Source organism: Triturus cristatus, chromosome 8 (genome assembly GCF_964204655.1).
Source record: "Triturus cristatus chromosome 8, aTriCri1.1, whole genome shotgun sequence".
Lineage (NCBI taxonomy): Eukaryota > Metazoa > Chordata > Amphibia > Caudata > Salamandridae > Triturus > Triturus cristatus.
In genome coordinates, this window is record NC_140591.1 from 776,658,702 (window position 1) to 776,802,880 (window position 144,179).

General features: G+C 43.9%; 1 protein-coding gene across 2 annotated transcripts; it reads left to right on the forward strand.

The window, feature by feature from the left end:
- The first annotated feature begins 253 nt into the window (after positions 1-253).
- On the forward strand, positions 254-102,125 carry LOC146805084 (pyruvate dehydrogenase E1 component subunit alpha, mitochondrial). Of its 2 annotated transcripts, XM_085622219.1 has the most exons (12): positions 385-577; positions 19,983-19,997; positions 28,074-28,142; positions 44,628-44,801; positions 48,090-48,216; positions 52,029-52,120; positions 60,858-60,950; positions 61,461-61,616; positions 81,714-81,785; positions 88,548-88,615; positions 88,916-89,024; positions 101,537-102,125. In XM_085622219.1, exons 1-12 carry the CDS (start codon positions 521-523, stop codon positions 101,699-101,701), a joined length of 1,197 nt encoding a protein of 398 aa, XP_085478345.1. In that variant the 5' UTR covers positions 385-520; the 3' UTR covers positions 101,702-102,125. The 2 variants fall into 2 exon arrangements, with proteins under 2 accessions (XP_085478346.1, XP_085478345.1); XM_085622220.1 differs by lacking the exon at positions 19,983-19,997 and having other exon boundaries at positions 254-577.
- Positions 102,126-144,179: the final 42,054 nt, after the last annotated feature.

Sequence of the window (144,179 nt, forward strand, 5' to 3'; positions counted from 1 at the left end):
CAGAAGAGTGTTGCCTGACACTGAACTCGTGGTCAAAACTCAACAGCCATCTTAAAAACGTGCTGGTGGTCGATAAACACCATTGTAGACAGAATTTTTTTCTCATAGTATGTAACACAATCTGATTTCCCTTTCTCTGGGTTTCAAAATAACAATAGCTTTGATAACAGATAATTTAGCAGATATATATTTTGTGTATTAAAAAAATATTCAATACAAGATATAAGCTGCTCCGGGCTTAAAATTGCCTCTGTCGGCTGCTTTTTGATATAAATCCTGTCAAAAATACAGCACTGTTCGTGAGCAGGTATAGTGTCCCTCTGCTCCTTTGAAATGGCCGCATTTCCACTTACCACCGCTTGAGGCGTCTGCTTGTAATGCTGTTCTTGCTTGCTGTTTCTGAGAGTGCGTTGCATTTTGCCTTCCTGGCTACGCTCTTGGGTTTTCTCGGAGGACAACCGAAGGGCGGAGAGCTGACAAGTCTGTGTCCGAAGCGCCCGGTATCTGTCTGTTGCACTCCATGCGGAAGATGCTGTCGGTCCTCTCCCGAGTGCTCCGGGGCCCAACCCAGCACCCTGTAAGTGTCTATATGTTCGCGAGGCGAGAGTTTTTTTTAATGTTACTTTATTGAAAGCTTTCACAGGACAGTCTTACAAGAATGTGTCATGTTTGACATTTAGACTCCTGTTTTTCTCTGACACTATATTGAGCCCATTTCTTTTTCAAAGTGGAGTTGGCTAGTTCATGTATCTGGCTACAGATGCATCCGTTTTAACACTAATGTTAATTGATCGGAGAAGGTTTATTGCACCCGTATTTTTATATGGCATGTTTTTATAGCGCATACTACTTCTGCAGATGGTTGGTTTTGGTTTCCGAATGGTAGAACACCTACTAACATTTGCTGGGGGTGTGATCAGGTGCAGTTAGTCATAGTACCATGGTCAGTATTAGTGTGTGTTAATTTACTTGTCATTGCTTTATATTTGGTAGCGTCCCATAAACGGCCCGAGGTGTGGTACTAGGAGTTGAGAATATTTCTGTCCAACCCTAACAAGGGTGTAAACCTTAACCATGAGAACCAGAGGTGCGCCACATTTACAGCAATAAAAGAAAAATGTTTCCACACCATTTAAAAACCTGTAAAAATCTTCTCTTTATTGTCTTTTTCGTAAAGTTGCTTCATATATACACAGCAAAACCAGCCAATGCTTTTTATCCATACCGCTGGACTTCTTCATGGCTTTAATGTAATAGAAATATATAAACAGACAATAGAAAGATATAAATATAACAGATTATAATGATAAAACATGGTAACATTAACAACCATAAAGTCGGCTCAATGATAGCATTTAATGAGAAAGCAACAAGTACATTACATATTAACCCCTACAGACTACATAAATGAATATACACAGGTTACCCTGAAAAAACATATAATCACGCCGATTTAAGTGCGTGCCCATGTGATAACCTATCACCTCGAACAGAATTGCATATACTTTTATTTTGCGGCCTATATGAGAAGGAAAGGAATGTCCACCTTAAACCAATTTTAAAGAAAATGAATTTTAAGCAGTGTCGGGTAGCATTATACTTTCTAAAAACATGCCCTGACCCTTTGGCCTGTTATTCAGTTGCGTCATTCCTATGGGCTTGCATGAGGAAGAGGAAAGGGACAGCGCGTAGATTACTGAGTCTGTAAAATAATAATACAAGTATCTAGATTGAGTATATGAAATGGTTCTCTTTTTTAACATTTTTATGTATCTTCATCTTTATCCTAGAATTGTGTTGAAATATTTGTAATCTTAAAGATAGAATTTCGAAATAATTTTAATGTGAATTATTTATATGTGCTTTTATGATCTATTTAACATGATCGAATGATGATGAATATACACAACATCACAGCACATTGGTCACCATTTTATACAATAATGTAACATATAAAATCCCAAAACTGGGAGGGGAAAACACAAACAAACTAAAAACATACAAGCTGACATAGCTAGGAAACATCTTAACAAGCCTATAAGGTTTAACAATCATGAGCATTGGTTCCTCTACCAATTATCCAAGTTGTCAAATTCTTACTCGATGTGTGACTAACACATAGGGCCCGATTCCGATCTAGCTAGGAAACCCCTCAGTACGACTCGTATCCTGAGGGCTTTCCGAGCAAGACGTGATCCAGGAGTCCGAACGCACGAGTACGATGCTGCCGTATGCTTACGGACTCGATTCGCTTGGACTTCCATTGAACTCTATGGGAGGCCATGGTACGGACGCGTACACAGACTCCCATAGCAGAAAAGGGGTGGGTGGGGAAAAGCGCACACCCCTTAGTGCCTGCCACACTATGCATGCCTGGATTGGGGGAACCCATGGGCACACCCCTGTGACAGTTTTGGAGGGCCCCCGGGTGTGCTACGGTCCCCCGAAGTACGCTTCCGACAGCCGTTTCGTCTCGCGAAGCGGCTGTCTGAATCGTGCATCGTACTCGCTCGGAAAACGGCTCCAATGCGCGCACGATTCAGCAATGAACGAGCTGTACGCACAGGTTTGGGTCCCGGAAACGATTTGGTTGCGTACGCGATCTTCGCATCGTACTTGATCGTCCGTACCTGTGTACAGTTCGGTCGTAAACCAGGGCTACGAATTGGATCCGGGAAAGCCAAATCTGATTCGGAGGCCTTACGAACGACATCAGAATCGGGCCCATAGTGTATGAGCACCATACTATATAGAAGAAACGCATCCAAGATGATGCACTTTATTCCATTGGTTAATCATCTCTCATAACAACAACGTCTTAGCTTCCTCTGTTTCATCCGTCATTCCAGATAAATATATTTCGGCGATATTCTATCTTGTGTGAGAGATAAGCGCATGATGTTAAGTCCCCAAAACGTCCATGTCCACAATACCCTTAATTAAAAGGAAGGTCAAGGATGGATCATATTTCGTTGCCGGGATGGGATTATGCAAAGTGAGGAATGTCCAATGATACCTACCAAAGATTTATGGAATTAACAACATCTCCTTCATTCCTTAGTCCATTATTCGTATGTATTTTATATTGCAAATAAATGGAAGAAACCGGGCAAGACCGCCCCTCATCAAGCACCTAGAAATGTAAATATAAAAACAATATCTAACCATAGTGCACATGAAGACACAGTTGCAAATTGTTGGAAATGGATAGCCCAGCTCAAGCCCACATATATGTGCGACCTAGGGTTATCAGCCAAAATGCTGATGCTTGCATGTAAGGCAACGTACACAATTCCTATTCAGAAACCCTTTTCTGGGCAAACTTGTGGAGGAAAGTGGATCATGTCCATGCATGGGCCCCCACGATCCTGTCTCCCAACACCATACCAACAATGGTGTCGGGGAAACATAGGGCCGTGCAATCGCAAACATACCACAGGTTAGTGAAGGTGTGTATCAATCACTCAAGACTCCCAATATGAGTCCAACAAGACCAAAAATCAAAAGTGTATGGAAGGTATGCCATACGTGGAAATACCTCGGGCAAGGTTAACGCCATTCCGAAGATGGGGAAACCCACCCTCAGTGGCAACAAACCTCCCTGCATCTCTCACCTGTGCACATGTGGTAAAAAGCCCACCCGTCCTTACGTGAAAGTAGCCCTGACCTCTCGTCCTGCGGCATTGTGTAAATGGGAAGAACTTACTACAATTGGTGCCAAGCGGGAAACCAAACCACTCCTTTCGACCCGAGAACCCGTATTTCCGGGTCTTATAAACCATTAAAAGTGCCTAGTAATGGCATATTATTCTAGCGACTGAAGAAACATCAGCCATAGAGCGTGTCTCAAGCGATACATGTACTGCTTTGGCCAACTTTGAAGAGTAAACAAGAAATAGTACTTAAGACAGGGACAGACAGACCTATCACTATAGCGGCAACAGCAGTTATTTTTACCTGTACAAATGTGTGAGAGACAAGATAAAAAGAAACCCCATCGAGAAGAATTTGCTTATTAAATAGAAAATTACAGGTTGCAAGCTCCTTCCGTGGGGCCACTTTTCAATATTGACAAACCCGAGATGGACTTGATGGGATTGGATATAAGGTTTAGAAAGTCCTCCATATTGGAGTGGCAATTGAATATGTTACTGCCAAATACGCTACTGGAAAGAAATGGTCGGCACCTGTATTGAGAAAGAAAGGGAAATTTGAAAGTGTTGTGAAAGGCTATCCTATTCCTGACAAATGTATTGATGGAAGGAGAATATGCGGTCTTAATAGAAAAGGGGGAAGAAAAGCGACCCATGCTTCCATACTAACCATCTCCGTATATCGTACCAATGCAGGCACTCCTGGTAAGAAACAGTGGGAGAACAGGTTCATCTAGTGTGTATCTTTCAGTCAAAAGGGTGTAAATGATGATTTAAGTGATTCATTGGTAGCAAGGTCGAAATGGAAGGTCTTAATCTTGGAGGTTGGTTGTGGGGTAGAACATTAACCTCAAACAGCACATGCATTGTTTACAATAAATCCGTGTTGAGGCAGTGTTACCGTTTTTTAAGAAAACTATGAGACTTTGTTTTCTAGTAAACATAATTTGCTTAGTAATCTAGAGTATTGCCCACATATACTATAGTCTGTGTCAGGGCCATCGGATACTTTTTAACTATTACTGGGCTGTTATTGGCTTATGACTGATCTCTATCTGTCTCATTTAGGGTTGCTCTCTAAAAAGTAGTCAATGAACAGTGTCTGGTGTAAAGGGGGCACTAAATTATTAGTATCATAAAGTTCCCCCTCATCTCTTGACGGCACGTTCTTCACAACTGAATTTGTCTGGTCATGCAACTGCTGCAGTCGAACACAAATCTGTCCGTCACTTGGTTATACTAGAGCAGAAATCTACTTTAAATAAAATGGTTTAACATCTTTGTCTCACACCAGAAGAGGGTAGATCCCCGAACCAGATATACAAGTGTGAGTTTCCTTTCAATTCTCTGCGACAGACCTTTGCTGTCGTTCTCGGAAGATAAGGAGCTACACATCACTAGATAAACAATCGCCATAATACTTTAAAGTTCAGTCAATGAAGAGAGGTTTTGAACAGTTTTAAGGGTTTTATCCTCGCTAAAAGTTTAATACGTTTTTCTTTTTATTTCATTAGTAAAGTTATCAATGCAATTACAGAATTGATAGTAAAACATATTGGTTAGAACAAGTCACCAGTAAGCAATACAGTGGATTCCATAAAGGAAAGAATTCCCTATTCTTAAGAATGGGGCGAAATTGGGTGCTAGCAAGAACCCATGAAGAGTCAAGAGTGAGAGTTAGCATAAAGCTCAAGATCAATTAGTCAAGATAAGCTGAACTTTCCATAAAGAGAGGTTCACCAAGCAAAATAACCATGCAGTACCGACTGCAATCAACAACAGGTCAGATAGGATTGAAAATTAGCATTCTGCCGTCCGCATAAAAAACATTTGCATTCAGCCTCAATGCGGGCAAGTGGTACGGGAAAGTTATAATAAAAAAGGCTGGGATAGAGCGGTTTAACTTACTCTAGGAATATGCATTAATATAAACAGCTGGACAAAAATGTTGCAAGCCTTCTTTCATCGTCTTATTCTCTCCAGCCAGTAGTGTGTTGACTTTTCTCGAACTGTCTTGGCCCGTTCTTTCCCATGTACTTTCTCATTATTCTTAGTAAGGATCACCTTTAAATCTGAAACAATCTTTTTACGTACGAGGCCTTTTGATGTTTAGACCTCCTTTCCCATGTGCATGAACACATTCTAACCTTTTAATAAAGTTAAATTAAACAATAAACGTATGTAAAATGAAACATTTCGGCAATGAATATTATTCATCACCACATTTCCATACCTGACAACTTACAAAATAACTTCACCGTGTGAGGACGGGACAGGGCCGGGGGGGGGGGGGGGTCAGGTGCTGAGAGCTATCTAAGCGGCAGTACTCTCTGCCCCTCAACAAGCCCCTCATTCCCCCCCCCCCCCAAAAGTGTAATTGAGGCGGTCTCCGATGACCCGGGATGTCATCACACCTGTTAATGGACATCAGCTGCAGACAGCCTAAAAAAACAAGCTGAAATCCACTTTTTACAGTGGTTTTCAGCTCTTTTCCCCTGCCACTGTGTGATTTCGGCTCCTCACCGGGTGGCTGTGTGTAGGGAGCTGAAATCATATGACACCCGGTGGCACCATGTGAGTTGGTAGGTATGCATTTCTATATTATAAGTCGGAAGGAAAATAGGTTAAACTGTGAACATTTTCTATTCATGCATTGTATTAAAGTGTGTTAAAGAATATGAAGGTATGCTAATCCATGATCAAAATGTTTTTTTTTAAATATCTTTTTATTAGTTGTTTCCATGAATATTCCCATTGCCACATTCGTATATAACGTGAGTCACTACAGTGCAAATACAAAACCATAACATAAGTCATAATCGCTGGGAATTCCCTTAACCACCAGTGCAATCAGCAACTTTAACAGTATGGACATGCTTCTCGATTGCAGCAATTGGGGAAATTTTAACAGTTGGTAATTTTTTGTTTTTTGTGTTTCATAAGTTTACCTGGAAGTTCACTCAGTATAATGTGTGCCACACAAAATTGGAACTTGACTCCTCCTCAACCGTTTATGGCTTCAGATGCAGAGCTTGTCATAAAATGGAAACAATGGAAGGATTACTTTCTAAATTGAATTTCAACAATTGAGGATGAATGATACGATTCATGAAAAAAAAGAAAAAAATCTTTGACATTGTTTGGGCTCGGGTGAATTAAAATCCTACAATCGAATCGAGAAAAAACCTAGATACCCTGAGTTTTGAAACATGTTTGACAATACACTTTAGGTTCTGATGGATACCTTTCACTTAGTGTGTGTGACCATAGACTGTTTAAGTTTTCCAGAGTCAGCAAGGAAAGAAAGCAGGGATTGACAACTTTGTGGCTCTTTGGATAAATTAACCTTGTGTAAATTTGGGAATTTACACTATTAGTTTTTCAGAGACCAACCCATTGTGCACACACATGGCTCCAGTATTCAGGATCGCTTACGGGTCAATGGTGATGCATCTTTGAAAGATATTATCTCTAAAGTACAAAAAGCTGAGTTAAGGAAGTGGATGATGCAGATAGTGTAATGATTGAGAAGGTGAAGAGAGGCATATGTTTTGGCAAACTATTAGAAGTTGATAAGAAAGATTCTAGTGTAAAAAATAGAATGATTTGAATAATAAATGTTGTAGATGTGGGAATTCAGAGCATTATGCCCATAGTAAATCTTGTCCTGCATTGAAAGAAAGATGTGCTAACCACAACATTGTAAGGCACTTTGCTAGAGTAAGTAGAAAGAAAAGTAATTGTGGGGAACAAGAGAAAGTAAACTGTATTGCTATGGATGGTAATTATTCAAATTGTGACAGTGGTATAGAAGATGACCTCATTTTGTGAGTGGAGAATGGCACTAGAGGTAGAGAGAACTGTGAACTCTAAGAAACCAATGTGTGCATTGAAGTTTGGGGGTATAAGGATGGATATTGTAGCTGATTCCGCATTCCCATATACTATCATCAATGAAAGAGTTTGGAGAGACAAATTTGTTAAGGATTTAGGTGAAGGTTTATAACCACCAGATATTGGACCGGAGAGTTTTATAGGTGATCCCATTGATTTAGGAGATTACTTTTTGAAATTAAAAATAGACTAGCAGAGCGAAAATGTTATATTTCTGCTGCTGGATCTTCAGTGTTGGGGTGGATGGACATAGAAGCACTAGGAATGGTGTTGGATCCTAATAGTCCAGAGCTGGTTTTAATAAATGATAGAAATATTGTAGAGACACACATTTGCTAAGATTTTTCATCAGTTTCAGGTGAGATTGGAGAGATGAAGGGATTTACACATCACATAGTTTTGAAAGATGATAGAGGTCCATGTGTGCATAAAGTGATGAATATTCCTTTTTTCATTTGGAAAGAGGTAGAAGCAGAGGCAGATAAATTGAAAGAAGCTGGAGTGACTGACCTGCTTGAGTCATAAGATTGGATTTCTCCCCTGTTGGTTTCAAGACGGGCGAATGCTAATTGCGTTTGTGTGGATTTGAGTGAGCGCAGTGCACCATATACACTCCCTAACCTTACAGGGTAACAAATGTGTGTCAACCTTAGAACATGACAACCTTGATTTCCCCCAAGGAAATCATGGTAACGGATCTAGAACCATTTAGTTTGGACTCTCATGCATACCCAAGGAAATACACAAGAAATACTCAGCAAAGTGTGTCAATGTTTAGATTTTTGTTTAAAATACATGCACTACAATAATCGATGGAATGAAACAGAGTAGCATAATTAGCATTATGAGAATAGTGAAAAAGACTAACAATTCCACCATTCTGCTGAAGCAGTGAAAATATGCTGGCATATAAAAACTTTGTGTAGTGTACTCCTACCTAGCGCTCCCTAACTTAGTCTTGCCTAGTGTGGGTAATCTGCCAAATCGCTGCCAGGTGGGCTAACTTCCCCATTACCTCGGGCAAGTGTCATCAGGCTGTGCATCTTGGTGTAGAGCTGGACATCCCTCATGTCAGCAAATGGGAATCAGCTGAGCTGGAATTCCGGCATGCAGTGACCTCTTAGTGTCAGCTGAGTTCTCTTCTGATCTAAACAATGAGGTGGTTCTGTATATATAATGAACAGCACCCATGTGGACATTTCAAAACTAAAGTCGGGCCACATTGTTTGTTCTAGATTGATAGCTTCATCGACTACCTGACAATAACCTAAGTCACATTTGCTCCGTGAACTTTATCCCTGGGATTGAATGTTCAAGGGTCATGATAGTGTGCCTACGAAGTGGAAATGTAAGCAATGGCGATTCAGAGAATGTTATCCAGCATTGTCACGCACGCAAATGTATGTCAAAAGTCAGTGTTTAAAGAAACGTGAGCATGTAAATCGGTGTGTATCTTACCAGGCCTATCCTGATCATGTGACAATACTACTGAGATGTGTATAATGTCGAAGTCTCAAGTTCCCATCACAGTATAGTGGCATAGGATGCTAGTGTTTCTTGGCTAAATATCTTTTCCACTGCAAGTGAAATGTCCCAGTTGCTGTCGAGCAATTTGTGTTGGGAGTTGGTTATCTGGTGTATAGATCTACATGTAATGCATCGGTCTCAGCTTTCAACCCCAATGAAAATACTTTCAGTGGTTATTGTGCTCACCTACGTGGCCTGCATCTTTTCATAGTTGAAAAAATGACTGCAGTTACAACATTCTACTCCACACAGTTTTCATCCGCAAAGGTGCCTGCTGCTTAAGCATCGATAACTCAGAGGATGCTTTAATTTACTGACCTATCTCTGCGGCTGAAGTACTTGGTCAGCAGTTGTAGCAGTTCAAATAAATCCAAACTAATGCTTCTGTTAAGAAAATCTATGGGCAACTTAAATGCATCATGTTCAGATCTTACAGCCAACTCAGGTTTTCATACTTTTAAGGTTGATATTATCAGGAGTTCTGAGTTGTGTGATATTGGCACCTAATATTTACAGTTTCATTTAACTGCAGGGTGGTCTATAAGCTACACTCAGCTCACTGAAACTATAAACCTTAAAGAACAGACAAACTGGATTTGCTGAGGTTAGTTCACTTTGATCTACTGAAAGTGGGCACAGTGCGATTCGAAAGTAATAGTCTCAAGTAAGGAAAAACACATTTGTTTGTGCAAAACCAGAATCCTGAAGAGTTCCTTGATGTTGAAACACTGAAAGGCACGCAACATTTTAGGCCATAATTGTATATATCTGATCAGACCAGGCAAGAAATTCTCATTGTGTCTACTGTTTCCGTTGTGAGTAAATAGCATTGGTTCCGGTTGTATTGTGTTGTAAGCAGTTTCAGATGGGACCTGATGGTGTTTTGACTTGTTGCAAAACTTTCTGTATGTTTTCAGTTTTCCCTTAACTAGAGTAAAAATAGCCACACCAAAGATTTGGCACAGAGCTTTTCTCTGCCTTTGCCATGCTAGCTTCTTTGTGAGTCATTGCACTGAAGGAACTTGACCCCTGACCAGGCCTATCCTGTCGTAGAGGTTTCATTTAAAAAACAAGCATTGGCAAAGGCAACAAGGCAGTCCTGTACCGGTGAGAGATGACCCATTGAGTTTGCCAATGCTTGTAGGCATTGCTGCGCCAACTGATTAAGGCCCGTGCCATGCTGCATGCACGCAGACAGTGGCAATCTTGGAATTTAGCCATCTGAGTGTTATATTTACATTTCCAAAATCAAAACAGCAAGCTCAAATATATAGCACAGGGGCCGGATCCCGCTGGCGAGCGCTTTCGAAACTCAAGGATCACTTTGGGGATATTGTTGGTGATTGAGAGCGCCTGAATCCCTGCATTGGAAACTGATCAAAGAACACAAGGAATCACCCCCCGGGTGGAATGCCGCGTAATCGAGTTGAAGGACGCCGTCTAATCGGGAGTTTTCATGGCGAGGTGAGTGACATTGTGTCTAAACAGTGAAGCAGAGATTTGAAGCGGCCGACTGTGTTGGTGGAGTGAAACCGGACACGTATACAATACGGCTGGTGACATAACACAGCCGGCTAGAGCGGATAAACTTAAATTAACCATGCAGTTAAAGTTGCAACAAAGTATTGACTACTCTCCAAATAGTGAACCGCTGTCAGTAGGTAATAGATTTAACCCCTTCGCTGCTGCGGACATTCCGCTGCAGCGCTGGGGGGGGCAGGGGGGCAGCGCGGCGGGCCTGTGCTCATGACGGAGCCGCTCCGTCATGAGCCACAGTTGAGCTGTGCTCATGACGGAACGGTTCCGTCATGACTCCGCCCATTTGCGTTGTCGCCCCGCACAGGCGGGGAAACAGCGCCGCGCAGGCGGAGCGGCCGCCGGCAGGATTGTCATGACGGAACCGTTCCGTCATGAGCACACGACAACCGTGGCTCATGACGGAACGGTTCCGTCATGAGCAGGGAAGGGGTTAACAGGATGGAGGCTCGAGCAGCAAAACGAGCATCCAAAGCTGCGTTAATGTTTAAACCTGAAGACCCAATTCATAACGCAGGGACTAGCATGGAAAGTGCACAAAACACAAATAATATGTCCCTGAAGCAGCAAGTGAATCAAATGGAAAGACTGTACAAAAAGGAGGTTAATAAGAGTTGGGAAATAATAGTATTGGAAAACTATATTGAAGTAAAGCGTGCCCCAAGAGGGCTAAGGATCTTTACCATGCCTAGGCACCCAGACAACAAAGTAGAACTACTGGAGGAATGGGTCGAGAACAATTTGCAATGCTCTCTGAACATGATGCGAATACTTATCAAGCATGCACGGATTGATGTAAACAAAATAACCCAAAAACTAGAAGAAATGGAGGAAATCTTAAAGAATGAGGCAAATCAAGATGAGGTTTCAAAGCTAAGAAAGGAAATGGACAGCAGGCTTGAAAAATATGAAACTTGAAATACAAGAGCGAAAAGCACGAAAATTTAAACGTGATGAGCATGACTATTTACAGGGCAAGACGTTTTGACACCCTAAAAAAGAACTGCCTGATGCAGTATGCAAAGTCAATAGTAGTAAGCACAAGTGAATCGGACGCAAGTGAAGGAGAAACATCAAAAGACGCAAGTGGAACACCGAAGATGACTTTTTTAGAGGAGATGCAGCTTATGAACCTGGACAAGACCCTAACAAGGGGGGGGAGGTCGAGGAAGAGCCGCAGGCCGAGGAAGAGGGACAGAAAACCCCTTGCAAGCACAAGAAAAACAAGAAGGGCCAAGCGAAAGAAAACTGTATCTACTGCGCAGTCGGAAATAGAAAAGGTCAATTTGATTGTGAATATTTCTCCATATCAACCATCACAAGATGAAATATCAGTCCTGAATAAAATACTGTCTTTCTGTCCAGAATCACATTTTAATTCCACACAGGTGAGAATAGATTTGTATAAATATATCCGCAAAACGGGAAACTACAGGCCAATCAGCCTAATAGCCTGTATTCAGAAGGTTGTGGCCAGAATGGTACTTCTTAGGGTCCAGAATTGGATCGAGGACTCGGGAGTCATGTCCACTTTACAGGCTGGCTTCCGACCCCTGACTAGCACGGTAGACCAAGTTTTTAGATTTTCCACAATATATTGGAAATGGGTGGTTCTGGGGGGTGGCACACTTTATGCAGCCTTTGTTGATTTAAAGGCTGCATTTGACCTAGTCCCAAGAGATAGGCTGTGGAGAGCGCTCCACGAGCAGGGTATCCCACCAGAACTGCTTGCGGTTTTGATAAAACTACATGAAAATAACTACGCGCAGGTCAGATGGGGTAACCAGAGCCAGGTGACCGTTAGTTTTCCAACGGAAAGGGGTGTGCGGCAAGGGTGTGTGCTGGCACCCACATTATTCACACTATATATAAATAGAGTTATAGATTATTATAAGGACTCTACTACTGATGCACCCAAACAGAATGGCATCCCCGTCCCCCTGCTAATGTTTGCTGATGACACCCTCCTACTATCAAAGACTCTGGAAGGGCTTCAGAAGGCAATAGACTGCTTTGAAAATTTTTGCAATGACTACGGTCTCTCTGTTAATGTCTCTAAAACTAAGTTTATGACGATGCATAGGCATAGGAACATTAGGGGCAGAGTCTTTATGAATGGGGAACCGTTAGAGCAGACTGATAGCTTCAGTTACCTGGGTATCACATTGGGTTCTAGGTTACAGTGGAAGCCGCATGTGGCCCATTTAATCTCTAAGCACGCACAACTATCTGGTGCCCTTCTAAGAGAATTTAAGTTGTCAGCCACTAAACCTGTAGCCCCAGTATTAAGAATTTATGACTCAAGTGTAAGATCTTCCATGTTATATGGAGCGGAATTGTGGGGGTCGTCTGATATAGCAGGTCTACAAAAAGTACACAACAAATTTCTCCGCTGTATAACAGGGCTCCCACATTCTACACCACTCGTACCTCTGCGCATGGATTTGGGATGTCAGAGTCTAGAAAATATCTGCAGATTTAGACCAGTTGCTTACTGGAGAAGATTGTGGGTAACCCCAGAATTGAATCACTATGCGTTAGCACTCTTGGAAACGCGTGATATGGATTCCGGGGGTAAAATTCTATGGTTTAGAAAGGTTAAAACTCTCCTTAAGTCTCTAGGTCTGGGGGATCTTTGGGATAATCCTCAGGGGACATTATTTCCTACCAAACAACAGTTAAAAGAGGCCTACTGGTCATTCATATCCCAGGAGGAGTTTCAGTCACATACTGCTCCATCGTATACTAAGGCTTTTTTGGAGCTGAAACATACTCCTGGGTATGAGATGTACTGGGATCTGATTACAATGCCCCATGATAGGAAATTATTCCATCAGTTTAGGGTAGGTACTCTCCGACTGAATATGGTCACCTGTAAATGGGCATCTAGTAAAAGTGACCAAATGTGCCCTTTCTGCATAACTTACCCGGAAACCATAGCCCATGTTTTGTTTATCTGCCCAGAATATAAGGCCCCCCGTCACAAATGGATAAGAGCAGTTTGCATTCAAAAGGGTATTATGACGGGGATCACTGCACTGAGAATATTTCAAACCGACTGCTCTGAAACAATAGTGATAGCTTTAGCAAAATTTCTGAAATGGATGTGGACAATAAGAGTTGGGAAACTGAAAGCTCTCCAGTCGCCCTAAAGTAAACCCAGTACAATTGTGGTACTTTTTTACAGTTTTAGTGTGTTTATGGTAGATAGTTATTTATTTTCTTATTTGGTCGAGTAGGAATACCATTTATGTAGTGAACTTAAATCCTGCTGTTTTCAGCTTTAGTGTCATGCTTTTTGTATATAACTCAAACGTGTAGCTCTAACGGATATACCTGATGATGAACTGTCCTTTTTTTTTTTTTTTTTTTTTTCCTTTTATTAATGTATTTGATGATGAAATGTGCTTTTAATTTGTCTTTTATGACAACAAGTCGAAATAAAGACTGACTATATCCGCAAGCTGAAACTAGCTAAAGTTCATGCCAATAAAGGAGAAAATGTACAAAGTGAAGATAAGCCTCCAGAAACCAATGAAAACCCAGCAATCACAATAGATCAAATGCCAGACCTTAAAAACATGTTTGATATCATGTATGACCTGGAAGATGGAGTAATGACTGAGGAGGAAATACTCAAACATCTTGATATAGAAACAAATAAAAGACCAGAAAGTGGATTTAAAGAAAAAATCAAGATATTGCCCCTAACAGTCCCCAGGAAATAAAATCGATCTGTTTTCAGACGCATTAATCCAAGAATTGGAAAGAATGCCTCAAAAACGAAACCCAAAACAAAGAGAATTTAACCCCTTTGATGCGAGTGACGGAGCGGTTCCGTCATGCGCGTCGGTTGCGCTGTGCGCATGACGGAACTGCTCCGTCACGGCCCCGCCCGCGCACGGAACCTTCAGCACGGCGCGGTAATTCGCGCCGCGCTGAAGGGGTTAACAACTAAAGAGAGAAAAGCAATCAACAAATTGGTGGAAAATAAAGAAATCGCAATAAAACCCGCAGATAAAGGGGGCAATATTGTGATAATGGATACAAGAGACTACATTCAAGAAGCGCTACCGCAATTAAATAATGAATGTATTTACTGTTGTTTTTAGAAAACAACCGAATAAATAAAATGTTGATAGAGTTGACTCAAAACTTACAGCAGAAAGGACATTTTTTCTAAGGATTTTCCAGTGATACCATGTATATATTTTTTGCCTAAAATTCATAAGACTCTTGTTAATCCACCTGGGATACCTATAGTCTCCTCTTGCAGCTCACTATATGAGAATTTGTCTCAATATGTGGATACGTTTATAGCACCAATCGCACAAAGTATGAGTTCGTATTTAAAAGACACAGGAGATTTCCTCAGAATTCTAACTGGAATAACTTGGAGCCAAGGATACCTTTTGGTTTCAATAGACGTTGTATCTTTGCACACGTCAATCAGGCATGACATTGGATTAACAGAGTGTAAGTATTTTCTCAAACAGCTAAACATTTCAGAACTTGGTCACACAGAAATGCTCCTCAAAATGATAGAAATTTGTCTTACAAATAATATATTTTTTTTCAACAAAGAGCTCTTCAAACAAGAGGGTGGAACAGCCATGGGAATTTCATTGTCCCCAAACTACGCCAACATCACCATGGGGTGGTGGGAAAGGACCATAGCATGGAGTGCAGACAACCAGGATGATCTTGAGCGGATCATCTTATGGGTCCACTATATAGATGATCTGTTCCTGATTTGGAACGGAACAAAACAAGATTTCCAAAACTACTACTCAAAACTCAATATAAATCAAATTGGTTTATCATTCACATGCACTAAAAATAAAAGAGAAATTGACTTTCTAGACACCAAGATCTATATAGAAAATGGACAAATACATTAAACACTTTTTAGGAAAAAGACTGCAACTGATAGCATCCTGCACGGGACAAGCTTCCACCCCAGACCATTAATAAACAGCATCCCCTATGGGGAGTTTATGCGTATGAAGAGAAACTGCTCAAAAGAAGAAGATGCAGAACAAAACAAGAGAAGAAACGTTGATGGAAAATCCAAAAGCCACTGAAAATAAAGATATTGGAGCTCCACGTTTTGTGACCACATATAGTAAAGAAAGTGGTAGTATTGTGAACAAAATGAGAAAATACTGGCATCTAATTGCGGGAGATCCAGACATAGGACAATTGCTTGGCGCAAAGCCAGTAGTCACTTACAGAAAATTTACATCTTTAAAGGACCTACTTGTGAAAAGTCATTTTCAGGTCAAACAGCAAACAAACTGGCTAACAGATCAACACAAAGGTTTCAGAAAATGTAACTCATGTAAAGCCTGCAAAATAGGAAAAAATATGACCACTATTTTGGAACCCAATTGTAAAACAATCCCCATTGATCAAAACATCACCTGCACTTCGAAGTTTGTAATCTACATTATAGAATGCAAATGTGGGATGAAATACATCGGTAGTATAACATTTATGCTCAAGAAACATATTCTAGAGCACATTCGTGCAGTGAAAAATGATGACATGGCATATGCAACAGCTAAGCACGAGTAAATGCCAGAAAGGTACTCTATTGCTCAATTCTTTATAGCCAAGGTTGAACGGATTTACGACTCTATGAGCCCCCCTTCGAACTCAGAAGAATTGCGTCCTGATCTGACCGGAGATATTGATTTGTCCTCTCCCAGGGTAAAGCTGACACACTGGGAATTGTTTGACGACACTTCATTCTCCATCTGTTTAAATAGTATACGCTCGGGCTCACCTCGTGATCCTGTTCCTGCAAAAATCTTGAAATCATTAGATCTCACACCTCGCAGGGTTCTTATGAGACTTTTAAACGCCTCACTATGTGAATCCCAGGTATTGCAGGACTGGAAACACGCAATGGTTGTCCCACTTCTGAAAAAGGCTGGAGCAGATGCGTCTAATCTCGCCAATTTCAGGCCGATATCGTTGCTACCCGTACTTTCTAAAGTGCTGGAGAGGCATGTTAACACCCAACTATACAGTCTAGTGGAATCGTCAGACTTTCTGCATCCATCTCAGTCTGGTTTTCGTGCTAATTATTCCACGGAGACCGCCCTCCTTGGAGTAACGGAGAGTCTAAGACACAGTGTCGACCGCGGTGAAACATCGGCGCTTATCCTTCTGGATTTAAGTGCGGCGTTCGACACTGTGTCTCATTCCATTCTTCTTAGTTCTCTCCGTTCCCTGGGACTCGACGGTCCGGCTTTAGCATGGATTGCCTCCTTTTTAAGTGAGCGCACCTTCCAGGTCTTTTCTACGAAAGCCTCCTCTTCCACTTATACATCAGCATATGGCGTTCCTCAGGGGTCTATACTCAGCCCTCTGCTGTTTAATATCTATATAAGACCCCTTGCCTCCATAGCAGAAGACGCTGGGCTGACCATCTTTTCATATGCTGATGATACCCAGATTGTTTTTTCCCTCTCCAGCTGTGAAAGCAACGACATATCGGTTTTGAAATTAGGGTTGTCCCGTATAGCTGGGTGGATGCAAAGGCATCTCCTTAAGCTAAACGGTGACAAAACCGAAATTCTTATTTTCGGGAAAAAGAAAGATCTATGGGGCCCCCAACATTGGCCTACTGAGATGGGACCTCCCCCACAGCCTTCTTCAGTGGCCCGCAATCTTGGCTTCCTTGTAGACGATAAACTCTCTATGCGACAGCAGGCCACCCAGGTGGCCGCCATCTGTTTTACTACTCTACGATGGCTCCAGAAAATTCTATGGATGCTGCCTCCTTCTACTAGGAGAACCGTCGTACAGGCGCTGGTAACTTCCCGCCTGGACTACGGAAATGTCCTCTACCTTGGTGCCGATGCAGCCACTGTCAACAAACTTCAGGTTGTCCAGAACTCTGCTGCCCGTCTTCTCTGTAACATCCCGAGAAGACAATCAGCTAGGCAGGCTCTACGCGAATTACATTGGCTTAGGATCCCCAGCCGCATTAACTTTAAAGCCTTATGCTATCTTTTTAAAATCAAGCAAGGCTCGGCTCCAATGTATCTGCGCAACCTCGTTCAACCTTACACACCTATTCGAACATTAAGATCGTCTGCTAATTGTGATTTTGTCATTCCTCGTTTCAAACTTGTTAAAATGGGAGGGCGGGCTTTCGCCCATCGCGCCCCCAAATATTGGAATACGTTACCTTCCTCCTTGAAAAATGAGACTAATTTCCTTGCATTCAGGAAACGTCTAAAAACGCTCTTATTCTGCTGATTTGCATGGGTATTTAATTGTCTCAGGGAGCTGTTAACAATGGTCCGTTTTCTTCTTTAGTCTATCCCTCTGCGCCGGGAAACCCACTGTGGGTAGCTGTTGCGCGTTATAAGTTTAAATAAATAAATTAAATAAATAAATAAATAAAGGTGACAGGAGAGCTATGGCCTACTATGGAATCAAAATTATATCCCAAGGAGAACGGGGTGGAGACAGAGTCAGAATGTTACGCCAAATGGAATCCCGCTTCATTATAAGACTCAGGACCAGGTGCCCTAGAGGCATCATCAACGATGAAGAACTTTTTGTACATCTTGAGTAATAAGACTGCTTATATGTAATTGTCAACTGTTTTTCCATAATGGACTGAATAATTTTAGATGCATAAAAAATAGGGTACTATAACTGGTATACTAGATAAAGATATCCTAACCGTTATGTAGTTTGGAGTAATGGAAAGCACTGATGCTATGAAAATGCTGTGTTATACAGGCTAGAACATCCAAATTGCATCTATAATAATGATTCAGGTACTATACCTAGGAACGATGTGTCCACAAGGGGAGAGTGGTTGAAACGCACTAAGCTAACGTCACCTGAAAGATCCGGCTTAAACATGCTTGCAATGTGAGAAACCTAGAAAATATGAAATCAAGTGATTACAAACAATAATTGTAAATTTCTGACATAATGCGCAATGTCTTTCGTGTACATATGTATAACGTTTTATTGATTATGTTGAAAACACACTACAACTCCCATAATGCCACTTTAAGGCAGAGATGGGTAGTATATAAGTGCAAGTGAGGAAAGACTCACTAACCGTGAGAAAAGCCGAGTCAGGCTGAAACGTGTTGGTGGAGTGTAATTTGTAAAATAAATTAAGCAAATCCTGCTCAAGAGTGCCACATCCTTTGTTTGAAAAAGAAAAAATATATATATATATCTCAAGTGCATATTTTGATTAAAAGTTAACAGAGCATCCTGGTTGCATTTTTCAGCTGCTGGGCCCGCGGAAATTTGGTAAACAAACCTAGTGTGAATGGGTACTGATTGTATGTGCAGGGCTCGAAAAATTCACTCGACCGCTCGCATTTGCGAGTCAGATTAATTCAAGACAAGCTATTTTTAGGTCCTACTCGCCCTTACTGGCGAGTAGGAATACAAACTGACACTTGACCTCTGCCTCTGAAAACAGGGGAAATGTGACAAGATAGCAAGGTTTAAAGGCATCTTTATTGCTCACAAAGTAAATGAGCATTAAAAATGCTTTTAAATCTTGTTAACATGTCACATTTGCTCAGCTTTCAGATTAGAGGTCAAGTGCATTTCAGTTGGGTCGAGGAGATTTTGGAGGTTACTAGACCTGCAGGTCTAGTGCATTTTCTATGATTTTTCAAGCCCTGATGTGGGTGGGGGAATGGAGTGGGTAAAATGAAAGGCAGAAGATGCGTGAAAGGTGGCAACCATCCCAATAAAATACCTAAAAATAAAGGCATTTTAAAATGTAAAAAGTAAAGCATTAACCCCTTGAGTGCCCCGCCCTTTCCCCGCCCTGTGCCGGCCCTTTCATTAGCGGGCGGGGTTCATGACGAGATAGTCTTGTCATGGGCACAGCGCAACCGCAGCCCATGACGAGACCATCTCGTCATGGGCACTCAAGAGGTTAATGCCAACGTGTATGTAGATTGTTTTTTTTTTTGTTTTGTTTGTTTTTAAGTCCATATCCATGACAGGCTAAGGGCTGATAACGCGCTAATGGACAACCCTTTTAGCCAGTACCCGCTGTACCACAGTAGCCATTGACTAAAAGGGGTTGTCCAAAACCCCTTTCTAAATTTGTATGTATTTATGTGTATTATGTAAAGACGCAAGCTCTTGCCAAACAGCCAAAGCTGTCTATAGATAGTGAAGTGCCTTCGGAATATCGCTCTCTCCCTTTATTTTATAAGAAACCAGTTTGCACATTCAACTTTATTACTCAGGCATTGCCATACTAATAGATGTTATCTTGCTGTTTGTGAAAATTATATCTATATAAAAAAAGTTAATTTTTAACTTTTTTTATTTTTATTTTTTTGTCTTGATCTGCTGATTCAGGGAGCTGTTAGCGAGGTAAGGGCAGAGCACTTTTCCACACTTTCCATGAAGGACTGATCATGATCAACATATCTCTTTCAAATTATGGTTTTGTATGTTCATTTCAATTTGCCTGCCTAATAACCAATGACAATTTAGTCAAAAACATCGGTCCTATTCAATTTCTGCTTGATAACCTTAACGCTTGTTACACACTTTTCTCTTTACTGAATATTCGCCATACGTGATTAAGTCACTTTGTTTGTGAATTATTCTAATATGAAGTTCCTCATAACAGTTGTGATATATATTCCTGTTTGTGTCTAAAAAATGTTGCTTTCAGCAATAAAAGATGAAGCCATAAAATCCGTTTTTATTTATTTGTTTTATATTTGTTGAAACCTTTGTATGTTCCATGTTATCTTGCAGCTCATGACTCATGCTTCTCTGCTAGATTTAGCTCCGTCTACAGAATTAAACTTGTAGAAGACACCCCTTGTGCGAGTAACTCAACCCACTTCTATTTTAGGGTCCCATCTACTAGACAGTGCATGTGCCATCTGTTGCATGACGTATTGTTTGCTTACGTCGGGCTTCGAGTATGTCCATTGCTTAACATTGGTTGGTTTCATTGTCACGCTCAGTTGCTTGCTTCTTATTCGCTAGTGTGTGTGGTCTTTCCTTCAGTTTCTTGCAGATCCCATGGAGCCTGCACACTTTTCTGTGTCCTTATACTGCTCAAGGTTTCAGGGGCTACTTTTATCTTTCTGTTTGAACATTCTACGAGAGTCCATGTATTTTCCAGCTGTCTCCATAGTATGCTTCTCTTCCCTGGTCTGTGTTGCTTTCTCTCTCTCCTTGAACTCTTGGGCTTCTTCCTCCCACGCTGCTTTCCTGTGTATTCCTACCTTACATCCAGCTCCTGTTTGTCTCACCTTTGCGTTCCCGGTTGCTCTCCCTCTCTGTGGTTTGCTCCCGACAAGCACTCGGAGTTGCTTCCCCTCACCTGTGCCCTCCGTGTTGCTGCTGGATCCCCACGTTGCTTCATACCCCATAAGATCCTGTGTTGCTTCTGTGCCCCCCACCCCTGCTCGTGTCCCTCCTCCATTCCATAGCTCCCTCCAGTCCTTAGTCTTTAGCTCCGGTAGGGTAACACCAATACCGCAGATACTAAATAGAGGGACATGGCTGTCAGGTTGTTTAACAGCAAAGTGTATTGGTAATTTTACACATAGCATATACCCTTTTAAAGATTTTTTTTCTTCTAATTTGGGTACATTCTATTTCTAGACACTCCTGCTGGGCAAATTCATTCACTATTCTTCACCTTTCATCTTCTATCCTCCGTCTCCGTTTCAGCGTTCCAGAGGAGAATTTGCCAGTTAGTTTTAAAGCCCTATTGAAGCACATATGTAATGGAGAATTCTTATCGATAGTTATAACCTTTTATGATGTACTCTGCTGACTGCTATTTCCTAACGCAGGATGTTCTGTAGTTCAAGTTTGCGTAGAAAGTATCAGCTTTCCATGGCTCACCAGTTCCGCACCCAAACCTACACAAAAGCAAAACTGCTTTCAGCAAGAAACACATGGAGGGGTGGAGTTTTTCTTTTCGACCAGTTCTTTAGTTTGAACATTCAGTGAAGGCCACCTTCTCACTAAACCCAATCGCGGTCTTGGATGCACTCGGCCTTACTTTAGTTTGGAGCAATAGCCATTGAGCAGACCTATATAATTATTTTAACGTAAGCCATTCACTTATCAGCTCTTATCAAAATAAAAAAAGATGAGTCAAACATCATAGAGCATTGACCTCCTCTTTATTAGTTTGCTTGCATCTTTCTAGATCTGGGTTGGCCAATAGATGTGCTCTCCCAGTCGACATTAAGTCTTTTATCTGGACAAGATGGACAGTTCAACTGTTGAGGATCTGTAAGTCTAACGAGTTACACCTGCGCTTCAAAGTGAACCTCAGAAGCAAACCTTTAAACCAACGTCACTTAATTCAGAATTTGATCTGACACTTTTAAAGTAGGTGTTGTTTGAATAGTGGAAAAGTGGCATGAGTAATGTTACTTTGATTGACATGCTCTACATCCTGGGGTAGTCTCCAATCAGATAAACACCTCAATGGCGACCATTAAAGCAGTTGTTTCAAATCAGTTTTTGAGCATGAGTGCTTTCTAGAATAGTACTAAGGCCCTGAAGTCCTATGTGTACACTTGATTCTACACTTTTGATTAAACACTGCGTCCTTGTGATGCACAATTTCCACTGCAAAACTGTTCCTTGAAGGAGGTACGACAAAAAAAGCTAAATATGCTATCCTTGGGGATAAACGGTTGTGAAGTACAAGACAAACCATAACTGTTAAGTTCCTTCATCCTACTCGTTTTCCCTCTAAAATGCAAGAAACGCTGAACTTCGCTAACACAAGCCAAACAAAGTTCACCCTTGTTTAAAAAATGGATAGCCTCTGGATATCCACTAAGTCGGTGAGAGTAAAGGTGTTGTGTGTGCCATACAGTTGGCACTGAAGGAAGGTCGATAATTGCAATCGCTGTGGCCCCAACATCAGTCTGCCCTCCGTTTCATATTTTTCAAGCTGTGTTCCAATCTTGCTAAGCACATCGGTATCTGAACCTGGCTGCATCTAATCTCTCCTGAGAAACTTAATCTGCAGGAAGTATGTTGTACCCACTAGCCAGGTATTCAGTGTACACCCATCATACTCCGACATATACATTTACAAAGTTCAGAGTTGATTGCTGGAAATTAATTTTTAGTCTGTAAAACATTAGTTAAGTACAGTGCAGGTGATACCTGGAATTATATAGCAACACGGCATGTCAGTGGTAACACTCGATTATACTTACAGAAGTCTGAACTCTAGATACAACCACAAACCCAGCATTTAAAGTGAAAGGTTTGAGTACATTTTTGACAAGTCATTTTTTGAATAATGCATTTTATTGATTTTATGGTAAATAAAATAATTAGTTGCACCGTTATTGTACAACCATATGGAGACATCTCCAGATTACATCTGTTAGTGTACACTCAATTACCCAATTCACATAAACTCTGTCCATAATAGTTCCACCATTTCCCCCAGATCCCTTCAGTAGCTTGGCTTCAAGTGGGTTGTCGTAAGGCAAGTCTGCAATTTCAGCTGTGCAACTGGAGATGGTGTATCAGAACTGCAGATATTTATGGAATGGAGTCTGTGACAGGTGGAAATGGGTTTGCAAGTCCTGAAATAAGTGAATGGGATCTCCTTACCATAATTAATCCCCCCCCCCCCCCCAAGTTCGTGATACCTATTTTGTCCCACTTGGTGATACCTTTTAGCTGTGTGTTGTGGTTGTCATTTTCCTTGCCATAGCGAGGTTAATTGAGTCCAATTATTGTCACACTTGATGGAACATAGTGCTAGGTGCCAGTTTAAAAAGACAACTCTGACGACCTTGAGGTGATTCTGCAGAATAGGGTTGCCATACAGTTACCTATACCCAGAAGGAAGAGTCTTGCTTGTTACACTGGGTCACTCCACCTCCTGCTCAACCAGATCTGGATGACCAGGGTTTGTGCAGATCTGTAATATATCTGTAGGTTGGCCATTCCCATCCCTCCCTCACATACAGATTGTTGACATTTATCTAGGGTGATAAAGGCATGGCAACTGTTCCACGGGAAGGAGACGACCATGAATGTGAGGTCCCAGAACCAGTGTTTGGGATCATCAGTGGAAAGCTTTGTATGGTGTACAGGAATATGAGGAGTATCATCATTTTAAATAGGGCGACTCTGCCGAGCACTTGGAGCGGCAGCTGTGCCTACTTTTAAAGGTCTGTTTCATTTGGTTATAAAGGGAGAGACATTCTGACTGCAAGTGAGGCCAGGCTCTTGGGCAATGTAACTGCAATGTAACTGCCCAGGTATTGAAAATGTAATTGTTTTATAAGCATGGAGGTCTGCCATGACGTGGTCTCGCTGTATCCATGAAGTGACAACAGCAAGAATTTACTCCTGTCCACTCAGAGAGACAAGTAATGTTATTAATGTTTAAGTAGCATAATTAGTGAGCCTACAGACAAGTGGTTGTGTGTTACTTTCATGTGAAATCTGCAGTTACATGTTATTCTGGCATGCTTTGTGACTGCTGTGTAGTGCATTATCTGTGAAAATACCTAGAATCATTTTTCGGTCTGATATAAAGACTGTTTTAGTTGTCTGCCGGAGCTTGTTATTAGCAAAAAAAGAAGACCATATACAGAGGCTCGAACATTTACTTTTTAGCATCATGCTGATGTGTCAGTGCCTTATTAGATGTAAGCGTCTGCCTGGATGGTATTTTCCTGGCAATGCATGAAACTTAAAGCATCAATGCTCTTCATTTTAATAGTTTATTTTCCTCTCCGACCACCCCTATCAACCAGTATGCAAGGGAGACTGCACTGCTAACAGTCTGATTCCTGTTGGGCGAGAGCTCATCTTCAGATAGAATGCTTGAATTAACTACTGGTAGTGGCTTTGGTCCTAATTTTGTTGAAACCTGTATGTTTGCAATAGCACAGATGGGCTAATAAAGATGGCCTGTCTAGAGTAATACCCAATGGCTGAGGTTAATTCCTGCATTCCACTCATCTCTTTTTTGTGCTTCATCTGTAAGTCACCCGAACAGCTATACACCATATGAAGAAATAGAAATACCTTTAACATTCCAAGAGTACAGAAATTGGTTTGATGGCGCCCTACCACACACAGCAGAAGATTTTAGACTAGGTCCCCTTAGTATTGAGGTAGCAACATGGCCTGTCTTCGCTGGATGCACACTGCATCCTAATGCTGACACTTTGAGGTAGCAACATGGCCTGTCTTCGCTGGATGCACACTGCATCCTAATGCTGACACTTTATCAGCAGCAGAATTGCAGAGACCTATACAAACTCTTAGTGAAAATATGCAGATATTTAACACGGTTTGTTATGTGAACATCCACACTAAACCCTGCGCGGACTGCTCTTCCTGCACAACCACAATTGGCTACACTGGGCATCACCCCGCAAACACTAAATGCAGTAATGGGTAACGGTCCCACCAGACTAGAGGAGATTACATTCTGGATTGCACAAAAAACAAGTCTGCTTGAAGCGGGTGGGGAGTGGTGAGAGAGTCTTTTGGGACAGTTGAAGTCCAGCACTTCATGACCATTCCTCCAAAAACTCTGCCCTCTGTCAGGTGGTGCACATCTGCACATGCCTCGATCTCAGAGGAGGAATTCCGAGACATGTTACAGCAAGGGGCTATTGATGAGGTGTCAGTTCAAGTATAGTGGACTGGGACTTTATTACCTCTATTTCCTGGTTCCCAAAAAGAGTTGGGTCACCTGGGCCCATTTTGCACTTGAAGCTCTTGTCTGTCAGGGCTAGTTCCAGATGATGTTCCGGAGTATATTGTTGAAAACGCAGAATTGCATATTGTCCCTGAATCTTTTTGGATGACAATTTCTATATCCCCCCTCATCCCAGCACTCGCTCGTTACCACCACTTCACGGTGGGGTTCCAGCACTACTAAATCACAGTGCTGCCTTTTGGTCTTAAGGCAAGTCTTCACAAAGTAACTGGCTTTGGAGCCCACATATTTCTGTGCTTCCACCACTGCTAGTGAAGGCAGTTCCCCCACGCTTGTGGACCATTTGGTTCATGCCTTGACCTTCTTACATCGTCTGGGTTTCTCCATAATCTAGCAGAAGTCCCTTCTCACCCTGAATCATAGACTGGCTATTGTTGATCCCCCCCCCCCCCCCGGACACTGTCTTAGGGGGTTTCCTCTGTCTCAGAGGATCTCTGACATTTGGGATATAATTGCTATGTTTTGGACTCCGGTGCTGATTCAGGTTTTGAAGGTTCGCCACCTTTTGGCTTGATGGATTGTCTATCTTTCTGCTGCCACAATCCCAGTGGCAAATGAGTTCCCTCCAGTGATTACTCAGTAGTGGTTCCTGCATTTGGGTAGTCTCTGACATGTGGGGTATCTTCATCTCAGGCTTTGCATATCTTAATTGGTAGCTGAGCCCACACCTTATGTCTAGCCCTTTCTGTCCTCTGCATCATAGAATAACATTGTTATGGACGTCTCCTCTTTGGATTGGGGCTCTCCTCTAGCGGACATGATGTTGTGAGGCCTTTGGACCCTACCAGAACAATAATGCACATCAGTGAGCTGAAGCTATGGGCCTTCCAGCTGGCCCTCCAGGCGTTTCTCTTCTCCACATGACCACCATAGACTATCTCAAAAGACATCTCAGAGTGGCTTCTGTGCTGTGACAGTGGTTCAAAAGTGGGAATAAGGGGACATTTTCCTATGGTAGCTCACTTGGCATGTGATTTGAATTACCTGTCCTTCAATCTCAAATATAAACTCCACCTCAAGTTGACGGGAGTTTGTCTTCTCACAGCTACAGCTTCCATGCATTGACCTGCTTGCCACGGCTCCAAAGAGGAAATATGCTCTGTTCTGCACCCAGAAAGTGTGCGCAGATGACACGTGTAGCAAATAATCATCATCTTGGGCTAAGTGAGGAACATTTGGTATGCTGATCTTTTGGAACTCAGAATCTGGTCTACACTTCCTCATCCGTACTTTTGTATGTGGCTGATCAAGTACCGTAATGCTTGCACACTTCATTTGCACGCTTGGAGATTGTTGGTCTGAATGGGTTTTAAATTGTTCTGACTTGCCTCATGGCATCATTTTTCAAACTGATGCATGGTTCTATTTGTATTTCGACCCTCAACTGTCATTCTGGTAGTGATTACTTAAGCCTAAAGTGCCAGAGAGTTTGGTCTGGCAGCCTGTTACACACACAAGCTGATTGTGCATATTTGGCTCTCCTTTCTATCCAGGTAGTGTCCACCACAAGAGGCCAGTCTTTCCCTTTAGTTTCCTTCTTTATCCTGTCCCCGTCTTTCCAAGGAAGAGAAGCAGCTGCACAGGCTGCTCCCTAACCGAGCTGCCTCAGATTACATGGATTGGATGATATCAGAACAGGAGGGATGACTTGCTGTTTGGTTGTTTTCCTCAGGATAAGTGAGGCAAAGAAGTGACCAGAAGCACGCTTTTTTGTGTGATTGCATTTGTAAAGGGTCATCACAAGATATCTGAATTATAGTTAAGCAGTAGTTTAAGGATATCAATTTCAAAGGCAACGAAGTATTCCTTCATTTTCTAAGCCTGTTGCACAACTGGAAGTTAATCTTTAAAAGGATGTTTTATTGAGAACAATAAGGCGCTTAGTTAAACAAAACAGGAATTGCCATTGTTATCCCTCATTGGTGTTTTGGGATACAACCATGCTAGAGTTACTTGCTATAAATCCTTGAGGGAGATTTCTGAGCTGCAATGAACTTGGGACTATGCTGTGGAAGACAGGAAGGAACGTATGAAGTGTGGCTGTAAATAGTAGTCTTTGCTCCATTTTATTTTTCTTTCTTGAAAGAGATATGTGACTGGGTGCTGGAAATATTTGTGGAATACTTTCTGATCACTAGGGATGTTTTCCATGAAGTACTAGAACCATGCCTAGATGCAGATAAATCTCCCTCGATTGTGGAGTTAGTAAAATGTTGTATATAGTCTGAATGCGCCTTGTTAAGATTGTTGTTTTGGTTAGACTTGTGGCTGGGCAAATGGCTTGGCACAGAGGCTATAAGATTGACCGTGTATTGAAGGATTTATAATTAATTGGACAGTTATATTGGGGTTTGTCATGATTAAGTATCATCTAAAAAAAAAAGGTCTGACAGGGATCCTGTTTGTTTTTGGGCTGTTGGTTTTAAGTGAGTGCTATTTTCTTTTTACCTTATTTATGAATATTATAACAATTTTCTTTTTACTTTTAATTTATATTTCCTAAAAATATCAAGAAGAAGCTAGCAATATATTCACCAACCAACATTTAGCTTTTTGCCTGAACATTAAGGGACATAGTGATCATAAACTCAATAGTTGTGGCATATGCATGAAAATTAACTTCCATGTTGCTGCTTTTTTGACTGCAGTTCAATTGGGTCTGCAAAATTCTGAAACTTATATGCCTTCTTTTGTAGGTAGCCAGTGTGGTGGTAGCATCGCGCAACTATGCAGACTTTGCGAGTGAAGCCACGTTTGATATTAAGGTAAGAAAAGTGAATACTGTGTATTGCAGTGTACCTTGTGAAGACTAATGGAGAGACTTAAAATAACACATTAAAAGACAAGCCTCAGTTAAATGTTTTTTCTAATGGATCAAGTTCACTAGAAAATTATAGAAATATTCCAGTCTTAATATTGGTGCAATTGATTCAGTTTGTTGAGCTATTTAAATATAGCGTTACTGGTGGGACAGGGGACAGACACCGCACTACACAAAATACAGTCATCCCATGCAAAGAGAAACAAAAAATATAGAGCTTTTACAAACATCTGGTAGTTACCTAAAGTTCTGTTAATGGTTTGTTGTATAGTTCTAAAATCTGGGAAATTGTTGGTCAGCCTCACTAGTTACTTTAGACGTATTTTGAGGCCTTTGGGTGCAGTTGCCATCCCTGCCTTCAGGATCCTCTGTTGCCAGTTCTGTAAATGGAGAAGGCTACTGCTCCTTAGTCAAGTTGCTGCTGTTCACCCTTATCAGTCCTTCTGTCCTGCAAGGCCCTTTGGTCTGCTTCTTGGGTCCATTGAGCACCTTTTGTACACTGTTCTCATTGCAGCTTATTACCAAACTGCCACTTGGGTGGAGTGACAATGGAGAGAAAGCAGTTGGAAGACTACAGCAGTGGTGTGCCACCCTTCTGGGACAGAGGATAGCTTGTGTGCATCACTGGGTGCAGCAGGATGCTGTTTGCAGCTTGGAGTGGACCGCACCACTGTGTAGAGGAAGGGTTTTTTCATGGAGTGATGGTGCAAGCTGAGATGTTTCATGGAGGAGGTGAAATCCGAGGAACATTTGAAAGAGGGGCGCTAAGGTACCATCTTGTTAATTTCCAAGATATTACCATGGAGAAGGTTATCTTGGTATAGCAAAATACCCCTTAGCCAGTAATTCATAGCTTAGTTCTTTGGAGACCATGCTAGGATAGGTCTGGCTGTTGAGCTTACCACTGATCGCTTATTTCTGTTTCTTGCTCCTACTCTGGAGAAAAAAAATCTTTCTCCTGTAATTTGTGCACTGAAAACTAAATCTATGCACTTATGCATTGCATCAGTAGTGCACCAACAGAAAATGTAGTGCAAGTTGCCAGTATAGTTGAGGCAGTGTGTACCGCCTCAAATGCACTCCCATTTTGCTAAGTATTTGCAGCATTTTGCACTACAGCCAGAGACTGCTATGTTAAGGTGTACTCTGGTATCTTGATTCTGAACTTTCCAAGCCTCTTCAATACTTAGTAAACAAAGCCTTGAACAGGAATGTTTTGAAATTATACCAAAACTATAAAAGTTAAATTGAGGACTCACTCATAACTTTTCTTGAATGCTTTTCTGAACAGTCTTTACATGTAGTTGTAGCGAAGTGCCTTCCCATTATCAAATACACAAAGGGATAACAAGTGGCAGGGCAGCCCAAATATTCTGAGAAATATGTGAATGTTTTTAGAAATAACCCTTGTTTATCTATACTTACTATCTTATACTACAAAGACATGGATAACATGTATAATCTGATCACACGCACACACACCTACGCTCACACACCTTCTAAGTATATATATCTATCTATAGCACGCTCTTCACCAATAAGATGCATGAAGACAAACACAATCAAAGGCACAGTTTTTTTCGTACAGCAGTGTATTTATATAAGTAAGTGTGGAACTTGTTCGGAAATATTTGGATGACTATGAACTATGTACATATATATATATATATATAATACATTGAATATTTGGCGAGGCATTCCTATCAATTTATCTATTTAACTGTGGAATAGTAGGTCTCATCCACCCCATATGAATATGAATTGCAAATTTCACTGCCACACTATGAGCATAGTCCGCTAGGAAAGGCAATTTCAGTGGCACCGTCCTTGACGCACCTAATTAAGCTGTAGAAGTTTGTAAAAATCCTATAATTCCATTTTGGTATTCTGTTAAAGTGCTACTAAACTAAATCCAAGCAAAAGCCCTGCTTCATTGGATAGCAGTAACATGGCAGACGCAAATTGTAAGGTATTTATCTCCTCCACCGGAGCTCGAAGTAGGCTCTGTTTAAAAGAGAGAGGTTTTTATTTTTTATTTTGATGTGGGATATCGCCCCTAACTTATTATTTTTTTTTAACCAATTTTTTATCGATTTTGGTTTTTGTTTGGTCACAATATGTGCAACATAATATGCCATCAAAGAAGTAAGCTAGTACAGGAGGCCCAATGCAATGAATATCAGTCTATGACAGGGGTACATGGTTCAATGTGAAATAAACTCAAACAAACTAAATCATACAGCAGATGACACTTACAGTGTAAATATTGATAATGTCCGCATACATTATATTCAACAGTCCGATCATGGGGTGGGTGCCGTGATATCCAAAATAAACAGTATTCAACATACTTCAATGTTTGATTCCAGAGCTCTCCCCTACACACTTCTCGGGATACAGACAGTGGGCATCTAACTCATCCAGCATAGCAGGACAGTAGTATAGCCTATCTGAATTTCCCATGCCCAATACAGGGATACTCATAGTATGGCCCGGGGGCCGCATGCGGCCCTCCTGACCTTTACATGTGGCCCCCTGGGCAGCAGTAGCACTGGGCTGCTGTTTACTCGATTCAGCACGAACATGGAAAAAATGTTAAATATACAGCAAACACTTATTTAGAGGTTAATTGAAGTTAGGGAAAGGAAGTAACTAGGCCCTTAACTTTAAAAACACCGTCATTTTTAAAGATAGCTACTAGATATACATGCTTTGCTTCCCCTACTTCCACTTTACACCCCCCACTGGCATCATCGGTGCGTCTCTCGGTCACACCATTGACCAAACTTTGCGTCTCCCTGGGAAAATTTTTGTGAGTACCCATGCCCTATTATGTCACCACGTGAAGCTCAGAAGACCCCAAACTCTTAACCGTTATCCGTCTGGAGGAGCATCTTGTGTGTCCTGTAGTTCTTGTAACATATTCTCCCAGTATTCAGTAACAGGAACCCTATGGAGACTCTTCCCTTCGCAGCACAGCTGCTTCAGCCCTGTCCCATTTGAGTGTCGCTGCGCTCTGGTGCTGTATTGTCTGGAGTGATGTGGCTTTACAGTGCATTACAATGGCACGGCGAATGATGAGCATCGCCAAGTCTATGAATCGGTTGGTTACTTTTTGGGTATTTTTGCACCTGCACAGCCTTTGCAGTGCTCCCTCCAAGGTGTGGAGGTCTGCACGACCCATCAGTGTGGCTAGTATATTTGTGACTTCAGTCCACAGCGCCGCTGCATAAGGGCACGACCATAACGTGCATCATAATTGCGTTGTGCGAATGGCACCTTGGAAAAAGAGAGGATATTTTGTGTAAGGCAGCCAGGGTGAGATATGACCTATGCAGTATGTTATATTGTATATACTGTAATTTGGCATTACGAGACACCCTGCGTAGGGGAATGAATGGGTCGTTACCATTTTTGGGGCGCTAATTTGCAGCCTATATCCGTCTCCCAGAGTTGGCTTGTGGACGGCAAAGGGACTATTGTCGTGTGAGCCAAAGTTTTGACCAACCAGGTTATAAGTTTACGGCCAGTCCCCATGACTTGTAGTGCATGGGTCAATGGGTGTTATTCCGGTTTGTTGTCTGTAATACTCCCCGGATGTCCCAACTCTGCTGTCAGTGTCCATGGGCTAGGAAATGCCCCTCTGGCAGTTTATTTATTTATTATTTATTTATTTGGTGTTTTATATAGCTCGACCATGACCCTAAGTAGTTTGTCAGAGCGCTTTACATTTTCATTTCCATTTCATTTTTATACTCTTCCTGTAGCTGTCCGAAGGGTATTAGCGCCCGTCTCTGAATATATCGCCCACTGAGGTCAACCCATCCTCTCTCCAAGCCGCCAAGCCTTCCCTACCTATGTGTGTGCAAAATGGCGTCATGAAGTTCAGACAAATAGCCGGAGAATATGGGATTATTTCAAGCATACGTTTTAAACCTTTTATGACTCTGGCAGGCCACGCTCACCAAACCATTCACCCCTTGAGAGGTTATCGCTCCAGGAAGCAACATCGACCCCACCATTTCCTGTACTCTGTCGGCCGTCTGCCCTCCTTGTCCAGTTGCCTTTCAGCTAACCATTGCACAGGCTATTGCAACTACGCTGCCCAATAATAATGTTCAAAATTTGGTACACCTATTCCACCCCTCTCCACTGGCAGTTGTAGTCTACGGAGTGCAACGCGCCTCCTACCCTTGTTTCAAATAAACCCTCCCAGCATGGCAAGTACCTTCGTGAAGGTAGCCTGAGGGTCTGCCACCGGCAGTTATGAAAGAAATACAAAAGGCAGGGGAGCATTATCATTTTGGAAAGTGGTATTCTCCCTTGTACTGTAAAGGGGGGGGGGGAGTACTTCAAAAGGCCATCTTTGGGTGTAGGGTGGATATGGACTCAGTCAGGTTCCCATCAATGAGATCCTTTGTAGTTTGATACATACAGATGCCCAGGTATCAGAAGTGCGAGGTTCCCACCTCACCACCTGGTCTTCCACGTGACCTCCTGGGGCGGGACGGGGTGGGGGGGGGGGGGGGGGGGCAATCCACACATAAAGAAAATATGCAAGATTGGGTCCAGTTGACTCCCAATTCGCCATCCGCCGAAATCCCTCTTATATCTCTGCTATCACGGGAATCCCCATGCAGATGTCCTGTATATAAAGCAGCACGTCATAAGCGTACATTGAGACTATGTGGACTCAGTCATCCAGCGTCATACCCTAGACGCCACCCTTCTGGTGGAGCCGCTAGGCCAGTGGCTCCATTGCCAGGGCAAAGAGCAATGGGGAAAGGGGTCAGCCTGACTAATGCCCCTACTCATCATGAGAGAGGTCGACACGTATTGTCCTATTTTTACCTGGGCGGTTGGCGTTGTATAGAAAAGTTGTATGTATCTTTGCAATCTCTCCTCGATACCCATTTTTGATAAGGTGGCAAAAAGGCCTAGGTGATCTCTAACCATTGTGATGGGTTGGGTTGGTACCATGCTGTGAAGGAGGCAGGCCAGCAGGCATCCTGACGTATCTACCTCCATATGCATCTTAGCCTGGTATGCCTTGAAGTCTATAAATCATAGTTGTTCTATTAGATGTCAATGATGTTTCAGAGTGTCTGTCAATGTGAGTAGTGCTGCAGGATCTAATCTGGTGGCGGTTTCCTGCATTCCTAGTAGAGCTTCAGTTTGCATTAGGTTACAATGTAAGGTAGCTCTCACCCCCCTTTAATGCCCTTATGCAGCGGCCCCTCATCACTTCTTTCAGCGCCTTCCACTCCACCGTTCTAGAGGTGGCTGTGTCTCAGTTATCTGTAAAATAATTAGTTATGGACTGCTCGTTTCCTCCCAAAATACCTGGTCCTCTAATAGTGTTGGTGGAAGTCTCCTAGTAGGGACGGAAGTGGGGGGAGTCAAGGCACCCCCCAGCCTATATACATCTGCAGGAGGTTGTGGTCTGAGAAAGTCTTCCCCAGATATTCTGCATCTAGCACCTGTGTCTAGTGACAATAAATGTAATCCAGTCTGACATGTAGGTTGTCTGCTACAGTGTAGTATAAGTACTCGCGTGACCCTAGGTGTAGTGTCCGCCAACTCTCCTGTAGTGACCAGCGACTAGCCCACTGCGTGAGGCATGCAGCCGCCGTCACCATTGGAGAGGATGGCAGTGGGGGATGAGAGCGGTCCAGGTGTGGGTCTAGGACTCAGTTGAAACCGCCACACACAACCCATAACCCAAGGGATGTGGGCCCATCGAGTAAGGGCGAGAGATAGGCGCCCCAATAAGGCCGATTGGCACATATATGCTGCCCAGTAGTACGGGCCTGCTATCAAGGAGACCCTCCACCAAACATAATGCCCCTTGTGGTTTATGTCAGTAGCTGTTTGTCTAAATGGGACTTGCCGTCGTACCCACACAAGGGCTTTCCTCGCAACCCCCGAATAAGTAGTGCTGTAGCACTTTTGCAACTGGGTCTCATCCCCCCCCCCTTGCCACACGGGTCTCTTGTAATAGCTCTTATCTGAACTCCATGTCGCCGCATCTTTTGTTGGACTGCATGTAATTTCTTTGTTGTCCCGATTCCCCAGACAGTCCATGTCAGTATGTCAGATTTACTCATTCGGGTTCAAAGTACAAGGGGGTGTGGGGAAAGAGGTGAGGGGGGGCACCGGGTTAGCATGGCATCACCCAAATTGGACTCACATTGGACTCACTGCTAGAGATGTTATCACCCCAAACAAACCGGGCACTTAGCAAGTGATCTGCATCTCTAAAATTAACAAGAACTCTCAGAACCCCTATCCCAGGGTGGTATCCAACGGGACAACTGCCCAAACAGTTAATCAGAATCCCACTATAGGGAGCTTACAAGATACACTTGCATATAGCGATACCAAGGCATGCGGGGGCCGTGCCCCGTGGCACCACTACCAGTTGTCCTCTCTTATATGTTCCTACAGGCAAAAACTGCAATGTGGAGCCGAGCAACAAACTGTAGATATTAAGCATTAGCAACCTATGACTCCAGTAATGCTATGCAGTACTATGTTTTGGAGCGCCCAGCACCACACCATCATCTCACTTATAACACCAATATCACCCGCAGCAACGTTCTTGTACCACCCCGTCTCTATGAATCGTGACTGGTCATATTAAATGGTCAGCAGTTTGTGTGGTGATGTCCTGGAGGGAAAGTGACGCAGTACTTTGGTGGGAGGACCCCTTGTTCGCATCCAAGGCCAATCGTCTGTGAAATGTGCCTGTGAGGACTTTTGCTCCGTCAGTAACAGTGAGGCTGTGGACAATGCTTGAGACTGTTCCTCTTTCACCTGGGCTGGTGTGGGGGTGGCAATCATTTGCGGCGTCTGGCAATCTTTTACCCTGCCGTCCTTTGCGTTGCACGCTCTGTTACCAAATGCTCGCTTGTGACGACAGAGGCCCTTTTGTCTCGAATCCATGCTGCTCCAGCCAATTCCTTGCATCTGAAGGCTCGTAGTAGAAAAAGCTAGTGTTTGCTCTCACTTTCAGTCCCACTGGGAACAGTAGGGAATACTTGAGGCCCACCTGCCGGAGTTTGCGTTTCACTCCCAGAAAGGAGGACCTTCAGCGCTGCACTGCCAAGGTGAAGTCCGGAAAGATATAGATGTGTGCATTCTTGTATTGAGGCGGAATGACGTTGCAGATCATTGTAATATGGTGCCGATATGCTACCGGGCATGGAGGGGCACTGGCCGGAGGGCACCTTGCCGAAACACGGTGAGTACGCTCTAGTAAGAAGTGTGGAGATGGCACCTCTTATGTACCCACACTGCCCAACCAAGAATCAAAGAACTGCACTGGGTCCGACCCCTCGGCTCCCTTGGGGAACCCCATCAATATCACAGTTGTTTTGCCAGGAGTGCTCTTCTGAATCATTGGCCCCGTTTCCAGGACCTTGGCAGTGAGCGATCACACTGTCACGGCCATCTCGGACATCTCGGGCCGCAGCTTAGCAATGACTGGCTCCGTAGTACCAACTTTACTAGAGAGTTTTCCCTGGTCTTCACGGAGCAGACTCATCTCTACTACCACTGCGTCGCCTCTTTTCCTGAAGTCCTGTCTGGTATCTGCTATGGCTTCTTGAATCTTGTACAATTTCACCTCCGTGACATTGGGGCTTGCCTCTTTATAGCTCATTTCAAGGTCATGGTTACCCATTGCTTCTACAGGACGGCGGCACTTTGATCAGGAGTCTGATCCCCCTCTCTTCCCCATTCTGGGAAGGACACCAGCAGCCAAGGGCCCCAGACCTCACCCCATAGTCCCCGGGGGGTCAAGAACAGAGGATCCACCAGATATGTTGCTGTAGAGGCTCCGGCCACCCAGACCCCCTCCAGAAACTGGGTACAGCAGAAAGAGCGGCCCACGCAACCCAGGTCAGTTGCACTCGCGCTTCTAGAAGCTGCGCGTGTTGCCTTTTGCTTTCCCAGGATGGTAAAATCTTTGTGGCTACGTGCTTCAGAAGCTCCGGGGGTAGGGGACCTGCACCACAGATTGAGTCCCCTCACTTTCTGTGTTTCATCTTTTAAATCTAAACTGCATGGGACTCGCCACTCATTGCGCGTTTGTCGCCTCTTGCATGCAGCAGGCACGAGCGGTCCAAATTACCTCACCTCTGAGACGCAGCGATTGAAGATATATGTGTGTCTTTTTTTTGTTGGCCAGTGCAGGCTCTAGGGAGCTCTCGCACACATAATGTGGTATGCAGCAGGAACAGGACGACGAGGGAAGGGCGCCAGCCCTGGCTAAATGTTCACTGACCTTCCAGTTGTGTGGCTCCTGTGATCAAATGGAGCGTTTCCAGGGAACTCTGGGCACCTCCTCCACTCTTCCAATAATGTGAGTGGTCTGCCAGTCCATGGTCAGGGCAGCTCTCCCCATCTCAGGGCCTTCAGGCTCATGTGGTCAGACTATAGGACACCAGGCCCCCAGGTCCCACAGGGAAAGGCATGCAGCATCCGGTGTCTTCCAGCTGCTCCCAGCCCCGTCCAAAGCAGCAGGCATGGGGAGCCAAATGATGTCAGAAGAAGAGGGGGCCACAATATAGCCACAGGTCGGGCAGAGACGCAGCCACGAAGGTCCGGCTTACCATCCGCGTCTGCCTTATGTACTTCCGGTCTGCCGCCATCTCTGGACCTACGGGGCCACGCTGGCGGAGCTTCTCAATCGTGGGTGTCAGGGCTTTTGTTCTTTTACATGTCCCTGCTGGTGTCCGAGCTCGCCCAGTGGGAGGCAGGGGGGCGCATCCCTCGCCGTCTCCGAAGACGCACTCTGGTCTGGCTTCTTGGGCACAGTGGGGCAACCGCATCGTGCTGCGCGGTGGTCTCTGTTAAGTCAGAAGAGACTGCACAATGAAATAAGAAAGGGCTTTTATTTAAATTATAGAGCATTATAACTTCCCATTAACCGCTGTGGGCTCGTCAATTTCGCTCGTCGCCAAGTTAAAGTCAGAAGAGACAGCACAATGAATTAAGAAAGTGTTTTTATTTAAATAAGAGAGAATTATAAAGCCCACAGGCATAAGGAAAGGAAGAGTCCACTAGGGACTGAAGTGCATTCTCGAATACCCCAACGTTCCATGACATCACATAAATAACACTTGAAGGTTCTATGATGACATATCATGACAATGAGAGTATGATAGGCTAAGTAGACAAGAATGCAAATGAAGGAAGGAAAACTACAATGGAAATAGAAGAAACAAAACACACTAAAGGTACAACAGTCTCCCACCACTCACCTGTGGGACCATCCCAGCCCGGGGCCCGCCTCTGTGCGATGTCGGCCCCTACAGATGTTCTAGGGTAGGGGCGGATCGGCTCAGCTGTCGATCTGCTGCATGGGCACAGGGAAGCCAGGTCAGCCCCGCGCCCCCCGCGGTGCTAGGCCGCAGGGTCACCAGTGGTTCCACTTTCTCTGATCCAGGCATATCGTTAGGTGCTGTTGCATGCCCCCGTTCTACCCAGTTGTCCAACGGGCGATAGGGACCAGGGCCACGGCATTACTTGTCGGATCTCGGATTGGTGATGCAGAACGGTCTCCACTAGCGTCCGCCATCATTTGCGACTTGGCCACGCCCCCATATCGCCTCTAACTTGAATGTATTTTAATTCTGGTGAAAACTGTAGTGTTCATACTATCTATGGTCACGCTCTAGTATGGAGTGTTATTGGTCTTCCTGGGTTCTAGGTTCCATGATGGGTCGTGTGGGATTGGCGGTTGGGAACTGACTTGTGTGGTTGTACAAGCTGTCTTCTCTGATGGAATAAAATCTACCTGGAACTCACTGAGCGTTTCACTTGTGTTACTTCACACTGGCGACGACTGGGAGTCAGAAGAAGACAGCGTTCACGTGTGAAGACAACGCTGTTTGGAGACAATTTAAAGGTATCTCGTTTTAGTGCGTGAATGCACCTGCGGCTGTTTGGGAATGATGTGCTCATGATTGCACCAGCGGCTGTGATAATCATCTGATTTACGCTTGATTTGAGTCTACTGGCCTAAAGGGGTTGGAGTGTTAATTTATCATCAAAAGTATTGAAGAATGTCCAGATTGACGGTCGCGCTTTGAGTGTGCCGGCGGCTGTGAACGAAGTGGCTTAGTGTATAACCACTTATGCGCTCTGATTGCGCCTGCGGCAGATTTGGGCAGTGTATACGGTTTTTATCAGAGTGCATTGCAGAGGTAGTCGATACTTTGGCCGTAACGGGAAAAAAAAAAGTTTGAAAAATTACACTCACCAACATTTGACGCTCGAGACCTCATTGCACTCCATTTCCGTGGAGAATCTTCGGATGTGCAAAGCATGCTGGGAGCGTGATGATGTCACGCGTTGGGCGGCCATCTTAAGTGTGTGTGATTGCACGGAGACATTCTAGTTTGGGATCGCTTTCAACAACCTCGAATTTAACAAACCAATAACTAAGCATAGTAAATTTGGTGATATTTACATCTGGGCTATATATATCATCCAGGGGAGCAAGAAAAGTTTACACATCTCCATTTCTGCTATATTCTCTTAATTTTTTTTTTTTTTTTTTTTCGGTCATTGTTGTTAAAATGTCAAATATTTTATCACCGCCACATTTTTTGCCTTCGGCTGGGGAACCTAAAATGGAATGGGATTTATGGTATCCCATGTTCTTAGCCTACGTGGAGGTATTAGTGGAGGAGGGTTGCTCTCCTAAAAGGAAACTAGACCTGCTGAGGCACTGCCTGGGGGGGTCAAGGGATTAAAGTATTTGACAATCTGCCTCATTTTGAAAGTACAGAAGGAGTAAATGTGTTTGAAGTCGCTGTTAAAAAAATGTCTACCAGATTTGGGAAGAAAATAAATATAGTGATGGAGAGATTTAAATTTTATTCTCGCGCTCAAAGAGAGGATGAATCTATTGAAAACTATGTTTCTGCCTTACGTTCCCTAGCTGGTTCATGTGCATTTGATACCATTAATTACGAACAGGTGCTCAGAGATCAAATAATGATGAGAACCAAGAGCAAAAAGATACAACAAAGGTTATGGTTAGGCACTGAATCTTCATTGAATGCTGTAGTTAATATCGCTAAAGGCATTGAACAATCGGAAAAGTTTGTAAGTGAGATTAGAGGTCAACCCCAAGTTGTCAACGTGAAGGTACAAGATCCTGTAGCGGAAGTTTCGCTTGTAAAAATTCAGTCCACACCAAAGAGAACTTCTTCTTTTATTGAAAGAGATTCCGGATTCAAAGACAATAAATTTGGTAACCGTAGAAATCCTGTGATCTGCTATAGGTGTGGTAGTTTCGAACATGTTGGAAATTACAAAGGATTCCCAGCATGGAATAAAATTTGTATTAAATGTAAGAAGCCAGGCCATTTTGGGAAGATGTGCAGATCGTTACAAAAAGTTAATTGTGTTACTTGTGAAGAGGATGAAATTTCAACAGAGTTTAATGAATTTAACTGCATTTCTTGTGTGTCTAAAAACAACTGTAAAGGTTTTCCATCAGGCTCAATATTAGTTGATGGGAAGGAAGTCACTATGATGATAGATTCTTGTGCTTGGTATTCCATTATAGGTAAAGAGCTATTCATGGAACTGTGGAAGGATAGAAAATTACTACCTCCTGTTATCCCAACCTGGTAGTTACTCAGGGCATAACATTGATTTGGAAGGTTATTTGTGGACAGATTTAACTTTCAAAGGAAAGAAAATTAAAGGCAAATTGTATGTAGCCACCAAAGGTGTATCCATACTTGGATGGCCTCACCAACAAGAGTTGGGTATAAAGTTGGATCCAAATGCTTCGCCGCCTGTATACAGTGTTTTTACACACAGTAAGGTATTTGTGGCAAATATAAAAAATATGTTTCCTAGTGTATTTTGTGATCACGCTTGGGGAATATGCAGACTTCAAACATAAAATTATACTTAATGATTCTGCTGTCCCTGTAAGACATAAAGTTCGTAATGTTCCTTTAGCGTATCGCAACAAATTGAAAGATATGCTGAAAGATTTAGTTTCAAGGAACATTATTGAACCAATAGAATCCTCCCCATGGGTTTCTCCGGTGGTTCTTTCCCTTAAAAGTAATGGGGATCTTAGGTTGTGTGTTGATCTCCGTAGCCTGAATAAGGAGATCTGGATCGACAGGCATCTGTTACCTAACATACATGAATTGATTTTAACCTTGTCTGGTGCTTGCGTGTTTTCCACCGTTGATCTAGCAAGTGCATACCACCAAATTATGCTACATGAACAATCTAAATGTTTAACAGCTTTCATCACACTGGAGGGTATGTATCAATTTAAGCGGATGCCATTTGGATTAGCTAGTGCTGCCTCTGTCTTTCAGAGACTTATGAAAGACGTATTAGAAGATTGTCCGGGTGCTATAGCTTTCCAAGATGACATTTTAATCTTTGGGAAGGATTTTGATGAACATGATCACAATTTAAAAAGGGTGTTGAATAATATACAAAGGAAAGGTTTAACACTTAAATACTCTAAATGCAAGTTCAGAAAGGATAAGGTTGAATATTTAGGTCACGAAATATCTTGTGAGGGTATTAAACCGAAGCTAGACCATGTAGCTGGTATTTCAAAAGCTCCTGCCCCTACTACAAAAGAACAATTATTATCATTCTTAGGTTTGACGGAATTTTATAGTAGGTTTGTAAAAAATTACTCTTCAAGAGTATTTCCCTTACGCATTTTGTTAAAGAAAAACACTAAATTTGTCTGGGGTGAAGAGCAAAAACTAGCTTTTGAAGCACTTGAAAAAGAAATTAGTGTTGCTCCGTGTTTGAGACCTTTCACAATTGGTGGGGAATGTATTGTAGAAGTAGACGCAAGTAATACGGGTCTAGGTGCTGTGCTTTTGCAAAAGAAATTTGGGGAAGAGTATGTGGTATCGTATGCTTCAAGAACTTTACGAGGAGCGGAATTTAATTATTCCACTATTGAAAGAGAATTACTTGCATGCACTTGGGCTGCTCAGCATTTTAGGCAATTTTTATGGGGGACAAAATTTCAATTGAGGACTGATCATAAACCACTTATAAACATGTTGGCAGCTGGGGGTGGTGGAACTCTTACAGCCCGTTTAGCTAGATTAGCTGCTAAATTGCAAGAATATCAATGTTCAGTTGTGTATATTCCTGGCCGTATGAATGTCCATGCTGATTGCATGTCTCGCTTGTCATTAGCTGAGAGTCCAAATGTCACTAATAGTGCAGAGGAGTGCGATATAGCATATACCATGGAAGATGTTCATAATAGTATAAGTTCGGACGCTATCTCGGAGGAGATATGGGCAAAGGCAATGTCTGAAGATGACATTTTACAAGATGTTGTAAAGTATTTACAGGGTAGATGGCCTGAAGAGAGGAAGCTGAGTGGTGAGATGAGCTCATTTTGTAAAATTAAAGAAGAACTGATGTTTTTGCATGGGTTCGTAATCTGAGGTGATAAAATTGTTCCGCCTCGGAGTATTAGAGAACAATTAATTAATTTGTCACATGAAGGACATTTGGGCATGTCTTCTACTAAACGACGTTTGAGAGAATTTTATTGGTGGCCTAGTATTGATAGTATGGTAGACAGATGGGTCAGAGAATGTGTCCAATGTGCGAAGAGTGATGAATCGGTTAAACCTCTATCTGGGGAGATTTCTCCCATTGAGTATTCGCAAGGTCCTTGGAGGAAGCTAGGCATTGACATTATTGGTCCTTTGAATCGTCCTTCTGCTAAACATGTTTTTGCTTTGGTGTTAGTGGATAATTTTTCAAAATGGCCAGAGGTCAAAGTGGTTGATAAAATCACTTCTAATCATGTTATAGAATTTTTGGATAACATTTTCAGTCGAGAGGGCATTCCTTCTGAGCTTGTTTCAGACAACGGGCCGCAATTCATCAGTGATGAATTTGAAATGTTCCTGAACAAATGTGGTATCACTCATAAAAGAGTCTCTAATTATAATCCCATGGCTAATGGCCAAGTTGAACGTTTTAACAAAGTTGTAAAAGAATCCATACAGCTGGCTATCAAGAGCAATATTTATTGGAGAAAGGCTTTACAGGCCACTTTGCGTACATATAGGATGTCTCCTAATTGAGTTACGGGTTGTTCTCCATTTGAAGAGACCAGGAGACCTTGTTCTAAGCTCATGCCATGGTGGTTGAAAAAGATCAATATTCATGATCCTTTATTGGATCTTAAAATAGTTAGAGAGCGTGTTCAAAAATACCAAGATAAAATGAGGAGGGTTAAGTGCAACAACTGTTCGCTGAACTGCAAAATCAAAGTGGGTGATTTAGTACGTGTTAAATTGGGTGGTATGGACAAAAGATGGTCTAAATGGTCTGACCCAGTTAGGGTAGTTGAAGTATTCAGCAAAGCTGTTAGGGTGCAAGGGGGAAAAATTTGGAATTTCAGACGAATATCTATATTTAGATCAAAGGGTACTGGTGATGAATCACTTGTTCCTCCACGGAAAGAGTCTCTAGTTATGAATGAGAGTGAAGATTTCCAAAATTTTCTGGATACTTTGGGTGGCTCTAACTTTGATTCTGAGGTAGTGTTTCCACCTTCTAACACTAACATTAATGATACTTGTGGTAACATTACAAAACCTTTTTTGACTCCGGGTACTGATATGACATCTAGTGATGTTCCTGTTGAGAACCAAGATGTTAGTCCTGTAGAAGGTGTGACTATTCCATGTGAGGAAATATCTGCTCAAACGAAAAGTTCTCGTGTCAGAAAACATCCTGTTAAGATGAATGATTTTGTTAGATTTTGAATGTTAAGTATATTTGTACTTATTTTTTTTTTGTTTGTTGTTTTTTTTATTTTATTTTTTAAGGGGGGGAAGGTGTGTAGTGTTCATACTATCTATGGTCATGCTCTAGTATGGAGTGCTATTGGTCTTCCTGGGTTCTAGGTTCCATGATGGGTCGTGTGGGATTGGCAGTTGGGAACTGACTTGTGTGGTTGTACAAGCTGTCTTCTCTGATGGAATAAAATCTAACTGGAACTCACTGAGCGTTTCACTTGTGTTACTTCAAAAACCATTATTGAAGTTGATGAAAATGAATGGATATTGCATCCTACAACTTTTTGAATATTACAAAAAAGCCTGATCGCAGCACAAACCTATGATAGGAAAATATTAGTGTAAACTTAAACGAAGATTCAAATAAAACCATTGGAAACATCTAACGATATATATGTTACACGCATCTCTTCATGCAAGATTACTGGAGTCATATTTTCAAAATAACTATAAATTTCTTATCTCCACTAGGGGTGAAATCACTCTTAGAAGAACAGAAAGCCAGTGGCCCTAATAAGCAGCCAGAAGATTAGAAAAACAGAATCACTATAACACTGAAATAAAATATCAAAACGTAATTTTATGGAATGAAAAAAATGTTGAGGTTCCAGACTGTGCCAAAATGAAAAAGCCTGACAGGATGAAACCAATCTAAAATTAGTTTATTAAATAATTAATCATTGTAAAGAAAAATAATGACAAACTAGATAACCTTTTGTTTTAGCATCCCCTGCCTTGCAGTCTGTTTTAAAACCACTTTAGATTGCAGCTCGGCAAGCAGGTTGTAATGTAAAAATAAATATAACACCGGTTCCAGATGGAGAGACAAAAATGAGTATGTAAAAAATATATATATATAACAATGGAACAAAAAAAAAACTATAAACAAGAAAGCTCCCACTAGCAATGCATTAGATGAGAGGCAGTTGGGAGCCGGCAAGGTAGGCTGTTTTCAGTCATTATTCATTTAGCTGTTTACTGTTAAACCAATTTTTTAAAAATTATCCTGATATTATTTTAACAGAAAAAATCGTGTTTTGGCCAAATATTTTCATTAGAGCTCTCTGGATGTTTAAATTGTGATTACCTGACAATCTTGGCGTCAATCTTAGTCAATCTTAGTATGAACATCATATGGGATTGTGCGGTTTTGAGCCACGGAGTGACTGCAGAAGGATGAATAGAAGCTAATTTCTTGTAAAATCGAAATATCCTTTTCCCACTCTACAATTTTCCCTAGATTTTCTAAACATTGACAAGCTATTTGGAGAGTTGTGTGGGGTCCCTGAGCTGGTACTGTGAGATCCTGTATTGTTCTGATAACCAGGTTTGAACGTGGTCTAAACACTAGAGGACCTGATGCATATATAACAGTGAATCATTGTGTCTGCTGTATGGTTTCTGTGACTGATATTGTTTTCCTAAGAATATTGAGTTGTTGACACCTATAGTTAGGTTATCACCATGGTACTTCGAAGCCCCAGTCTCGAGGCTATAACAAAGTCACATAATAATAACCGCAGCATTTTTCAGTATTATTAATAAACCTGTCTTCATAATGCGATTGGCTCAATCTTGTATTTCAGAAAGTTGACCTTCACCGCTTTGAAGAAGGCCCTCCGTTGCAAGCAGTCCTGACTAGGGAGGAAGGCCTACAGTACTACAAGACAATGCAGACAATCCGTCGAATGGAGCTGAAGTCAGACCAGTTGTACAAGCAGAAGATTATTCGTGGCTTCTGCCACTTGTATGATGGCCAGGTTTGTACCAGCTCAGGAAAAACGACTCCTTCACAAATACATCTGAAAAACTACTTTGCATGTCTTTGTCTGCAATCAAACCCAAAAGCGAACACTTGATAGCCTACAAAAGGCTTTAAATGCAGGTGATATAGAAGTGTGAATGAACCAATGATTTTGATCTAGACACCTTGTATGTCATATTAACCCTTATGCTAATTTAAGAAATGGGGGGGGGGGAGGGGGGGATGGAACACCTTTAGAGGAGAGATCTGTACGTTACCAACGAAAGACATGGCAATGCGCAATCGGACTGAACTCTAATCTTCCATGTGCCTGGACTCTGTACTATGTGCCTATTGATGTAATGTATTGCTGTTTATCATGCTTGAAAGGTAACGTGATATTGCCAGAACGGTTCTGTGCTTTCAATTTAATAAAATTGTTTTAAAAAAACAACAACAAAAAACAAACACCCTTATGCTAATATAAACCTGAAAAAGAAAGCATGGACATTTTGACAATATGGTCAAAACAACACAAGGGTACACGCTTCATGGCGTCCGTTCTTCAGAAGTGATTAAAATGCTACTAAATAACAAAAATAACTTATTGCTGTGTGAAGCCCGAACATTCAGAAGACAAGCAGTGGTTAGACACAGTCCGAGTAAATTGTCTCAATATAAGTGTCCCATCTGCTTCCAAGTTTCTTCATGGTGTTTTGCCATAGATTCTCAGGATTCAACTTAAAAGGGAGGTGAATCCATAAATGGAATTCTTCAAACTCAGTCTCTGCTAGCTCATCGTCATAAACATTTTAGTCTCCTTCATAGCAGTAGGACTAGGATGTCTTCTTAGCTCTACATTTGACTCAATATGTGTATGTGTCCTCAAAATACTGATGAAATTGAATTTGTGCGACCTCATGCCACGCTTATTGACCTCCTGTACAAATGTAATTGTACTTGGTAATGCAGTTTCATTTAGAACTGTCAATATATTGCATTTTAAAGAGCAGTAAAGGAGAAAAATCGCACAATATCGGTGCTGAGCCAGGTACATTTTCGGAAACCCTGCTGATTAAAAAAACAAAAAACCCTAAAATGATCATCCTAAAAAAGACTAATCATCCAGAGTGTTCTAGCTAGCGAAGACTGCTCAGATAAGTATCAGGTCATCTTCAAGATGCTTCCTTGCCGTCTTCAGACACGTGAGCAATTTCGCTCACATATTTTCCCCTGACGAAAAGCAGATCTTGCCCAAAATGCATCGGGAGAGATGATTGAAATAAGTGACAGTTTATCTTAGCTGAAATCATCAATTTTCTATATGAAAAATTAATATTGAACTATGAACGAAAAAATTCTTACAAGCTCATCACAAGTTTATTGATTCTACAGCTTTTGCATAAATTGCCAACAGACTTTATACACCCCGCCAACGCGGGCCCTAAGCAGTGCTCAGGGAGACGTCCCCTAATCAGGAGGCGCTACTTTTTTGATTGCGTTCCACTCATTGACCAGAGAGTGATACCTCTGAGGCCTGCAACAATTCAACAACCAGTTCACTCAGTAGTGCGTGTTCTACCACCCTTTTCTTCATTTTCTTCTTGATCACACATGAGAGCACCTTCAAATATGTGAGTTTGGCACGTCTGCTGTACAGAAAACTCTTTTGTTTGATTTAATAGAGTATGCTTTTGCTCCATATATAATACAAATCTTGCCACATATAGGATACACATGACCGCTGACTCACTTTTATTAAATACATAACTAAAGCATAAAGTAGCAGCACACTGTCATTTGCAATCAGCCGATTTTTTTTTATTCAAATGGCCAAAGAATTTCCCACTGACATGTTGTTTTTAAAACTATGTAGTGTACAATGTCTGGGAATCGAGTTTCTACAACTATTTGTCATTTGCACATCACCAAGTAAAGTGTGCTGATTTGTTATGCTCCTATGTAAATCTTTGTTTGCATCACACTTCTGAATGACAAACTCTTAATTTACTGATATATACACTTGTACTATTCATTAACAAGCTGTTTTAATGTTGTTAGAAATAAACCCTGACATTTTACAGCCTTTTTCCCACAATTATTGTCAGATAACTCACTTGACAAAAAGCACTTCCAATAACGTGAAAGAAAATTATAACAAGAAAGAAAATTAAACACCATTTTCCAGGGACAGATAAGCAACAATTAATAAAAACAAACTGACATGTGACCTCTGTCCTTGAACAGACTGCAAATGTGTCCAGGTGAAAACAAGATTAAAAGGCCTATTTATTGCTCGTTCACTTTCTAAAAGAAAAGAACACCTGTTCCTTTCAGCTTAAGTTAACTCGCCAGCAGGGACGAGTACATTCTAAAAATAGCTTGACCTGATAAAGTCTCACTCTCAATTGCGAGTGGATTTTCTAGGCCTGTATGAGCATAATAGTTATGCCACTTGTTTTTTCTTATTGGACATTTCTGCCTTTGGTATGGCACTGTAAGATGTATTGGGGGTATAGATCCTGTTGGCAGTGGTGTCTGTGGCACAGAGGGTAGTGTTTGAGTTGCAGGGGGTCAAAGGGTGGTGCAGGTTATTGGATGTATGTGGCTGTGCGGAGGCGTTTTAAATGGTCTCTGGTGTAATGCACTATAGAAGCAGCGGGCCATGGGGTATGATACAAATGGTGGTGCAGGGAGTAAAGTGCAAGTAGTAGTGTAGTTGGTGTAGGTTGTAGAGGGGATATGCTGTAAGTGATAGTGATCTCGATATATGCCAATCACCATGTTCTATATAGGCAGGCCGCTGTTGGTTTCCTATTTTATAAGTGGATGCTATCTTGATGTAAGAAGTGGCCAGTAACCTGTGGCTCAACTAGAAAAAAACAATGGTTCCAACATTTGTCAGCAGTTACTTTAACAATTATGAGAAATGGAGCAAGCGGGCTTTAAGAGCTCTAGGACTTGTGTTTATCTGGGATAGCATGTTCGAGCAAGGGAGATTGTGGGTGTCTTAAGTTATCTAAACTCGCGTGCAGTAGGTACTGAAAGACCCATTGCACAGTCTGCTCTGCATATTCTCTCTGCGCTTTGTAGCTTCTATTCTTTTTCTCTGAGACGAAGGAGGCTTTAAAACTAGCATTTCCACGGAACACTGAAATAAGTTGTTCTTCAGACATGGACTTTCATAAAAAATAAAAACTCCATTACTGAGTATGCATGGATGACCCACACATGCGTGTTATTTGTGGTACTGGCTTTGCATTGAAGCTTTCAGTTATTTCAAACTTAAATGTGTTTCTTATAGGAAGCGTGCTGTGTTGGACTCGAGGCTGCAATCAAACCAACAGACCATTTGATAACAGCCTACCGGGCTCACGGATATACCTACACTCGTGGGGTACCAGTCAAAGCGATCCTAGCAGAGCTTACAGGTTTGTGACAATGAAGGGGATGAGAACAGTATGAAGGGGTTAACATGAAATTATTTGTATAAGTTTACTATTCCGGTTTAAGGGAATTTCTGTGATATCCGCCCTACATTGAAGCACATTTAGCCTTTGGAATTTTAAGCTGTGCAGGGGGGTCTGAGCTAATGGGGAAAGTCCTACAGACAGAATTGAGCTTGTAGTTTCTTTAGGACCTGAATCTTACTTTGAGGGAGAGTTGCTATGTGAGTTGTGCATGAAGTATATTGATAGTGACATTGTTTGTTTGTAGAGGGGCTTCTCGGCTGTAGACACCTGGTGGAATAGGCTCAAACAAAGGGAGAACAAGGGTGGGTTTTGAAATACGGCTGTTGATGGGTCACAGTCATAAAACAAATAATTCACAGTAGTGGAGGGCTTGTTTCCAGACCCTGTTCAGTAGGCCTCGGCAGACCCCAACCATGGTGATTGGGGTCTGCTGTGTGTATATTTTCCATTTGCTGCCATCCTATCGATATTGGAATATATTTAATGTAGGAGTTGCTGTCAAACCCCTGAGAACATGGAGATACTGGTATTGGAGAACCTTGCTCCCTGTGGTCCAGTACCTGTGACCCTTTTTGATGAGTTCCCCATCAAAGCAGTAATCTAAGGATTATATTTGATCACAAATGTGTCTTTACACCCCCAAGTGAATAACTTGGTGCCTTATATTTGTTGTCTCTAAAAACCCTCAGAAAAATTGTCTTTGCTGACTCGAACATGTATTAAAATCATCTCTCTAGCCCTGATCTTCTCCCACATGGCTTATTGCAACACCACTTATCTTTATATATCTAACTATGTTATCCAGCATATACAGGTGATGCAAAATATGGCATCTCACTCTGTACTCCGTATCCCTGGAAGAGAACCTATCTCTGATGCCCTCATGCACATGCACTTTTAATATCCCATGCATTTGTCACAAAGCGCGCTTGGACCCTGGCCCTGCTTATCCTTGCTCTTGATGGAAGTGTTTTATGCCTCCTTGTACTCTCAGATCTGTGTCAGCTGTTCTTTTTGCGGGGGATTTCAGTGCTCCAGGTTTAGTAGATCTTTCTCTTACCAGACCGCAGCATATTGCAACACTTTCTCATTTCATTTTAGGACAATACGGAGTCAAATTATTTTGCAAGTCTCTTGAGACTTGACTCTGATCTTCTTTAACCCTATCCTGAGGTTGGGTTTGCCTCCTAATCCAAAATCAAATCGTGCTGGGAGTACTGTGAACCCCTGTAATTTTTATTTCACTCACAGGAACTCAGCCTCACAATCACTGACACAAATACACTTTCACTAAATCAAACTGCTCCTATATAAGTCCACAGCTTTTCTCCCCCACCACAAATAGTCCTGATCACAGAAGCGTAATCAGCTATTCTCGGCTTACATAGAATGTGGAGATAACAGAATGTCTTGAACAGGGCACCTCTCCCACTCCAGCATAAAAGTGCATCACAGACCCCAGCACACAAAACAGGAATAGTGTAAGAGAATGATTCAAATGAATAACCCTGCATCTCAAAGCCGCACCAAACAAGCCTGACAAACCATTACATAAACAGTCTGTTTTTTCAAAATCGCACTATTGCCATTCACTTACATTTGTGAGCTACTCCATGGACTAGATGGAAAAAAGGCACCTCCACAAGTGACCCACCTTTGGGGGTTCCATCATCTTCCTGTGGAATGCCAGCAACAGTTTAGCCACACAGACAATGACCTCGCATAATCATTGCATTCCTTGTTACCCTTCAGAGATGGAGAGACCAAAGCGCCACGAGCATCTTTCACTTCTGAGGTTGCTGGGCACAGATACTATAAGCAGATCTTTCATTGCATTGAGAACCTGCTTCCTAAATGTGGGCAACTTAAACATCACCACCAGTTTTATATTGTGTCCACTACACCACTAGTAGTTCGAGCTTACTGATGGGCACTTGCCTTTATAGTTCCAATGGGGTATTAAATAACCTATTCACTCTGAACATTCCATATGTACATAGCCATCATCCCACAATGATTCCAACTCTGGTTCTTGAATTAACCCACACAGTGGTGCAGCCCATTTATTTATATGAGACCACTGATATTTGGAGGACACGGCCATGTCATAAAAATCTGAATTGACACCCTGGGTTTTTGGATTAGTAGTAATACATTTTTCAAGTTTATTTTTCCCTCATTGCTGCTTGTCTTATCCCTGGCTTCAGCACCCAGTGCGTAATTTGAAAGTGGTCTATTTTTTCCCTCCTCAGCATCCCACTTGCACCGGATGACGTTTTTTTTTCCTACCCTTCTATCAAACTGATATTAAGCAGCTGTGGTCGTCGTCGCCCCCCCCCCCCCCTCCACCCCCCCCCCCCCCCCCCCCAGCAATCTAAGATCCCAGACGTAGTTGCTGGGCTAAACAACTTTATAAAATGGATGGCAATGTAGGAGTTTGAATCTTATGGCCATCTCACTGCCCCTTCAGATAAGGTGGGGCAAAATCCCAGCCTGTTGGTCATTGGGCATGCTGCCTTGCTGTGTGTCTTTAGACCGGTTTAGTCTGACTCCGATAGATGAGGAATTTACTCCTTTCTGAGAGGCTATCTCATAGTGAAAAGGGGGCAAGGGATAATTGGCTTTATGGATCAACTATGTTGGGGGATGATGACAGGAGTTGTGCACATGCTTGGGCTTGCATGTTCCAAAGTGCAAGGTCTCCACTGCACAACAACTTCGACCAAAATGTGCAACATACACCTGGATAGTGCTACAAGCAAACGTCATGCATGATGTCTTATACATGATATTAAGTGGGACTCACCAAATCAAGACATCAGATAAACAGCTAGGCTGCCCCGCCCCCAGCAGCTGAAAAGGCCTCTGACCTTGACTAGAATCCACGTGGACACCTCTGTCTGTCTCTCACACCAGCAGTGGAGATAGAAGTAGCCATTATCGCAAACAGAAGTACACTCTGAGCGTCCACTCGACAGAACCCATTTCTGCAGTCTCGAGCAGTAAAATTGGACACTATAGTAGGCTTGCATGATTCTCAAGCTATCGGTGTGGGCTGGGAACTCAGTCTTGTACAGAGTCGTACAAAGGCAGGGCAGCATCGCTTCACAAAACTGCACCAGCAGGCGAAAGGAATTAGATTTTTTGTGTAAAAACCATGTTTGTGCATAGCATAACCAGACTAATCTGTTTACATGTTTCTCATTGGTCAAACGAAAGTCCAGACGTTTCTCTGAACTGTATTTTTCTGCTGTTGGAATTTATGGCCGACACTCTTTAGCCACACGGCAAAAATCAACAGGACCTGTGTGTCAACCAGCATAAGACCTCTGGTTTTCACATTGTTGACTATCAAGGAGTTCTTGTTCATCCAGATTTTTTTTTGTAGTAAAGTAGACGATGACTACCTTGACAAGTGACCCAGCTCTCAATAATGTTTATTTTGTCATAAATGATACATTATGGCTCTACAAGATGTCCAATGGAAGGATAATGATCTAAAACCTATATCAATGATCTCGTTTTTTTAGGAATCCATTATTTTAATGAATTTATTTCATATCTGCCCAGAGTATATGTTTTGAAACTATGAAGCAATAGTTTTTCATCTTTTTTTATCAACAGTGTTAATTCTAAATGCTTGATCCACCACAATACCTTTTTTTCACCCAATATTAGTGAGGTTCATGCATATAAAAAGGGCGGAACTGGTGTTTGATTTGTAATCTAAATCGTCTCCTGTTCATTTTTTTTCCTTTTGTTTACTTCAGGCCGGAAAGGAGGTTGTGCCAAAGGAAAAGGAGGCTCAATGCATATGTATGCACATCATTTCTATGGTGGCAATGGCATTGTGGGAGCTCAGGTATGTTGCATGTGAGAGAGCCACATCATTGTCTTTTATGTATCTCTCAATGAAACTAATTGAACTGTAGGAAGGACGGTAATAGAGCTGAACGTCATACATTTGGGTTGCAGATAAAACTGATTTTACCCAATAAAACACCACCAAAGTGAATATTTGTTTTTCATTTGAAACGGGAAAGCACCATATTTTGCTGCATTTCTACTGCTTTAGTTCCCTCTAGTGTCAAAGCTGTGTAATGCACTCTAACATTTTGCACTTTTTGTGATGGATTCTCCTGCTGTGACGCCTGTGGGCCGTGGGAAGCCACTTAATATGCTATTTCACCATCCTCATCTCCTTTTGACCATTAACAACATTCCTGGGCCCTCTAGATTCCCTGGAGCCAACTCCTCTCCCATTTTGGTTGCAAGGGTGACTTCATATGATTTCAGCTCACAGTGGACTGCACATTAAACTATGAGCAAGATCTTAGCCCAGAGTAAGAGTCCTCTATTTCCGTAATATCACCCTGACATCCTCCCTAGCTGATAGTTGTTTGGAGCTTTGCTTTCTGAATGCTCAGGTATCAGGATTGTAGAAACAAAGATGATTGTAAATACGGATGCCTCCAGAATCCCTGTCCTCTCAAAGAGTAGTGTTCAATACTCTTGTTCTTAGTTTTACATTGTGATGGTCCAAAAAGCGTGCATATAGGAGCTGCATCCCTTCCTTTAGAAGGACAAGAACTATATCATGAGCATCATTGGCAAGGATGTGTCCTTATGCAGGGTTCGCTGAAACTGTGCTGCCTCCATCACATACATTATCTCAGAAATTGTATGAGCTATTCTATAAGAAGCAGACCGTGTTGCTTAGAAATATGAAGAGCGTTACAACAAACAATTGATGGACGGAATGCTGACAATGCAGACATTCTCCCCCAGTCAAGAGATCTGGGTTAAATCCATCGTTCTTTTGCCCACTACGCCACCCCAGTTTAGACATGGCCATATGCAAATCAGTCTTGACCCTGTGCCTCATGGGAACAGTCCAGCCCGAACTGCCAAGCCATGTCTTCCCCGGACCGGAATCAAGCATCCTAGGACCGGTTTCTGGCTATCAGCCGTCATCAGCCAGGATAGCTTGACTCCAGTGGCGTAGAGCGCACGGGTCCCACGTCTGGGAATGCCCATCCCACTTAGGGCGAAAAGCGTTACAACAAACAATTGATGGACGGAATGCTGACAATGCAGACATTCTCCCCCATTCTAAGTGGGATAAGTATTCCCAGACGTGGGTCCCGTGCTCACTACGCCACTGGAGTCAAGCTATCCTGGCTGATGATGGCTGATAGCCAGAAACCGGTCCTAGGATGCTTGATTCCGGTCCAGGGAAGACATTGCTTGGCAGTTCGGGCTGGACTGTTCCCATGAGTCACAGGGTCAAGACTGATTTGCATATGGCCATGTCTGAACTGGGGTGGCGTAGTGGGCAAAAGAACAATGGATTTAACCCAGATCTCTTGACTGGGGGAGAATGTCTGCATTGTCAGCGTTCCGTCCATCATTTGTTTGTTGTAACGTAGAAATATGAAGAGGCGGCCTCTGCCTCCGTTTCCTTGTATGTGCTGTCAACAACGCAGCTGTCATAAACTGGTGCATGGGTGCATTCTGAGCCTGCACAATGAAGTAGAATCTGCCCATGATAGTGCCCCAGGATCTTCAATTTCAACTTTCATCCCTACCTTTTAACAAGTCAAAATGAAGCTATGAGCTTATGGTGCCGAAACTATGCTTAACACTTGACAGAATCACCTGTACAGGCCCCGTGGACCTTATTTAATAGAAACCTATAGAGCGGTGCTTGGTCTTACTTCCAAGATGGAAAATGTGCTAGGTCAGTAAACAGTGAAGGGAACACAAAGATAAAGTGCATCACCCAACTCTTGCACAAGCCCCACAGGAACACATTTTTCGTGCTGCTTTAAAAAATAAAGGAACAAAAGTACGGTTGGGCCTGTATAAAGCGGGAACCAGGCTGGGCCACACAACAAATTGTATAAACAACAAGAGGGCGCCCTGACCGCTAATTCCAAAACTCAATAGGAGGGTATGGACTGGCTCATTTAGTCATACGATGCAAATAAATTGCCTGACACCATTAAATGAAACCATTATTATGTCTTTTTTATATTTGGAAACCATAGAGCAGGGCACAGTGTACCAGTGTTATTGAATTACTTACAGTTGTTTATAACAATTCTAAGAAGCACATAAAAAATCATATTCCAAGGGAGGGGAGCGGAAGTGCTTTCAGGAGTTGGCGTCAGAATTTAATATGCCAACATCCCAGTGTTTTGTTATTTGCAGTTCCGCCATGCCCTCTCCCCCTGATCCTTAGTAATGCGTTCCCCCACAGCACTGGCTACCCTACAAACCACATGGGAGACTTGGGCCGGGGAACTAAACGAGGCTGACTGGCATGACGCTGGCATGGCTTCCTGGATGCTAGTAATATCGGCCAGGCTTCTTATGGTCCAATTTAAATATCTTCACCAAGCATACATGACACCTCTGCTGCTCCCATGGCTCCCCTGCATGTCCTCAATGCCAAAACTCTACTGGGGATTTCTTCATGTAATATGATTATGCCCAGTCATCCAGGTTACCGGGTGGCTCCTTTTGCTATTCTTTCTGCAGTTATTGTCGTCCACATTGAGCCACAACCTTGGATAGCCATCATAGGCATTCTGGAAGATCTGGGTGGGGCCAGAGGGGGCAGAACACTGGTGGGTCTGGGCACCGACATAGCCAAAAGAGACATCGCACATCACTGGTCTGCATCGGCGGCACCTTCCATCGAGACATGGAGAAAGGATATGGACTGGTGCAGCAAAATGGAAGAAACTATATATGTGGCAAGTGGGATGTGCCAGGAGTGTGGCAGAAGTGGTGGGATTGCGATGGCCTGTCGGGTTAACTAAGGACCGGCTGCACGCTAGCAAGTTTTTGAAGGCTGTCGTGATGGGTCTGGTTTGGGGATGCCTTGTTATGCTGCATTTCATTTCCGGATATGATGATGTGTGGTATACAGCAATTGACAGTATTTGTTTCATAATAAAAATCAATAAATTGCGTTATAAAAAAAGAAGAAAAATAATAATTTACCAAAACCAAGCTGAATGATCACAATTGCTCCCAATGCACACCAACCCAGAACATTTGTAAGAAAGTATTGGAAGAGATTATTTGGCTTGAGGAGGAGAATCAAATTAGTTACATTTTGTCTGATAACAAGGAGCTTTTGGCGAAAGTCGAAAGCCAAATTGAGTTCAAGGAATTATCTGTCCTTCAGAAGTTCACGAAGTTTGAAAAGAAAAAGAACTACTATAAGGTGGAGACAACCTACCCAAAACATTCGAGAAGATTTTTACGCAAGACCAAAAGCTTAAAGGTATTTCAGGAAATATGGAGGAAGGTCTCGCCAAAAGCATATCACCTGCCTTGATACTTCATCATCTAAATCAAATCTGGACCAGGACCTGAGAGAATGTACTCCCAGTACAAACTTTAGCAGACAAACCAGCAAGCATCCTTTGTTATGTATAGGCCAAAATTGAGTTGATGTTATGAAGGAAGATCCGACAGGATTACGCAAAGAATAGCAGTTTTGTTCCCCCAAACTCTCAAATTCCACCACATATCACGGCCTTCTAGACTGCAGTTGTGGCAACTCTTTCACATTTAGAACAGAAATCAAGATATTATATGCCACATTTTTCTCAGTCATTAACACGGGCCTTGGCCCAACTGAAAGAAAATAAGAATCTGGTGATCAAACTGGCAGGTGAGGGAGGTGCTGTAGTGGTCCAAAACAAAGATGAATAACTAGTGGATAGGATGCGCTAAGTGTCAGACACCAACTACTAAACTAAACCAAACACAGACCCATGTAGAGAACTGATGAGAAGGATGGCTAGGACCAAAGAATTTGGAATATCTTATGAACAAGAATCTGAGAACACCCGGACTGTATTTCCTACCCAAAATCCATGAAGACCCACAAAAACCTCCGGGTTGACCGATCGTTTCTGGATGTGACTCTGTCTTTGAACCTCTCTCCAATCTTGTTAATTTCTTCTTAATACCTTTTCCCACAATGACTAGATCCTTTACAGAGGACACTAAGAATGTCATTAATCGTGTTGAAGGCGTTTTGTTTGATGCAACCTTTACATTTTTGTAATATTGGATATCATTTAATTTTACACCAACATCCCCCAAGAGGAAGCCTTGGAAGTTATCCAACTATATTTGAATAAATGAAAGGGAGAGACCCCACCAGGTCCCCACTGAATTCATTCTTAAGTGGGGACCTCTCCCATTTGTTAGAGGTCCGGACCTTTAACATGTAATACGCTGACAAAAGTGTTTAGGTAAGTGACTCTGTTTTATTTACAACAGTACCTCTGGAGAATTTGACAATGGTTTGACATTAACTGTTTTGCTCAATTGTGTTTATTTTCTTGAATTGACTTCCTGCTGACCCTTGACGAAAGGTGAGCATAGGTTGGGGACCCACATATGCACATTTGCATGCTTAGTGGAGACTCCATTCTCAACAATAAAACTTTGTCCCCCTGTATTTCTTTGTAGATAAAATGCAGATTTTGATGAAGGTATGTTAAATAAAGAAGTATGATGAAGGTTATAAAGATAATGCACCGTCACATTCAGTAAATGGGCTAATGTCCCTTTTCTTTTGTTTAGTAAAATTAATAGTCCTCTACGGAATAAGAGAGTAAGTAATAGGTGTATTCAACTACAGTTCAGATAAGCCTTATCCCTTCCTCCCTCTTTCCATTAAGTCTAACCAATGTTTTATTGTTCTGTAGGACGGTCATACCAGCACAAGTCCTGATGAGACCTTTAAAGGTTTGAGGTTAAAACGTGTTGACGGACGATATTGGGGTCAATAATGATCGACTTTATATTATTAAAATAGCCGTGGAAGGGCAAGCAATTGGCTAGCTGGACCTCATCCTACCCACTTTGCCCCTTTGTACATTCAGAGAGGAAGATTTAGCTGACGAGTATTTTCCAAGTGTTTTATTTTCCACTTGTTTAAACCAAATAAATTAAGCTGGCATCCTAGAAGATTGCTCATTGTGTAACTATTCGAATTGATAATTTTTGTGTCAATTTTTGTATTTACTTGATTATTATTGGTGTGTATTGGACAGCACTTGTGATCATTCACCTTGGTTTTGGCACATCATTTTTAAAACATTTTTTTTTATTGCTTCTCAGAATGGTGCCAAACAATTTGTTTACATGGTATGACTGAATTATCCAGTCCGTATGACTGAATTATTCAGTCCGTTCCCCCTTTTTAAGTTTTGAAATTCGCGAGCAAGAACCCATTTTGTTGTGAGAAACAGTTCAAATAAACAAAGGCCCACACGCATTGTGAAACTCGAGGCATAGCAGTCCTGGCATTTACCTACAAATAAATACAATGACTCATTGGCACAACCCAAAAATATAAAATAAACGTTATTCATGTTGTGAACCGCGCACACACATGTCTGAAGGCATCAGGTAAGTCATGAAACGTCTTTTCTTCTGTAGCTGCTTCTTCATAGAGCAGTATGGATTGCTGTCAACAAAAACACTATTGATAACAGTATGCATATTAACCTCTTAGCAGACATATCCCCTATTATAATGTAGAGCAGGAATAAGTCCAAATCAGACAGTAAAACCATGTTTATTAGCACAGTCTTTTCTTGCTATCACAAGACAAAGAACACTGCTGTGTGATACTCGTTTGCAGCATCCCAAAATACATATCTCGTGTTCTAATTAGAAAATGTTTAGTTGTTTTTTATTTGATTGAAGTATAGAGCAGCAGGAAGGTTTGTTAAATGCTCACAGTTAATCTTCTGTCGGCTGCTATCAAATTGTATTGAGGTGTAAACCCATCACAATCCATGCACATCCTGAGCACGAGGTAGGACTGGAGTGCAGTTCGGGTGCTCAGACATAAGGCAGGCATGAAGAAGAGGGAAATAATGAGAAGTTACTTGTAAGATAAAGTTCAAAGAACATGTTCTAAGAAAGGAATTACGAGCATGAGCGAAGAAATAATTGACCATAGGAATAAAGAAGGGAAGGAAGCAAAAAGCGAAGTTGCTTATAAGCATTGGAAAAAGACCATCCCCCATGATTTTTTTATGTTTTCATGGACCTAAAAAAGAATAATCACTTATAATTTTTGTTAACATTGGAATACAATGGAAAAAACAACCCACCGGAATTAACAACAAATAGAAACTGAAACCAGGAAAGTGTAACCATGAATCGGTGGCGTGCAGTTTTTAATGAGGTAGCGCTACAACTCATTACATGCCTAACGTTATAGTTGTCTGTCTTATGTGGCTGTATTGTAGTTATTTCATTTACTGTGGATAGTAGTTGCTGTTTTAGCTTGTCAAGTATTGGAGTTGTCAATACTCGTAGATTGTGAGCAAAATGCTGTTATTTTAAGTCTGTGGCAGTGCAAGGACAGAAGTACACATTTCTCTTTAAAAAGCTGTACGACCATGCCCTTTTCAGCATTTTTGGTCTGCTTTGTTTTTCTCCCTGTGCACCTGACTGTTTGATTCCAATGGAGATGCCTTATATTTTGGTTAGGTGTTTATCTGTCGTGGTCAGGCTCTCGAAGTGAGGGTGTGCACCCGATTTGTACCCTCCACCAGTGCAGGGAGGGGCTGCTGCCGCCTCATATTAGCCTGAGGGCAGCCCATTTGCCTTGGAAGTTGACTTTATTTGCAAGCTCACAAATGTATTCCTGGAGGGAAGAGAACTTGCCTGGGCCTTCCCATTAACTTTCATTCAGTTTTCCATATCATTCTGACTCTGGGAGCCTGTGACTGGCCCAGCACTTCTGGGGAGTTTGTACTTACCGAAGTTCATCTCCAGAGTGGCACAGCAGTTTTTCTTCTCTTCTCGCCCCAGGTGTTAAGGGAATTTCCTCTTGGCTTCAGTTGGACGCCATAAGTCTGGAAGCATCAAAATGGCCTTCCTAGGATTAACCAAACCCAGCATTTTGTGTGCCAATCCGTGGGTGTCCACGACCCCCTTGAATGCATTTCTTACTTTTGGTTCGCTAATTATGTAGGAGTAGTCCATGCACCGTTCACACGGGTCTGCTGTCAATCAAAAATCGTGACACTGACTAACCAGTTCGGAGAGGTGGATGCCTGAAGTTTTGTATTTTTGTATGTCCTCCCAGTGCGTGCCATCTACAACTTGCACTAAGTCACATGCAAGCTCGTTCAACCAAAGGCACAAACTGGGCCCATGCCAACTGTGCACCATAACTTAACCTCAGCAAAACAACTAATCTTGACAGGCGGAGATCGCAATCAGTGGGGCCCACAATATTGGCCAAGCAACTTGGGACCCCCCCGCCCCCTCCACCTCAGAAAAAAGCCTAGGGATCACCATAGGTAATGACTTGTCCCTTAAAACACACGTAGGCACGGTGGTTTCTGCCTGCTTCCTCCAGTTACGCAAAATCAGTAAAATAAGCAGGCTACTATCCCAAGCTGCACTGGTCCAGGTGGTGATAGCGTTGGTCCTGTCTCTCAGCTAGACTACGCAAACGCTACTTACCTGGGACTCCCACTCTGCCTCACCAAGCGACTTCAGCTGGTACAGAACCAAGCGGCTCGACTAATACACAAACAGCCCAGATGGCAACACGCTTCCCCCCCCTCCTCAGAAAACTGCACTGGCTTCCTGTCCCACAGCGCTGCGCTTTTAAAGTCGGCTGCCTGGTGTTCAAGGCCCTAACGGGCGCAACCCCAAATTCATCAACAATCTAATCTCTCGCTATACCCCCACTCGGAACCTTCGTTCAGCCCAACTCCACCTTCTGACAGGACCCACCTACAAAATGAAACGCCAAGGGGGGTTGCAGGTTCGCGACAGTAGCTCCACGATTGTGGAACTCCATCCCCCTGGAAATCACAGTCTGCACCAACCTGCTTAATTTCAGGAAATGTCTCAAAACCTGGTTATTCACACAGGACTATGAATAATCTGTTCCGGACTGGCGACTCCTAGTTCTCTTAGCGCCATGAAACCAACCGGTGAACGAGCGCTGTACAAAACACTGATAAGATAAGATCACTCCTGTTTTTGGATATGCATTAACTCTATTGTTGGAACCATTTTCAGCTTGTGTGGTGGTCTTCTGGGTTTTATATTTTGGGCAGTTTTTCTGAACACTTCATCCATACTGACTTAGTGTCACTGAATTTTCGTACATTTTACCAATGGCTACTAAGAAACATGGACAGGAAATATGTCATGTCCAACGTTCTATACTGTTTCTCTCAGTTTGGCACCTTGGCAATCAGCTCATTTATTACTCCTAACGCCTCCTAAAATAAACCTTGACTTCATCACCCTTGTACAGTTTAGTGCCCAAAGGATATAACTGGGTTATCCAATTTGAGTGCAATAACATTTTTACCCCTTGGCCGCCGGTGGTAAATGACGGTATCTGCTACGGATACTGTCCAAGTAACCACGGAATGCCACAGCACTTACAGCAGGTCTCACAAGAAGGAAACCTTTGTGTGCACACACTGTGGATTAATTTCTTCTGTTTTTGAATACTGGAAAGTGAATTAAGTGAATGTTGTGGTTGGCTAAAGCACTGTTGTCTTATGATTAATTTTTAGGTTCCTCTTGGAGCTGGTATTGCCTTAGCCTGCAAATATTTTGGCAACGATGAGATATGTCTGAGCTTATACGGTGATGGTGCAGCGAATCAGGTAAGCTACCTTTCTATTTGTTTGTGTTAAAGAGAGCAGCTTTTCATTCAGCTGCGCTCTCAATCGAAGGTCACCTGGCCTGTTTAGGAGGTATTTAACTTTATTTCAGAAAATGTGCATGCAGTCTGAAAAAAATTCGAATTGATGTCTAATTTCAGCAATATTTCCTTTTAATTGAATGTATTGGAAACGCATACGGTACAGTTTATGGAAAAGGTTCACTGATGTCTAGCTTCTCAGTAATTTTATTCTGTTTCTTGACATTATTTATAATGCCTTTCCCAGAAGACGAGCAAGCTTTGTTATCAGAACCCATGCCTAAAACAGGATTCCAACCTAAAATGTGGTCTTTGGAGACAATTAGCTTACTTTAATTACTACCCACTAATTCAGACAACTTTTGAAATGAAAAAGTACAGAGATCATAATTTTCTAGGATCCTCATTAAAGATCGAAAAATGAAAGTTGGTGTTGTAGCTACCAGGATTGTGTTTTGTTGTTTACTTGCAGGGACAGATTTTTGAAACCTATAACATGGCTGCTTTGTGGAAACTGCCGTGCATTTTCATTTGTGAAAATAACCGATACGGAATGGGTACGTCGGTGGAGAGGGCGGCAGCGAGCACAGACTACTACAAAAGAGGAGACTACATTCCAGGTCTCAGAGTAAGTAGAAGTGTGCATGTTTTTGATCTCCAGTCTGGAACTGCCTTCTGTTTTCACTGTTGTGTGCGGTCGTTTTAGCACATGACCACATTGTGTCCTTTTCTTAAGCTTTCATATAGAATGATCTACCTGAATATTCATTGAGTGAATTCAAATTTTGTAAGTAACTAATACTGATCGTGTGTTTTTCTAGGTGATAATTTTTAAAAACTGCACATTTTCAGTGTGCATTCTAAGATGTTATTCTCTCGAGAGATTGACACCGGCTTTGATTCCTCAATGTGTTTAGGACTCAAGGGTCTGACACTCAAACAACCTGTGTAATCGGAAAATGACATGCTTAGCAACAGCAACATGGTGTTCTCTTACCAGTAGGAAAACTATTTCTGACTCACAAAAGTTGTTTTGCGATCCATTATAAATCGTAGATAGGAGGTATGGTGAAAGGGGTGTCCCCACTATTCTGGTGTGACAGCGTATGCATCAGTTCTTAGCAAGCACATACGTGCTTACCCTGTTTTTTGAAATGCAAAACATTTTAATAGCAGTAACTTCCCCTTCAAGTGCCACTAGCTGATTTAAAAAAAAAAAAAAATGCTTTTCCTGTCACAAATCAAAAAACCAGGAAAGATGGTCTGCTGTCCCTTGTAGACCTCCACACTACTATCCCGGTTTGAAGGGGATCTCAAATTGAGTCTTTACTCATTAAAGTTGATGAGACAGGAAGTTTTTGTGGCCTTCTATAAATATTCCTTTTATGATACAACTGATTAGTCATCAGTCATATCGCAAAATGTCATGCAGGTCCCAAAAATTTGGTTTGAAGTTTATAAAGCTATTTACAACATGCTCTGAAGTACATGAGGTCCATCACCATGACTTGTATGTACGTATATATATATATTTTTTAAGAAACATACATATTTTTATTAAGAGTTTGCACAAAAAAGCAGAACAATTGCCGCAGAACAGGTATATGACCAATCCTTCTCCGCACTGACAGAATTTACAAAAGACCAGGACAAGCATTTTCAGTGTAATGTAAAAGTATTCAAATCATGGGTCCCAACTGTCTGTGTGCTTCCTGCGAGTATCTGGTGACAATGAATATTGGTTTCTCAATGTTAGTGCGGCGGTCCATACCTCTCAACCATTCCTCCAATGCAAGAGCCTCCTCTGATCACCAAAATGTTGTGATGTCAGGCCGGGAGACTTATATCCTCACTGTGTAATGCAGCAAACCTAGTTTATGTGAAAGATCGACCACTGATCTCTAGGCCTGGGCGGTGAACTCTTTTGACGGAGATTTCTGCACTCCGTGCTCCACAGAGCTCACGGAATGCAGGAAACTCTGCTCCGCCTAGCGGAGATTTTTTTACGTTTGGCAACGGTAAGTTGGCGAGTGAGAGCTGCCGCTCGGGTAGAATTTCAATGCGAGCGGCAGGAACGCGCCACATTCTGCCACTTGCGGCACTCCACTGAGGTTTTTTGTCACTACGTGGAACTCCGCGGACTCCGCCTAGGCCTGCTGATCTCTAAACCTTTGATACGTGTACGTGTGGGACATTGTCAGCATGTTGAATTATTGCAGCAGTTCCAGACCATATGAAAAAAACCCAGTTATTTCAGATTGGTATCTGGAAATTTACTGGGATGATGCTCTTTCCATCTTCAAAAGCCGGTCAGGCTGTAGTAGAACCCTCATACCAAAAAATACTGTGGGTCTAAGAGTTCTGTGTGAATACCTGATATATTCAATAGAGTGAAACCATCTGGGGTATACCTAAAAAGGTTGAGTTCCCATCACCCACAAAGGTGGCTATTCATCATCTGGGAACCCTGAACTGAACCATAACAACCAACCACTAGGTAATTATGGCGGTTATATGGTAGTCCCAGTCGTGGGTGACCAAAGGTAGGGTGATGGTTTGCAGTGCCAAGAATATAAAAGGAAAAAGTGCTATTAAAAATGGCTATCAAAACACAAACAATTTTATTCTGGTGCTGTCTTGATGCCACTTTAAAAACAGTGCGTGGACAGTGTAACAAATAACTGTCAGGGTGGCGGTCTACATGTTTCGGCTATCGGACTATGGAGTCCAAGCTCTCATCAGGACCTTATGCGCTACTGCAAAAACGTGAAAAAAGGAAACTTATGTAAATTAGTAGTTGGGATGAATTCCCAATACGACCTGTTTATGTTAGTCCGTTTCCCTGGAGTTTTGGGGGGAAACAGGAACCTAGTTACAATAGAGAAAAGAAAATTCATTCATTTCTGAGCAGTATCAGTATCCAACACAGAACACGGCTAGATGTAGTGTACTAGCGGTCATTTGCACAATACTAGTAGATGTATTGTTTACACAAAATGATAGGCTTATCAAAAAGTTGCTTATGTACTTACCCGTCAATTTTCGGGTATGTACCTCTCCTCGCCTGGCATCCGCTCAGGACTGGAGGCACCGCTCTATGAAGAAGAGAGTATCAATGCGTAAAGTAAATAGCCCCAGGGTAGTTTATCCTATTTTGTTACAGTGGGGGGAGGGAGAAAAACTTCCACAAGGTGTCGTTTGAAAATGCAACTATGAAGGCATGGCAGAATCAAGCAGTCTAGTCAAGTATAATCAGACGGTAAAAACACAGATATGTGTGTATGCTAGCATATTTGGAAGTGCACTGTAGTGCTGGCACCCGATTAGAAGCGGGTCAAAAATGCAAAACGAGTCTTGTAAGTTCGCATTAAGTCCCTTGTTAGTGCAGCCATAGTGCTCGGTAACTGAAGCGGTGAAAGCTCGGGCTTAATCTAGAAAGACGTACAGGCGTGCAGTGTCACGTTTAAAAACTCACGCCTCACCTATGGCTCATGTATATGGTATTAGTACAATTTCTAAAGTCAAAAAATCGGATGGCAAAACGGTAGGACTCACCTCTCCGTCAGTACCCCGCGCTAGCAGCTGAGCTGGAAGGGGAGGTGGCGGACCGGCCGGGGGAGTATCCTAATAAAGACCAATGAGCGTCCAGCCTCATCACTTTCTACGGGGCGCTCAAGGGGACGAAAAGCTTGTCTGGTTTTTCAGCAGAAGGGAACTTGGGTAATGTAGTTGTTTAGTATAGTTCCTCTATAGGACGTATTACGGCGACATATTGAAGTGTCTGCCGAAGAGGTGCAGTCAAGGTGTTTTGTTCAGCAAACTGGTGCGCAACAAGGCGCCAGTCGTACGGAAGGCCGCTTAGCGTAAATTATAATTATGTATGCTATGATGGTGTCACACTCAGGATGTAGACAGTGCGATGTCACGTGTTTGTCAGAATTAGGGATTCCAGTCATACGAAAGGCCACTTAGCGTAAATTATAATTATGTATGCTGTAATGGTGTCACACTCAGGATGTAGACAGTGCGATGTCACGTGATAACCGATGGTGTTGATTAATAATGCCATAGGTGGTGTCAGTCTATAACGGCTATCAAAGGGTAAATCCTCATCCGTTAACACGTATTTGTCAGAATTAGGGATTTGAAACCTTAGCGTAATTGAGGAATAAAGATGCCATGTGTAGTACTCAGAGATCCCTTAGGAGGGGATATTGACAATTTACTCATAGTAGACACTCCAAATAAAATAAGTAGTGTCCTGTGTGCAAGAATGATAGAGATCAACACGTTTAAAGGTGCATCATGTGTAGATGTCTCACAAAATTACAGGGATGACCATGGGATGTCGTCGTTCAGACCCAATAGATCACTCTTGAGTTTGAACACCCATTTTTGTTCTTTTAGGAACAAAAATCTACTGATGTCTGTGACATGAGTGGGGATGAAAGGTTGTTCTAAGATCACCCATCTCAAATCCTCCAGTTTATGTCCCAAAGACAGAAAATGGTTGGTGAGTTTGGTGGCTTGTTTATTCCGTCTGATAGTGCTCTTATGTTCGTTAATGCGAGATTTGATCTTTCGTGTGGTCATACCCACATATCGCAATGAACAGGGGCAGGTTATGAGATAGATCACCCTTTCTGTATTGCAATTTGTGTGCTTCTTCAGGATCCATGGTGAGTTGGATCCTGAAGAAGCACACAAATATGTGGGTATGACCACACGAAAGATCAAAACTCGCATTAACGAACATAAAAGCACTATCAGACGGAATAAACAAGCCACCAAACTCACCAACCATTTTCTGTCTTTGGGACATAAACCGGAGGATTTGAGATGGGTGATCTTAGAACAACCTTTCATCCCCACTCATGTCACAGACATCAGTAGATTTTTGTTCCTAAAAGAACAAAAATGGGTGTTCAAACTCAAGAGTGATCTATTGGGTCTGAACGACGACATCCCATGGTCATCCCTGTAATTTTGTGAGACATCTACACATGATGCACCTTTAAACGTGTTGATCTCTATCATTCTTGCACACAGGACACTACTCATTTTATTTGGAGTGTCTACTATGAGTAAATTGTCAATATCCCCTCCTAAGGGATCTCTGAGTACTACACATGGCATCTTTATTCCTCAATTACGCTAAGGTTTCAAATCCCTAATTCTGACAAATACGTGTTAACGGATGAGGATTTACCCTTTGATAGCCGTTATAGACTGACACCACCTATGGCATTATTAATCAACACCATCGGTTATCACGTGACATCGCACTGTCTACATCCTGAGTGTGACACCATTACAGCATACATAATTATAATTTACGCTAAGTGGCCTTTCGTATGACTGGAATCCCTAATTCTGACAAACACGTGACATCGCACTGTCTACATCCTGAGTGTGACACCATCATAGCATACATAATTATAATTTACGCTAAGCGGCCTTCCGTACGACTGGCGCCTTGTTGCGCACCAGTTTGCTGAACAAAACACCTTGACTGCACCTCTTCGGCAGACACTTCAATATGTCGCCGTAATACGTCCTATAGAGGAACTATACTAAACAACTACATTACCCAAGTTCCCTTCTGCTGAAAAACCAGACAAGCTTTTCGTCCCCTTGAGCGCCCCGTAGAAAGTGATGAGGCTGGACACTCATTGGTCTTTATTAGGATACTCCCCCGGCCGGTCCGCCACCTCCCCTTCCAGCTCAGCTGCTAGCGCGGGGTACCGACGGAGAGGTGAGTCCTACCGTTTTGCCATCCGATTTTTTGACTTTAGAAATTGTACTAATACCATATACATGAGCCATAGGTGAGGCGTGAGTTTTTAAACGTGACACTGCACGCCTCTACGTCTTTCTAGATTAAGCCCGAGCTTTCACCGCTTCAGTTACCGAGCACTATGGCTGCACTAACAAGGGACTTAATGCGAACTTACAAGACTCGTTTTGCATTTTTGACCCGCTTCTAATCGGGTGCCAGCACTACAGTGCACTTCCAAATATGCTAGCATACACACATATCTGTGTTTTTACCGTCTGATTATACTTGACTAGACTGCTTGATTCTGCCATGCCTTCATAGTTGCATTTTCAAACGACACCTTGTGGAAGTTTTTCTCCCTCCCCCCACTGTAACAAAATAGGATAAACTACCCTGGGGCTATTTACTTTACGCATTGATACTCTCTTCTTCATAGAGCGGTGCCTCCAGTCCTGAGCGGATGCCAGGCGAGGCGAGGTACATACCCGAAAATTGACGGGTAAGTACATAAGCAACTTTTTGATAAGCCTATCATTTTGTGTAAACAATACATCTACTAGTATTGTGCAAATGACCGCTAGTACACTACATCTAGCCGTGTTCTGTGTTGGATACTGATACTGCTCAGAAATGAATGAATTTTCTTTTCTCTATTGTAACTAGGTTCCTGTTTCCCCCCAAAACTCCAGGGAAACGGACTAACATAAACAGGTCGTATTGGGAATTCATCCCAACTACTAATTTACATAAGTTTCCTTTTTTTACGTTTTTGCAGTAGCGCATAAGGTCCTGATGAGAGCTTGGACTCCATAGTCCGATAGCCGAAACATGTAGACCGCCACCCTGACAGTTATTTGTTACACTGTCCACGCACTGTTTTTAAAGTGGCATCAAGACAGCACCAGAATAAAATTGTTTGTGTTTTGATAGCCATTTTTAATAGCACTTTTTCCTTTTATATTCTTGGCACTGCAAACCATCACCCTACCTTTGGTCACCCACGACTGGGACTACCATATAACCGCCATAATTACCTAGTGGTTGGTTGTTATGGTTCAGTTCAGGGTTCCCAGATGATGAATAGCCACCTTTGTGGGTGATGGGAACTCAACCTTTTTGGGTATACCCCAGATGGTTTCACTCTATTGAATATATCAGGTATTCACACAGAACTCTTAGACCCACAGTATTTTTTGGGATGATGTTTGTTGATTGGGGACTCATACTGTAGCTGGTCTCTAAACATATCCCTTGGACCCTCCCTACCCACACTTTCCCTCTTTGTGTAGGGTTTTTCTTGTATTTAGTTTTTTGTAGTAGAACCCTGTCAAGATATTTAAATTGGATTAGATGCAGTCTTTTTTTTTTTTTTTTTTTTTTAAGAATCTTTATTCGGTGATTAAAAAACACCATAAAAGCACATATATATACATGGGTAAAAAATCATTAAACATTAATCGAGATCCTTATACAGAGTTAGTGCAAATAGAGATACCGACATACAGGGTCATAAAAATAGAAAATCCAAAGTCTTTCATTCCTCTCCCCTAGTCATCTTTAGTCGGACCGCAACCTTAATAAAATTCATAATACAGCACAATGTTAGTGGATCAGAGGCTTTTTGCAAAAAGACTAATGCGTCCCTGGCACGTTCCTGTTGGGCTTTTTTAAAAATTAATTACAAGAAATCTGCGCCTGGGCATAGAGAAATAGGGACAGAGCAAAACAAAATGGAGGGAATCCTGCGGGGACCTGTTGTCGCAGCCGCAGGGTCCCTTCTGCTCAATTGACGTGGTGAAACCTGCTGGTGAGGCCAACATAAAAGGAAGTAAATTCAGTCTAAAACGGCACATAAGAAATCTATCCTGTGCATTATGCACAAGATACAGATAAGGCTCCATACCCTCCACACTCTTTACCAAATTATGAGCCCTCACAGTCTTTTTAACACCTTCAGCCTCAGCTCTACATTGGGTTTTCCGCTCTAGGAAAATTTCCCCTACTTGTTTCTTGTGCTGGGCTGAAATTGTTGTGGGGTTCGTGAAGAGGTTTCCAAAGCCTAAATCTTCAAGGGTATTTCTTACATATTTAAGCCAGGGGATGCGCATACAATGGGTCCTATCTAAGCAGTCCAATAAAATTTCTCTGCTTAGATGCGCATCTGGATTAACCCATATTTTTAGCCAGGCCACAATTGGCCTAAGTTTTAACAGGTCATCCAAGTATGGTCTCCCTAGCCCCCTATGAGCTATGATTCCAGCGGTACTTGGTGGTGCCCTCAGGATAGATTTCAGATATTTGTTTTCTTCCTGTTGGATTCTAGTGGTGTTCACAAAGCCCCATACTTCTGCCCCATAGATTACTTTGGAGCATGACACGGAGCCATACAAGTTCATCACCTGTTCCGGGCTCCATCTACCTAGCCTCCTTCCATATCCAGCTATAGCCCCATTAGAGGCAATCATTTTGCTACAACGTTCCGCCGCTAGGGAGTTAAACTGCAAAACACCATCAAAGGTTACTCCAAGATAAGAGAACGTTTTGACCTCCTCTAAAATATGGGTGCCTATTGTATAAGTAAATTTAGAGGAAGGTTTTTTGCCGGCCAGGAGTACATATGATTTGCCCAGGTTGACAGATAGATCCAGTGTACTCATGAACCTAACAAACCCGTCTATCAGGATTTGTAAGCTTCGGGGTGTGCGTGCAAGCAGAACCGCATCATCTGCGTAAAGCAGAACAGGAATATGCCGCGCCCCGACCCTTGGGGAATCTGCCTTTAACCCCAAAAGGAACTGCTCCAGGTTATTGATATAAAGGGAGAACAAAAAAGGGGCAAGAATGCAACCTTGTCTGACTCCACTCTTACAGGGAAAAGAGTCAGACAATCTTCCCTCCCTATTAAATCGAACCTTGGCCGTGGTGTCGCTGTGTAATTCCCTTAGTATGGTAATTAAACCACTCTCAATCCCCATGCTTGACATCATATCCCACAGCTTTCCTCTATTGACGTGATCGAATGCTGCTGCCAGATCCATGAATCCCATATAAATGGGTTCATCACTGGCCAGAGTATATTTGGCAGTCAGCATGTAAAGGTTCAGGCATTGGTCACTGGTGGACCTCCCTGTCCTAAACCCGTATTGAGTGTCCGAGAAGGTGTTATTCTCTTCAGTCCACTCAGACAGTCTGTTGAGGATTGCCCTACCCAAAAGTTTAGCCGATACGTCAATCAGGGAAATGGGCCGGTAGCACTTGGGGTCATCCCTATTGCCCTTTTTGAAGATTGGCACGATGATCGCTTTAGACCAGGATGGCGGCAGGCCACAAGTGGTCGCAGTATTTATGACCCTGGTCATCAGCGGGGCCCATAGTTCTATATTACTAAGAAACAGGTCAGGGGGAATTCCACCCGGCCCCGGGGCTTTATTTTTAGTCAGACCCTCCATCCCTGCAGTAATCTCCTTAAGAGTGAATACTACCGAGGGAATCTGACTTGTGGTTACGGGTGACTCTACATGGATACCGGGCTCATGGTTATATAGACCCCTAAAGTGTGTGACCCACTGCTCCGGGAGGATGTTAACCCCTATCTCTGGGGAATCATTTAATGAAAAGGTCGGTTTATTAATGATTCTCCAAAATCCCGCTAGATCCCTTCTTTCGCCTGCCTCTCTTAAGTCTGCCCAAGCTTCTGCCTGCAGGGCAAGTTTCCTCCTTTTGGTCTCTTTTTTATATTTTTCTCTGCATACCTTGATTTTTTGTGGGTCCCTAGGTTTTAGCTTAATAGAACAGTCTTTATCAAACCACCGGGGATTTACCAGATTATGTGTGGGCGCACTGGTCCTAAGTAGGCCATCGACCAGGTTAGCGATCTGGTCAAATGCTTCCAGTACCCTTGGTCCCTGGACTTCTAGGTCTAGACAGTCGTTAATGGCCAGTAGGCCCTTGTCACCCAAAATGTTATAAAACTTTACCCCATCTATTTAGGACCATTTCAGTCTCCTACCTTGATCTGTGACCCTCTCCTCAATTGAGCGGTGGACTCTAGTTCCAGCACCCACCCTATACGAGAGCATCAAAACAAGGGGATTGTGGTCACTGAAACTGCTCCAATCTATCCCTACACTGATTATTTTGTTTATCAGGGATCTCGAGGCCAGAATATAATCTATAATAGATGAGCAACCCCTGCCCTTGAAAGTTGGTAGAAGTGTACCATCCGACTGTGGGTCTATCATATTAAAGGTATGCTCTAAGTCGTACTTAAGCCGAAGCAACCTAAGAGCCAACCCAGTAGGCGTATGAGAAAAATGCGGCCCCTTCTCCATTGGGCATTGTGACCAGTCTGTGTTTACCTTGACCAGTGCCGGACAGAGGTGGCAATTAAAGTCTCCCACTAAAAGCAGCCTGTGCGGCGGCCCCTTATTTTGGAATGTTGTTTCTTGTCCCAGCCTATGGTCTAGTTCAGCTAGTAGCGGGATATGGTTGTTTACTATCTCAGTGTTATAGATGTTAAAAACAGAAAATCTTAACCCCTTTCCAAGGAACCGAACTACCTGAATCCCATGTGAGTTCCAATCTGGGGAGGACCAGGAGCCTGGGAGGTCTAAATCTACGTAGATGGACAAACCGCCCATTGCTCTCCCTGATCTGGATTTTCGGGCGGGGACAAAAAAACACTTGTACCCCTGTAGATGGTAATTATTCACCAAGGCCCATGTCTCCTGTACACATATGACTTGAGATTTTCTAATAAAATCAACCCATTCCTTGTTATTAAATTTGCCCGCTATGCCTGCTACATTCCAGGAGATGAATCTCACTCCCTCTCCCCTCCGTCTTAAACCCCCCTGGGGCCTTGATGGTATCTCCTGTATTGACCCTTGCGTAGCCAGCCCATGTCCCCCTCCTATACATTCTATGGCTGTAGCGTTAGGTTCAGCAAACATGGAATTCCCCACACCACTCGGTAGAGTTTGCTGAGCCTGAGAGTTTTGCTCCTCCACCACCTCTACCAAAACCCCCTTATCCATGTAACCCTGGAGGACATTATCTGTTTGTCAATCCACCCCCTCTAGACCGTTCAGGCAATTAAACCGGTTATAGGTGTACAAGGGTGGTTCTGGTCGGCCAAATAGTGGCCTAGGGTTGAATGCCCAGTGTCTCCCCCTCCTGCCAACCCTCTCCCAGTTGTCATGAATTTGGGGCGGCTGCAATGGGACTGGAATAATGGGGGAAAAGAAAGATACACAAAGGGTTTGGATAGTGGATTCTCTGGATCTATTCTTCCCTTGGCATATGTAGGACACGGTTCCTGTGTCCCTAAAACTCACCAATATGCAGTCCCCTATAATAGATTTGTATGTTCTCCCCACCCATGGCACCCTTCTTACCATTATGATTTCGTTATTAAGGTGTGTCGGGAGGGGTCTGTTTATGTTTAACCACTTAATAACCCTACTTTTCAGGGCACAAAAATCCTCAGTTTCACCTTCTTCGAGTGGGGGGACACCCGCCATAACTACAGTGAAATCATTAGTCTCTGGGGGTAGGTTAGGTCTGCGTGGTCTCAAGGGAAGCTTCATTAGGGGAGTCGGTGTGGTACTATCTACCGGCTGTGCCGGATGAACAGGGCCTGAAGGAGGAGTAGGCATATTAGAGTTAAGGGGCTTAGTTGGTGCAGGCTTGGGCCTTAGGGGTTTTTGCGGGGCCGCCGCGTTTGCGGCTTGTGGAGGGACTACGTTTGCTGCACTATTTACAGGCTGTTGAGGGGCTATTGTGGCGGGGGTAGATTCTAGATGCCTTCCCTGATGACCAGCCGGGATTTTCAGGCTACCTAGTGTGGCCTCCAGAATAGTTAGTCTGATCTCAATCTTTTTTATACTCTCGCTGATCGGTAGTAATAGAGATCTTAGCAAGAATTCCAGATTTCCAAGCGGGACAACAGAGAGGGGGACATTAGCGGTGTTAGTTCCTATGTCTTTTATCAGGGCGGGAGCTAGATCCTCCCGGGCAATAGATTTGGGGTGTGATTCAGCCGGTAATTTCGCTGCTAATACGGGGGGTTTTGAAGATTTCCCAAAGTCCGAGTGAGAGATCTTGGGTTTACTCCTTCCCTGGGCTCCCTTCGATTTCCTCCTACGTTTATTAGGAGGGGGCCCCGGTGCTCCTTGTGTGGTGACTGGCTTGGGTTTAGCTTTCCTAGCCTTAAAGGCTGGGGAGGGTTGGGAGACTAAATCAATGGTCACCCTTGTAGGGCTTGGACTGGTAGCTGGGACTATACTCATGGCTGCAACTGGTGGAGTGTTTATACAATCCCTCAGCAGGAGTGGGACCTCATCTATTAGGGACAACTCCTCCCTGGGCGTAGTGGGTTGTTCTCCAAGGGGGATGTTTTTCAAGTTATCTATTGAGCGTCTCCGTTCTGCCCTTAACCGGGACAGGTTGCACTCTTTGTCCCCCTCCCCCGCCGCCCGGGAGAAATAGTTCTCTAGGGTCCTATTTTTAACTCCTCCCGGCTTCAATGGGGTACTCTCCCTTGCCGGAGACGGCATAATGTGAGTGATGGATTATAATCGGCAAGGGGCTGTGACAGTCAATAGGACCAGGGGTCGAATGGACGACCCAAGAGAGTAGGCCCAGCCCGGCCTCTGACGGCCACAGACGGTCCCGCCCTTGTCCCGGGCTTCTCCCGGGACGCTCCCGCGTGCGCTCCCGCGCAGCGGGAATAACAGATTGAAAAAATAGAGACTCTCGTTAGTGGGGGCGGGGCAGGCAGGGAGAGCGGCCCAGATGATTGTAATTAGGGCTGGCGGGGACTCCTGGGAGAGGTAGTCCCGGTCCCGCAGCTCGCAGCCCTGCCCACGCGCACTCACACCCACTGCAGGCTCCGCTTTGGCAAGGAAACAACTCCAGGGGTCCAAAGGTCCAGGACAGCACACCCCTCGAAGCGGGACCCGCGAAGCGGGTTCCGCGAGGCGCTGCAAGGAAAAGCAGCAGTCAGGGCAGCAGTTCTCCACACGCACCAACAGGTCAGCCAGGCGTCCCAAAGTATAACGGAGTCCCAAAGGTTTTAAATTCGTTGGTGGGGGCGGGGCAGGCAGGGAGAGCGGCCCAGATGATTGTAATTAGGGCTGGCGGGGACTCCTGGGAGAGGTAGTCCCGGTCCCGCAGCTCGCAGCCCTGCGCACGCGCACTCACACCCACTGCAGGCTCCGCTTTGGCAAGGAAACAACTCCAGGGGTCCAAAGGTCCAGGACAGCACACCCCTCGAAGCGGGACCCGCGAAGCGGGTTCCGCGAGGCGCTGCAAGGAAAAGCAGCAGTCAGGGCAGCAGTTCTCCAAACGCACCAACAGGTCAGCCAGGCGCAGTCTAGCTGAAATGGCCTACCTGCGAGAAGCGGTGTTAATTTCCCTCCATTACTCCTTCTCCAGGTGCTAAAGAGAGTCTCTTAACAGTACCTTGACTCAGTGAAGCAGTCAGTTTTATTTATCACTAAAGATTGATAGACTAAAAAAAAATGATAATAATAAATCCTACCCAGCAAGCTCTTACTGTCTTGGTGTCCAGTGGGATGAAATCAGGAACTATCCCAAGTTTGACAAGTACTCTTTCAGGGCATGGCGTAATTGCAGGATTTTATCAGTCAATCGTATACATTTGTTAATCGCACGGCAGCTTCCGCAGAAGCGTAGCGGGGCTCAAAGCAAAGACAAAAATCACACTGCATCATCCAGAAAAATTTAGCCCAAACAGCCAGGTTTTTAGCCCTTGAAGACTGCTGATGCCAATTTATAAAATTGAGATCTGTATATATCAACTTTCTGTTAGGATGGTAAAGACCTTCCCATACATCCCCGAGCCTTGAGATTCTTATAAGATCTGGTGATTTAAAGAAGATTATTTGGACTATGGGGGGGGCATCCATATTCTCTGTCACAGCAACGTTTATTTTCTCAGTTTGCCTTCCCATCTGATCAGTTGCAAGGCCTTGCGCCAACAATCTAGAGCTAATTTAGTGAGAAGGTGAAGTGGATATTGGCACCTTCTATAGATATCCCAACAGTGCAAGGTCCTCTAATTCAAGGCGAAATGTGGGAGTCATCTCTGCACCCAAATAAATAGCCTTTTAACAATGATCATTAAAAGCTGTCCGTTTTGCTGACCGTTAGCAAAAGCAGATCAGGCCATCCCCAAAACCCATTCGTACACTGATTTGGGCGCGCTTATCAAACAAAAGTCACCCATGGCTACCACCCTCCCAAAAAAGGTTTGTATGAGCAATGACATACAATGTTGAAAACTGTGGCTTAGATGGCTTAGAATGCCATTTAAAATATGCAAAAAAGGAAGCAGGGAACTCTGGGTAGTTTCCAAGGTTAGGCGTTGAACACGACACTAAGGACACTCTGAATCTGCTCACCTCAAATGTCTGTTTTTCTAGCAGAATCCAAAGTTGTAATACTGTGCCTGGAGTGGTAAAAGGCTTTTTTTGTTTTTAGGTTTTGCGCCTAGCGGTGCACTGCAGCGCAAGACATTTAGTAGGTGAAAAATGGGGAATCCAAGCTGACCGCGATTGGCCTTTGCGTGCGTCTTTTTATAAAAGACTGCACGCAGTTGGCCAAAGGCGGGCGCATTGGTCCACCCATGGCCTATTGGTGTCTATTACGCGCTTGGTGCGTGTGGGCCACGCTTTCCGCACACCTGACACCCAGGCTTATTTCTTTTGAGGGGCGAGGGCGGTTCCTCTTTCCCCATGAAAGAGACGCAAGACATATGAGGATTTCCAAGAATAACAGATTAATTTTTTTAGGTACTTGGGCACTCCTCGGACTCTGCCCACGCCTGGCAGTTTACCCTATGCAAAGGTTACCGTAGGCACCGCCACCCGACGGCCTTCAGAGACAATGCAGAAAACACGTCACAGATCACCTACACGCAGGTGACTGGCAGCCTCTAAGATAGGTTGGTGGGTCCTGCCCCTGCTGCAGGTACCTTTTATACAACTCGGGTCCCACATAATATGATAGCTTGGTGGGTGTTTGTCTGTGTCACAGATGTGCGACCACCTGCGAGGCGCCTTCCGCTCACAGTGAGGTAGATCTGTGGGTGGGAATCCGTTTGCGGCTTGCAGCTCCCAGGCTCTGCTTACTGTAAGAAAGCACGGTGGGTTCAGCGCCTGTTACAAGGCCCCATTTGTACCCTGCAGGCCTCCGGTTCCTTCCGCAGTGGGTCATGCTCATGCCACAGGAATCTGTTTGCGACCCGAAGTCTCATATTTTCTTTTCTCACAGTCAGATGTGTAAATTCGTTCTCTGACTGTCGGTTATCTGTTTTTAACCTGTGGGCTCCAGGCGTCATTTACAGTAGGACAGCTCAGTGGGTCGAGGTGCGGCTGCAGTGCCGTGTTTCTGCTGCTGACCAGCTTGGCGCGCAATGAGATAGTCCAGGGACAGGAACACCCCCTTTGAGCATTAGTTTATAATAAGACACGTTTCACTACCGGTATGATGGATGGCTGGGCACGGGGGCGAGGAGGCACGGCGTCTATGCCAAGCTGTCTGGTGACGGTGGCAGCAACGGTTTGTGGTGAAGGCCAAATTTACGGGAGGGACTGAAGGGTCTCTGAAGTGAGGAGGAGTGTATTTGGGGACATAGAGTAGTACATCCGCCGTACAGCTGTTAAGTTATTTAAGGTAGCTCAGTGGGCTGAGCACTAGCTGCGGAGGACTGCGCAGGCTGCTCACACGTTGGAGTCCTGTGACTGCAGGTCGCTGGTTCGAGCCCTGTAAAGGCATAGAGACAGTCACATTGGAGTGAATTACACCAGTAGTATAGTGTGGGCAGTAACGCCACATAAACCACAGATTCACCCTTCTCACTTTCCTTACTGAGGCACCCCTAAGGTGCAGGGGGTCCCTCAGCAGCCGCACGTGTCTGCTGCTCTGACTCTAGGGTCTCATGACCTGCAGCTCCGGGTGCTATCAGGCCAGCCCCAGGCGTCCGGCAAGGCCTCTGCCGCCCACCAGGACCACACACGGCCTGTTCCGAAATGTCAGCGAACACTGACAAGACCCATCACACAGCTCTTGGGGAGGATGTGGACCCCCAGCCAGACCAAAGGACTAACCTCAAAAGCCACGGGTGATGCTGCTGCCAATACATACGTGAGGAGCAGTATGCCTACCTCAGCACTCTTCACTGCCACCCTACATGTCGTACATACGTCAGGAGCAGTATGCCTACCTGAATACTCTTTGCTACTACCCTACATTTCTTGCATGTGGGCATGCTGCCACCTAGTGCACGGTATGAAAACATGGCTAAAACCGATAGCATAGTGAGGCCAAAGGAGCATGCGCAGTCCCCACGTACTCCTCTCACCTCCCATGCTTCGGGATCATGTCTCACCTCTTGTTTGCATTTTTTTCTGGCCACGATGAACCCAATATGGGACAATACACTCCCTAAAAGAGGCATTGCTGAGTGCAAGGAATTTTATTAGAGCGGCTTCATGTGCTCCCAGGGCACAAGTCCTGGGGGACTAACTTGGGCAGTATGCAAGTGACATAACGGCGCACAACATAACGGCGCATGACATCACGGTGCATGACATCACACATGGCATCACAGGAATTGACATCAAAGAAAGTGGCATTACAAACCACGACTTTACAGGAAGTGGCATCACAAGATGTGACATCAGAAGTAAAGCCCTCACATATATGTTTAGCAGGTCTATCGTGTGTATGTTTGAGCGCATTGCGAGGATAATAGCACAGCGAGCTATGCAAGATGATATGGGATGTCTACACCTTGCAATCCCCCAGTTTTATGTACCACATCCAGTACATTAATTTACAAACATATAATTTATTGTACAAGTACTATGCGCATGTTGATGTAAAGCGCTCTGACACCCTTCATTAGAATGAGGAATGCTATACAAGAAAAAATAGTGCCAATACATTCAGCATAACTCAGGATCAAAATCAGGTGTGCATCTTAGTAATTGAAGCTTGACTGGACCTGTAACTTCATTGATTGGCAAAATAATTTTGTAAAATGGAACAGTTATTTGTAGCCTATTCAAAACCACACAAGGGCTTTGCCATTTAGAAAGCAGGGATAGCACACTGGCTATTCAAGTGCATTTACACCCTCTGTGCCTCAGCCAAAAGACCGCTCCCTACTCCCCAAGGCTGCATTCTACATGTAAAAAAAGCAGCCTCAATGACTTTCCCTTGGCAGTCTTCCAATAGCCAATATCTGTAAAGCCACTACCTGGCCTGAATCACACATTTTTATCAAACACTAGTGTGCAGATGTCCTAGCAAGACAGTAGACCTATAATTTCCACTACCTGTTTGTTGTCAATTCTCCCTTGAACCAGGACTATAACCAATTACTCTGTGTTGTCCCTTAGGCCAACGGCTTCTCACAAGATGTTGAAGATGTTCATTAGTCTCTGAATTGTCTACAGAGTGTACTGTGGAAAGGGAGGTTACTCATCCACATGTCTGGACACCTGGTCCTCAATGCTACCATCCCACTGCAAGCCTTGCATCCATCCTGATAGATCCAGCCAGCAAGGGGCTCGATTGACAGTGCAAATTACAAGGGCGAGTGAGGAAAGTCCTGTTTAGTGTCCCATTCTATGGACAGTGGTTCACATAGAGAGCCGTTAACGCAAACTCTGATCCAAGGACGTTTATACAGAAGCTTGGCAAAAGCCAAGTAAGGGAAGGCCAAACTATTTTATGTAGGATTCTGTAAAGAAAGTCCCAAGTAAGGGAGCCCAAGCCCTTTTCAAACTCTAGTTGGAACAAGTCACTTGCTGTCTGAAATTCATGTATACAGTCCACAGCCAATTGCACCCGTCTAAAGCAATGCCTTGTTCTTGAAGGAAAAATAAAATCATGAGGAAGCTCATTTGTGCCTGAATGTTTTCCAGGCTGCATATCCTATATGAATGAATTAATTTATTAAATTTCATTTCTAAAGCACTGTTGCCCAAAAGGCATCCTGGTGCTGAAGAATAACAGTAGGGGCCTTAGTTGACTAAGGGTAATTCAACTGTTAGGATAGACAAGTTTTCAATTTTGTGTTTCTGAATAGAGTGTAACATTCTGTAGAGAGAAAGTTCCTATGTTTAGTCGATAAGTAGAAGGATTTTCTGCTGAATTGGCTTTGATAGATGCACATAATGTGGATTAAATTAAGGTTGACAGACCGTAGAGGGCACAAAGGTTTGACTGGCTATGTACTCGGATATAAGAGGGGCCAGAATTTTATAATGCTATAAAAACCAAACAAAGAGATTTGAATAGAGATCTTTTTGCTAATGGGGATCCAGTTGTGCACAGGGAGATGAATGGAAATAGCTTGACAACTAAGACAATTTAAGATACAGCGAATAGGTGAGTTCTGCACCACCTGGAGGGGATGAAGCAGGTATTCTGGAATATGGAGTGTATTACCTTCTTTGAGACTGGGTAACCGGATGTATCAAAGTCTTGCAAGTGAATTCAGGTAAAAAAGGGATACGTTTCATGAAAGTCCTTAATAGTGGGGAATATGTAGCTGTGCCCCGATTGACTTAAGGAAAAAATAATATTTTTGACTGAAAAAGAAGGGACTGGAACAGATCCTATATCGCAAGGCACCAAGAGGCAGACCAAATGGAGGATTGTTTACCGAACATCAGAACCTCTATTTTGTCATTGTTTAACTTAAGCCAGTTGGCTCCAATCCAGCCATCAGGAGAAAAGATACAAGCTCAGAATTTTCCTTGAGTGGACAGATTGTATTTTTTAGGATAGAAGGAATCATTTTTATATCATTTGTGTGTGACATGCTCTGAAAACCGAAGGAGTGAATTAAAGAGACAAGGGAAGTAATATAAATATTGAAAGGGTGGGGCATAAAGAGGAGCCCGATGGGATGCCAAAAGGAATTGGAAAAGTGAAGAAGCATAAAGGGGTATACTGACTGACTGAGTAAGAAAGTGCCAGCACCAGCTAAGGACTGTGAATGCTGTGAAGACAGAGAATGTTATGTGATATTGTATCGGTCATAGCTGAGAGGTCTAGTACAATCATGGGGACCAATCCTCCCTTGATCAGTATACATCTGTGGTTCTTAGTACACCACTGAATCTGCTCTTCTTGCAGTAACTGACCATGAAAGCTAGTGAATGCAGTCTAGCAAAAGGTTAGTTTCACGGTAGCCGGACAGCTGTTTATTCATTTGTTTTCCAGTATTTTAGTGGGCAATGGTAAAAGAGAGATGGGATGAAAATTACTTAGCACTTGGGGGTCAGCTGTATTTAGACGTGACATGGCAAAAATAAGTGTCAAAGAATCGGGACCAGTGGTAGGTCTCAAGTAGAGGTTACGTATATCTTGCGATAAGAGGACTCGGCGCCACACCTCTTCCCTTTTTGTTAAGTTAGTCACTGCTAAGAGAAATGATTCTGAAGCAGGATAGCCATATCCCTGGTAAACCCAGAGTTATACACCTATAGCTGTATCGCCCCAGAATGCTACAGTTGAGCCAAGAAGGTGCGTCTCCTGCACCAGTGGAACATCATGGTAGGGTCTCCAGGCAAATTTCAGAGTGTCTGAATAGACAGACTGCACTGAACATGTTATTTCTGACAGCAGTGTCGCAAAAAAGGGACTGAATTGGTTACGGAGAAAGAGGTATCATTACTTAATCCCTCTGTTAGTGTTGGCTCTGGCATTAGGGGCTGCCTTAGAGTAGATCGCCACATCAAACACAAATACCTCAGCATAGGAAAGTAACAGTTCTCATGTATCTAATACACATCCTCACTGCCAAAGTTCTCCAGTGCCCTTAGATCTGGGATTGGCCCTGAAGACAAAGATCCTCTTTTGATGCTAGCTGAAGCACAGCCATGAGTATCCCAGCAAATTGCTTCAAGGCCCTGTAGCATAATTTGGGAACAAACAAAAACCCAAACACATCAAGCATGATAATAGAACACCAATAGAATCAGATAAACATTGAAAGTCTGACATGCCACAACTGCAAATTAAAACATAAATCAGCAATTTTGGGTCGAAGCACAAAGAACCTTTTGTATCAAAGGAAGAGGATGTGCTTAATAGAAGTTGGTGTATTTAAAAAATATTAACAAAATGTGATTGCATATATAATTTAAAAAGGGACTATTGTCATTAGGGCAAGCACGGCCATCACAAAAGTTGAGCTCCACCCGATTGAATAGAAACTGTGATGTGGAAAACAGGAGAGGTTGTAAGGTATCAACATTGAATTAGTCCTGCTGAACATGGCAGAAGTTTCCTTAGCCATCTAGCTGTTAGCATTAAATCATCAGTTCTCTTCCAAACTAGACTTAGAGGAGTGTCTGTTGTAAAATTTGTGTATTTCTTTGCACACTTAGGGACTTGTATACTAATTTTTTTCAGCTGGAGTTTGGATGGGCTTTGTAAGAGTGGGTAAATGTATTTTGCAGACCTAGTTTACAACATCTTCTACCTTTCAATACGTGGTTATTTTTATATTCTTGTGGTATTTTCTTCTGTTTTGATTCATTGTTGCTCTTTCTACTGTACTCTATAGTTTTCCCTGATGTTTGGTTAAATGTTCTAATGTTTCTAAACTGTGGTTTTTCTTCGGGTATTATAGGCTTGTTTTGTGCTTTTTTAAAATTGTTATCACTACTAGAGGTTTATTTTTTTCACTTGCTGCTGCTGTCTAAGAACAGTTGTTTTGCAGGGTGCTCCATACAATCACATGTGCATAGAACATTGCTACAGCGAAGAATCAATGCATTCTACATTTAAAAATGACTGGAGTTTAATGAGATTTTTCTCACTAGAAGTAGCTTTAGTTGACAATGCACGTTTAGTTTGAACGGGAGCTCAATGTGTTTCTTTTTTATTTTATTTTGCCAGGTTGATGGTATGGACGTGTTATGTGTCAGGGAGGCCACAAAGTTTGCTGCTGATCACTGCAGGTCTGGCAAGGTGAGTTGCTTCTGATTATTATTTTTATTTTTTATATTCTTTTTCTGTACTGTAAACAGCATGAAACAGCATTAATTCTTCGAGGGGAAAAAGTAGCTGAGAGCCTACTTCCCACCTCCTCTTCTCTTGAATCAGACAAGCCTTGAATTCTTGGAAAGGCAAATGATAGACTCACTGCCACCCCCGTCCCGCCACCCCCCACCTCCCCCACCCACCCCTTGGAGAGAGATACCTTGACAAATCATCTGACCATTTTTGTACTAAGTGGCATAACATTTTATAATGAGGCTACAGTACTTATGCATCTTAATTGTAGATGAACAGTAGCACCTGTTTGGCTGCTCATGTCTAGCTTTCTTTTGTTAACAAAGCATACACATTTCTAGGTCTAAATAGTAGGAATAAAATGTGTGCAATAAATTAAGGAAGAAATGAGACTCATCATGCATCCTAGATCCTAATTCCTTCATATTCTTTTTTTTCCCCATTGATAGTCCTGGGTCTTGTAGCACAGTTGTGCATGTGTGTTTTTAGTTGCTTTACGGAAATATGTTCTTTTTTTTTTTCTGGCATGCAGTGCGACCCCATCAAGCAGGTCCCGGACCCAGCTGTCACCCATGCTCCTGCATCGCTGTTTGCTTCTGCTTTTCTCCTGTTGTGTCCTCGTTTCTGCTTTTTCATTGTTTTCCTCCAATTCTAGATTGCTTACTGCTTTTCCTTGTTCTTTCTCCCTGTTGCCATCGCTTTGGACTGCTTAATTGCTTTTTCCTTGTCTTTCCGTCATTTTTGCTGCTTTTTTCTCATTTTGCCTTTCTCCCGTTTTCCCTCACTTTTTTGTATCATTCCCTTCCTCCCGTTCTCCTTGTTGCTTATTGCCTGCTCCTGCATGCCTCCCATTTTTCCACCTAGCCCTCCCCACCACCTCTAAGCGCCCTCCTTCCTTCTACGACCTTCTTAATGTAGGGCACAGCACAGCTGCACAGTGTACTGGCTGCTGGCGCGCCAAAGGCAAGCCTGTCTACGCCCGTCTGTGCCTGAACCGCTCCCAGCATTGGGCCTCTGGTTCCCAGCCCACCCACAGATAGGACGCTGCTGTCCTCCATGCACTGAACGACCAAGCAAACACTGCTGACGCGCTGCACCACACTCTATGGTACGACTATTCTCCTGCACCAGATGTATCGTCTCCTGCACCAGCATCACCACCTCGACTCCACAAAGCACCACGCTGACCTCTCGCCTCACCACACGAAAAGAAAAACCACTCCTCCGCTGCCTACTCCTCAACACATGCTCCATATGCAAGCATTCCTCTGAATTATGGGACCTCATCGCCACACTCGCACCTGACATCATCTTCCTCACCGAGACCGGGCTCAATGCCGCATCCACTCTAAACATTGCCACTGCGATCCCCGATGGAAACAAAATGACTCCCAGGACCGCACCAACAAGCCGGGAGGAGGATAAGCCTTCATTGAGAGAGACCATATAGTGCACCACAGACATCACTCAAATCTCCATGGAACATCCCCGCTTCAAGCTCCACACTGACAAGTCACCCATCAGAGGCACCCTTGCATACCGACCCCAAGGCCCATACTCTAGCTTCTGCAACACTATCACCGAATTCATTACGCCTCCTAGCCTTGGACTTCAAGGACTATATCTTCCTCTGTGACTTAAATTTCCACATTGACAATCCCAATGACAACCACACTGTACACCACCTCAACAGTATGAGCAACCTCTGATTGACCCAGATCGTCTACGACTCCACGCGCACCACAGGACACACACTGGACCCCATCTTTACCTTTAACAACTGCGTCAAATACAGCCACATCACAGAACTTGCATGGACCGACTATCCCATCGTCAACTTCAGCATCTCAAGCCTGTTCACCACTGACCCCCAAGATGACCAGTGCCCCCCACCGCAGCTGCAACAAAAGTTAAGACCAGCTAGACTGACACTCTTAACACCTCCAACACCTCCTACCTCGCCACCAACCTCGAACCAGAAATTAAGAACTTCAGCACCATTGTCCCCATCAAGACCATCAACCAGAGAAAATCCTTCAAAAGAACTAGCTAGTACACCCAAGAATTCAAAACAGCAAAAGCTAGCAGCAGGAGAGGAGATGGCATGTCAGCAAGGGCACCTCCAACAGGGCAGTCTTCAAGACCTCCCTTAACCTCTACCACTGCCTGCTGAGGGCAACAAAGACAGCCCTAGCTGCACACATCGAAACCAGCGCCAACAACACCAAGGAACTCTTTAACATTAAGGAATTCGCCAACTTGGCTGCCTGCAAAAACAACATCCTACCCTCACAAAAACTAATCAACATCCTCGCCAACTTCTCCCATGACAAGCTTGCAACCTTATACAGAAACTTCTAACTCCAACCTTCACCTGTGTACTTCCTCAATAGATATGCCATCACCGCATCTGACCCGAAACACAGACTGACCACCTGGAACCTATTCTCTACCAAGGGCACCACCTTCACCATGAAATCCATCCACTTGGGAGCTCCCACAGATGTTTTCTGGTACCACATCTTCAGTCTCAGAAACCAAAGGTTCGGCCCGGAACTCACCACCCTGCTTAACACCTCAATCACTACTGCAACATTTCCCAATGCCTGGAAACACGCCAAAGTCAGACCACTTCTCAAAAAAACCCTCTGCCGACACCAACAAACTCAAGAACTACTGACTAATCTGCGTGCTCCTTATCCCAGCCAAGGTACTGGAAAAGATCATCAAAAAGCAACTCATGACACTCCTTGAGCAGTCCAGCTTCCGCAGCAACCACAGCACCTAGACTGCCCTGATTAGGGCCAGAGCAGCCACCGACAACATTAGGACCCTCCTCAACTGAGGGGAACCAGCAGCTCTGATCCTCCACGACTTTTTGGCAGCCTTCGACACTGTATCCCACCACGGACTTATCACAAGACTCAACCACATTGGCATCCAATGGGTCACCCTCAGATGGATCACCTCCTTCCTCCCCGTAAGAACACAGAGGATCCACCTCCCACCTTTCACCTCCGAACCCAAGGATATTGCCTGCGGTGTCCCCCAGGGCTCATCCTTCAGCCCCACACTCTTCAATTCATACATCACCCCGCTGGCCAACATAGTCAGATTGCACGGTCTCAACATAACTTCCTAAGCAGATGACACCCGACTCATCCTCTCACTCATCTACGACCCCAACACCACCAAGACCAGTTTCCACAGATGCACAGACAAGATGGAATCCTTAATGTTTGGCAACAACAGCAAACTATGGAACGACTCCTGGTGCCCATCAGACCTAGGACCCACACCCTCCGACCACGCCAGGAACCTCAAAATCCTCCTTGGTGACAAGCTTGCCATGAAATCACAGATCAACGCAGTCTCCTCCACTTGCTTTCTCACTCTGCAAATGCTACATAAGATCTTCAAATGGCTACCATGGCACACAAGACACACTGTGACACAGGCCCTCATTACCAGTCGACTGGATAATGGCAACGCTCTCTATATAGTAATCGCTGCACACCTCCTACAGAGACTTCCAACCCTATAGAATGCTGCAGCCAGACTCGTGCTCGACCTCCCCCCGACGAATCCACATCACACCCCATCTCAGACAACTCCTCTGGCTGTCTGTACAGAATAGATGCCAATTCACACTGCTGACTCATGCACACAAAGCTAGTTACAACTAAGGACCCGTCTAACTTAACCACCCCTTGAACTTCCACCAACCAGCAAGAACACTACGCTCAGCATCCCTATCACTGGGCCACACTCCCTGCATCTACTGAAGCAGAAGTGGAGGGCGAACCTTCTCCCACATCCCAGCACAGACCTGGAACAGCCTCCCCATGCAATTCAGAACGATCACCTCACTTTTGAAATTCCAAAGACCTGGATTTTAGAATGAGCCTCTGGGACCGGCAAGCACCTGGGAACACGCCGAAGTCAGACCACTACTCAAGCTGTGCTTTAAAAATCCTGATTGATTAATTTATTATTGAAAATATTAGGCCTTCGTTTGCTAGCACTCTCCTCAGCATGCATGGGCAAACTTGACTCGATGCAGAAACTTTGAGGGGAGCTCATTGTAAAACAAGGGGTGAAACATTTTCATTGCTGCTCCATGGCTTTTTGGTCTCCTATGTATTTTATCTGTCTTGATAGGGGATAGAGGCATTCAGTGGGCTTCTCTTTCTTGGACCACAAAGACATATCTTTTACTCTTTACGATGCTATTGTATGTCTTACACAATTTCAGCTTTGATTCCTGCCTGGCTTCTAGTGGTTGTCAGTAGTGATTTTGCAACTTGAGCATGCATTTGTGCATCTATACGTATATACTAGGCATAGGCATCCACTGAGTTGCGAACGTTCAGGAATTGTTCCACCTTGATGCACACTTAGCCTCTGTTTTGCACTAGCCCCAATCAGAGAGATTTTCTGATGTCCTGGTATTGGAACAGAACAACATGGAATGCCTGGTTGTTTTCTGGTTCACACATGGGATAAAAGGCTAATGCTTTGGAACCAGGAAGTGCACTGAGTTTCTACTTTTATCTAGGTCTGTTGTGTTCAAGAGCCCCAAAAAACATTAAGTATTATGGAATGGAGCCACAGAAATGACGACTCCACTGCATGAGATGTGCCCCACCCCTGCAATTAAGATTTATTTCCCATCGGTGCTAGATTGCATGGATGAGAATTGTGTTCGGTCCTGTCACCACTTCATAGAACCCAACCTTCTTAAGAACCAACCTGGGTACTTCTGAGGGCCAAAGGAACCTGAACTTCTAGCTGTCCTGCTTTCAAGTCTTCTAATTAAAAATAAGTCATGGACAATTAGTTTGAGATTCCAGGTGCTGGACCTTCCTCCTATTAAATCGGAGCATTCAAAGTGAAAGTAGATTTATTAGTGCTGTATATAGCAAAGTGGTTAAAATGTAATAATAAGTTTTGTTGGCTATGTTTCATTTGTATCTAAAATCTTTTCTTTAGATTTTGATTCCCAAATTGTTAGTGCATTAAAAGTTTTGAGGACTGCTGGCACGTGTTTTGCTGGAGCAAGAATAATCTTATGTGATCTTTTGCAACGTGTAATAAGAGTTTGGTACCGTCTGAAGCAGTTGTCAAAATTGAAAGGAACTGCTGACCACCGCAATGTTCTCGGAGTCTGAGTCATGGGTAAAAACTGTCCGAAACACAGATGGACATCACTAGAGGTGACCAATTCTTTCTGAGATGTTTCTCATGGACCAGGAGAACTTGCCTGGTGGAGTACAGTCTTAACAGTGTTTACTGAAAGTATGAATAATAATGAAGTGCAACAATCTTGGCTGAATTGAATAATCATGGCAATTTACATCAAGCAGTGGCAAAACTAATAGGTCTTACCTTTGGGACCTATTGGCTTTTCCAACAAGTTGACGCTGTCTAGCATGGCTAACTAATTATAAAAAGACAAACTTTTGACGCAGATGGCTGTGTCATTTTGAAGGCACGTGCGCACCACTCGCTTACAAAATGAACGTTTATTGTTTTTTATTTTTAGTAACTAAAAAGAAAAAGACACCAGAGAATGGTGTGGAAGCAAAATGGGGTTGCCAGTCGGGTGTGGAAACAAAATGAGAGACAAGGGTGTGCACAAGCAACATGAGGGAATGGAAACTACACAGGGAGGGGTAGAGAAGTCTACTGCAAGACAAACTACTCAGGAGGGGAGCACAGAAGCACATGGCAAGATAGAGCAACAAGGAGACTTGGATATCAACACAGGGATGGAAATGATACATGAGGGACAGAGAAGCACACAGTGAAATGGAGCAACACTGAGACTGGGGTGGGGGCAGAGGAGCACCCTGAGACAGAGCAACATGGAGATCGGGGGGAAAGCACAGAAGCACACTGCAGAACCGAACAGCACGGAGACTGGGGCAGAAAAGCACATGGCGAGACAGAGCAACACAGAGTGGGGTGGGGCAGATAAACACACAAAGAATATGGCTGGAAAACGCATGCAGTTTTGAGCGTGTAAGGACACAATAAGGCTTGTCTAAAGTCATGACTGAAAAGTAAAGCCCACACAACCCATCAAATAAACAAATGAGGGACAATGAGGCCAAGCAAAGCCAATCAGTGGAGCTTCTATAAGTTAACAAATTTTCTCTCAGACAGCGCATGAGCCATCTTACGTGAGACCCAAAAAGGGTTGTAAGGTGAAACAAAATTAAACTAGCTCTTTTCTTTGCGAAGGACGTAAGGAAAAGTAATCGTGGAGGTGATTCTTGGCACATAAGACAAGTTTCCATTTCTTGTGCAAAGTCCATTAAGGATAATTTCTTTCACAATCAGACTTTATACATAAAACAGTTTTAACAACAAACCATTCAATAAATTGGCTGTGGAAGAATTGACTATGTGTACCTGTTACTATTGAAGTCATTTTTTGGGCCCAAGATTATTTCTTTTCATTATCTGTTTTGGTGGAAAGAGATAGGATGGAAAACAACGCTTTTCCTCTTTTTAGCTAATTTCTAAAGTCAAATGAATTCTCTTGAATCAAAATGTAGAAATCTGTTGTTATTCCAAGCTTCAAGGAACATATAGGAGCGTACATAACATTTTAATGTGCTGCCCAAAAGATGAGTTGAAGTTTCTTTTAGATCCACAAACCTCCTGGGTAAGACTCTTGTGCTAACATTTGTTATATTTTGCTACTTGCAGGGTCCTATTTTGATGGAGTTGCAGACATATCGTTACCATGGACACAGCATGAGTGACCCTGGAGTCAGGTAAGATTGATTTATGATACAGTGTATAATCTATGCCATGGACATAAGAGGTGCCATTAAGCAGTCATTCTTTATTTAAGAGGAGAACATTGAATAAAAGGACATAGATTTGATAATGTTAAATGACTGTTGGGCTTGGTGTATTAGTTAGATTAAATACAATGTTTCTATCATTTTTACCTATATTGCTTCATTATGCTTCTACACTTTGAGTGCTGACAGAATAGCTTTAAGGAAAACAGGTAGTGAATTAAGTGCTTCTCTAACGACATAAACTGTATATGTACTTTTCTTTCTTAGTTATCGCACAAGAGAAGAAATTCAAGAAGTAAGAAGTAAAAGCGACCCTATAACTCTGCTCAAAGACAGAATGTTAAATAACAATCTTGCGAGCGTCGATGAATTAAAGGTATTGTTGTTTGCCTATAAAAATGGAATTGGTGTTGATAGCCTTATCAATCTTATCTTGAATTTACAAAGCTTGTGGGTAAAATTAGTCTGTTGAAAGTAAACAGTCTGCCATTTTGAATGAAGATCAGTGATTTATTGGTTTGCCATTACTAATGTTGTGCGCAAGTTTTAGTTTGCTCCTAGTCCTCCAGACTTTAATACTCTTATTTTTGCTTTGTTTATTTTCAAAGCTTGGTAAAGGCATTTGTTTGTGCTAACCTGGGCAGCCTTTGATGTACCCCGTTACTGTTATTTATTTTTAATTGCTGCACATATGTGTGCCTCTCCTTTGTAAAACCTAGTTACGAGCGTGAATCTTTTGTGAATAAACATGCTGCGTATTATTCCGCCCTCTAGGGGGTAGGTCTGAAATTATAATTATTCTGGTAGTCCTCTTTTTTTTTGTGTGTGTGTGTGTGTCTGGGCAGTGTCAACCATTTGGGGTACTAGTCCTTCGTTCTTTGACATCAGGCCCCCACCCCGGAATCCTGTTTATTTGGTCTCTTCTTCAGATTTCTTTTCACCATTAGTCCAGAAGCAGAGCGAAGGTGCTGAAGATTTTTCAAAAATCATGACGTTTTTTACTGAGGATTTTGGGTGGAAAACAGACACCGAATGAATATCAACTGTTGCACTGACAACTTGAAGAGAGGATATTTTTTCCACTGACAAAAACAACTGTCAAGAGTGGTTGTACAATGAAGGTGAGGGATGGAACATAACCCCTCCATTGATATTGACTAAAGTGCCACCATAAGTACTTCCAAAAGGACAGCCACGAAGTATGCAACCTCTGTCTGCCAAAAGACCATGGCGCAGTGGGCTGCTATGCGTGTGCTCCATTTCAGAAAAAACAAGGGAAAAGCAGAGGTGGGCACGTTTCGCCATGGCACCGGCTAAGAATTTGCTAACCCTAGGTCTGGTACAGCCTGCTTGCTTCTGCCGGAAGGGGCTGTCTCTGGCAGTGAGGACAGGTGGGAAGATAAACGGAATGGTGGCATTGTGCTTCTCCCTGGTACCTCACGCACAGTTACACGAGTCCACTTCAGAAGTGGCCTCAAGCGCAGTGGTTACAGACAACTGGCATTTAGGAGTATTTAGTTGTTGTCACTGCAAAGGTACAGAAAAAGATTCAGTGGTGGAACACAAAAAACATCACGGTGAGCAGGCCTTTCAAACATCCAACTCGCTCAGTGGCCATCACGACGGAGGCATTCAACACAGGGTGGAGGATGCACGTGGCAAAACAGCACATTAAAGGCCCATCGAGCCCGGAAGAAGCAGTCAAACACATAAATATCCTGGAACAGAAGCAGTTTTTGTGGCGCTGAAAGCTGTTAAAAAACCGGGCACGAGGCAAGTGGTCCAAATTCAAATAGACAATACAACAACAACAACGTTCCACCTCAACAAACAGGAGGGAACAAAATCACATGGGCTCTCCTAGTTAGGTCTGGACATATGGAGTTGAGCCATCAAAAAGAGGATATCACTAGTAGCTGTTCTAGTCCAAGTGAACTGGGAAGCGGACAGGCTAAGCAGACAAGAAAACTCCTCACATGAGTGTGGACTAAAACAAAAAATAGTGAACATCATCTTCCACAAATAGGGAGAACAACAGATAGCTTTTTCCCAACACAGGTGAACGCAAAATGCCAAAGCTTTGCTTGTAGGTACCTTCACCTAAGCCCTTTTCATAGACTGATCAGGGCCATTTGCGTACGTTTTTCTGCCAACTCCAATGATACATCTCGTGCTGAACAGATGCAGATAGGACTCCATGATACTAAAACTGATCACTCAACAGTGAGCTAGACAAACATGGTTCTCGAAGCTGGTGTAGATGGCAGAGTAATAAATTGCAACCTCAACAGGACTTGTTAACTATTAATGGGCATCCGATATACCACCCAGAGCCAGCAATACTCAGCTTAGGAGTTTGGTTCCAGAGGACGTAGAGTTTGGCCACCAACCTCTACCAAACAGGACCATGGAGGTTCTCAAGGAGGCCAGAAGAGGAAACACAATAAGGTGCTACTTGACAAAATAGAACAGAATTACACGTTGGTGTAAGCAACAGGTGCATAACCCAAACAATTAGGAGATGGTCCAAGGGAGAAGGTTTAAAGACCTGCAAGGAAAGCATCCCCTTTACAATTACAAATATAACACTAAACATTTTCGGGTCTGTGCTAGCACAAAGAAGCCTGCGAAGCGACGAGCTGGTGTCTCACAAAATCTCCGTATGGGAGAAATCCCTTCTAGGACGAATGCCCTCACCCACCATAGGTGGCATGCTTCATAATATGGGTATCTCCTCTTAGTGGGAAAACCTAGTCCAACTAAGGTCTACAACTCCCTCAATATGAGATTAAAACTACATAGTAGGAGCAAAACAAAACTATTTATTAACTTGCTCGCACTGGTAGGATTAAAAAGCAGTGCATAAAGCAGTATGGATTTAAAGTGCTTGGTATCAAAAGAAGGTCTACATATTTCAGCCTGCTTGATCTAAGAGAGTATCTAGGCTTTTGTCAGGACCAGAAAGGACTAATGCTGCTGCTAAAACAAAGTGAAAGAAACGTGATGGTGATACCAAACCATTAATCCTATTTTTCTTTGTCTGATTTTACTGTATCTACCCAAAATGTTGGATAAGCAGCCACACCTCAACCTGGGGACAGCTCAGGGAAGGGGGGCCCGCTCTCTCGGTCGGTAAACCGTCATGGTACATGAGCTGGGACTGTAGGTGATATTTGTAAGAAACAGGTAGTCAAGGACTAATGGGCACAGGAGTTCACTGTGATCAAATACCTCACTCATCTCCTAGACAAATCATTATCCTACACCTCTATAAAAGTGCATGTCTCCACCCTAGTCACACACACTAGAAAACTCACAGGAATACGTTCCGTCAAAGCTCGGACACCTACAGGAGGCTTGAAGGGGCAAAAAGAATAGCTGCAACAAGAGATAGGCCCTCACCTCTATAGAACCTAAACCTGATGTTAAATTAATGATGAGCCCATTCGAGCCAATGCACAAAGTAGATCTCAAACACCAAACCCTTAAGGCAGGCTTCTTATATGCTGTCACTTCTTTATGAGGAGTTGCTGAGTTCATAGCACTCCCAACACCGGAACCCCACCTGCAAGTGAACGAGGGTGGGGTGGTTATGAGAACAAACCCACAGTTTCTCCCAAAGGTTAACACTCACTTAAATGTCAACCAAACATTGCAGTTATCAATCTTCTTCTAAAACCCATACACACAAGCAGAAAGGAGTCTACACACTAGACGTAATATAGGAAATCATGTTCTTCTTAAAAGAAACAAGTAACATCAGCAAAACAAGCCAGTCTCATTTATGCCAAGCAACAAGAGCGCACCGGTCATCAGGGAAGCCATCGCTAGGTAGATAGTCCATGCTATTCAGACATGCTACAAGATGGCTGGCATACTGCTTACTCAAAGACCACTCTTCGAGCAAAAAGGGGCCACACTGACATTTATGCTCAAAACATTATGTAGCCTCATTAACCATAGATCATGCCATTTTCTTCACATACACCTTGTTTAAAATCTATTAGTAGGTAACAAACTACTTATTCTTCTTTTGCCATGTAAGAGTCCCAAACACACATATTATGACAAGCCTTCAATTAATGTCAGAATAGGTGCTTGATTAATTCACAAGTCGTAAACAATGAAGAGTAGCCCGTCCATACATTTAATGTTAATGCATCCGTTTTTTTCTTGTGAAACCTACTTGTATTCTGTTGACATAACACTTACAAAAGAAAAGAAATATCAGTTCGGTAACAAACGTTTTTCATTGGTCATCAAATGAAAAAATGGGTCCTGTTACATTAAAAAAAAAAAGAAGGACCTATAGAAAAGCAAATTATATGTCGGAAATTGTGGGGATGAGTGATGAAACTGGATGTAGAATGATTTCTTTGAGAAAGGCTGTCCCCAGAAATGAGAAAAGCCAGCATGACAAGCTTTTTTCACACTTTGATCCCCACCCCTTTCTCGCCAGCAAAATATCTGAGACAGGCAATCAGCACTACTGCCTCTCACATTGCTGGTCTGTTCTACAGACAGAGATTGATAAAAGATGCAATGATTATACCACTATTAAACAGTTCCAGTCTTCTTCTAGTGTAAATGGTAAATTTAAGTTCCAAACATGCCAAATCTACCCGTATGTCAGGAACGTCATGACAAGTGTGGGGCAGACTGTAATAAACACATTGTGAAGTTCTGACAACCAATCAAGATTTCAAATTGCTTTGAGGTTTAGACCGCTTTAATGGATGTGTAAGGCTACTATGGAGTCTAGACCTGGGGTAGTTTATATTCTGGTTTTCAGCTGCTTTCAGTACTGTAGATTATTGGCTGTTAAAATGATCACTAGACAGAGCTAGGATAGACAGACAGCCAAGAAACAAATCCCATATTTCTTCTAAGAGGGAGTCAATCTAGTGTATTTCGGCCAGTTTGCCCTCATCAGTATTGCTTAGTTGTGGGGCAGTATGAGGTTCCACCCATTCCCTCTCCTGTGTAGTGTATACATAGGACTTTAGCCTGTGGCATGCACACATATAATCATAATGTTTAAAGTTATGAACAAGATGCCAAACCTGTGGTGCGGCTGGAGTTAGAAGGTAGGAAGTGTTACATCTCAAGAGACATTCAGCTGAATGAGGTTGAATAATCTAGTTGGGCAGTTGGGTTAAAACACTGTTGATGGAGTTGGTTTGCTGTATGCTAGCAATACCACTTTCCATGTGACTTAAATGTCTATGCATTGCACTCAAAAGAGCTAAGAATAGCTATAGTTGGGACCCCTCCTTTCATAGCAACACACCTTAGAAAGTAGTTGAACAGTGAAATGATTTTACACTGGTTTTGTCACTCACTCTTATTGAGATCGTTCTTCCTACCCATGCCATTGGAAGTTTTTGTAGTGCGCCAACATCTGACACTGGGAAACGGAAGAAACCATTGCCTATCTATTTGTAGTTAATTCCATTTTAAGGTACTTCAATTGTCTTGGAGAGCATTCTGGGTAAATGGTCTCTCCTTTCTCTGTTATATCAAATTGTATCAACTCATGAAGCCTTACAAATGTGAAATCGGGTACCTGTAGAGTAGCATGTAGGTGCCCACAGCTATATATATTGCATCCCCCATCCAGATACTCTAGTAAGAGACATGATATTCTAGTAGGCCCTGAGGTTGCTCTTAGTAAGCTAATTTGTGATTCTAGATGTAATTCAATAAGAGCACTTCCTCCCTGTTAGCCATGCTCAAAAGAGGTGGTGTTAATGTCACAGGACTGGTTATACAGTCTGAAACGTTTTGCGCCTTTAAACATATATCTACTGTGTTTTTAAATGTCTCACTCCTGGATTGAAATCTCCATGACCCTCTTCCGTGGCACCCTGTGGATGTACCGTACACAGTATGTATTCAAAAGACATCCAGATCTTTGGATCCAAATGTGATAATTTGACTATGACCCCCTGCATTGGTAATGTCTAAGTAAGGATGAGTAACAGGCTAAAGCTAATCTGATAACACAGCTTCCATGAATGCTAGAGTTTAGCAATTTATGACTAACCCCAGAATAATTACTGACTACAAACTCGCAACTTAAACATGAGGAAGTTGCCTTTGGTGTTAGACTGGTTTGAGAGTTCACTACCCAGATTTGTTTTCTTTTTAGTTTTGTGTTTAATTAGATACTTGCTTCTTTTCCATACAGGATGTCTCTTTTCTCCTGTAACGTGCACTCTGCAAATATTTTGCATTTGTGTCTTCTGTCTTTCCAGGGCTGCAGGTTTAGAGGTCGCAGGCCAGGTTTTTTTTTTAATCTGAATTAATGTAAACCACTTTTCAAGATCTAAGCGCCCTTCTATTTAATAATATGTCCTTGTTTTATAGTCCTCTTCTCGCTACAAGATTTTCCTCTTGGCTGTGATATTTACTTTAAGAATTTCAATATCTTTATAACTCCACATCCATCTTACATTTATGAGACTTTCCTTATTGTGCAAGGGGATTTAAAACCGCTTGTCAGCTCATCTCTGGACTGCCTCCAGAAATTGGTCATAATTGGTTCAATCGGTAACAGTACTTGCATTTTTTAATGATTTTTGCATCTGGCATTTATCCCAATAATCTACTCTGTCTTCTTACATAGTGTTCACGTGTGTGAGGTCCTCTAATATCATATGGTTTCTTTTCCTGTTAAATTACCTTTTAGACTTCACCGTGTGGCGATATTTCAGCCTTAATTAACCTTTTTTCCATTCTGAGGCTAGGTTTTGTACTATTTTTGCTCCAAGTTGGGGAGCACTGTTGGCATGCACTTGCTGCTTTGGAGTTGGAATTAGCTGTTGCTTTCCTATATTTCAGGCAAAAGGCAAAGATTCTCTTGGCGGCCTCAAAGCATGTGTAATTACATAAAATTCGGCAGTGCCACATTGAGGGTAAGAGGCGCATATCATCTCGAGTTCCAGGGGGGGATCAGTCCACCTAACGATTAGAAGCGGGAACTACACATTTGTAATCATTTCTTTCTGCCATGAAACAAACAAATGTCACAAAATCTCCCTAAAATTGTGCAGTCCTGGAAGCCTACAGTAATATGGACTGAATGTCTGCCTCCACTCATAGATAAATACATGGAGGATTAATAACCAACTGAAGCTTAACACCACAAAAACAGATATCATTACATTTAGACAATACCACAAACATGAACTTCAAGACATATGGCCAAACAAATTTGACACCCCTCCTACCACACCAAGAAAGGTGAGGAGCTTAGGAGTGGGCATGAACTCAAACCTTTACCTGATAAGACAGGTTAACAAAGTCCAGAAATGCACCCATCACACCATGAAAATCTTATGCTGGATTTTACCATACAATTGATATAAAAAAAAGCTGATGACCATTCTGCCCCTCATAATATCGCAGCTCGTCTAAACCAATGGCATTACCTTGCCACTCCAGGATTCATTATATGTAAACGGTAACAAATTCAGAATGCTGTAGCAAGACTGCTCCTCTGCCTACACCCCAGGGAACATGTCACCAATCCTATGGGCACCCCACCGGCTACACATAGTTAGAAGATCAATGTTCAAAGCGCTATGCATACTACACAGAGCCTTGCAAAAAAAAGGGCCACTATATCTTCAAATAAAATGTAAACTGTACAAATAAAGCCGAGATCTCTGCTCCAGACTAGCCCCTCTTATTAACTTACCGCCTTAAAATAATAAATGCATTAAAGGACCTTCTCATTTGGTCCAAGCTGCAAAACTGGAACACTCTACAGGGCAAGATCTGCTGCCTCCACGCTCCTATTGGCAACTCCCAATACCCTACAACTTCATAATCCAGTAGATGATAACCACTGCTGCCTACATCCTTCACCCAGCCCTCTTTCAAAATAGTATTGTCACCCCAGGACACCTACCCCCCTTTTCTGGCCTACTGGTCTATTAAACATTCGGCGGTCTCAGAAGACAATGACTGCTTTTCCAGATATTTCCTAATTCTGAACAAAGGGGAGGGGGGGAATCTTCGTCCCATTTTAGATCTGAGCATCCTCAACAATTTTTATGGTAGAAAATGTCAAGATAGTCACATGATTTAGTAGTAGCTATTGGTCTTCTGGCACAAGACCTCAAGGGCAACTAACTCAAAATCTGATCGCTCAAGGGTGGAGACTGCCATTTCTAATTTTCACTGTTCCCTTTGCTCTGGCTTCAACATTGAGTGTGGTTGCAAAGGTGATATCTGAGGTGACGGAACTTCTACAGTGCAGGGCAGTGTGTTTGTACCCTTATCCCGATGAATGCTTGATTATTGCAGCAACCTTAGAATTATTACTGAACGACAGTAATTAACACAACCTGTCTTTTTGCACAAGATTGTTTTCTCTCTAAATCAAAAGAAGTGTTTGATGCCATATCAACAGATCCGCTTTTGAACATTCCTACCAACAAACCGGCTTCTCGGTATTCAGACCATTGTCATGAAATTAGCGACCAACTTGTCTCAAACAGTAAGACCAATATTGAGCTATCTGGCCCATCTGTTGCCTCAGGCTTGTCTTTGCAGGAGAGCTCTTCAATGACTCTGCATCTTCAGTGAAACTAGCATTATTATGGCAGCTTCAAAGACATTAGCCTGCTTCGTTCCACTAATACAGACTATAAACTAGTGGATAAACCATTTTGACCTTCCTGGCCACAGCTGACAGTAGTTAACAGATGCTTCCTTGAATGGAAGTGGAGCACACCTCAGACACCAGACGTTTATTGTTCTTTGGTTCCATAGGACAGACGTGTGTGTGTGATCTGTGAGCCCTTTCTGCTTGCATCCCATTGACCTATTTTTTTCTACTGGCAAAGTTACTTAAGCCACCCGGTCTGCGTTAAGTGGCATGAGGTATTTGTTTTCACCGGAGATTACCTTGCCCGTGTTCTTCCATATCACCCTTCGAAGGATGAGGAGAAATTGCATATGTTGAACCACAGGAGGGCTCTCAGTCACTACACTACACCACTGCTGTTTACAGTAGATCATAAAATCTTCATAGGATTGGAGGGTCCCAGGTTACGCAAGGCATACCATCTCCTGATCCCTTTCTCAGTTTAAGCACTGTTATTAGTTGATAGGAAATTCTCCACTTCAAGGACTTTGTACTCAGTCAGTCGGGGGGATGGCTGCCACTTGGTCTCTTTTACAATGAGTCTAAGTGCAGACAATTTGCTAAGCTGCCACTTGGTCCTCTTTACGTTACATTTCTAAGCACTATTGTCTAAATACGGATGTGCTTGCCAAGTCTATGATTAGGAGAGCAATTCTTCACTCCTTTCTGTTATGAATCTCCCTGATGGTATCCTCAACCAGCTTCCGAGCATGCTTTGGGAGGGTTTCACATGATAAAAAATATGGGAGTATGCATGCATTATAAGAACAAGTTACTTTCAATAATGTCCTTTCTGAGAGATATGGCCCTAATTCCACTCGCCAGGTTCCATGGATTTCAGGTTCCAACTCAGGCCATATACAAGATCCAAAATCAGGAATTAAGAACTTGAGACCTGAGCTAAAATGATGCTAGAAGGAGTGCACAGGAGGGATAGGAGACTTGGGTAGAAGCCATTGACAGAAAAAAGCTAGATTGAGGTGTCTCATCAAGGAGCGCTTGAGCGAGTATGATAATGGAACAACTCTACAAACCAATTGACTCCCACTACAGAAGTGCCATTTTACACTCCGCAGAAAATTAACAGCTCCATAGATAAATCCATACATCCCCTTTACTGTGCTACGTCAAACTGTAGTCAAAAACCCAGTCTAGCCTTCATCTGTGAATTAATGTGTATGGAAGAAACTGGATATAACAAAGTGCTGAGGGAGTAAGTCCCAGAGGCTTTATCATATGGTTATTCTAGAAGGATTTTCCTAATTTGGAGGACAGGGTTATTAATTGTCAAATTCAGGGGGCACATAGATTTGCATTTCAAAAATATAAAGACAGTAAGATCTCACCCATGAGCAATTCTGATATGTGGGAAACGTCATCTTTGGCCAGCTCATCTATCAACCTGCAGTACCTACCAAACTGGCTAAAGCTGATTTCAGTTCATTTGGATGACAAACCCTCTCTAGGAAGAAGGAGCCGGCCAAACTGTAAATAATTTGAGACAATCATATGTTCATATATACTTCAGAGATGCGTGCAAAAATATTTAGACCTATGGTCACAAGAGGGCACATTTGATGTTGATTAAGAGTGACTTAATCATGCTTATACTTTCTTTATGGTATTATACCTAGATGAGGGGGCAGCATTGTCTCTTCCCTAGCCACTGATTACTTGAAGCTCTCTTTCTTTCTTTTAGAATGGAGGGGTTAGCCTGGCTTCCCAGGAGGCCAGTAAAACCTCAGAAGAGAGGTTGGGGGAAGAGAATAGCTTTTTGTGCGTGGGGAGTACCAGCAGTGTAGGTAGCAGAGCGAAGGGCTGGATAGAGGTGCAGTTTTGGTAAGAAAAAATTGTTTATTAAAGCTGCTCATCCATCTTTGAGAATGTCTTAGATTCAAATTAACCTAGGAAGTTAATGATATTCGTGAGAATGGTATTTCTGTTTATATATTGAATGTAACAGGTTTCAGAAATATACCAAAAATGTGCAGCGTTCGGTAAGAACTCTCCTATATAGGTGTAGAAATTGTGCGCCTTCAGGAAACGCATTTGACTAAGCATGATCCTGACCTATTGCATTGGCTTCAGTTTAATGTACCCGGAGTTACAAAGCAGCTAATCCAGGTAAATGTTGTGCCCTTATTAAGAACAATGTGTGGCTGTTTCTTTGTATAAAATTCTCACATCTTATATCAGTGCACCTATAACCAAGCACAGTCTGACCATAACCAGCTAATATTTTGTCTATCTCCATATTATTCGGCCTTGGAGCTAATTCCAAGAAAGTGAATCTTAAATAGAAATTTGCTCACAGTTGCGAATTTCCATACATGCACAACTAACATTTCTGAAAGATTTAGTTAACAGGAATGAGCGTTCTGCTTCAGTTGGAGTATTGTGAGATTCTCAAAAATGTATGGTTAGTGGTGCTATCCTCAGATTTATCTTCCAAAGGGTTGGAGTTGTCAAATTGGAAATAGAATAACCTTGAGACTCCATCCGAATATTAGAAATCTAACATGGGAATCTAATTCAGCATTGTGCTCGCCACCTGAAAGAAGAGGGTACTTTATAAATAAAAACTAGAGACAGTCAATATGTTGCTCAAAAAAGTTCATGGACTTAGGTGGCTTGTAACCTACGACGTAGCTGCTTTGACAAAGACAAGAACATGGGTCACATCTTGGTACTTCCAGTCAAAGAATGAGCCTGTAATAATTTTGTTAAGGTTATTCTTGTCTCTAAGTGGGCTGAAGGTAAGGGCATGGATCCAATCTTAAAAACATTTTACTCCTTCTCTTGCCATTTGTATAAGCATAACTGCTCGCCTACTTATACTTCTGAATCTTAGAGGGTTTTCTCCACTATTTTCACTCTAGTATTTATAAGCTTAATCATTAGTTTGACATGAAAGCTGCCCTACTCCCCACTTAGAGGAGACATACTTTGTGATTTTTTGGAAGAGAGATAAGGCTCCCAGGTTATGTGGCTCTTATCAACAGATATCACTTATCAACAATGATTCTAAAATATGTTCTAAAATTTTAATTTATATATTGGCTTCACTGATAAGGAATAGGTAGACTATGCATCTCGGGTTTATTCCTGTTCGTTTCTTATATTGTTTTTTTTGCATTTGTTCGTGAATTAAATAAAATATTACATCATTTGTGTATTGTTTTGTAGAACAAATCATCGAAATTGCTAAGGCTGGGTTCTCCAACTTCCAGTAATGACTCTGTGGGGGTCCCTAGATTCCAATAATTATTCAGGGAGCTTCCCTGGATTCCAGTAATGATTAAGCGGGAACCCACAGAAGTCAAAAGGTTAAGAATCACTTGTTGAGCATGGCGGGGGATACATTCAAGTATTACCCTTGGGCACAAAATACTGAATTTTTCCAGACTTCGGTATCCGTATAAAATCAAGTTCTTTGCTCTACCCCCAAAAGGTTATATGCCTGGGGTTCACAGGCAAATTCTTAATACTTATGCTGCGTATACATGGAGGCTGATAGGGGTCATCTATTGATCATCAACTTCAAGATCCAGTCAATTACTTGGTATTGTTCTTCTTCCCTTTTCCAAATTAATTTTACTTGGATTTTCTTTCAAAATTCCTAGAGTGTATGTTGGTGTTCTGTATTACTCTTATAGCACGATTGTGTTACAATGGCTTAAATGGACCGCAATCCTTCTCGTATGCAGTGGTGGTGGCCCCAGTTTGTTGATATCTGTGGGATGTATATTGATTTTACGATGCAACCGGGAACATTGTAATTTGTGAAGAATTTGGCACGGATCATTTTCTGGAAATCCACTGTTTTCCCGTCTTATTATGACCATGTATAAATGTAGTATTCTTTAATAGTCTTGCTGGTTTGTGCTTTTATATGTGATGCACTTTTTAATTTATTTAAGCTATGAATATAAGTATATGAAATATGGATTATACCGATTATGTTTTGTATAATTTCATGCTGCTTTATAGATTTTGTATGGTAATTTCATTAAAAAAACAAAGAAGAAAAAATAAACCTGTTTTTTGGCACATTGTCAACCTACAATTTCAAAGTTTGATACTTTTTCGATAATCATTTTTTGTTCAGGAAAAATGTTTTACAATTGTTGAGGTTTACATTTCACACTACAAACATCATAAAGACTTTGTAACAGAGTTTGGGGTTGAGCTAATTTCTGAAAAGGCTAAATATGCATTTTCATGTTTTGCAGGAAATTGATGTTGAAGTAAGAAAAGAGATTGAAGAAGCTGCACAGTTTGCCACCACAGACCCAGAACCTGCTCTAGAAGATCTGGGTAACCATATCTTTGCCAACGAGCCACCCTTTGATGTGCGCGGGTCAAATCTTTGGATAAAGTACAAGTCTGTCAGCTAAACATCATGCCTTTTCAAATTCAATTGAAGTCTGTTACAATATTGCTATCGCCGTATAAATTCTCAGTTCATTTAATATCTCCTTAAGAACCTGCTGTCAAAGTTAAATGTATTACTACTATAGAGTTTAAGGACTGAAGACCTTTATATTGGTGCTACAAAATCTGCAATTTTCTGGATCATTGCTCATTTAAACCTGTTGGGGAAATATGCAAAGTTTTTGATGAACGTTTATTAAGAGAAGTACAAAAAGGACTGTGGTTCTGCCAAGGACACAATTTTAATTGATAATTGAGCTCCGAAAGCCTTTGGGCTAATTTATTTATTGAAACAAAATTAACACAGCGAAATTCTATTCTTTTTATTGGTTACGAATCATGTCACTTACCTATACATTAAATCATTAAACTTTGATGGGAAAGGAATTGCTTGTCTTTATTTCAGAAAATCTTTTTTAACAATGAAAGCCAAGCAGCCATTGCTTGATGGTATTAAAATACCCTAACAATATATTAATGAGTAGTACTGTAATTCGAGTTGATACTGTGGAGTTTGTGGTAATAATTTTGAAAAGTAATCCCTTTTTTCCAGTGCTTCTTGCCTCACTTATTAAAATGTTTCTTCCATTAAAAAAGATCAGCTATCTTTTGAATATTATTTTTTTCATTTTCACATTTCTCACATCTCAAGATATCATCCAGGAAAGTACTGGATGGTAATGCTAGGAATGTTATGTGTATTTGTAAAGTGCACGATCATCCGCATGGGTGGTATCCCGGTGCTGACCGGGGGGACGGGGGCACGGGGGAGGGGACGGGTTGTATGTATGTATACATACAACTAGCCCTTTATATGTTAGGTTGGTAATTCAAAAGAGAGGTCTTCAGCTTCTTTCTGTATTCAAGAAGAGAAGGCTCTGATATGGAGTGGGAGGTTAAGGATGAGTCTTGATGCTGAGCTCTGGATGGCTTGTAGTCTTACTGTGAGATCCCAATCATGGTTGCCAGCGTCCGATTCTTTTTTTCCCCCCGTTGTTGGGTCTGGGTGCTTTGCTGTGGGCTCTCCAAGTTGTGAAAAAAGAAAAGTTCAGAAGAAGTTCATCAAAGAAGTTGGAGAAATTTGGAAGATCATCGAATAGGAAGATTCCTGTCGTGGAGGGAAGTGTTCTCAACGGTTAGAGAATGCCCAGACAGGGGACACCCTGTTCCGCGTGATGGAGAAGACTCCTTTTTATTTCTGCCCGAAATGCCATCATAAATTTACGCAGAGAGATAAACATCAGGTCTGTAATCTCTGCCTGCCACTCGACCATTAAAGCGAAGTCTGTGAGGCCTGTGCGGGGTTCGTGTCAAAGATGCTGAAGGCAAGAGAGAAGCAGAGACAGGCGTATTACGCCATGCAGGGACAGAGACCAACACCATCCTTGAGAGACCTGGGTCTGTTAACGATGAACAGCATCACTGAAAGATGCAGAGGGAGAAGCTTCTGACGCTGACCTGAGAATCATCGAGGGGGTACTTCTAAAGACCTAAAAAAGAGATGACCGGTAACGCTCCAAAAAAAAATGTTGCCAGAGTCTCGAACATCAGACTCAAAAGCGCAAAGGGAAGCCTCAGCAGGTCTCTTGAAAAGAGTACTTCGTCAAAAGATGTTAGAAGTCGAGACGCTTTGGCATCGAAAAGAGAGTGATCTCAGGAGGAGTCAAAAAGTGTGCTAACCGACACATCGTCAAAAGGTACCTCGACTTTGAAAAGTAAATCTACATCGCCCCCGAGGAACACTCGGCGAAGATGGAGAGGAAGAGTTGGTGTCTCGAAGGGGAGATGTCAGGGTTAATCCAGAAATAGAAGGATCTCAACACTTCCCTTAAGGAATTTCAAACTTCCCCAAAAGGCTTTGATGCTGAAAGAACAGGGTGAGAAGGAGGTCGAGGAAATGGACCCTTCCATGACACCAAACCATCAGGAAAAGGAGGAGACTTTTGGAGTGTTTCAGGGCTCAGACGACTCAGAATTTGTCGTGACTCAATTGCATGATCATTAGACAGAATACCCTGAAGAAGGAATTGACTGTTTTCCGTCAAGGCCTTCGGTTGACATTGTAATGTACAGTCAAATTATTTAAAAAACTGCAGACAAGTATGGAATTCAGCTGGAAGAGAAGACACAATCCTGCTTCATCTTAGAGACTTTAATGCCATCCCAAACAAGGAACCAGTTCATCCCAATACTACCCTGTGTTCTGGATCAGGGAGGGAAGGCATTCAAGAAGCCTCCTACATGCAAAGTGGTGACACCAAGGGCAGAGAAGAAATATAAGCACTCTTCAAAAGACCCTGCATACATTAAGGGAACGGTGCCAGCTGACTTAATCATCACTTCTGAGGCGAGGAAGAGAGACAATATTCCATTGATGTTTGTGCCACTCCCAGATAAGGAGAGCAAGAAGATGGATCTGATTAACAGAAACTTCGAGAGGAGCGCAGCCAATCAGCGGCGTATACCAAACTCCAACGCCCTCCTTAAGAAGTATGCATACCAACATTGGGAGTATGTGGCAGAACTCCTGAAACGAATACCAGAGCAATATAGGAAAAGAGCGGCAAGCCTAGCTGAGGAAGGCAAAAATATTGCAAATACATGCCTAAAATCGGCATTAGACATCGCAGACACTGCAAGTCGCCAAATGATGGCAGGTATAACATTAAGACACCATTCTTGGTTACAAATATCAGGATTCAAACCTGAGATGCAGGGGAACATTATAAATACACCTTTCAGTGGAGAACAGCTGTTCTGAGGCATCGTGGCTGAAATGCTGCAACAGCTCAAGAAGGATAACAAAGCAGCAAAATCCATGAGAGCTTTGCAATTTAAGGAAAACATACGGAGAGGTGTGGCATCATCATGCAGATGCACTGGAAAAGGCAGTTTCCAAAGTAGCACTACTCATCAAGGTTTTCAAGGTAGCAGACAATCAACATCACCCTCACAACACTGGCAGTACCAGCAGCAAGGGCGCCAGTCCTTTTGGTGACAAACACGTGGGAGGGGACAACCTCACAGGGGAGGCACAACCCCCACAATTAAGTGACTTGCCCTACAGAGACACCCTCTCACACACTACACCAGTGGGAGACAGAAAAAAACTTCCTTCAGGAGTGAAGGAAGATAACATCCGACTACTGGTTATTAAATGTCATCAAATTTGGATACTGCACAGAACTAGCCAAGATACCACAAACCAGGGGACCAAAGAAAAAGTCCATTCAAATGAGGAAATATTACAGCTACTCAGAGAAGTAGAGGGATTGCTGGAAAAGGGCTATAGAAAAGGTACCCAGAGAAGTCAAGAGAGGAAATTACTCAACATATTTCGTAAGACCAAAAGTAGACTGATCCCTAGTCCCAATTCTATACCTCAGATTCATAAACAAGTTTATACAAAAACAAAAATATAAGATGACAACTTTACAGGAGGCCATACCACGGTAGCAAAAAGGGGGATTGCAAGGCACCTATAGATATAAAAGACACTTACTTACACATCCCAATAAATCAAAGACACAAGAAAGGCGTTGTGAGGTAGTGGGGGTGGGCGATACCTGTAGTCACACTTTTATCAAGGGACTTTATCCCCCCTTATCACCTACTTGGCCACCCATACTCCTACAATGGATCACCCACCCCCACCACCTCATGAAGCCTTATTAAATGACCATGTAGAAATGTGAACTACTACTAGGAGTTAGTACCTGCCAACTATATTTCGTAGGGATTCTACATACACAGTCGGTCCTGAACAAAGTCTGCTGGCCCTAGGTGGCACCTGATACAGGTTGACCCATCGTTGTTAGGGGCCATTATACCCACTAAACATCCCACTGTTTTTATTCTCACCAAAGGACCTTGCTAATAGACAGGACTTAGGATACTGTGGGCAATTTTATTGTGCACCTGTTCTAACTTAGAAAGAGCTCCCCTTGCAAACTGCGTTGAGCCCGCTGACTCACACTAGGTGTAGGGGGTGAGAGTCCGATGATGAAGCATTCCACTGGTGCTACCTGTGGGTAAGAATCCTTCTGATATGTCCTTGAGATGCCAGGGTTGCACTAATTTACCAGGGTGCAGTTTCACTACGATTGTGAGATATATTGAGACCAGTCAGCTAACCTATTAGACGTTAAAAGTTCACTATATGGTAAGGGTAACCATCTCTTGTGCTTATATTAACTTATAATTCAGAGATCTTGGCCTCCCCTAGAACATAATGGGTGTTCTCAGAGAAACAAGAATGCCAACAACAAGAAAGTGTTACATAGCCAAATGGAAGAGATGCTTATAATGGTGCCAGAAAAAGGGCTTATTATGGAAAAATACTAAATTCGCAACCTACTGGACTGCAAGCTAATGTATGCATCCTTAAAGGTACGTTTATCAGCAATTATGTCATACACAAGGGGTCATATAGGAAGAAATGTCTTCACAATACAAGTAAGAAAGCACTTTTTAGAGGGAGCAAAGAGAATTGCAACACCAAGAAGAGTAACAGTACCCACATAGAATCTAAATGTAGTACTAACTCAATTAATGAAGACACCCTTCGAGCCTTTACATAGTGCCACATTAAAGAAGCTGACGCTGAAAACAGCATTTCTGGTGGCTATAACATCACTTCCCAGGGCGAGTGAAATACAAGCAGTCACATTTCAAGAGCCATATTTATAAGTCCGCAAGGGTGGGATAGTCATGAGAACAGAGCCACAGTTCTTACTGAAGGTGAATTCACACTTTCACATAAATCAAACAGTACAAATTCTTAGTTTTTTTCAAAAGCCAACAAATCAGGAGGAAGAGAGTGTTACACATGCTAGACGCCAGATGAGCAATAATGTACTATATTCAGAAGACAAAGACATGCAGGAAAACAAAGCAGCTATTTTTGTTTCATTTGCAGACAACAATATAGGAAAACCAGTAACAAAAGGCACAATTGCCAGATGGATCTCACAAACCATTCGACTTTGCCGTACAGGAGCAGGGCTAAAACTAAATTCCTCCCCAAGAGCACACTCAAGGAAGAAAGGAGCAACCATTGCCTTTCTAGCAAATATGCCCTTATAGGGCATCTGAATGGCAGCTAAGTGGTCATCAGTACACACATTCACAAAACACTACTGCTTAGAAATTCAAATGAACCAGACAGCTCATCTGTGTACAAATCTAAGTTCATCTTCATCCCATCCACCACACATTTAACAAAACCACTATAAAATCTATGCACAGCATGTGAATCCAGAAAAGATTCACACTGCAAAGATAAATAGTTTCTTACCTGTAGGAGGAGTTTTGTAGCTTGAAGAATTTTCAGAATGCATAAGCAACCATCCACCTCCAGAAAAAAACAAGAATCTGAAGATGGCGACTACAAACTGGAGCTTCCGGGTTAGGGCATACGACGTCACAAGTAACATCAAATGGGGGATCGTCGACACCCAACAGCAACACAAATAGAAAAAGTATTACAAAAATATTGGAGTTTCCTGGCTCAACAACTAGGTGGTGGAATAATACACAGCACGTGAATCCAGAAAACTCTTTAAGATGCAAAGTTACTCCTACACGTAAGAAACAATTTTGTTTGCTGTCAATGATTATTCTGAAGTTCCTGGTGTAGATGTGGGTTTGGGTCCGAGTTCGTCCAGCCAACATTTGGAGTCCCATGATGAGGTGTTCTTGCCAAAGATCACCAGTTCTATCTTGTATGTGTTGATCTTGAGATAGTTGACATTCATCCAGTTAGCGATTTTGGTCATGTGGGCAGTGCATTTGTTTCTGCTCAAATAAAAAAGTTTTACAAGGCCATGCGCTGAGTATTTGAGCGGGCTGACCCCTACAGAGCGCCTTTGGGCCCTGCAGGCTTGGAGGAGGCCCCATCTAGTTCCGCACCGATGGCTCCAGCCTTGGCTTCGGTGGGGTCTGATGGATCCAATCCTGGATCCGGATTGACTCGGTGCCGGTCGTGCCATCACAAACTTCTCCTGCACTGCTCCCGCCCTCGATGCTCCCGGCGCTGCCAGTGCCCACCAGCAACACCAGCCCCATTCTAATTCCCTGTGACTCAGTCAGAACGCCGTCAGTCGACGCCGAATCCAGCGCCGTTAGAACCCAGTGGGCCTAGGCTGTTGCCTGAGCACTTTGTGGAGCATACACGCATGTGTGAGAATGGGAGGGGTCACTGGAACTTTTAGAACACCAGTTGTATTAGTCCCTGGTGAGACTTTGGACTTGTATGAGGAACTAGGAGAGACCAGTGGACTGGACATCCTTCCAGATACTGGTTGGCGCTCTCCACCTACCGTGGCTACGAAGGAGGGAGCGTATTATGCAATGGTAGTGAAGAGGGCAGCGGAGATCCTTGACCTCCAACCTCACTTTGTGATGGTCAAGACTAATCTCTTGACCGAAGTGCTTCAGCCTGGTGATCCTAGTTTCCTGAGCCAACACCCCACCCCACCCCTGAGAGTTTGGTAGTCCATTCCCCGACTTCCCATGGCACGTTCCCTGCCGCTCCCCCGATAGGGAATTCAAGAGGCTGGACACACTTAGGAAGAAAAAAAATTCTTCTGCCAGCCTAGCATTGCGGTCGGTGAACATTGCATACCTTTTGGACCGTTACTCTCTTACTCTATGGGAAATGGTTGTGCAAGTGCTGCTGCAGGTCCCGCAGGAGGCCCGGACCATCCTCTCCCTTGCAGTGAAAGACTGGAGGAATGAAGCAAAGTTCATCATTAGGTGTGGTCTGTGTGCAACTGTCTCGCTGGGCAGAGCAATTTCATGGACAGTGGCCTTACGGTGCCGCTTCTGGCTGAGAATATCTAGCTTTTCAGTGAATGCCCACAACAACCTCATGGACATTCCCTTCAATGGGATTCGTCTCTTCAGAGAGAATGCAGACTCAGTGCTGGAGCGCTTCTGGGACACAAGGGCTACAACCAAGTCCTTGGGCCCCTCATTGACACCTCACCCTCAGTCTGCCTTTCGTGGCTATGGAAGGGGCATGCCACGGCGCCAACCATATATCTGCCACCATCCTATGCAGGCAAACCCCATAGGAATGATAGCCAGCAATTGTCTGCCACCAACTTCCCAGCAGCTGGAGCCTCTAAGCCTTCCTAGTTTGGTTCTGCAAGAGCATGGTTGCCTAGTTGGAGGGAAAATCCAACATCATCTCCTCCACTGGCAGTCCATAACATCGGACAAATAGGTCTTGCAGATCTTTTGGAGGCGTTACTCCCTTTCCAATCTCCCCTTCCCCCACCTTTACTGCCATCTCAAGAATGGCTGGCGGAGGATCAATCTGATCTTGCTCCCAGGGGAAGTTACATTTCTCCTGGCTAAGGGAGTGATAAAGAGGGTTCCAATAGCAGAAATAGGCAGTGGTTGTTATCCCCGCTACTTTCTGATACCCAAAACAAACAAGGGTCTTCATCCTATTCTAGACTTCCGAACCGTCATACTCTTCCTCAAAAAGGAGAAATTCAGGATGCTTACTTTGGCTCAGGTCTTGTCTGCCCTGAACCAAGGAAACTGGCTGGTAGCGTTGGACTTGCAGGATGCGTATTTTCACATCCCCATCCTGCCTGCCCATAGGCGTTAACTGCGGTTCAAGTAAGCCATGAGAGCTTTAAGTTCACTGTACTAGCCTTTGGCCTTACCAGCGCCCCTCTGGTGTTCACCAAGGTGATGGCGGTGGTCGCAGCTAATCTGCGTGGTTAGGGGTTTTAGTTTTCCCCTACCTCGACAACTGGTTGAAGGCAGCCTCACCCCAGACTGTCACCTCCCACCTCTGGACTACGGCAGACCTCCTGCATTTGCTGGGTTTCGCTATAAACGTGCTAATTTCACACCTGACTTCTTCTCAAATGCTTTCTTTCATCGAAGTCGTTCTGGACACAGTTCCGTTTCGGGTTTATCCTCCCAAGCAGTGGATCCAGGATATTCAGGTTATGATAGCGATGTTTCAGCCTCTATTCTAGATTTTGGTGAGAATTACCCTGAGCTGCTGAGCCTAATGGCCTTCGGCATCCTATTGGTAAATCATGCCAGATGGCATATACGGGCTCTGCAGTGGAACCTGAAGTGCCAGTGGATAGGTAATCTCTCCGACTTTGTCCAGAGCTCAGAGGGAACTGCAAAAGACCTCCAGTGGTGGCTTAGAAACCGTAATTAGGTCAAAGGCCGACTCCTCTCCCTTCCTCAACCAGAACCGATGTTAGTGACAGATGTGTCACTCCTGGGTGGGTCGGCCATCTGGGAGAGAAGGAGAACAGAAGACTTTGGTCTCTGGCGGAATCCGGCCTCCATATCAGCCTGCTGGAGCTCTGGGCGATCCGACTAGCATTGAAAGCGTTCCTTCCCTCTGTCAAGGGGAAAATAGTGCAAATGTTGACAGACAACAATACCACTATGTGGTGCTGCAACAAGCAGGGCAGGTGGGGTTGTGGACTCTGTCAAGAGACCCTGCGGCTCTGGACATGTCTGGAACAGCAGGGCATAACCCTGGTGGTTCAACAATTGGCAGGTTCTCTGAATGCCGAATCAGACAAACTCGGCCATTGATGCCTAGCAAATCACAAATGGTCTCTCCATTCAGAGGTGGCACAAGGACTCTTTCAACAGTTGCGAGAGCCTTGGTTTGATCTGTTTGCCTTCTAAGGGAATGCGCAATGTCCACAGTATTGCGTATTGGAGTTTCCAAGGTGGCTACACTCTGGGACGCTTTTTGCCGCAAATGAAGCTCGGGCCTCCTGTACACTTTTCTGTCCATACCACTTCTGCTCGGAGTTATCAAGAACGACCAGGCCCAAGTCATTCTTAGGCCTCCGTACTGGGCACAGAGAGTTTGGCATCCCTATCTTCGTCAAATGAGCATCGATACTCAGATCAGGCTGTCCATTTGGGAGGATCTTCTGTCGAAGGTGAGAGTCCTTGACCCTAACCTGTCAACTCTCCGCCTCCTTGTGTGTAGATTAAGAGGTGACAGTTGCTAGCTTTTGACCTTCCTCCTGAAGACTGTAAAGTTATCTTGGTGGCAAGGCGGCCCTCCACCAAAAGCAAAAATATTGTACAGAAAAGTCTATTGACCCTCTTTCTGCCTCTCTTTCTGATATACTTCTTTTCATTCTTACCCAGCAGGGCTCTGCTCGGGCGCTGTCACAGGTTATTTCTCTGCTATGTGCGCTTTCCTGCGGCTGCCTGACAAACCCTCTTTATTTAAGTCCTCTATTGTGCATAGGTTTCTGAAAGGGCTTGTACATGTTTCCCCCCTTCACCATGCCCCAGTGGGATCTGAACCTGGTTCTCTCTTACGTCGTGCGTGCTCCCTTTGAGCTGCTACACAATTGTCCACTTCGACAGCTTACCATCAAGATCACTTTTCTAGTGACCGTAACATCTGCCCAGAGTGTGAGTGAGCTGCAAGCTTTATCATCCAAGCCTCTCTATCTTATGGGTTTGCCTGACAAGGTGGTGATACACACCCAGGCCTCGTTCCTACCTAAAGTGGTGACCTCATTCCATTTGGGACTATCTATCACCCTGTCCACCTTTTATGCTCCTCCACATCCCCCTAAAGAGCAGGAGCGACTCCACCGGCTGGACCCAAAAAGAGCGTTGTCGTTCTACCTTGAACTTACAAAAGCATTCTGGGTGGATGACCAACTCTTCGTGGGCTATTTCGGAGCTTAAGAAGGTTGCCCAGTTCAGAAATGGTCCATTTTGTGCCGGGTCGTTCTGTGTATCAAGGTCTGCTACGCTCTGGCTAAAAAGCAGCCTCCTGAGGGCTTACAAGCCCATTCCACCAGAGTAAAAGCTGCGACTCCAACGTTGTCTCATGAGGGGGTCCAGTCCTGGTTATCTGCCAGACAGCAACGTGTGCTTCCATGCACATATTTGCCAAACACTACTGCCGGGACAGTCAGGTCTGCAGGGATAAGCATTTCACCCATTCGGTCCTGCAGGACATCTTACTATAGTCCATTTGTCCGCAGCCCACCGTCATGATGGTATGGCTTGGGTATCTATGCAAAGGTAAGGAATCTGCAGCTAGAAGTCTCTATCGGAAAAACAAGTTACTTACCTTCGGTAAAGCATTATCTGGTAGAAACAATATCTATCTGCAGATTCCTTACAGACCCACCCATGCCTCCCCGCTCTGTGGACACATTTCTCTAGGGTTGTTTTCCTTTGAGGGCCCTAGTTTAGACACATACTAGTCCGTTCACTTCATGGCTATTCGCTCCTGACGTCTGCGTGCCTCAGTGGCACCTATATAGGTGACTGCGACGTCACTTATGGCACCGACCCGAACGAAGCCACCTGACGGCATGCAGGGGCAGTGCTCCCGCGAAAGTTTCCTAATCCAGTCTGAGGCCTTGGAAATTCAAAGGTAAGGAATCTGCAGCTAGCCATTGTCTCTACCAGATAATGCGTTACCGAAGATAAGTAACTTGTTCTTTAAGACTATCAGTCGACACAACTAAACTCCTTTAGGACCATCATTCGGGTTCAGATGACACATCCTGCAAGTAATCAACAATGCCCTCTTCTAAAGTGACACAAACAGCCCTTGCCTTCCTGTTTCTGCTCTACCTCTCTGCAACTTTCAACACAGTCAGCCATCTAGAGTTGATCCATGCTATGAAAACTCACAAGGACTTCACTGGCACAATCTGACAATGGCTTGCATCTTACCTCAAAAATCGACCGCAACTTGTTCATATAGGCACTATCAGATTCCAGACTCTCTTAGTCACTTATGCAGTCCCCTAGGACTCCATCCTGTTACCCGTCTTTTTTTAACCTTATAAGAAAGTGGAATGCAAACTACGACCGATGTCGGGACTTGGACCTGGGGACAAAAGGAACCATCCAAGGTAAGTAGCCAGGAACCTCATGGAGGATGCGTGCAGAGTGAAAACACAGCTGTGTACTCAATAGAAGTCAACTGGAAAATTGCAGTTGCAGTTTGAAAGAAGGACCCTTCCCAGTGGACCCTGAAGAAACCCGTCGAAGACGGAAGGTTGGAGAGTTACCTCACTTATGAATACCCCAGGAACCAGGATACCTACACCAGGGAAGCCGGGTGCATACCTGCGAAGTGATGTCGGAAACCGTGTGGACCCCAATGGGACTTAAGTGAAGATGCCTCTGGCGAAGAAGGTGCAAGAGTCCCGTGGAATCCAAGGCAGGCAGAGGGGACTGTCTATGCCACTCTGAGGTGACCAGGAGGCACAGAAGAGCAATGCCCACTGATGACGGAAGATGGAGTGCTGATGGTGACGTTGTCGTTGCAGCTGAGGGGTTACCAGGCAGCACTGAGGAAGATCAAGAGCCATGCGCGAGCTGTCTCACGTCTGAAGTTGAGAACCAAGGGGTCTGTGTCCGGTGGGAGCACCAACAAGCCTTGGCAGCAGCAACAGTTGTGGAAAATGGTGAAGGAACAACATTGCGACCAGGAAGGTCCAAAGGACTCCCCAAGTACAGGAGAGTCAGAGCAGGCCCCGGGCAAGCAGGGGAGCCCACTAAAGCAGGAAAAGACCCTCAAGAGGACCCACAGGCCAAAGGCACTGGAGTCGCAAGAGGACCTCAAGCAGCTCACCAAAGATGAAGGCTCAAGGTGCAGAGGATGCAGCAAGGACAAAGATCTTGGCAGAAAGAGATGCTGGTGGCTGGAGCTTCTGGTAGCCCAAAGATCTCTGGAGTGCAGAGCCAACAAGCCTTGGCAACGGCAATTTGGCACGATGCACAGGGGTTCGGTCCCAGCAGTTCTGATGAGGGATACTGGCCTCAAAATTGCAGAGAGGATAGGTCCAGCCTCGATGGAGTTGTAGAACCACCACCTGTGTCACTGAACCTTTCGAAGTCTGTGGGAAGTCAGGAGCAGCAAGCTGGTCAACTTCATTGCGGTGCCTGCAGGTGCAGGGGAGTGACTACTTCACTCCAAGGGAGATTACTTCGGGTGTCCTTGATGCCGACAGGTCTGTTGAACATCCTGTAAGAAGCACAGACACAGAGGATGAAGAAGACTTGCAGAACAGCGAGACAAGGAGAAGCAGTCTTCCTTGATGCAGTCTCAGTTCCAGGTGAAGTCCAAATGTCCAGACGGGTGAAGAGTGACGTGGTTTCAGGCTTGAGTCTTGTCCCACGAAAAATCTGAAGAGCCATCCACAGACGAGCCCTTAAGTACCCTAGGGAAAAGGTTAAAACGACTCGAGGGACCCAGAGGGCGGGACAGAGTGGAGGATACTCCCATGTCTTTTGTCCAGTTTCGTGCCAGAGCGGGAGCCAGGGGCTCTCAGAACTGGTACTAACTAGAGTATGTTCCCTTCAAAGTAGTCTGGTGGCACTGGCAAGCACCCCCAACCCAGCCTAATACACTAAATCCTATCTGGGGAGGTGGTTACACCTCCCTGCAAAAGGAAACCTATTGTTCTAACTTCCCTGCTCCAGCCTGGCTCAGCAGCAGGAGGGCAGAATCGAGTCTGTAATCGGCAGCAGCACTAGCTTATCTGAAAGGCTGTCACCGGGAGTACAGGGCGGTACCCCAAGGTAGCCCTCCGGTACATGGGATCATACTTTCAACACTGGAATCAGTGTTGGGGTATGATTTCAACATGTCTGATACCAAACATGGCTGGGTTCGGTGCAGCCATATAGTTAGATATCTTGTAATGACTGATGTCCACTAAATGTATTAAAATGGCTGACCGCTCTTACAAAGCCTGTAGAATCGACTCCTGGGTTTGCAGGGGTGTCTTGCTCATGCAGGGGCACCCTCAAACTTCTAACGAAGCACCCTGCCTTCAGGATTGAAAGGCTTACCTTAGGGGTGACTTATAGGTTTTGAGTGTAGTGACCTCAGCTATAAGGAAACTTATATCCGCCGTAAGTGGTGCTAGCACTAGCTTACACACGCTGAAATGGTAGGCCTGTAGTCAGTTTGAGTAGTCTCTCATGGGTGGCATAATGCATGCCTCAGCTTGTGTTAGACCCCTGGTGTACCTATGCCCTGGGTACCTTAGTACCATATACTAGGGACTTAAAAGGGTACACCAATAGCCAATTGTGGAGGTACCAAAGTACTTACCATAGCAAAATTAGGAAGGAAGCACAGTGGCTGGAGTCTCGATTAGAAGGATCCTAGCCACACTAGTCGAAAAAACATACTGACACCAGCAGAAAGTGGGGGGAACCATGAAAGCAGATCCTACTCTCCTACAAACCTTTATATGGAACTCTTTGGAGCCATCCCTGTACACAGCAACACAAAGATTTTCTAGAATGTGAAGAACAACAGTCTTACACTCTTCAACTAATCACATTCAGAGAATCAAAGACTGCCTTAAATGCATCCAAACATTGACATCAACAAACTATCTGGTAATTAAACCAGACCAAGACTGAATTCCTTCTGTTTGCCAATGCCGCCAAACATTCTCTGCTTCAGTCATAGCTCTCCAAACTAAACCTAATGGGCTTCACACCCCAACTAACAGAACAGTTAAAATTCCTTGGATTCACCCTCGACTCCAACCTCTTACTCAAAGAGCACATTTCCAAGAAGACCAAAGCAGCATTATTCCTGTTGATTCCTGAAAAGTTAAACTTTTTCTCCCAGGAGAAGACTTCAGAAAGGCAGTTCAAGCCCTAGTTCTCTCCCACCAAGAATGAGGCAACATCCTGCTCAATGGTATACCAGAAATGACCCTTGTTCCCCTGAAAGGCATATTTTATTTATTTATTTTGAAAGGCTATGTAGCGCGAACATGACCACCGAGGGTATCCGAGCGCTTTACAGATTATGCATCACAAGGTAATAAGCATACAAAACAGAATAACCAAAACGACAAATTCAAAGTCAAAATTGTCCAGCATTCTCGTGTAGGCACAGCAAAACACATCATAAACAACAGAGGGAGAAAAAAGATCACAGTCTAGAATTGTCCGACAGACTCATGAATGGTGGTGGTATTTTTTTGTGGCAGTTAAGAGCCTCGCAGCGGAGTTGAGGGTAGCCCTAAGAGGAGCCGTCCTCACTCTGGGCAGGCCACAAACTGTTGCACTACCATAGTCCAGCTTCGAGATCACTAATGCTTGAACTGCAACCTTTAGGTCATGAGCAGGAAGGAAGGGTTTGAGCTTCCGAAGTTAGCTAAGTTGGAAGTTCGCTCCTTTGGTGAGCGAACTGATCTGCTTCTGCATGTTCAAGCTTTTATCTAGAATGTTGGCCAGAGATGATGCAGAGTCTACAAGGTACGGTCTGCAGTTAAGGGCAGTCAGCTGATTCAACCATTGCTCCATGACGAGGGATTGGTTGTGGGGTGAGATCAGTAGGAATTCCGTTTTAAGAGCATTTAGCTTCAGGTGATTGCATGTCAGCCAGCTTTGTGTTTCCAGCAGGACTGAATTGAGGGACTGGATGTCTTCGGGGGAGGCGATCTTCAGGTATAGTTGGGTATCATCCGCATACATATGATAGCGAATGCTGAATGATTTTAAGATTTCTGTCATAGGCTCCATAAACAGGTTAAAGAGCTTGGGGGACAATACTTACCCTTGTGGCACCCCCAAGGTTACTAGTGCAGGGTGGGACAAGGATTGGTTCACCTTGAAGCTTTGGAATGTGCTCTGAAGGCAGGAAGAGAACCAGCTTAATACCAGTCCAGACAGCCTCATCCTGTGTTCTAGGAGGTCAATTAGGTGATCATGTTTGACAGTATCAAATGCTGACGAAAGGTCCAGAATGATCAGTAAGCACGATTCATTGTGATCCAGTACTCTATGCGCATCATCCACGATGTGCGTTAGCGACGACTCTGTACTATGACCTGGGCGGAAACCAGATTGGCATTGATCTAGGAGTTGGAAATGGTCAATGTGATGGTAAAGTTGGGCAAGCACACATTTCTCCAAGAGTTTTGCCAAGGTGGGGATGTTAGTGATTGGGCAAAAGTTAAGAAGGTCCGTGGGATCCGCATTTGGTTTCTTTAGGATTGGGTTAACTTGACCTGCTTTAAGGCAATCCGGAATAGCCCCTTGCCTAAGAGAAGCATTGACGATTGTCATCCAGAGTGTTAGTATGGCGATCTTACTTCCGGGAACAGGTTCGATGGCACGGGGTTGTTGTAGTGATTGGAAGGTTTCAAGGTCAACAGCATTTTGTGTAAAGTGTATTCATCCACGGTTTGGAACAAACTCCAGGATGCATTGTTTTTGAGGCGGCAGGGCTGTGAGGGTTCAGTGATATTCGACTCTGAGGGGCAAAGAGTGATCAGCAAGATGTGCTCATGGGCCAAGCGTAGTTCAGACTCAATCTTTATAGTCTTCTCTGTGAAGAAAACAGCGAATTCTTCACAGTTCAGCAGTGTCCCTTGACCCGGGGCCAAGAGGTTAGTATGATTATTAGATTGGGACTTGATGATTTCGAACAGTTTTTTCGGACTTTTTTTGCTTGATTTAGTTGAGTTCTGAAGAAGGTAGCCTTCGAGCATCTGATGCGTTTGTTGCATATGCATTGCAAGGATCTCAGGTGACAAAGATGTTCAATGGAGGGATACGATTGCCACTTCCTTTCTGCAAGTCTTAAATTCCTTTTTTCGGCATTAAGACTGTCATTGAACCATGGTTTGGAGAGCTTAGCAGACACCATTTTAAGCAGAAGTGGTGCCACTGAGTCAAGTACATTAAGCATTGCATGGTTATAGTGGGCCGTCAGCTCATGGACATCATACATGTTCAAAGGGGGGGACAAGATGCTATCACAGAGCTCCGTCAGGTCTTGCAAGTTGATGTTCCGTAAGCATCTTTTTAACTGTTTTGGGTTCTTAGGTTGGGATCTGCTTGCTCTTACCGATTCAAGGACGAGGAAAGTGATGCAATAGTGGTCTGTCCAGTCACAAGGGAGGATCGCCTCCAGGCTGAAGGAGTTGGGCTTACCAATGACAAGATCTAACGTGGCTCCTTTGATATGTGTAGGGCTGTCACATATTTGGATGTGGTTAAGGTTAAGTAGGAAGGATTTAAGGCTATTGACCAGCACATCGTTTACATCATTCCAGTGGCGGTTGAAATCACCCAGGAAGATCTGAGTGCCCTGGAAATCCTCTTTGGCCGAAATAACTTCCATAATCTGTTCTGTGAAGGGAAGGTTGTCGCGAGGGTGTGGTAGAACGGGTGCAGTTTGCAAGAGTGATTGTTGCCCCCAGTCACTTCAATGCATAGATATCCACAAGAGGACAGGAGTTCGACATGAATGACTTTCCCTAGTAGATTACTAAGATGTAAGCATGCGATGCCTCCCCCATGACCACTAGTTCTGTCTAACCTAATGATATCAAAGTTGGGAGGCATTAGAAGGTCAAGGATGGGAGAGGCTGAGTCATTTAGCCAGGTTTCTGTCAGCATTACAAGGTCAAGATCCTGGACCAGATTGAGATCGGCAATATCCGCAGCATTTGTAACAGCCGATCTGTAGTTCAGGAGTGCGCATTTGAGACTGACGGGGGTGTCCTTTGGTGGAGGTAGAGTGAGGGTGACTATCGTGAGGTTGTTCTCATTTAAAGTTCTTAAGTTTGGCCTAGGTACCCTGAAGGGATCCGTAGGGATTGATTCAATTGCATGCAAGTTTGAAGGGGGGGAGGGAAGTGCCTGATTGTATGAAAGTAGTAGAGAATGAATATCACTATCAGACAGGGAGGCTCTACACCTGGAGGGTCGAGACGGGTCATTAGGGTGCGCAGCGGAGGGCCAACTAGGGGGTGAGTGGGTGCAGTGGGATGCAGTTCCCCTAGGGTAGTGGGGGAAAGGGCGCCAGGAACAGCCACAGTCTGGGAGCGAGCGTAGATGGAGATTGGTCAAAAAGGAGCTGCTTAGTCGGGAGTTAATTAACAGATCCTCAGTAATGTGTGATAGGCTACGAACATCTGCCTTAAGTTGTTGTAGGGAGAGTGCAATCTCGGAAAGTTGGCTTCCAATGAAGTGTGTGGATGTGAGGCTGGGTCCCGGGAACCTTGCGGCAGCGGATCGCTAGTGAGGGAAGGGGAAAGTGGGGCAGGCGGCGACTGAGTGGGCCCCAGGGCAGGGGATTCATGGAAATGGAACTGTGTGCTTGGGGGAATATGTAGGATAGGGGAGATGGGGACGGACAGCAAGGGACCCTTGTCAGCCAGTCAGACTGTGACAGAATTGCGGGTGGGGAAGGGGATCCAGGGGAGAATCCTAGCAGTATTGTGTAATCAATCAAGCAGGTGTTTATAAAGCGCACTACTCACCCGTGAGGGTCTCAAGGCGCTAGGGGGGCGTGGTGGGCAGCTCCCGATCAGTCGAAGAGCCAGGTCTTGTGGTCCTTCCTGAACGTGGGCAGGGTTAGGGAACATCTGATGTTCACGGGGAGCTCGTTCCAGGTCTTGGCTGCGATGTAGGAGAAGGCTTTCCCGCCTGTTCTGTTCCTGCAGATGCGGGGGACCTCTGCCAGGGCAAGGTCGGCGGAGCGGAAGTTCCTCTTGGGTACGTAGAAGGATACTCTCTCGTTGAGGTATTTGGGTCCGATGTTGAGGGATTTGAAGGCGTGGGTGAGGAGTTTGAAAGTGACCCTCTTCTCGACAGGGAGCCATTGGAGGTCTCGTTGGTGTTGGGTCATGTGTTTGTGACGAGGTGTTCCGAGGACGAGTCTGGCAGCGGCGTTCTGGATGGTTTGGAGTTTGTGTAGTAGTCTGATCCTCTGGGTTCTGCCAGAGAGAAAGGAACGGATCCAGTCGAGGGCAGCTCCTTGTATCCCCGTGTCGTGGAGTCTGGCTGTGAGAGTGAGATGAGAAACGGTGTCGAAGGCTGCGGAGCGGTCTAGAAGGATGAGGGCCGCGGTGTGTCCCTGGTCAAGTAGCATGCGAATGTCGTCAGTGGCGGCGAGGAAGGTGGTCTTGGTGCTGTGGTTGCTGCGGAATCTAGACTGGGAGGCATCTAGGATGGAGTTCTCTTTAATGAAGGAGGTCAGCTGGGCGTTCACGAGTCTCTTGGTGATTTTGGCCACGAAAGGGAAGAGAGAGAAGGGCTGGTAGTTTTTCAGGTCAGTTGGGTCAACCATGGGTTTCTTGAGGAGGGGTTTAACCTTCGCCTGCTTCCAGTCGTCTGGGAAGATGCCGGACATGAAGGATATGACGATGGTCAGTCCAAGTTCGGGTGCGATGTACAGTGGAGCTAGGATATTTAGAACCATCTAACCATAAGGGGGGGGGAGCATGTGGGCTCTCGTGAAGACTGTGCTGTCGCAGCTTGTTAGAAGTGGAATTGTTAATCTGAGTGGTGGTAGCTAGCGGGGCGTCCCTTCGGAACAGATGTAGGGTTCGCGGCTGGTGGTCCATCTAACCGTGAGGGGGTGGGAGCATGTGGACTCTCATGAAGACTATGCTGTGGCAGCTCGTTAGCAGTGGAATCGTTAATGTGAGTGGTGGTACCTAGCAGGGGGCCCTTCGGAACAGATGTAGGGTTCGAGGCTGGTGGTGAAGAGGCGGGAGATAGAATTCGCACGGTCAGGGGAACCCTTGAGGGGCCATCAACTCCAAGGGGGGGCAGCACTGAATTTGGCGATTGTCTTCAAGATGGTGGGGAAAAGGTTGTCAAACAACATAAGATTGCTGGCAGTAGCTTGGATAAGGATGGTTCCGTTTTTGTAAAGTGAGATGGTGGCTTCAGCTCTAAAGGCTGAGGAGGGCGCAACTAAAATCTAAGACCGTGAGGAGTTTTATGGGATGTGGAGCTCTTGAGGACAGAGTAAATGGCCTTCCGCCATTGAGCATGCCGTTTAGTGTATAAGATGAGATCATTTATGGTAGTACCTTTATTTATGGAGAAGAAGGGGTCTGAGATCATGGTTTCCAGATGGGTTTTGAGTAGTCTTTGTTTAAAGTTTTTTGCAGCATTTTTTGAGAGGTTCGGCGGATATATGCTTCTGAACGCGTTCTGGCCAGCCAGCTCTAGGTTGGGAGAGATGCGATTCGGAGGTCTCGACACCATAACCACACCCACCATTTCTCCACATCAAGGAATTCTAGATAAGCAAATCGACTGGGCAGAGGTGTGCGCCGACCATAGGAGACACAGGGAGGCCATTAGACTGGGCAGAGGTCGTGGTCATATCAAGGTGGTTAGCTCTGTACACCGAGGGAGAGTGTCATGGGGTTATGTTGGAATGAGCTATTGCATGATATTACTAGCCACGCATCCTTGGGTTCATTCAGGTGTACTAACACCTATGAGAGCCAGCTAACCAGGGCTGAAAGATAGGAAGCTGGTGTGCAATTGCATCCCACTTGCTCACTACTCATTAGAGACCCACTTGCAGGCTACACAGACTCTGGTACCTTAGGGTAGGCCAATATTTTACTCAGCAGCACAGCTCATGAAGGAGCTTAAGAAATCTGACCACTCTTGTGATCAAGGTTATATATATACCTACTCCTCCTGTAAGCCTGGATCATCTTGTTGATCAGCTGCATCACTTGCATGACCCTTTACACCAAGACCTCAGTCTAGCTAGCTCACAAACTAACCACGAAGGTCGGCATCAAATGAGACGCTCCAACATTCTCAGATTAGAGACGAAGCACCGCAAGGAGAAAATGAGCTTTATCAGCTTATGCCCCAGGGTCTGGAACAACATCCCCTCGGATATTAGAATAGCACCAACCCTCCTACAACTCAAGAAGAAATAGAAAACTTGTGATGTTAAGGAACAGTTAGTAACGCACCCCTTTCTACTGGCACTCCCTCTTTTGCTAGCCGGATAGGTTTGTGCTTTAGAAATACCAAAACATGCATACATACACATTAGTTCCTATCATTGAAGAGAATATTGGCCATTTTTCCCAATTTATTGCAATCCCTGAGTACATGCTGAATCTAATACTTTTGCATATGAGGGGGTTTAGGTTAGACAAGCAGCCTGAAATGAATAACAAGATTAATATCTGTGTACATTGATAGCAGTAATCCAATGCTTAATACGCATTGGCGATGCCAGGAGGTCTGGGTTTAATGTGGTGCACCCTGAACTCACAAAAGAATGCCACTTACTCTGCATTCCCATGAACACACTTTTCATCCTGCACTTGTACAGACACACCACTCACTATGCACTCATACACCTCTCAACCACCACTCATACACCTCTCAGCCACCACTCATATACCTCTCAACCACAACTTAATATGTTGTGCTACACCATGTAACATGCATTCGTACACTGCATGCACTGCCCTCGCCCAACAGCCATCCTGCACTGCCATCCTGCACTTTGACACCGTTCAACTACCTCTCACTATGCACTTGCAAACCACTAAAACAACTCATCCAGACTGCGCACCCACCTCCCACCCTACACTACCACATGGTTCACCCTACATACAACTGTTCAGACTCTACTCCCACCTACTAACTCACTGCTTACCCTGCATTTGCACACCTTTCACCCTGCTCACACACTTCCTTACCTGAACTCACACCACTAACACACCACTCGTGCTGACTGCTCACCCCAGCACTCGCACACCGTTCACCCGCCACACAGACACCATTCATCTTGTGTGCTTCGAAACTGCTGACACCTCACCCAGCACTGCCACGTTACCCTGCTCGCACACACCTGTCTCTTTGTACACACATTCCTCACATCTCTGACCTCCACTCACACACCAGTAATACCGCTCGGGTGACAGCTCACAGTCACTCACTGCTCACCCTGCACTGAGTCGCCTTTCGATGAGCACACACGGCTCACACCTCACATTCACACTGCTCATCCTGGACTGTCACACCTCTCACCTTGCACTCATTCCATACTCACACTCTTAACAAACAGGTTTCTGATTCGGTTTCCAGGGTAAACGGTATATAGGAGGGTTATCTGGTAGTGTCAGGGCCAGTGTACATAGCAGGGCATTCTCTCATGTCGATTCATCCGTGTCATGCCCACCTAGTGAAGGCTAGTATGTCAAACATGTACATAGGTCACTCACCATGATGCTCTATTATTATGTTGAGTGTGAGAGCTGTGTCCTGTTTCCCCACCAGTTGTGGCAGACAAGGTGCAGGATTGCACCAATGGGCTGCATAATGGGCCTTTGCACACAGGTAGTATAGCTCCAACTGGGCTCTGGGAGCACCCCCAATACATTCAGAAATGTCAAAGGTTCCCATTTAGTATGACGCTGCTTTCCAGCCCAAGCTAGTTTAATCATGAAAGATTTTAAAATGAACAATTGACTTGTCACTGGGTCTGGGATATTGAGAAAAAGGCAGTCTTACCATTTCCATTAAAGCTCTTTGGTCTGCTAATGTCAAAGGGTGGCAAAACCACCTATTCCACTGTTATGTGGCTCTGCTAAATGCACCCTCATAGATATCCTTATTAGCCTGTTGTAGTCTCGGTGCACCTTGATTGTTAGGTTTGTAATCAATGGAAGGCACCACCAGCCAAATTCCACATCACATATTTTAGTGCAGCTGTGCGTGTTTTCCCAGCAGCTCCCCTAATAACACCTCTCTGGATATCTGTGTATCCCATCTTAATACAAAGTGACATTCATTGTGCTTCAAATCAACCAATCGTCCAGAAAGTGACATGGCATTTCCTCACCCTCCACAGCCATCAAAGGGCAGCCTCTGGGGTATCCCCAGCTTAGACATTCAAACCTAAGGGTGGTCAAAGCAAGTGCCTCGCCTGTTTGAACCTGAAGGACCTAGGGCTAGAAGAACTGCTCCTAAAGTAACACACCCATCATCATGTATCCCGCAAACACCACTACACACACCATTCCCACTCTCACACCAAAACCCCACAAACATATTCACCATGTTTGGTCATCTAACACCAACAACCTCGTCCACAAACCACTCACTAAAATACACACAGGAGCCACATTAGACCACCTTCAACTCATGCTCATAATGTACACTTTACAAGAAGTTACACCCAAAATCCTCACTCTCCACAAGACAGATGCTCTGTCTATCACAGAAACCTGGTTCACCCCTCCTCCACACACGTTCTTTACATTCTCCTTCATCTGTATGCCGCAGCCAACACTTTGTTTTAAATATATATTTTATTGGGTTTTTCAGGAGTATCAACAATTACACTTAGCAGTACTCAGTAGTTGATCAAACATAGTGCACATTATAAACATTACTCGTTAATAAATAAGCTTGTGTGTTGATTGGAGAGTTGTGGTGCAAAAATAGACATGGTCGTTGAATTTGCTGAGGAGATGGGGGGGATGCACTGCTGTGGTGATAGAAACAGGGGACAGGTTTGTGAACTGGGGCATAAATGGAAAGGGGAGAGCGGCAGATGGTGTCTGTGTGTGGATGAGATGCGGAGGCGTGGGCAGTGTGACTGGGGGCTCTTGGCGAGGGGTAGAAAGTGATCTACATTGTGAACCTGGTGAGGTGTAAAGATTTCTTGACAGCAGCGATAGTCTAGTGGGTTGACGTGCATGTCATGGGGGCAGGTTATCAATCCCAGCTCATTGTACTAACTGCAAAAGGATGGCAGCGTAGTGGGAACAAATGTCACGTTTGCGCAGGTTGCGCAACTCCTTCTAATTGAATGCATGTTCTTTAGCTGACTCCAACTTGTTTACCACTTTAGCCAGGATGCCAGCAGCATGGCTGTTGGAGAGCGCCAGTGTATTGAGAGCATGCGTTCATCATGCACTCAAACCCTAAACATTTACACCTCGCATACTCTGAGCACTCACACATTGCTCACTCTGCACACGACACCACTTACCCTGCACTCTGAAAAACGACACGCCTCTGTTCCCTTTCAGTACAAAAAACAGGCGGTCGCTGTGGAGTGCCTAGTACACAATCAGCACATCACCCATATCAAAAAAATTAAAGAAAAACAATTTTGAAGGTTCACTTCTCTTTTTATCATAGCATTATATTCATGCATCTTAAATATACATATACATAGCTGCTCCGGGTGGGAGAGTGCTCAAAGGAAGTGCTCGTTGTAAGGGTTTCCGAAAACGTGGAAAGGGGAGTGTTTATACAATATTTACAGTGTCTTTAACCCCTTCGCTGCTAGGCCTTTTCACCTCCTGTGCTAAGCCTTTTTTGGGCTATTTGGGGTAGTGCGCGCTTAGGCCCCTGTAACTTTTTGACCACATTAGGTATCCACGCCAAATTTGCGTCCTTTTCTTCCAACATCATGCGGATTCTAAAGGTACCCAGGGTTTGTGGATTCTCCTAGAGGGTTCCCAGACATTAGTCAAAATACAGCAACATTTTGTTTTTTTTGTGAAAAATGGGGAAAAGTGGCTGCAAATGAAAGCGTCTGGGTTTTTCTCTGCAAATGATATCAAAAAAGGGTTTGTGGGGCTGAAATCACCATTTCTCCAGCTTTTAGGGAATGACAGATTTTTGTCAGAAATCCAACATTTTTTACACAGTTTTGACATTTTTCTGGGACATACCCTATTTTTGCAATTTTTTGTGCTTTCAACCTCCTTCCAGATAATGGCAGAAATGGGTAGAAAAGCAATAATGGATCCTGGAAAGCTATACATTTTTGAAAAGTAGACAAAATTCTGAATTCAGCAAGGGGTCATTTGTTTAGATCCATCAAGGTTTCTTTATAGAAACTAACAGTTAAATATAGGAAAAATAAAAATTTTGTTGAAAAAAACAGCCTTTTGTGTCAACGTTTTCACCTGTAACGAACCCAGAGTAAAAAACTGAGCAGCATTTTGTAATGGTTTTTTTTTTGTTCCGGGTATATAGCAATTATTGTGTGAAAATGTATACATGGAAAAATGGTATGAAAGACACCTGTGTATTTCTGAAATGGGATCAAATTTCAGAGTTTAGAAACAGTGCATATTTGCACATTTTCGAAAATTGAGAATACTTACACTTGCATGACAATTATTGGTCATTTTTCAAAATGACTATTTTTTTACACAATGTCTTTCATTTGGAAGGGAGAAATCAGTGTTAGAAGTGGGGGGGAACGGAGGGGCACGGCGTGCCCCTACTTTTAAAAATTATGCTAGTCCGTTCCCCTACTTCTTGATTTAAAAAAAGCGTCCCGGGACTGCCCTAATTCAGGCCCAGTTCTAGTAAGGGCTTGAAGGCAGGCGCGAAACGCCATGGGGCTCAAAGTGCTTCAAAGCCGCCCCCCACACACACACACCTCCCCCGTCGTGTGTGTGCGCCCGGGCGCTTTTGAGATTATCGCAGCCTTACCCGAGTACTTCACAGGTCTTTAAAAGACCATTTACATGTTAGCGAGGCTTTGTTTATTTTTTCACCCCTTAATCTCCAACAGGGGCATGGCGACAAATCCTTTCTTTGGCCGCGGTAACCTTTGCAGACTGTCCTGCTGCGTGGATATTCTTTTTCTATGCAGCGCAGGAGAAAAGAAGTTTGTTTATTTTGATTCACCTTTCCCAACCCCTGCAGCTGCTTATCACTTCAGGCTGCGACACTAAGATTGACTAATGGAGTAGGTAGGAGAATGTGTCACTATTTGTTTTTCTTTTAAAATTTTGCACAGGCGCAGCAGGACATGTACTTTGTGTGTGCTTCATTTAATCCGTTTTTATCATTATCATGGCCGATGCAGGACAACAATAAGACAATAAAAAATGCCCAGATAATGCTGGGGATTAATGATCCTGCTGGAGAGCAATCATTTCTCTGTTAGTAGTTAAGTGCAGATGAACTGTATTTTATGTGGAAGCTCAGTGGGTTACTGTCATTGTGACAGAGATCCTTGTGTTGCTTGCAGTTCAGAAGTTACAATCCTAACATAGGACAGTGACCAATGAACTGTCATCAAAGAGCTGTATGCAAACCTAAATGATATAGTTAGAACTTCGCGTTTTTTGTTTTGTGATATAGTTAGAACTTCCCCAGTCTTTCATTATTCTAATGTTGCTAAAATGAGTATCTTTGGGCAGATATACATTTTTATCAGTAAAGCCAACCCCTAACCACTGGAGTACTCTTTAAATTATGAGTTTGTGCTTCTCCAGACCAAACCCTCTTAAAATAACTGCCCACCAGTATGGATGACGTGATTCATACACCTTGTAATCCTCATTGGCTTATGTGACATTCCCTGTAGGCTGATTTACATACTTGTATGATTCGTTGTCTCTGTATAATGTGTGCGTGGTGTAAAGTACTGACACACACTACACTGATATGAGTAGCGCTACACAACAAATGAAATGCATATGAGAGAGGGGCTACATAAAGGTGAGGGGCACTGTTGGAGGGTGGCAGTGAGGGAATCCGAGGAGGAGGTAGTGGGAGTGGCTATGGAGCGATGAGGGGCACTGTTGGAGGGTGGCAGTGAGGGAATCTGAGGAAGAGGTCATGGGGGGAGGGGGGAGCTAGGGAGAGATGAGGGGCACTGCTGGAGGATGGTAGTGAGGGATTCTGAGGAGAAGGTCATGAGGGGGAGGGGCTACAGCGAAATGAGGGGCACTGGTGGAGGGTGGCAGTGAGGGAATCCGAGGAGGAGGTCATGAGGGGGAGGGGCTATGGGGAGATGAGGAGCACTTGTGCCGTATGGCAGTGATTATTGGTGTGGCGCCAAAAAAGACTTTCGCATCAGCGCTAAAGCCGGCCTTGTCATTGCCTTTCTGTTTTTGTTTATTTAGTTAGCAGTCGGGTCATAAGGGCTACTGTGGAACATACTTTAAAGTGTGTGCTAATTATATTTACTACTATATTCAATGTTTTAAGTTTGAAGGTGATTTTTCTAATGTTTTTACCGGGAAAAATGAAAGTGGAGCCCGATGGTGCCTGATATGGGGCTGGGGCCCAAGGTCAGCTGTGAGATAAGGTGCACTGGAGAGGAGTAGTGGATAATCAAGCCTGTAAGGAAGTGCTTTGCGGAGTCTGGGGTCAGGTGGAGGTAGCAATGAAGAGGGATCCTCCATGAAGGCTCGAACAGAGGGAGCCCAAGTAGTGTCACTTGCCTGATACTACCACCTCAGAAACCTCCTCTTCCCATCAAAGGAAAATTACAAAGAAAAAACAGTTTTTGAGAGTGATAATATTCAGAAAGAGATTTGGAAAAGAGTGCGATTTACTGGGCCTTGTAAGACTAAGAAGAGATAAAGGAGGGCCCGGAGGATTTGCAGTCTGGGTGTTGCTACTCCCAAGATAATTTTGAAAAAAAAACTATAGGGTCAAATATTGCATTTTATTTTCAACACCCCATTTTTTTACACAAATTTTCTCAAAAGCCATTACTGTGCCAAGACAACATCCCCAGGAGTTGACCACATTTTTTTTCAAGATGCACAATATGTTCCTCCCATAAGTAAATATTTACCTCCACTTTGCCAAGGCCTGTGTTTTGTCCTGCTTGCTCACATGTTATCTCACTCAGGCTCACTACCCCCATTATTCATTCTCATTCACTTTCCCTTTTACTCAAAATTGCTCACTTGCACTCACTCTTCAACATTCGGTATCACATTCTCACTCACTCAGTCTCACCACTTTTTCCTACTCTGATTACCTAATTCTAACTTACAGTTTCACTTAGACTTCTTCTCACTCACTTTCTCTCACTTTCATCGACATACACTCTTTCACTCATGCTCAGTTACATTCAGGCACTCAATCATTCACACCCACATTTACTTACTCGCACTCATTCTTCTTTGCAGGACACTTGAATACATATGTGCTATACTATGTTTGAGCAGCTAGCTGGCTGACATGAATAAGAATTATTTATTTATTTATCTCACTTGTAAAGCGCACTCTCACCTAACAGGCATCCTGCCGCTTACAATCAAGAGTGCACAATTTGTGGATAAGAAGGAGCCCTTGTGGGTTTCCGTGAGTCAGATCAGAGTTCCTTTGTCTCTGAGCCCTGCTTAACACATGTGTACAGGAGGAGCCCCATATTCATGTCCTCAATGTTTGAGACAAAAAATACTCATTGATTTCTGAACGAGAGTAAAAGCGTTAAGGTAACATGTCGTTCCTGCTTATATTTTGCATGCTTTACATAATCCTGCATTCCCTATGAGTATTTGCTTTTCCCAGAATGTTGTTACTTTTTTCAGGCACTGCATAATTTGAAATGAGTCACATCCAGGTGCTTATAATGGGGCAGAATTGGGTTGTAGGTGAAGACAGTGCGAGTTTCACTCAGTGGGGCAGAAGGGTGTTCGGTGGGGATAGGATGTGGCATTATGGCCAGAGCTACCAAATTTGGAACTGGGGAACCTGGTTCAGCCTTCATGCCTTGTCCATCAGACCACTCCTGAGGGAGCACCCATGATAGACTTTAGAAGGCCCCACTAGACCTTAGAAGCCCTGGTCTCTTAGCACCAGCAGGTGAACCCTACCGGTGGCCAGTTGGGTAAACTTGAAGCCCTGTCCACCACAATTCATACCCAGGTTCACCACCAGTCTTGCGGGCAGGTCTACAAAGCAGCACACCCTAGAGCAGCAGTGGCTTTGTCACGCAGTAGTTTTCCTGCAATAATAAAAGTCTCCCACACAACCCCCACGGTTTTTGACGCATTCATAGATTTACAAGGACTTGTAATCCTGGGAATGCGGCAAAATCTTGCGCTGCCCCAGAGGAGGCATAACTAGGAGAAATATCTTTATTTCTCCTTGCTTTTTCCTCTTTCAAACTGTGCTTTATTCTGCAGCCCACATAGAAAGATGAAAAAGCCTCTCAAGATTGTTTTTGTGCAGGAAGGTGCCCCTTCCTGCACAAAAACAATCCTGCATGCAAAGGAGGCACCCTTGCACCATGGGGCAAGTGTGCCTGTGTTGAAGCTAGGCTGTCGAAATGGCGCCAGTGCAGGGGGAAAAGACTGGAATGCACCATATTGGATAAATACGGCACATTCCCACCCTTTCCCTGTGACGCAGGGCAGCGCAGCAAAGTAACTTGCTGTGCTGCCCTGCGCCACCATTCCCATAAATATGTCCCTAAGCTCACAAATAGTAAATTGACCACACTAATTATCTGTGTAAGAGCATGTATTGATAAACACAATGAGCCACTGACCTTTTTCTTGGACCTTGTTGAGTTGCCAAGCACAGCAGCAGATCTAATCTTAGATACCTTACTTGCATGCTTAGAGAGACAAGGTTTTACTGATGAGTATTTAAAAAGTCATTTGGTTCAGCTTGTAACAGATGGTGCTTCCAATATGATAGGTAGGAAATCCGGTGTGGCAACTCTTCTGAAACTGAAATATCCACAGTTGAGTGTATGGCACTGTGCTAACCACAAGCTGGAGCTTGCTGTGGGTGATATTTGTAAAGAAGTCGCAGGCATTAATCAGCTCAAATTTATTTTTGATAAACTATATACCACCTACCATGCCTCTCCGAAAAATCAGAGAGAGCTTGGGGAATGTGCTCTGGAGGTAGAAGTGAGACTTCTGGCAATTGGAAAGGTGCTAGATATACGTTGGGTGTCCTCAAGTGAAAGATCTGTGAGAGCTGTTTGGAATAACTACAAAGGACTTATTAAACATTTCATGGAATCTTCCGAAGACTCAACGAGGAGTGACATTGAGCAGAGGAAATATGCTGGTTTAAACCGTTTATTAACCTCCCTGGTGTTTGTTGAAAATATGGGCATTTTATATGATGCTCTCACAGAATTGGGTGACCTATCCAGAAGGCTGCAGCGGCGTGATATGACCATATATGAGGCCGATCGTTCACTACAGATGCAGATTTTAGTGTTTGAATCAATGGCTGATGCACCTGGGCCCTTTGTTTGCTACAACTGCATTAGATGCTGCTGAACGGATGCAGTTTGCTGGTGTAGGACTGCAACAGAACAAAGGCCGTGTTAGCATCAATAGGGCACAGTTCTTTAGGAGCTTAGCAAATAACCTGCGAAAAAGGATGACAATGTCTAATGCATATAATGTTTCTAGATGCACAACCACAAACAATGATGAAATAGAATACAAAGAGTTAGTACATAGAATGAAACTCCTACAACCAGTTTATTGGCCAGATCCAGTGGACATCTTATACGGTGAGGGAGAATTACAAAACCTTTGAAGCAGGTTGCATGTATTTGATACCAGGCAGTACATCCTTGGTTTCAGAGAGTACAAACAAAATAAAAATTGCATCTCTGAAAGCCTGAAACCATTAGTGCACATTATAGACACCTTTTGCACCTCCACTGCTGAATGTGAACGGGGCTTTAGTGTAATGAATGATGTGCTCACACCACTGCGGAACAGAATATCAATCAATCGTCTGTCTTCTACAATGTTCATAAATATCGTGGGGCCACCTGTCATAGAATTTAAACCTGAATTTTATGTTTAGAAATGGTTAGAAAAAGGGAGGAGAAGTGCAGATGAAAGAAACTGCATGGCTCGGAGACAAATGGCTTATGATTCCACTTATAAGCGTATTTGGAATATTCTGTGATTGGAAACATGTCCCACATTGTAAATGAATTAAATATAAACAACTTGTATATTAAACCTCAAATAAACATGTTTATTGATTCTTTGAATTAAATAACGTTATAAGCTGTAACTGGTCAGTGAAATGCCAAACGTTCAAAAATTGGTATGTTTTGCTATTTCTAGCCACACCTCCGACTCCGCCCACTAATCCAATCCTTGGGTTATTCCCGCCCCCTGAGTCTCCGCCCACAGTTCCCCTACTTTTTTTCCCCCACTTCGACCACTGGGAGAAATGCATCAAAAATCAATAGGTAATAACAGTTGCTTTACAAATCTGAACTACCCTAAGTCTCCCGATAAAAATGGTACCTCACTTGTGTGGGTAGGCATAGTGCCCACGACAGGAAGTGGCTCAAAACCTAAGGTGAACACACCACATTTTCACAATGAAAATGTACACATTTTTTGCGAAGAGTCTAGCTGTAGTTTTTGAACCCTAGCTCTGCCGGCACCTAGGGAAACCTAGCAAACCTATACATTTTTGAAAACTAGACACCCAGGGGAATCCAGGATGGGATGACTTGAGTGCCTCCCACCATGGTCTGTTACCCAAAATCCCTTGCAAACGTAAAAAATTGACAAAAAAAACAAATTTTCCCCTCATATCTGTGATGGAAAGTTCTGGAATCTGCGTGGATCCACAAATTTCCACCCACCCCGTGTTCCCCAAAGTCCTACGAGAAAAATGGTACCTCACTTGTGCGGGTCGGCCTAGTGCCCGCGACAGGAAACGGCACAAAATGCAACGTGGTCACACCTCAATTTTACAGTGAAAAATAACCCTTTTTTGGAAAAGTGCCTAGCTGTAGTTTTTGAACCCTAGCCCTGCCGGCACCTAGGGAAACCTAGGAAACCTATATAGTTTTGAAAACTAGACACCCAGGGGAATCCAGGATGGGGTGACTTGAGTGCCTCCCACCATGGTCTGTTACCCAGAATCCCTTGCAAACGTAAATAATTGACAAAAAAACACATTTTCCCCACATTTCTGTGATGGAAAGTTCTGGAATCTGCGTGGATCCACAAATTTCCACCCACACCGCGTTCCCCAAAGTCCTACGAGAAAAATGGTACCTCACTTGTGCGGGTCTGCCTAGTGCCCGCGACAGGAAACGGCGCAAAACGCAACGTGGTCACACCTCAATTTTGCAGTGAAAAATGACCCTTTTTTGGCAAAGTGCCTAGCTGTAGTTTTTGAACCCTAGCCCTGCCGGCACCTAGGGAAACCTAGCAAACCTATATATCAACTAGACACCCGGCGGCTTCCAGGGAGGTATGGCTAGTACCCGCGGTAGGCAGGGGCCCAAAACATAGTGAGGCGACATCAAAATGGCCTATATCAAAACCACCTGGTTTTGCGAGGGGGGTCACTTGGGTTTTTGGCCCGGTGCTCGGCGGCTATCTAGGGAAACCTACCAAACCCACGCATTTCTGAAAACTAGACACCCGGCGGCTTCCAGGGAGGTATGGCTTGCGTGGTTCCCCCATCGTTTCCTTACCCAGAATCCCCTGCAAACCTCAATTTTAGCTGAAAAAATCACTTTTTTCACACATTTTGGGGTGGGAAAGTTGTGGCATCACCGGGCTCACACAAATTTACCACCACCCAGCGTTCCCCCAGGTCTCCCGGTAAAAATGGTGCCTCACTTGTGTGGGAGGCCCAAGTAACCGCGGCAGGCAAGGGCCCAAAACGTAGTGAGGCGACATCAAAATGGCCTATCGCAAAACCACCTGGTTTTGCAAGGGGGGTCACTTGGGTTTTTGGCCCGGTGCTCGGCGGCCATTTAGGGAAACCTACCAAACCCACGCATTTCTGAAAACTAGACACCCAGCGGCTTCCAGGGAGGTATGGCTTGCGTGGATCCCCCAACGTTTCCTTACCCGAATCCCCTCAAACCTCAATTTTAGCTGAAAAAAACACTTTTTTCACACATTTTGGTGTGGGAAAGTTGTGGCATCACCGGGCTCACACAAATTTACCACCACCCAGCGTTCCCCCAGGTCTCCCGGTAAAAATGGTGCCTCACTTGTGTGGGAGGCCTAAGTACCCGCGGCAGGCAAGGGCCCAAACATTTTTTTGATAGGCAATGTTGATTTCGCCAACCACTTTACAGGCCATTCACACACCTTTCATACATGATACAAACAAGACCATTCGCACCACCAGGCACGAAAGCAAAACACATTACAAAATTCACAAAAAGGGACAAGGTACACCCTGCTTCAGAAAGACAAATATTACTGCACAGCCATCTAATCCTCAAGCACACACACATACTGGTTGGATTTGGCACGAGGGTGAGTGATGGTTCAGTATATACAATTGTATTAGAAAGTGATTTCACAAAAATGAAAAGCACTGTTAATAATTGAAAGGGCGAGAAACTGAACCATTGACTCACAACTCGTGAGCTGTAAAGCCACAACAAGGCACCAACCTCTTTACAGGCCATTCATACACCTTTCATACGTGTGAGACATACAAAACCATTCACACCGCCAGCCGCGGGCCCATCACATAACAAAACTCACACCAGCACACAGCGCCATTCAAGGGCCCATCACTTTCACACGCCCACATTCCTGACACAGCAACTACACAAGCTGATGGATTGCGTGGAGTGGCACTCAGCTAGCAGTGTGTATAGTGACCAGCAGCAAGTCACTACTCACACACAGCCAGCCGAGCGCCAGTCCACACACACCACTAGCAGAGCACCAGTCCACGCACACCGCTAGCCAAACACCAGTCCACGCACACCGCCAGCCAAGCACCAGTCCAGGCACACCGCCAGCCAATCGCCAGTCCAGGCACACTGGCAGCCAATCGCCAGTCCAGGCACACCGCCAGCCAAGCTCCAGTCCACGCACACCGCCAGCCAAGCTCCAGTCCACGCACACCACCAGCCAAGCACCAGTCCACGCACACCGCCAGTCCACGCACACCGCCAGCCAAGTACCAGTCCACGCACACCGCCAGCCATGCACCATTCCACGCACACCACCAGCCAAGCTCCAGTCCACGCACACCACCAGCCAAGCACCAGTCCACGCACACCGCCAGTCCACGCACACCGCCAGCCAAGTACCAGTCCACGCACACCACCAGCCAAGCACCATTCCATGCACACCGCCAAGCAAGTGCCAGTCCACACACACCAACAGCCAAGCGCCAGCCTACACACACCGCCATCACATTTAGGATTTTTAAAGCCAAAAATAAAAACACAAACAAATCGCAAATAGATACAAATCTACAAACACAAAATCACCAACTAAATACATTGCACTAACGCCAACCTTGAAACAGAATCAAATTTTCAAAAGAATACAGACCAGGCAGTTCACTTTACCACTCATGAATGCTCCCAAAAATTATTTTGCGTGTGGTACGCTCTAAAACAAGCCGGGACACACAGCCCAGGTTTAGAAGGACAGTCGGGGCAGTACATACGAATCTCCTTCCGCATACCTCTTCGCCAACAGACTCTACATCTCCTACTGGGAAAATCTTTTGAGGGTGTGGGAGGAATGTGATCAGGAAAGTGGCGATCTCTCAATCTAGCAACATCCTCCACCACTCCAACTCTAGGAACACTTGCCTGTTCCACTACAACAAGGCTTCCTATTACAGACTCCTGAAACTTAGCAAAAGTCATCTTTGACTCAGGGCAAGAATCCTGGAACACAACAAAAGCATTAAACATTGCCAAGTGGAAAAGATGGATAGCCAACTTCTTGTACCAAATGTAAGCCTTACGAAGAGCAGCGTAAGGTTCCAACCTCTGATCTACTCTGTCAACACCACCCATGTGCCTATTATGGTCTAAAATGCACACAGGTTTGCGCACTAAAGCAACCTGATGACAAACCAGTTATTTTGGGAAACCTTTACGGTTAGAGCGGATTGTGCCACAAGCAACAGTGTCCACTTTGGCCAATTCCCTGAACAACCGCACACCAGTGTAGAAGTTATCTACATATAAATGGTGGCCTTTGTTAAAAAATCCTCTACCAAGTTCCCAAACAATTTTCTCAGTCACTCCAAAAGTGGACGGACAACCAGGGGGGTTAATCCTGGATTCCTTACCGGTGTACACCCTGAAATTAGAGACATATGCGGTCCTACTGTCACACAGCATATACAGCTTAATTCCATAGCGTGCCCTCTTACTAGGAATATATTGCCTAAAAACCAAGCGGCCCTTGAACAACACCAAAGACTCATCCACTGCAATTTCTTTCCCAGGAGCATAGATCTCAGAAAATCGATCAACAAAGTGATCAAGGACAGGCCTAATCTTAAAAAGATGGTCACACTCAGGGTGATCTCGTGGCAACGCTAAACCATGATCAACAAAATGCATCATCCGAAGCAGAAGCAAATACCTGTCACGACTCATGACTGCCGGAAAAATAGCAGTTGCCATCAAGGGACTAGTAGACCAATATGAAGACATTGATGGCTACCTTAGTAAGCCCATCAAAAAAGTTAAACCCAAGAACTTCTTCATCTCTTCAAGATTTGTGGGAGTCCACCGGTTAGCTCTAGAGTGTGGCTTAAGACTGGCACTGTTGTCCCTCAAAAACTGTTCGGCATACAAATTAGTCTGCTCAACAATCTCTGCCAAAAACACATCGTCCATAAACATCCGAAAAAAATTTATCGGCAAAAATGTTTCAGTATTCACTCTACACCATGGAACACCAGTAAAGTCTGGCAATGCCGGCTGCACCATGCCAGGGGCAACCCAGAGGTCATCACTTTCAAAAGGAAACCTTGCTGCCCCAGCCTGCAGCCCAGATGCCTCTTGCCGCACTACACCAACGGGAAGCCTTGCAGCCGCAGGCTGCAGCCCAGAAGCCTCTTGCCGCACTACACCAACGGGAAGCCTTGCAGCCCCAGGCTGCAGCCCAGATGCCTATTGCCACACTATCGGCACATCAGTCTCCTCCTCTAACACAGGCACTTCATCTGCACTAAGAGTATCTTCATCATCCGATGACTCCATATGGAGAGAAAACTCACTGCCAGAATCGTCCCCTGCCTCCTCTGCCTCAGATGCAGTCAGTCTCTGAACCATGGTCAGAGGAAGGCTCAAAAAGCAAACCAACAACCTGCTGAGCAGTAATCCTGCGGCTAGCCATTATACTTACTAAGATAGAAGACTGCACAAACAAGTCAACAACAACCAACAATGTGCAAACCAAGTAAGTAAAGAAATGTGTACCTTTATCACAAAGATCAATGTACTAAAAAACTATAGAATTCAATTACAAGATACAGCTACACTCACCAGAACCTACTCTGCAGTGACACAGCAAAAACCAACGATATCCAACTAGAAAGAAGAAAAAAAAACAAATTACTCACAAGACAACAAAATACACATCGAGCACAAATGCAAACAGTTTTTGACACTTAAAAACCAAACATACTGCTATTATTACACCATTTGCAAAACAAATTCATGCAGAGAAATCAAACACATTTACATTGTACAAAATAAAGTCTCTTACCAAACTACACAAACAGCAGAACCACCAGTAACGAAACGGCAAACTGGAAAGAGCAACAGCCTTCACCTAGAACAAAAAAGTAAAAAAAAAAACATTGCAATTGCAATTCACAAAAAATATAACAATAAACATTATAACATGCTATGTTACTACCCAAATGGTCAATCGGGTTGTGTGCCAGGTGGGGCAGCAAACAGCAGGAAAAAAAAAGGCTACTCTGTCCCGGGGCGGGTGGGCCAAATACATATTATAAAAAATTGCACTCTGGAAGCAACCCTTGCCCAAGGGGTCACTTCCATTTTTATTTAAACTAATTCCCTGGTGTCTAGTGGGCTTTTCTGCCCCCCCCCTGGGACCAGAAACGGCTACACAAAAGACCGATCTGCACCCAGGGGGGGCAAAAAAGTCTTAATAAAAATTTGGACCCCAGGAAGCGACCCTTGCCCAAGGGGTCGCTTCCTTTACGCAAAAAAATAACATCCCTGGTGTCTAGTGGGCTCTTCTGCCCCCCCTGGGACCAGAAACGGCTACACAAAAGACCGATCTGCCCCCAGGGGGGGCAGAAAAATCTTGAAAAATATTTGGGCCCCCAGGAAGCGACCCTTGCCCAAGGGGCCGCTTCCTTTACTCCCAAAAACACATCCCTGGTGTCAAGTGGGCTTTTCTGCCCACCCTGGGAGCAGAAACGGCCACATAAACGACCGATCTGACCCCAGGGGGCAGAAAAGTCTTAATATTAATGTGGGCCCCCAGGAAGCGACCCTTGCCCAAGGGGTCGCTTCCTTTACTCAAAAAATATCATCCCTGGTGTCTAGTGGGCTTTTCTGCCCCCCCCTGGGAGCAGAAACGGCTACAAAAAAGACCGATCTGCCCCCGGGGGGGGGGGGGGGGGCAGAAAAGTCTTAATAACATTATTGGGCCCCTGGAAGCGACCCTTACCTTACTTAGGGGTCGCTTCCTACCACAACAAAGACATCCCTGGTGTCTAGTGGGGCATCCCTGCTCCACGATCGCGACGCTGTGCGCGATTGTGAAGCAGGAATGCCCAGCATTGAGACATCAGGGAAGAGGAAATACTCTTTTCTCTCCCCGATGCCTCAATCGCTAACAAAATCACCCCCGCGGCCCCACCAGCCAGCAAAACTTACCTCCTCCTTGCTGGGACGCCTGGAAGCAAATGGCTTCCAGGCGTCCCAGCGCTTCCTGATGACGTCGGCGCGCGCTGACGTCATGGGGAAGCGTGGGGGGGCTCGGGGGTGGCCATTCCCCTCTGTGGGGGAAGGATCGATGCCCCAGGGGGGGAGCGCCAGCACTTCTCCCAGGGGCTGTGCTCATGACGGAGCGGTTCCGTCATAAGCACAGCCCAACCGATGCTCATGGCGGAACCGCTCCGTCATGAGCATCGAAGGGGTTAAAAGAAGACCTGTCTGATAGGCTATGCGGCGAAAAAGCATTTTGAAATACAATCAAATAATGGATACAGTAACACAATCACTATTATCAAAGTTGTGCAGCATAATCAGTACAGGCATTTAAATTACAGTCGACGTTTCAACGCCATTAATAAACAAAGGTGCATTAAGTCCTTCAGTACAGGCATTTAAATTACAGTCGACGTTTCAACGCCATTAATAAACAAAGGTGCATTAAGTCCTTAAACTGGGGTCTTCTTCAGGACAGAGGGAGACACCTGAAGTTATACATAAAGTAAAAGAAAAACCGAATTAATGTGGGTGATGGACATATTTGCTAAAAGAAATGAATTAACTAGGGACAATGAATGAGCACCTTATATCCAACTGTTTCATAGGTGGAATCACGATGTAAACATGGGCCAACAGGCTCCTATGCCAGAGGGGTAGAAAAAGAGATGCAACCCAGGCCCAGCTGTGGACTGCGTGAGTCTAGGTAAAGGAATAGAAAATTCCTTTATTAGCAGGTGGGCCATAGATTATTTAAAAATGTGTGCCCATGCTGAACATAGACTCACATGAGGCAGGCTGTGCTGTCGTAAGTTAATTTGTTACATCAAGCCGTGAATGAGAAAGAAGGGGAGGAGAGGAAATCATGAGAATTTGAAGAGCACGATCCCGCCCGGAGCACCTATGTATATGTATATTTAAGATCCATGAATATAATGCTACGATACAAAGAGAAGTCAACCTTCAAACTTGTTTTTCTTTAATTTTTTATATGAGTGATGTCATGAATGTGTACTAGGCTCTCCACAGTGACCGCCTGTTTTTTGTACTGACATTGACCCAGGTCCTTTTTTAGGTGTTCCCTATTGAAGTGTAATGTCTGTTCCCTTTCAGACATGTATTTTGCTGTTCAATTTAATTCCAAAGTGAACAAGCATCTGCAATGTAATAGGTCTTGCATTTACGTGAGTGTGAGCTATTGGAATTGTAAATAACAATGGATTTTATTTATGTTTTGGTTTTTAAAACACAAATAAAAGGCATTGTCATTTATGATGCCAATAGCTTAAACTCTCGGAAATGCGAGACTTATTGCATTCCAAAAGCTTGGAGGCATTGTTGAGTTGCCCCCTTCTGTCTCCCATGGCCCCTGAAGAGCTTCCCGTTTGCTACGAGTTAAATAAAAAAGCTGGTGGTCACAACTGCGCACAAGAGACTCTCCTGCCCTCCTACAGTAGAAAGTCGCATTAAAGAAAATAGTGCTAAAGAAGACGTATCATGTACCAACCGAAGTAAAAGAGCCAGTCCTCACACGAGGTTACAAATGAAGACAAGGCGGTACTAAGGAGGGACTAACAAGCCTAATAATGAATCAGAAGCCAGCATTTATGAAGGCCGATTACACAAATCAATGATAAATATGGGAAGACTTCAAGTACATACTCCAATACAGCATGTCTTGCAGAGCAGTGCTTGCGCTGCCCATGCTCGACCCAAAAAGTAGTGCTAAAGAAGACGCACCGTGTAACAACCAAAGTAAAAAGGCCAGTCCTCATGGGAGGTTACAAATGAAGACAAGGCAGTACTTAGGAGGGACTAGCAAGCCTAATAACAAATCAGAAGCCAGCATTTATGAAAGACAAAGACACAAGCCAATGATAAACATGGGTAGAGAGCGGGCGGGGCTTTAAGTATTTACTCCAGTACAGCATTGCTCGCAGCGCAGCGCAAGTGCTGCTCATGCTCGACCTAAAAAGTAAGTTCATAAATTATTACTCTTTTATATCCACACTCCTTTCACACAGCTGCAATTCTGTATGGAAAAAGCAGGACTCTACGGGTTACCCGAAGCAAGTTCCAAATTGAACACTGCGATAACACAGGAGGCAGACTTATGGTGGTTTTCAGGAATCCATGCTCTCTTGAGATAAAAGAATCAGAAAATTGAACGCAGGTGGTGCAGATAGAAAAAAACCTTTTTTTTTTTTTTTTTTTGATCAACAAATTTTTCTTTTTCTTATAGAGAGCAAAATCAAGACGCACATACATCAACCTGATGAGACTGGCATCAACAAGGCCTATCACAGAATCTGTGACAATCAATCGCAAGACCCCCCACTCCCTCCCCCAACCTTCCGCTCCCGTCCCTCGTACTCCCCCCCCTAAAACAAGCCCCCGAGCCATTTCCCCCATACTCTGCAAAACATTTTGGGGCAGCCCCGGGCAGTGAACAACGCCCGTTCCTGTGCGGCGCACCAGTCCACCCCTCTTCTCCATTTAGCGCCCTTGGGTGGGTCAATCTGCTTCCAGGCGGCTGCAATATCTCTTTTAGCCACCACCAGAGCAGTAGTTAGGAAATATTTTTCATTACGGGATCCGTCCAACCCATCCGTTATTCCCAGCAGAGCCAACTTAGGGTCGTGGGGGACCTCCCATCCTAGGACCTCAGTTAATTCGATTTCAATCTCGGCCCAGTAGTTCCCCAGGCGTGGGCAAGACCAGACCATGTGAAAGAAGTCCGCAGGGTCTACCCCGCACCGAGCGCATGAAGCATCCTGACACAGGCCCGCACGATATAGGCGTTCCGGGGTCAGATATGCGGCGTGGAGATAGTAAAGCTGGATGAGCCGCAGTCGAGCCGAAGTGGTGGTCGTCGGGGTTGCCATAAGGGCGTCCCTCCAATCATTTTCATCCAAAGGACCCACCCAGGTCTCCCACCGCTGCCTCAACCCGCTCCAATCCACCGGGGTGTTATTGACCAAGGACCGATAAATATGGGATATTCCTCCCCTCCCAAGACACCCCAGCATCACCTGAGCCTCAGACGGGCTATGGTCGGGAATCCTGGATTCCAGAGGAACGTGAGATTGGACTGCGTGGCGTAGTTGGAGATACTTCTAGAATTGCGAAGAGTGTAAAGAGAACCGGGTCTGGAGCTCCTGGAAGGAACACATGTGGCCCCCCTGCCAGACATCACCCAAGCGGGAGATCCCCAGAAGATCCCAAGCGCGAAATCCTTCAAGCCCCGAGACCTCCCGCAGCCAAGTACCGTGCCAAAGTGGTGTGACCAGGGTCAGTGCCTTCGACCAACGAGTGCGCTGTAAGGCGGCACGCCACACCACGCCAAAAAGGGAGCCCGCACAACATCCGGAAGCGACCGAGGGATCGTCGCCCCATAGAGCATGTTCTGAATAGCAGAGAACCCGGTGAGCTGCACCTCTAGCCTATAAAGCCGGATCGTCCCATCTGCCCGAGAACCAGTCATGAACCACCAGCAGCCGAGTGGCAAGATAGTACAAGTAAAGATTAGTCATGCTGTTGTAATGCTTCCAAATATACATTAGCTATTGCCCTTCCTTCTGCATCCACCCCAACTGGCAAAAATGTAAAAGCATGTTGCCCCTCCTTTCCTAATGTACTTAATAACAAAGCCTTTTTCCTTGATGCACTGAAATCTTTACCATCAAGGGCTTCTATATAATTTTCAAATATTTCTATCCACTCATCCCACTCAATAGGAGGATCCCCAGGTTGTTGTAGGAATAACGGTGGCGCTATTACAGTAGCGTTATCCATTATACTGTATGATTGAATTCAATTCAAACTGACAATATCACGTATACGTACTAATATCAACACCGTATAATGGATTAAAACAAAAACAAACAAAACAAAAAAATAAAGTCTTGTTTTGCTTTTGCTCTTTTTTTTTTTTTTTTTTAACTGGAACAAAATCTAAGATTCATTTCAGTCATCAAAGAACACATATTCTTATTAAAACCAATTCTTTAAAGTTGTCTCCCTTATTCCTGTATAATGAATGTTAGTTCCAATTTTCTCACTCCAGACTTGAATGCGAAAGAAACAATGTCCCAATACTCTCAATTTAGGTTTGAATGCAAAAAAAACGATGTATGCGTGGTACTTCCTTGTTTTTTCAATGAAGAGATAGTTTCCCTGGTAACGACACCACCAATACAGCCGTAACACTTGCGTGAGTGCGCACGAAGAATTTGTTTCCTTGGAGATTGCACAACAAATATGGCCGCTCCCCTTGCGTGAGCGCGTCTCTACGTTTCAGCGCATGCGTTCCAGTGAATCCCTATGCGTCACTGTAGCGTGAGAACACCGGCACGAAGACACTCGTCAGGCTCTTCCCATGGAACTCTCACACCACGCGCCGATGTTATTTTACGGAATCAAGGTAACGGCTGCACTCGTAGTTTGCTAAAAAATCTGATTTCTTGTCAAAAAAAACAATCATGAAACCATGAAATCGCCACACCATTTGCCTCCAATCAATGAACCGCTTCTCTGGTATCGGAGTCCAATTACCTCCTCACTTCCGACGTATTCCACATTTCACGCTTGGATGCACACGGAACTAGCACTTTAACCACGGTTGTACACTAAACAGTAGTCTCCTTACTGTTAATGCCTTCGTCTTCCACTCAATCTGCTTAGTTCCCTTCCCAAGTATTCTTCGTGTTAGGTCGATTCCTTAACACAGCGTGAGTTCATCTACCAACGCCGTCTTCGCTCTGTGCTCAATTCCTCACTTGCTGGCCGATCATCGCCAATGTTGTAATCCAAAGTATTCACCACAATAAGATTGATGCACAATAACGTATGTACTTTATTCAGAGCACAAGAGCAGCGTTGGTGTTCCCAATACAGCCAGCATACAACTGCCAGTGAAGGAACACTTCTATAAGACATACCATAGCAACCTTAGAACATGAAACTAGAATGTAACATTTAAAGCGCCATAACCCATAAAACATTTCAATAAGTACCAAACATAACACATGCTTAAGCCTCCGTCATATGAAGGAACCCGGCATCGGTCCAGAGCTAGACAGGGCCTACCGCCACCCCAGAGAAATTTAGTCGCAGTGTTGTCCAGGTCCCGGAACCAAGAGCGGGAGAAGGAGCAGGGCGTGTTCTGCAGCATATATAGAAACTTGGGGAGGATCATCATCTTATAAAGAGCAATCCTCCCCAACGGGTTCAGCGGGAGCAACTGCCACTTTACCATGTCTGACCTGGTCTTATTGACCACGGGGGCCACATTGAGGGCCCAGCAAAGCTCCGGAAGAAGGGTGACCCAGATCCCCAGATATTTAAAGGAGAGAGAAAAAAACCTTATTAAGGGTGAGACTGCTCCAGGAATGTGTCCAGAGAAACTTTATTCAGCTGGTCATACAGGAACAGGCGAGAGCCAGGCAGCACAGCTTCCACTCCAAGACACCGCTACCAACTCAATGTCCTGTACTGGAACACCGTGATAGAACATAACATGCATTCTATGGAACGCTCCAAACAGAAAACAATACATAAGAATACAAAACATAACCAACCTGCACCTCTTTTATTACAACAAAGAATGCATGTGGGAGAAACGTCCTCCACGAGATTAAATAGAGTCCCCACACGAGCACAAGAAAAGAGAAGGTTGCTTTTCTGGTGATTTAGCAATATATTAATTTATTGCTGCAGTGTCACTTTTACCTCAGAAACTGAAAACTGCTTTGTGGTATCTTCCCCATAGCTCTTCCCTGCTCCTTTCCCCCCTCACCGCCCCCTTCCCTTTACCTTCTATGGTTTGGCCAGAGCACCCATTGTCTCTGGGGCCTGATGATGTCATGAGAACGTTGGGGTGAGAACGTTCTACTGTGAGCTCTCCTGAGGCGTTCCTAGGAACGACTGGTTGATGAGCTACAGCTGTGCTAACTAACATGCTTCCTTTGTCCTTCTAATGTATGCGGGGCGGTCACATAGCAAAAAATGCTCCTGGACAAGGTAGATTTGTCAGTTTGAAGAAACCGCTTTTAAAGCCACAGTGGCTGCTTGTAGGCTCCAACGAGTGCCGACGGTGACACCATGGGGGAGTGTACTCGAGCATATAAACTCCGCCACACAAAGGAGAAAACAGGACTGAAATGCACGGTACACGTAACTCAGTAGTAGAAATGAATAGT

What these genes read in the sequence shown, in the direction of transcription:
- LOC146805084 (XM_085622219.1), top strand. Translation starts at nt 521, where the DNA reads ATGCGGAAGATGCTGTCGGTCCTCTCCCGAGTGCTCCGGGGCCCAACC. An exon ending in AAGCCACGTTTGATATTAAG is followed by an intron (nt 28,143 to 44,627) that starts GTAAGAAAAGTG and finishes CTTGTATTTCAG; the next exon opens with AAAGTTGACCTTCACCGCTT. An exon ending in GTGATGGTGCAGCGAATCAG is followed by an intron (nt 60,951 to 61,460) that starts GTAAGCTACCTT and finishes GTTTACTTGCAG; the next exon opens with GGACAGATTTTTGAAACCTA.